General features: G+C 38.9%; 13 protein-coding genes and 1 long non-coding RNA gene across 24 annotated transcripts in view; 10 read left to right on the forward strand and 4 right to left on the reverse strand.

The window, feature by feature from the left end:
• Positions 1 to 15,690: 15,690 nt before the first annotated feature.
• LOC122649992 (probable ubiquitin-conjugating enzyme E2 37) lies at positions 15,691 to 19,000 on the forward strand. Its single transcript, XM_043843272.1, has 6 exons — positions 15,691 to 15,862; positions 15,994 to 16,063; positions 16,213 to 16,318; positions 17,351 to 17,449; positions 17,566 to 17,700; positions 17,788 to 19,000. Exons 1-6 carry the CDS (start codon positions 15,727 to 15,729, stop codon positions 18,919 to 18,921), a joined length of 1,680 nt encoding a protein of 559 aa, XP_043699207.1. The 5' UTR covers positions 15,691 to 15,726; the 3' UTR covers positions 18,922 to 19,000.
• Positions 19,001 to 23,450: 4,450 nt separating this feature from the next.
• LOC122652146 (RNA-binding region-containing protein 3-like) lies at positions 23,451 to 29,725 on the forward strand. Its single transcript, XM_043845818.1, has 2 exons — positions 23,451 to 23,623; positions 29,331 to 29,725. The coding sequence occupies exons 1-2, from the start codon at positions 23,519 to 23,521 to the stop codon at positions 29,520 to 29,522; spliced, it is 297 nt and encodes a 98-aa protein (XP_043701753.1). The 5' UTR covers positions 23,451 to 23,518; the 3' UTR covers positions 29,523 to 29,725.
• A 2,065-nt stretch (positions 29,726 to 31,790) lies between these two features.
• On the reverse strand, positions 31,791 to 36,399 carry LOC122651553. The gene is made up of 3 exons (XR_006331473.1): positions 36,356 to 36,399; positions 36,187 to 36,242; positions 31,791 to 31,833 (listed from the first exon to the last, which is right to left on the reverse strand). It is a non-coding gene; the product is annotated as an uncharacterized LOC122651553 (long non-coding RNA).
• A 4,317-nt stretch (positions 36,400 to 40,716) lies between these two features.
• Positions 40,717 to 63,824, forward strand: LOC122651073. Its single transcript, XM_043844408.1, has 4 exons — positions 40,717 to 40,833; positions 40,987 to 41,194; positions 61,616 to 61,621; positions 62,878 to 63,824. Exon 4 carries the CDS (start codon positions 62,895 to 62,897, stop codon positions 63,738 to 63,740), a length of 846 nt encoding a protein of 281 aa, XP_043700343.1. The 5' UTR covers positions 40,717 to 40,833; positions 40,987 to 41,194; positions 61,616 to 61,621; positions 62,878 to 62,894; the 3' UTR covers positions 63,741 to 63,824.
• LOC122651072 lies at positions 54,420 to 62,048 on the forward strand. The gene is made up of 6 exons (XM_043844407.1): positions 54,420 to 54,638; positions 54,775 to 54,907; positions 56,693 to 56,796; positions 59,285 to 59,429; positions 60,019 to 60,159; positions 60,861 to 62,048. The coding sequence occupies exons 1-6, from the start codon at positions 54,598 to 54,600 to the stop codon at positions 62,046 to 62,048; spliced, it is 1,752 nt and encodes a 583-aa protein (XP_043700342.1). The 5' UTR covers positions 54,420 to 54,597.
• Positions 63,825 to 66,888: 3,064 nt separating the features above from the next.
• Positions 66,889 to 69,765, forward strand: LOC122651548 (pentatricopeptide repeat-containing protein At4g19220, mitochondrial). Its single transcript, XM_043844965.1, has one exon. The coding sequence runs from the start codon at positions 66,895 to 66,897 to the stop codon at positions 69,682 to 69,684; it is 2,790 nt and encodes a 929-aa protein (XP_043700900.1). The 5' UTR covers positions 66,889 to 66,894; the 3' UTR covers positions 69,685 to 69,765.
• A 771-nt stretch (positions 69,766 to 70,536) lies between these two features.
• LOC122651551 (methyltransferase-like protein 22) lies at positions 70,537 to 75,423 on the forward strand. 8 transcript variants are annotated; one of them, XM_043844967.1, is made up of 9 exons: positions 70,537 to 70,753; positions 70,884 to 70,991; positions 71,612 to 71,688; positions 71,769 to 71,871; positions 72,504 to 72,554; positions 74,032 to 74,188; positions 74,336 to 74,474; positions 75,009 to 75,114; positions 75,207 to 75,423. In XM_043844967.1, the coding sequence occupies exons 1-9, from the start codon at positions 70,561 to 70,563 to the stop codon at positions 75,389 to 75,391; spliced, it is 1,119 nt and encodes a 372-aa protein (XP_043700902.1). In that variant the 5' UTR covers positions 70,537 to 70,560; the 3' UTR covers positions 75,392 to 75,423. The 8 variants fall into 8 exon arrangements, with proteins under 8 accessions (XP_043700902.1, XP_043700904.1, XP_043700909.1 ...); XM_043844969.1 differs by having other exon boundaries at positions 75,219 to 75,423; XM_043844974.1 differs by having other exon boundaries at positions 75,009 to 75,076.
• Positions 75,424 to 76,382: 959 nt separating this feature from the next.
• LOC122651550 (protein ROLLING AND ERECT LEAF 2-like) lies at positions 76,383 to 87,256 on the forward strand. Its single transcript, XM_043844966.1, has 4 exons — positions 76,383 to 77,439; positions 78,206 to 78,381; positions 84,662 to 84,885; positions 86,348 to 87,256. Exons 1-4 carry the CDS (start codon positions 76,470 to 76,472, stop codon positions 87,123 to 87,125), a joined length of 2,148 nt encoding a protein of 715 aa, XP_043700901.1. The 5' UTR covers positions 76,383 to 76,469; the 3' UTR covers positions 87,126 to 87,256.
• A 2,751-nt stretch (positions 87,257 to 90,007) lies between these two features.
• On the reverse strand, positions 90,008 to 95,779 carry LOC122651552 (ras-related protein RHN1-like). Of its 4 annotated transcripts, none has more exons than XM_043844979.1 (7): positions 95,756 to 95,779; positions 93,718 to 93,795; positions 93,451 to 93,618; positions 92,509 to 92,557; positions 91,321 to 91,394; positions 90,790 to 90,883; positions 90,008 to 90,385 (listed from the first exon to the last, which is right to left on the reverse strand). In XM_043844979.1, exons 1-7 carry the CDS (start codon positions 95,756 to 95,758, stop codon positions 90,285 to 90,287), a joined length of 567 nt encoding a protein of 188 aa, XP_043700914.1. In that variant the 5' UTR covers positions 95,759 to 95,779; the 3' UTR covers positions 90,008 to 90,284. The 4 variants fall into 4 exon arrangements, with proteins under 4 accessions (XP_043700914.1, XP_043700913.1, XP_043700911.1 ...); XM_043844978.1 differs by lacking the exon at positions 95,756 to 95,779 and adding an exon at positions 94,658 to 94,958; XM_043844976.1 differs by lacking the exon at positions 95,756 to 95,779 and adding an exon at positions 94,662 to 94,956.
• A 5,154-nt stretch (positions 95,780 to 100,933) lies between these two features.
• LOC122652876 lies at positions 100,934 to 106,842 on the forward strand. The gene is made up of 3 exons (XM_043846753.1): positions 100,934 to 101,594; positions 106,195 to 106,266; positions 106,686 to 106,842. Exons 1-3 carry the CDS (start codon positions 100,980 to 100,982, stop codon positions 106,686 to 106,688), a joined length of 690 nt encoding a protein of 229 aa, XP_043702688.1. The 5' UTR covers positions 100,934 to 100,979; the 3' UTR covers positions 106,689 to 106,842.
• A 12,867-nt stretch (positions 106,843 to 119,709) lies between these two features.
• LOC122651434 (FACT complex subunit SPT16-like) lies at positions 119,710 to 123,227 on the forward strand. Its single transcript, XM_043844812.1, has one exon. The coding sequence runs from the start codon at positions 119,744 to 119,746 to the stop codon at positions 122,930 to 122,932; it is 3,189 nt and encodes a 1,062-aa protein (XP_043700747.1). The 5' UTR covers positions 119,710 to 119,743; the 3' UTR covers positions 122,933 to 123,227.
• Positions 123,228 to 127,682: 4,455 nt separating this feature from the next.
• Positions 127,683 to 128,956, forward strand: LOC122652872 (peroxisomal nicotinamide adenine dinucleotide carrier-like). The gene has a single exon (XM_043846750.1). The coding sequence runs from the start codon at positions 127,790 to 127,792 to the stop codon at positions 128,939 to 128,941; it is 1,152 nt and encodes a 383-aa protein (XP_043702685.1). The 5' UTR covers positions 127,683 to 127,789; the 3' UTR covers positions 128,942 to 128,956.
• A 7,281-nt stretch (positions 128,957 to 136,237) lies between these two features.
• LOC122649568 (kunitz trypsin inhibitor 5-like) lies at positions 136,238 to 136,869 on the reverse strand. Its single transcript, XM_043842766.1, has one exon. The coding sequence runs from the start codon at positions 136,864 to 136,866 to the stop codon at positions 136,249 to 136,251; it is 618 nt and encodes a 205-aa protein (XP_043698701.1). The 5' UTR covers positions 136,867 to 136,869; the 3' UTR covers positions 136,238 to 136,248.
• A 2,934-nt stretch (positions 136,870 to 139,803) lies between these two features.
• The window catches only part of LOC122651074, a 2,573-nt gene continuing 13 nt past the window's right edge, over positions 139,804 to 142,363 (reverse strand). Inside the window, exons 1-5 of the mRNA XM_043844409.1 lie at positions 142,136 to 142,363; positions 141,876 to 141,978; positions 140,836 to 141,784; positions 140,364 to 140,706; positions 139,804 to 139,925 (exon numbers count right to left, since the gene is read on the reverse strand). The exon at positions 142,136 to 142,363 is cut by the window's right edge and continues 13 nt beyond it. Of these exons, the coding sequence (XP_043700344.1) occupies positions 139,804 to 139,925; positions 140,364 to 140,706; positions 140,836 to 141,784; positions 141,876 to 141,978; positions 142,136 to 142,363 (1,745 nt within the window). The remainder of the gene's footprint in view (positions 139,926 to 140,363; positions 140,707 to 140,835; positions 141,785 to 141,875; positions 141,979 to 142,135) is intronic.

The following is a 142,363-nucleotide window of genomic DNA, read 5'->3' on the forward strand; positions in this document are numbered from 1 at the left end:
GATCTAACACATGATAATTAAAGTTTATGGAAAAATAAAGTTATTACATGGCAAGATCCTTAACCAAAGAAAAAAATAAAAACATGGCAAGATCCTAAGGACACAATTTATAACCATACACAACGGCTCACTGTTTTGCGTTTCTTACTGTGTATAATCATGTAATAAGTAATGGCTAACTGTTTTGGGTCAATGCATATTAAATGGTAGCGTACTAGTGTGTGATTTTTATTCAATTAATTTAATGTATTTTCATTATTTTTCATATGAGAAAAATAATGCTAACATGTGTTGTGTGTGGGCATATTCTTGCGCCGAGACATAGCCTGACATGAAACGACCGTGGCACCCCCTGGAAAGGTGGAAGGATCTAGGGGTGCGGCAGTCTTTTCGCACTGGACTGTGTTTGGGCATAGGTACACGCCCACACACATCACCAGTTAGTGTTCTTTCTTTCTTTTTATATTTAAAGTGTGTCTATTTTAATGTATTTTAATATCACATGATTAGAATAGAAAATTGAATTTATGATATGTATGATGAATGACAGTACATAAGGTCAATATACGTATTTTTTGGAAATTATTGGATGCATGTGCTATTTTTATATTCGCATATTTTCCCTTTCGCTCTTTATGATCATTAGTCTTATAAAATTATGGAAATTTTTTCTGATGTTTTAAATTTTTAAAAAATTCAAGAATTTTCCTTGTAATGTTCTCTTCATGGTAGGTTTCATTCCCATTGTAGATAGTAACAGTAGATGTGTTTTTTTTACTCTTTTGCCCCTTAAGGGCATTTGGTAATTTGATATTTTTAATTCCTAAAAATGCATTAAAAAATCCCCAAAAAATCACATCAATTATGTTTAGTACATTTGAGCATGTTTCAAAATTTTTTTTCTTGCAAATTTACACATGCATCCATGCCCATTTAAGGTGTATTTTGCATACAAAATGCATTGTTTACCCTTCAAGGGCATTTCAATAATTTTGACAAGTCTAGGGCAATTATGGACCCTTTCTAGCATTATAATGTTGCATATTTCAGTACCTTAGGATGTTTAAGTTCATAAGTAAATGTTTTCAAGTTTTATTGACTTTAAAGATGCATTCTTAGTCACATTTACCATTTTACCCTTTTGGGGTAATTTGGTCATTTCCACCATGCTAGGATTATTTAGAACCAAACCTTGGCTTCACTTGTTTGCTTTCAATACATTTCACTACGAAACCATCATCCACATGTGCACTCAGTTTCATGAATTTCAACTCATTTCTATGCACATTCTCACAATCTAGGACATGAAGGGTATTTTGGGTATTTTACACAACATTTTGCCCAAATACTGAGAGGGGTTTTATAACTTTATTTTCATGTTTTTTATGTTTCTAAATATATTTTAACATAAAAATTGCATCTTGGATAGGATTTTGTCCACTTCACGTACTTTTACCTAAAAAGGGCATTTTGATCATTTTTTAATATTTAAGCCTAGCCTTAGATTTATAACCTTAATATTTTGGAGTTTCAAAAATCTTAGGAATCATTTTCAGTGATTTTGTTGCATCCTAGGTTCATTTCCATACATATTTGCACTCTTGACTTAGTAGGGGCATTTTGGTAATTTTACCATCTTCTATTATTTGATTTTTATGAGCATTTTTCTTATGTAAATTGAAAATTTTTTTTAATACCATTGAATCATTTTTTATCCAATTTTTGCATTTAAAATAGTTTCATGTATTTATCTTATATCTTAACCCTTCAGGGACAATTTCGTCATTTTGATCATTTCAGCATTTTAATTTTGCTATGAGTTAGATGATGTGGTATCTTTCATTGTATCAAGCCTAGTTTAAGAGTTTCACTTATTTTTTACAAAGTTGACAGTTACATTTTGACCATAGAGTTACGGTTTCTAATTTAGGGTAAAATGCATTAATTAGATTAACTAGGGTTCATAATGTACTTAAGTACCTAATTTAGGATAAGTAATTAAGTTTAAGACATTGATTCTAATTAATTTAAACCTCAATCAAGATAAATTAAACCTTTCAAATTAGATTAATTAGGTGTATAACATATATAAAGATCAGTTCTGGCCAGACGTTATGGGGTGCCTTACATCTTTTCCCAAGCGTAACTTGACACTTATCAAGTTCCTACCAAAAAAAAAAACCTTGACACTAATCAAGTAGTCTAGTTAGACTACAGTTTTTTTTTTCCCCTGATGGGAAAGAAAATTATATCGCAAAAGAAGAAAAATTACAACGAAGGAGGATTAATCCGCAAGGTTACACCAGTTAAATTGTACGCGAAGTAGCTTAAGCATATTCAAAAAAACTATATACAAGATTCCAAGGAAGTTGAAAAGTCTTAGTAAGGCTTAAATAAGTCACAAAAGTCTTTATTTGCAAAAACCAAACTTGTTTGATTTTAATGTTCTTCTCCAACGCATATTTCCATCCTTGCAGAATACCAAACCCTAATTTAGGTGGCAACTCCTCTTTTTCCGATCCACCCTCTTACGATGTTAGAGGGTACTACCATAGTACCACAATTGTAGTCAGCTTCATCTCGGGATGCAATCCATATTTGCATCTATTGTACGGTACACATTCTCATCCTATTTTATTTATATATGTATTCTACATTCTGATAATGCATATCAAACACAACAACCTTAATATGTGAATCGTATACCTATTATATATGGTGTCACCATATGAAGGGTCCAGATTTGACCCCATGCGGTGGTACACCGTATACCTATTATTATTATATATGGTGTTACGTACTGACAATAGGTCGCCCAAATCGCCCAAATCAATCCCAAATTCTGCCCTGAGCTCTAGCTTCTCTCTAACTCCAAATTGAACTCAAAATCCTATGTCATCCACTCCTTTTGAAACTCAAAATCCTATGTCATCCTCTCCTTTTATACCCCTCCCTGGCCCTGTCTCTGATCATATCCGTCTTTCTTTTTCTTCCCTCTCTCTCTCTCTCTTAACTGTTGTTTCCTTCCTTTCATTGAGTTCGATCCTCTGGAGGCATTGATAGGTGATCGCCCAGAGAAATCGACGCCCCAACAGGTATTTTTTTTTACTTCCAAGTACAGTTAGTAAATTCTGAATTCTGAACACAATAGATTCATTGTCAAACAACAGTGTTAATTAGGAGATCTATCAAAAGGAATGGTAACATTTTAATTATGAACCAGTAGTTCTGCTTATTGCCAAAAAGGAAATTAAACAGTTTTAAATTTTTAATTTGGGGAATCATAACTCATACGCAGGTAATATTGAGTAGTACTCAAATCTCTTCCTTCCAATAGGATCTATATCCTTTATAGCTAGCTAGCCTTCTCCCAATCAATTAATTGGGTTTCGTTGGTTAATGATCATATATTGATTTCTTTTCTTGTGCAGGTATTAATTGTTAGCTGTTAAATTAATATGGCTTCTACTACTGTGGACTGGTCCGGACTTCTACCAGAACTAAGGAAGCTCATCCTTGATCGACTTGACTGTCTCTCCGACCATCTTCGTTTTGCTTCTGTATGCTCCTCATGGCGATCATCAGTTCCAATCATCAGTAATAATCGCTGCTCTCCCCGTCGTCTACTTCTACTTCCATCCCTCATGCTTTCTCCGGTTAAAAAAGACGACACTACTAAAATCCGACCCTTCTTTAATCTTTCAAGTCGCAAGATTAATAATGGGTTCCACATCCCAGAGATTCACGAAAAGTGGTGTTGTGGATCTTCTCAAGGCTGGCTATTAACATTGGATTCCATCAAATGCCCCCCAAGGCTTCAGCTATTCAATCCAGTAACTAGAGATATCATCCAGCTTCCTAACGTTTCCAAATTCTCTTTTCCTCCGAGACAATACCCTCCTCAACCTTCAAGCAGTAGACATTACATCCACAAGGCAGTTCTATCTTCGGATCCTTGTACCACACCAGACTCCTGCGTTTTAGTGGTGATTGTGACTAATCAGAGATGGTTGGCTTACTGGAAACCAGGAGCTGATAGGTGGACTACTATAACATCATCAGAAGAAGATTGGGTTTTTTGGGAAGATGTTATATTCTACAAGGGACTACTCTATGCTGTTAGCAACCACGGACCTGTTGTTACTTATGACTTCTTCACTACTTCGGAACCCCCAATCGCGACCCAAATCACTGGTCCGGAAAGGAGAAAATGCGACATGTTTTATTTGGTAGAATCATTAGGGGAGTTATTGTTAGTTTTTAGGCATTACAGGTGGCGTTACGAGGACGGCGAAGAAGTTGATATTGACAACAGCGAAGATGCCGATGATTACAAAGATATCGTCGTCCACCCACCATACGATTTCAAAACTATCAAGTTTTGGGTTCGCAAATTGGATGATGATGAGGAGAGCAAGCCAGCAAAGTGGATCCCAATTCAAAGTATTGGCGATGATCGTATTTTGTTTTTGGGAAATAGCAGCTCAATTTCAGTCTCTGCCCAAGAATTTGAATTTCCAGAATGCTGCTGCAAGGGGAACTCCATCTATTTTAACGATGACCACAATTATGGACCCTTTGAAGCTCCACAAAACGGTTATCATGACATGGGGGTATTCAACTTCGACACTCGCCGTGTAGAATCATTTCTTGATGATCAATCGTCGTCCCCTCCTCCTGTTCTGTGTGCCCCTACCTTTTGGTTTATACCTGGACCCATTGGAAGTGTGTCCATCAACTTCATATGTAAATTGTTTAATATTGATTAATTTTTATTTTTTTTTTGCATATTTAATGGGCGAATTAATGTTTGCCCTTAATTAGCTTTTCACTAAAAAAATTTCACACAGGTGAATCTAGCTTTGACCCCTCAGGCTTGGGATGTGAACTGCAAAATTGCTGGAATTATTTGAAGTGTTGTTTTTCATTCAGATTGTCTAGTTATTGAATTTTTCTCTCTAGAGCAATGGTTTCCTATCTGAACCACCTAAGAAAAGCTTCCAAATCAGATGTTAAAAACAGAGTTTGCCACATGCAAGACAGAGTTTTGAAAATCAATGACTACACAGCAAGACTGTGTATACTAAGCTAGAGACCATAGAGAGGATGCATGTCAATACATGATTGAATTAGACTTTGAAATTTGATATGTGATCAATCTAGATCACGTTCTAGCTATCCAACAATTGGAAGATCAAGGTATTCAACCATTATAGATTCATAAAAGGGCTATTATTAATTCAATCAATATAAGGTTAGACAAGTTAAAAATCTGCCAAACTTATTGAAACATATTTAAAATCTAAATGCATTTCAAAGGTCGGGAGAAAAGATGCCAAAGCTGCAACAAAATGCTTATAGTTGTGGATATTTAACTACGGTTTTTTTAAATCGTAACAATAAACATCTTTAACAGCAATTTCTTTATGTACGTACAGTAATATGAGATACTTATTGTTGTGGTATTTAAAAACCGTAGTAACACACGACCTTTAATTGAAGAAACAAAAACACAATTAAAAAACATAATACTACGGGGAAAAGGTCGCAACACCATGGTGTTGCAACTTTATTCACACCGGCCAAGATCATTGTCTGCCATAGATTTATGTTAGGCTAATCCTAATTGTTGAATAAAAATGAAAGTGGAAACTAAAGACTGATTGTTGCGATGACAACTGTTCCTTATTCATCTGCAGTTGGAAACTTAATGTATGTAATGGTTTGCATGCGTCCGGATACTGTCCATGTAGTTGGTGTGGTGAGCAGAATTTTGTCTAATCCTGGCAGAGAACACTGGGAAGTAGTGAAGTGGATCTTCAGATATTTGAGGGGTAGTTCCAAGTTGTGTTTGAGTTTCGGGGATTCCAAACCAGTCTTGGAAGGCTTTACAGATGCAGATATGGCAGGTGACCTTGATGGTAGAAAATTCACTTCAGGGATCTCGTTTACTTTTGCAGGGGGAGTTGTGTCATGGCAGTCCAGATTGCAAAAATGTGTTGCTCTATCTACAACTGAAGCAGAGTATATTGCTGCTACAGAAGCAGGTAAAGAAATATTATGGATGAAACGTTTCCTTGGTGAAATGGGTTTGAAGCAAGAAGAGTGTTAGAAAAACACCGATATCAAAAGAAGAGGACAAAGAGATAGCCTAAGTTGAATGAGAACGCTCTGTCCTTAAGACAATATTTGCACCCTATTACTGCACTGGGTTGCAGCAAATCTGCCTCCCAAGATAAAACAGACTGGACTGATTACTGATTTGCAGAGACAGTAATCACTTGAAACTATCAGAGAATTGACAATTTGTTAATGCCTGATTGACTGAAATCGTACCACAAAAATTGAATGATTTGAGCTGTCCATTTCACATCTATTTATAGTGGTGGATGTATTCCTTCAAGACACTTCATGGAATGGGTGTGTCCATTGACATGAGTGGATAGGAAAAAAAGATTTTAATCCAAGCACTTATATGTAAGTGTCTCTTGAAGATACCCCATGGTGTAGATGTGTCTCTTGGATCAATGGATTAGATTAAAAGATTTTAATCCAAGTGTTATGAATGCACCTATATAAATAGATATGTCTCTTTGAAGATACATGTCCCTTAGCCAAAAAACCAGGCCAACATTGAGCCAAAGAATGACCCAAAACCGTCAAAAAACTAGGCCAACATTAAACAAAAAAATGACCCAAAACCGTCCACACAATTATTGAAAAAATTCCAACAAAGAGTATGTGGTATTTTGTGATAGTCAGAGTGCTATGGATTTGAGCGGATAATTACAATGATCTCATCGTCCACCCACCATACGATTTCAAAACTATCAAGTTTTGGGTTCGCCAATTGGATGATGAGAGCAAGCCAGCAAAGTGGATCCCAATTCAAAGCATTGGTGATGATCGTATTTTGTTTTTGGGATTGGGAAATAGTAGCTCAATTTCACTCTCTGGCCAAGAATTTCCAGAATGCTGGAAGGGGAACTCCATCTATTTTAAGGACGACCACAACTATGGACCCTTTGAAGCACCACAAAACGGTTATCATGACATGGGGATATTCAACTTCGAGACTCGCCATGTAGAATCATTTCTTGAGTCATCGCCGTCCCCTCCTTTTCTGTGTACTCTTACCTTTTGGTTTACACCTGGACCCATTGGAAGTGTGTCCATCAACTAGGGGTGTCAATAAAGCCCGGTTGGCCCGAACCCGCCCGAACCCGCCCTGAGCCCGACCCGGACCCGACCCTGATTTTTCAGCCCGAAGGGCGGGTCAGGGCTGAGTTTTAGTCTAACCCTGGCAGGGTCGGGTCGGGTTCAGGATAACACCTCGGGCTTGGCCCGGCCCGACCCTTTATTAGTTATAAATATATAATACTGTGTATATGTATATATGTAATTATAGATATCAGTATAACTGAGAAAAATTAAAAAGGAAAAGACAAAAAGCCCTAAAGATAACTAAACCCTAAATCTGTTTTCAATGTTCAGTTTTCACTTTTCAAGTTTTTATTCAGATTGATGCTGCTCACTGCCTTGCTCTTTCTCCTTCCCTGCTTCAAACCTTCGATTACCTTGACGATCAATCCCTCCAGGAGTCCAGGTACTAAAACTCCGGTTGAGATCAGAGTGGAGGTCTGACATTGGGGTTTCCGTTTGTTCCCACTCAAAGCCCTGAAGGAAGTCAAAGTTGCAGAAAATCGAGGGGAGGAGACGACAGCAGCAGCGGAGGAAGTAGCGGGCAGCGAGCAAGAGAAAGAGAGACAGAGACCAAACACCTCTCCTCTCTCCGAGCTTGCTAGGATACTTCTTATATTGACTTTTCTTTGGAAGACAAAAGTTGTGGGATTGATCACAGAAGTCTGATGCCACCGATGCATCCTCCAACTCCCAGTCGACATCTTCGCCTAATTTTCTCCCCAGTAACCTCCCTCTCCTCTCTGCGTTCCTCACGTTCTTCTCTTGCTCAATTTCTCAAGCTCTTCACCACTTGGTTAGTACTTTCTCCCACAACTTTTAACCCTATGTTTATTGTCTTCTTCCTCTTTTCTACAAATGAAATTATTTATTTAGATTTCATTAGTGTTTTGTCTCATTTGACTGTTTTCCTCAATGTGCCTGTGATAGGAGAATTCCTCTGTTTTACTTGATGCATCTCATATTGTTAAATGAATTTTCCTTGATGATTTTTTTTTTTTTTTCATATAGACATGTATTAATTTGATGGGATTGAAAACAAAAATTAGGGTCAGGGTCAGGGTCAATCAGGGCCAACCCGACCCTGCCCGACCCTATCAGGGTCGGGTCGGGCCGGGCCGGGTTAGGGAAAACTCTGGCAGGGTCGGGTTAGGGTTGAGGGTTTCTTGGCCCTGCCAGGGTTGGGTCAGGGTCAGGGTTTAGGTTAAGACCTCTAAGGTCAAGGTCCGGGTTTAGGCAGGCCCGGCCCAACCCGACCCATTGACACCCCTACCATCAACTTCATATGTAAATTGTTTAATATTGATTAATTTTTTTTTGCATATTTAATGAGCGAATTTAGTTTTTCACTAAAAAAATGTTCACACAGGTGTAGGCACAACGGATGAAGATCGATCCGCGACCTCTTTCTGGCATGGTGCACCCGAGTGTGGGAGCGGTGCGGGGATTGTTGTTGATGGTGTAGGGAGTCGCCACCTAGATCAGGGTCTAGGACCCACAAATGGTGCCCGTTCTTCAAAGAAGGGCGCTAATTAACTCCAATGACTCAATGGATGGTCTGCTCCAGATCTCTGGGTAGGTGTCAAGTTACGGGCTGGGAAGGTGTTAGGCACCCAACAACCGCCCGGCCGATGGCCGGTCTTCCTAGACCAAACTCTATTGTATACTGTTGTGTTATGCGTATTATGCATCTAATTAAACTATTTTATTTTTTGTGTTTTGATTATCTTTGTTGAAATTTATGGACCTAATTAGACTAATTAAAATTAATGTTTTAATCCTAATTACTACCCCTAAGTTAGGTGATTATGTAGAGCCAAAATGGCCAAAATTATGAAAATACCAAAGGCAAGAAATCACATTTAAATGCTGAAATGATTAATGGCATGCATGTGAATCATTAAAATATATACAATACTACAAAGTGGTAAAATTACCAAAATGCCCCTATTAAGGCAAAAATACAAATATGCATGAAAATGCAAACTTATACTTAAAACATGCTTATGAAAGTTAAAACATGCAAATAAAGTGATAGAAACCTTTCCAGGGCCCTAAATATGATTTGGTCGCAAAATGACCAAAATACCCCTGAGGGCAGAAGTGACTTTTTATGCATGGTTATGATTCATGGTGGGCATGTATGCATATGAAAACATTCTAAAACAACTTAAAACAGAATTTAATGCTTAGAAATGTATTTTTTCTGATTTTCTTGGATTTTCACAACAAATAAAAAAATGACATCTACATCCCTAACAGGGTAAGGAACACCTATGAAAATGATCAAACATTCATGTCAGTGATTAATGATCCCATAAAATCAATCCTGATGAAATATGTATCCCATACGTTTTTTGTGAATTTTTATGCATTTATACTATTTTTAATATTTTCTGAAATGCTAAAAAGAAGGGAAAACAAAGAAAAATACAAAATCCCCATCACAGATCTGAATTGGATCAAACCAGAGCCCACACCCACTAATCAAAACATGATATTTAACATGGTCATAATGATTTTGTCCAAATCCCCACCCACAGGTTCAGATTTTACATAATCCAAAATCCTTCACAGGGGCAAAAATGTCACAAAAACCATGATTTGGAGCTTGAGAAAATTCATGGACATCAAGCACAGTGGGGAACGTCTTCCCTAAAATTTTCAGAAATTTACCACTCTTGTGTTATTTTTGAATATTTTTTAACTGAAAACAACCTCTTTTAACTAAAGAAAATCAAAAGAAATACATAAAAACTAAATAAAGATATATAAAACCTACCCTTGAAGCGTGGAAGTGTCTGGGCTCAGTCTACATATCCTTAGATGGCCGGAATTATAGCCGGAAGGCACCGAAAGCCACTCCAAGTGTGTTTGCCCCGAATGACAAGAGTAGTGAACAAGGGGTATTTGAGGAATTTTATATGTCTATGGAAGCATGATATGGAGATGTCTCTAGAATAGATGGACAGAGGGGAGGACGAACTTCACAATGATAATTTTTTCATGAATTTTCTCGGTTTCTAAACCCTCCAAATGGCCTGTTATTTATAGGGGAAAAACTGTTCGAGTAAAGGTCTCAAAGACCCCTGGGGCCTTAATGGCTAGGATAAGGAGTGATGGATTGGCTTGCGTGTGGCCAGGCTTGCGTGTGCCTAGGCTTGCTGTGCAGCCTGGGCTTGCGTGTGCCTAGGCCTGCTGGGCAGGTGGGCATGGGTGATGGGCCTTGTGTGGCTCAGCCTAAATGGTGGGGGTTTGTCCCCTGCCGACAGTCCAGTTGGGCCGGGTTAGACTGGGTTTACCCGGTTTGGGTCAACTCAGTTTGTCCCACTTTTTTTATTTTTTTATATATTCCTTTTAGAGATTCCATTTTAAAGGTCCACATTCAAACATCAATATCTTTTGATCCGAATGGCCGATTTTGATGCGCCACATATCGCCGCGAAGGTTTCAACATGTACTTTCCATCCGTGTGGCAGATATGGTCAGATTTTGCCTAAAAATGGCATGGATATCGAGGAAAGCACATAAATGGTGTTTCACACTGATCAAGGTCCAAATGATACCGGAATTACATGAAATTTTATGTGTAAGCACAATATGACCAAATAAAGTTATCCAAATGGTTTCAGGTCACATCGGGTGGCTTGGGTACCAAGAACCATGCCAGGGGCAAAATGGTCATTTTCATAAAAGTTATCCGATTTGGCCAAAACTTTTTGTGAAAGCTTAATATGACCAAATAAGGTCATCCAAAGTGTTTTGGGCCAAATCGGGCAGTCCAGATACCGAGAACCAGGCCAGGGGTAAGACAGTCATTTTGACAAAAAGGCGTCAGATTGGAGTGAAATTTCACATGTGGGCTTAAAATGGTTAAACAAGGCTATCCTAGAGATTTGGGCTCTACTTGGGACAGTTTGGTTACAAAAAGTGGGGTAAGGGTAAATTGGCAATTTTCTACCATTTGGTCACCACGCAAGCCAGTCGAGCTTTAATCATCATCGCCGAGTCACACTTCCAAGGTGCCAAAATTCAGCATCTACAACAGGTGAATCTTTGACCCCTTAGGCTTGGGATTGTGAACTGCATAATTGCTGGAATTTGAAGTGTTGTTTTTCATTCAGATTTTCTAGTTATTGCAACTGTCATATAGCCAGATTTTTCTCTCTAGAGCAATGGTTTCCTACACGAACCACTTAAGAAAGGCTTCCAAATCAGATGTTAAAAACAGAGTTTGCCACATGGCAAAACAAAATTTTGAAAATCAATGACTACATAGCAAGAGTGTGTATACTACGCTAGAGACTATAGAGAGGATGCATACTCATACATGAGGATATTATTGAATTAAGCTTTAAAATTTGATATGTGACCAATCTAGATCATATATATTGATCCAAACTTGTTCATAAGGTTACTTTTATGATCAAATATTTTGTATTAAAAAGTAGTTTGAAATGAGTTTATACACTCTCCAATAGATATATGAAAATAACATTTAGTAATGCAAAGGACATGAAGATCCTCTTTCATGCTACAAGGGTGTATGAGACCTCAAGTGCATGTAAATTGCATTAATATTTCACTTGTTTATTCAATCTCAATTCGTGCTGTATGCCTTTACATTTAGTCTTTTTGCATGTTAGCTGTTTTGGGTCTCCTAATTTTTCTTTGCCAAATCATTATGTTGAATCCTGGAAAAAAAATTACCAACGTGGCAATGAAGTACAGTACTGTATATATGTGATCGTCTAGAGAAATTGACATTGCTAGTAGGTATTTTTATTTACTTCAAGTATAGTCAGTTAATTAATTGTGAATTCTAACAATAGATAGATTCATTGTCAAAGAACACTGTTAGGTGCTATAATCCTTCCCCTTCTTCTATCTGTATTCCGGTATCCTCTATTGGTATTAATTCTGATTTAATGTTTTCTTTACTAAAGAGAACCATTATTTTTTATTAGTTTTTCAATGTAGTATTTTTCTTGAATAAATATGGTTCATATCTGTCATAACTCATAAATATTTCTTTTGACATATTATTATGAGTTTCTGTTCAGATGATATAAACCCACTCTCACTACTTGGCTACCTTTGACTTTGATTAAGAAGAAAAGAAAGTTATATATGTAAATAATGATCTCTCGTTGTTTACTACCTTTTCACCACACGTACAGTATCATATATTGCTTTCTTTTCTCGTTGCAGGTTGAGATTTGAGGGCTGTTATATATATGGCTTCTGCAATATTGGGCTGTTCCCAACTTCTACCTGAACTAATGAAGCTAATCCTTGATCGACTGAACTCTCTCTCCGACCATATTCGTTTTGCTTCTGTATGCTCCTCATGGCGATCTTCAGTTACAATCATCAGTAGTAATCGTTGTCCCCGTCGTCTACTTCTACTTCCATCCCTGATGCTTTCCCCTGCTGAAAAAGAAGACGTACACTACTAAAATCCGGCCCTTCTTTAATCTTTCAAGTCGCAAGATTAATGGGTTCCACATCCAAGAGATTCATGAAAAATGGTGTTGTGGATGTTCTCAAGGCTGGCTATTAACATTGGATGCCATCAAATGCCCTCCAAGGCTTTTTTTTTTTTGCATATTTAAAGGAGGAACATTTATCCTGAGACCCAGTGAAAATAGGAATCTCCAAATTAATATGCAATGAGAGGAATGGAAACAGGCAGGTGCTAAAGGTTCAGGGAAGGATATTAATGGAACTGATGCATGCCGTCTGAACAGGGAATTGAAGCCACAGAGAAAATGGATCGGAGAAGATGATGCATAGAATCTATCTCCTGCTGTCTTCGAGTATGCCAGTACACTGGCATTCTCAAGCCCAGGGATCCAATGGACAACCTTAAAAAGCCTGCGGGTCCATTCAGCTCACAAATCCTTCAACCTCACAAAAGCTTTCTTGAGATGGGTCACAAAGGCTTCTTATTTGTACATATGAACCTATACATCTTAGAAGTTTTTTTTTTGGGTGCAATATACATCTTAGAAGTCCATTTATAATTATTTGGCCATCGGATTGTTCATTGTTTGAGCTTTGAGGTGGGTCACAACTCACAAAGGCTTCTTACTTTATCTAATTAACGGTTAGAAACTTAGAATAGTCACATAATCATTTTACAAAGAGAAAATTAATGACCTACCTTACTATAAAAGAAAGAGCAGGAGATTGCTTTGCCTGATTGTGTAACCCATGCACCAGCGCAAGGACCAACGAAAGTCCATGCAATGACATCTGTCTAAATGGGATTTTTGAGTTTATTGGAGGTAGGATGGTAAAATTGCGTGTTCCTGAGCCTGGGCCCAGGAACCCCACAACCAAACAATGTTCTTTTTCCTTAAGGTTTTGTTTGTTTTGAAGGAAAATTATACTGGAGAAATTTTCACTTAAAAAAAATATATATATAGAAAATTTTAAATGTTGAAAAGTATTGCAATGTTTTTTTTTTATTGGACACAAACATTAGAAAACAACTTGCCAACATGTAAAATGTTACATGAAGGCTCCGTTTGGTTGCAAGGGGAATTAAAGGGAAGGGAAGTGAAGTTTTCATACTTAAAAAATGAACTTTTTTAATCATTACCCCATGTGACAACATGTGACAATATATCTAACTCCAAATCATTCCATATTTGGTTATTGAATTTCACTTTACTTTGCATCCATTTCCCTTTGGTTTAAAATATAAAATAAATATTACATGTAAAATGTGTCTTTATTAGATATAGAAAGAAATTTAAGTAGTTTATGCAATCACATGGGGGTAATGATTACAAAAGTTTCTTTTTTAGGTTTGAAAATTTTTTCTTTCCTTCCCTTTAATTCCCCTTGTAACCAAACGGAGCCGAAGTAAATTTTGCCATGGAAAAATTTTCAAGTAAAATTTTATGCCAAAATGATTACATCCTAGTTGCTAAGGAATCTATATCTCAACTTATCATAAGGTGAATTCTTTTATACCCTTCACGGGGTGTCCTTCAATCAAAATATTTTGTATGTGATGCTTCCACATTTTATTACACCGTCATGAGTTTGTGAGAGGATGCATCACAAAGCCAGTGTGTGGATAGTATCGAAAGAAAATATTACTTCTTACGAAAATGTTCTCTGTACCAAGGGTGCAGGCTACACCCAGACACATGGGGGTAGGCAAAATGACTGTCTTACCCCCTGAATGGCTGAAATTAATGACCGCACACCTCCTCTGCCCCATGTGTCTGGGCAGCAGAGAACATCGCCCCTTACTCCTTTTATCCCACGATGACTTTCAAATTTTGTACAATTATAACTTAAAAAAAAAAATTCCAATTAATAATTTAGGATGTTATTTTGCAAAAACATGTAAGTGTATCTTGGTCAATTAATAATAATATGTTGCCACCCACAGAACTTGGACGAAATGACCCACTTGTTATCTAGCCCCATTTTTTTTTTTCTCAAGAGCAATGGTTTCCTACACAAGATCGACTTCAGTTCAAGGATTATAATGGGATAGTCCAAAACAATGCATACAACAGGCACTTCTTTCAACTCATGGGGAATCCATCTTTCTCTAATTGTCAAGAGACCAACCCTCCATAGGTGGATTCCCCCTCCTAATGGAGTTCTTGCAATCAACTGTGAATCTGTGATGACTCTATCAGAAATGGTCTAGGAGGTTATGGCTCTACTGGCAGACTTCAGGACGACACCCCCATTTTTGCACAAGTTGGAGCGATTCCCTCCATCACCATTTATCGGGCCGAGCTCTAAGCCATCCTTTGTGGTCTTCACACTGCCAGAGATACGGGATTTCTCAGATCCAATCATCTATTTGGATTCAAAATCAGCAGTGAATGGGATCACAAGGGTTACCTCAACCCACCGGCAAGCTTGGGATACAATCCAAGCTATAAAATGGACCCTACACGATATCTAAGGGTATCCAATCATCATTGTTGTACTATCTCCCGAATGGGAAAAAAAAAATTGAGGTATCTACACCAGACTCAGGGTTGGGCTAGCCCGAGTTTAAAAGACTTAATTAAGGGTGGGTTAGGATTTTAAAAAGCCTGGTCCAACTTGGTTTGGTTGCATCCCTACTTTCAGAGTTTCAGGGAACCCTCTCCCTTAATTGATTTTCAAGTTTACTGGTTTAATCGTTTTGCAGCCGACAATTTCTTGGTTGAATCGAAACCAACCCAATTTAATAGACTTTAAAACAGACCCAACCCAATTATTAATGGTTCGATTCAATTCAATTTTAAACGGCCGCTTTAGGTTCGGTTATCAGTTGCGGTTCAGAATGGACACCGTTCTGAGTAATGGCCGATGTCAATTCCGTCTCTGGATTTCTTTCGGGAAAGATAAAAATGCGGTCTTGTGATTCAAAATTTCCCGCTCCCCCGCCGCAGCCCGCAAAATTGCGAAAGTCACTCCCAAGGCATCGATTTGCATTAGAGATCAGAGAAGGGTGAAACTGCAAACACAACGTAGGATTTGGATTTGGATTTGGATTTGGGAATGGCACAGGCAGCAAGGCTCAGCTTGCGAATGCAAAAGGAGCTGAAACTTCTTCTCACTGACCCTCCTCCCGGTGTCTCTCTTCCGCTGCTTACCGCTGATTCCGATTCCTCCAACTTGTCAACCATTGATGCCCGTACGTTTCCAATCTACATCTACTAAATACAACCCTTTATGAGTTTCAGTTTCTATTGATCTACTTTTTTCTCTTTTGGGAGTTCAATTGGAACTCACATTAACCCCATTTGTTCATTCGTTGCCTCACAGAGATCGATGGCCCCGAAGGAACCGTTTACGCTAAAGGGGTTTTCAACGTCAAGATTCTAATACCTGACAGGTCCGTTTTCGATTTCACTTTGCCACTCTCATCGACTCTCTCTCTCTCTCTCTCTCTCTCTCTCTCTCTCTCTCTCTCTCTATTGGAATCTTCTCTTCTCCGCTGCAGATCATGGTTTGAGGATTTTATTACCTCCTACCTGGTTGCAGGTATCCGTTTCAACCTCCCATTGTGACATTTGCGACGCCCATCTACCACCCCAATATCGACAACGGTGGAAGGATTTGTTTGGATATTCTCAATCTTCCTCCCAAGGTAGGCTCAGTGGAATATTGGTTCCTTTTTCTGTGTGAGAACTTAGATGTTTTCAAATACCCGAAATTTCAGAGAAAAAATATTGGGCTAGTTAATTACTTACCTTTAAATTATTCGGGAAAATTCCTCCATGAAGTGCAAGTGCTAATGCAATCGAGTCACGCAAATCCCAATAGGAACTACAGAAATGCTATTGCCGTCCCTGGGGATCCCTTCTGATGAATTTCTCCTTTACTGTCTTGGACTACATCTTTTGTTGATTTTAATCCAATTTGAATGTGGACAATTTCACTCCATGACTTTGATAAAATATTACCCCTCTCTTCACCTGTTTCTCATGAAAGTTGCTTAAATATTGCTGTAATTTCTTGGACAACTTTTGCTAATACATTTTCTCAACGTAATCAATGCTACTGTTAAACATAATGAATTACATTGGTTTCTTTCTGAAACTCCATTTCCTGTAAATACTTGCATATTATGCTTGTTTCAAGTGTGGTGGCATTTTTGAAAGTTCTTATTCTGACTATGTTATTTAAGTTCATTTAACCATAATTAAAGTTACAACAGAAAAGATGATCTACAGTTTCCTTGTATAGAGAGGGCCAACAGTTCTGCTGCATAACAAGAACACCATTGACAAAAGTTTCCTGTATTTGTGGTGTGTTTTGGCCTTATATGACTTCAGTAAAATTCTAATGCCAAATGGTTACTAGTTTTAGTGCAGGGAAGGAGAGGTGTAGATGGTGTTTCTAGGCCCTACGCTGACTAAAGAACCTTGGAACCATCATTTACAAAAAATAATAATTTCGTAATGCTGAGAAATTTTTGGTCACTAAATCAGATATAATTTAGGATGGAATGCATCTGGTTCCATCTTTTATTTGGAGTGCTAAAATGTGAATGGACTATGGTCTGGAGTTTTTCTATCAGGGACTCTGGCGCATCCAATGGGGAGCTTTTCTGTTGTCATTTGCATTTCTAATGGGGAGCTATTCTGTTGTCATTTATTTAGAGTTCCAATCTTTGCAGGGTGCATGGCAACCATCTCTGAACATTTCAACTGTGCTAACAAGCCTTGGGTTGCTACTGAGTGAGCCCAACCCTGATGATGGCCTAATGTGTGAAGCAGTAAGTGTACATGATATATGTGTTTCTATGATTAGAGTTTAACTAAATGAGTTATAAACGAACTGTTAGAGACTAAGAGAAACATTGATTTGATATTTGCTTGGATAAATATGCAGAGCAGGGAGTACAAATATAACAGGCAAGCTTTTGACCAAAAGGCACGGTCTATGACTGAGCAGTACGCAAAGGCTGGAGGGGGCATGAATTGTAGTGGTAGTGGAAGCATGTCGTGTAACACAGACCCAAGTACAGTAAGAAGCAGTTGCATTTGGTTGGTTGGTTGGTTTGTTTCTTGCAGGGTATGTCCTGTTTTATTTACAGTATCTACTTTATAACAGATGCACGCTGAAGGATCAGAGATAGAGTCCAAACCAACGGTTAATGAGTGTGGCCTCAGTCATAAGAAATTGCAGGTTAGCTGGAAGTTGTCACTGGAATCTTCAGGCCTATCCCAGAGGACGATTGCTGATAAAAAGGAACCTGTGACGGTGACTCAACAGTCATCACTCACATACTCAAAGAGCCTTTCTGGTACCCCATCCACTCCGTCAAAGTCTTCATTGATTTTACAGGCTAGTAACCATGATGATCAAAAACCCCATGAGGATCAGGTTACGAGAAGAGCAAATGGAAATGAAAATGCAATTTTTAGGAAACCACTTGGGATCAGTCGAAAGTTGTCTCTGGAATCCTCAGGTTCATCCCAAAGAAAGGATGCTGATAACAGGAATACATTGCCAGTGGATCAGCAGTTATTACTCTCACCCTCCAAAAACCATTTTACAGTTTTATCCAAGCCCTTGCAGACGCCTGATGTACAATCTCATCAAGATCAAGATTGGAGAAGGGCGGATAATGGCACCACAAAGATTCATAAGAAGAAGTGTCAAATCAGTCAGAGCAAATCTCTGTATTCTTTGGGTCCAAACCAGAGTAGGGATGATGATAAGGAAAAAATGGAACCCACTCACAGATTATTGGTTTCTCACTCTCACTCTGAAGGACTTCTTCCACTAAATTCTTCCAAGCCATTGCCAATGCCGCAATGTGGTAATTGTGATGAACAGGATAATGGAGATCAGAATGAGAATGTGAGGAATGGTACCATAAATGTGAGTCCTAACACAAGTGCCAATCTGTCACTGGAATCTTTGGGCTCACTCAAGAGAAGGGATATTGACAAGGAGAATCAAGTGATTACCCAGTTGCCTCCTTCACATTCCCAAAGCCATGGTGGAGTTTCACCCAAGTCAATGTCACATGCTTTTACTTCAAATGGACAACACCGTCAAGATCATGAAGTAAAAATTGTAAATAGCAGCATCAAACAACAGGAAGAAGTTTCACCAATAACTGAGATGGTGATAGTGTTGGACAGTGAAGATAGTGAGGAAGAAAACAGAGGATTGAAAAGGTCCAGATTGTCACTTGCTCGAAAACGTTTAACTGGAAATTGTAAAGCTAAAGCTTGAACTTGAGCAATTCCCCTTCCTCCAAATCGAATCGTCAGAGAACTTTCTTAGTATAGCAAAGGTATATTTTCATTTCTAATTTGTGTGCTCTTGTTTCTGTGCGTGATATGTAGCTGAAGTTATCATGCTCTTAATGCCCTGGGTTCTGTATTTGATTCATCATCCCATGAATAATCACAACTGACAACCGTAGTTCTAAAAATTTAATGGATGTTGCACCAGAAAAGGAGTCTGGTCAAACTTAAGGCTAAACTTACAATTGAAATAAATTATGGTCCAAGAACCAGAATTCTTGGAAGCATGATTGGTCCTCACTGTATTCATTTCACATTGTCCATGACTGTGAATCACATAAGGTAATAGTCCATGATATATAAATTGAGCCCATTTTATTCAGTTATGTATTTCCTTACCTATCCAGCTATCCTGTAAAATTCAGGTCCATAGTCCTTGCACATCTACATTCTTTAAGAACATGGAATCCATTATCCAAGTCTATCTCTACTAAAATCAATAGTAATTTAGAGAACCCTCTGGCGCCGAGGAAGAACAAAACAAAGACATGGAAGCAATATGATCATCTACAGACAAAACTAGTTATAATTGATGCAGATGGTAGTAGATATGTAGAAGTGTAGATGAGGCGGCCTTGTGAGGACGTCGTTTAAACTAGGGTTTTATTGATAGTTTTACATAAAATTCTAATTATGGTAATTATTCAGTTCTAAATGAAAGGCGGTTGGTGGTGCTGTTTGTTTGGGATTCGTGAGGGAGAATATTTGGGGGAGGGGGGGGGTGTAAAGGAAGGCTCGTTCGCTGTAGAGTAAGATGACAGCACAACAGCTCCATCCTAATTGAATGTTAGAGATGATATATCATCTCTAACATTGAAGCAGTCACCAATCCAATACCAATCCTGAGTTACAGCAATAGAGAATTAGAGAGGAGTGCAGATTATGGAATCATTGTGTCTTTGGTGCCTGTAGCTTCAAAGTCGAGAGCAGTTACTTCTGCATCATCAACAACCTCAATGTACGATAGCATTGCCACACCAACTGTAGACCGATGCAGTCTCATTTCTGGGCCATTGATGATACCTTGTAGGAGTTTATGAGCTCTTGTAGGAATCAGGTTGTTTGCATGGCTCTTGAAGAAGAGAAGATGACTTGCTGAACTCAAAGTACTTAAAATGATGTGCCCCGGGTTAAGGTACAACGGGGAATACTCTTATTAGAAGATTTCACTTCGAACACAATGACATAATGCAAGTTATTTACAACAAATTTAAAAGTTACTATACAAACATAATATGGATGAAGTGGTCTATATCAAAAGTCTCAATTTTTCTCCAGTTCAGAGTCGCCACTATAAGGATATAAAGAAACTACTTGAAAAGATGAAAAAGGTGTATACCTTATGAAAATAATTAAGTGCCAATTAGTCTAATTAAGCTGAAATAAGTAATCTAATTAAATAATTAAAAAAGGAGAGAGAGAGAGAGAGAGATGCCTGACATGACCAAGAAGACCTCGCAGACTCAGCTCTGTAGAGTTCTAACACTCTTTGATCTTGCGGCAAAATTCCGGGCTCAGGGAAAATTTTCGTCTTTTTTCTCTTTCCCATCACTTTCTTGGCGTATTTCCTAGTGTATATTGTATTTCTCTCAAATTTTATGGTATATTTTGTTCTATTTCAATTGAGAGCATTTATAAGTTTTCAAAAAAAAAAAAACCCTAAAAAGCACAAATTTTGAATTTGGCCGATGTGGGACTGAAAATCCCACAGAATTCGGCACCAAAATTGGGAAAATTGGGCCAACTGAAAACCCTGATTTGGAATCTTTTCAGTAAAACTTCGTATGACAATATCGCCCAAGTTGATGAGCCATATATCGTCCGAAAAGTCTCTTCAAGTACAATTGATTATGGCGAAAATGGATCAAGAACCATTTAGTTGAACAATCAACCTTGCTCCTTGTTTCTGGCTTGCTGGAGCAGCTAGATTGACCAGGATCAAATCGTAAATGGCCTTTTGATGGTTCAATTCCTGGTTTGGTTCCAAAAGAAGTTTTGATTGTTGAAACTACAAAGATTAAAGCCTTACACTTATGAACCATGCAATGGAGGTATAAACTAAAAGTTGATCTAGTGAGTTTTATTACTTTGAGCAATGTTTTTTAGGTAGAAAAACTAATGAAGGAAAATTTGTAGCATAGGTAGTAGCCTGTAGATATGGGCAGACTAACTCATGGGCCTGTTGCTTGTGAGCTTCAAGAAAAACACTGCTAATCTATTTTTTGGTTGGTCCTTAAACCCAATAATATAATTTCTTCGATAATCATATTCTTCGGTCTTTTTAGCATGTGTCACTCTTCGATTTGCATCTTCTAGGTATAAATAAGATCGCTCCCAATTCTATAAATTTGATAAGCAAATGCGGCTGTTTGGATTGGCCATGTGACAAATCTTGGAGTGAGTTTTCAATTTGTGATGAGATGAATGATGCGCAGGCAAACAACCGCTAGCTCGGTTGGTTGGAGGCATTGCAAGTTGAGTGCATGCCCCACAAGACGTCAAGGGACCAATTTTCCTGGATTGCATTTTGTGCCAAAAAGACACCCCTCTCCCCTCTCCCCCCAACGTTAGTTGTAGATTGTGGGTTTGTCTTAGCCTTCCCCCTTAGCTTGTAGTTGGCATGTGGGCCCTTGAGTAGGATAGACCCAAAAAAAAAAAATGATGCATCGAAGGAACAACCAATAAAAACAAAGGAAAAAAGAAGACATACAAAAATAAAAATAAATTGAAAATATTCTCAACACAATAATGGTTTTGTATCGGTCCGGGTTTTATACTGGTTTTTGGGTTGGTCAATCTAGTTTCAAGTTTGGTTCAGTCCAGTTTGATTTTATATTATATACATTTTCTCCTCAATAGATACATGAATAACAACTTTTAGTCATCAAAGGATATGAAGATCCTGTTTCATGCTACAAAGATGAGACCTCAAAGCATATAAATTGCATTTCACTTGTTTATATAATCTCAATTCATCTTGAATGCCCTCATATAGTCTTGATGTTAGTTACTTTGTATATATCTATCTGTTAATTTTTCCTTTGCCAAATCATCAAGCAAAATCCCAAAACCAATTATAAATATCTCCATGGTAAATCGACCAAAAAAGCTAACATTAAAGTTGTGTTTGTTAAGAATGCATATTAGGACAGTCAACTTTGCATTCTCAAACGATATAAATAACTATTTTTATCATCCAAGAATGCAAAATCAACATAGTATGTATTCCATGAATGCATAACAAACATAGCCTAAGATTAGGATTTTGCATCCTAAAGTCGGGAATACATTTTTGCAGTTGTTGCACTCATACCTTGCAATTGGTTGCATACCATCTCAAAGACCACAATGAAGAAGATTGAGTGCAATACTTGCAAAAATGTATTCCCAGATTATTAGTGTCTCACTTTCAATCCGAAGGGCTTGGTCTAGAAGATTCTTCCAAGCCATTGCCAATGCCACAGCATGGTAATTGTGGTGAACAGCAAAATGGAGAATAGTACCATAAATGTGAACCTTAAGAAAGAAAGTAGAACACAAATAATGTAGGTATCTCTGATTCTCTGGGCTAGCTCAGGAGGAGAAGGGGTGGGTAGTTACCAGGAGAATGAATGAAGTGATTACCCAGTTGCATCCTTCACATTCCCAAAGCAATATAATGGTGGATTTTCACACCATCAAGATCATAGAAGTGGAAGTTGTTAATAGCAGCATCAAACAACAAGACTACAAGAGGAAGAAGAAGTTTCACCAATAACTACTGAGATGGTGATTGTGCTGGACATTGAAGAAGTCGAGGTTGTTGTCACTTGTTCCAATCCAAATTGTTCAACTTGAATCACATATGGTAATTTGAGCCCATTTTAATCAGTTCGATCTGTATTTCTTTACCTATCCAGTTGTCCTGTAAAATACAGGTCCATACTCCGTAGTCCTTACACATCTACGTTCTTCAAGAACGTGAAATCCAAGTCTAACTCTACCAAAAACGATAGTAATTTAGAGAAACCCACCGGCGCAGAGGAAGGACAAGACGAAGAAATGAAAGCAATATGATCGATCATCTACAGACAAAACTAGAAGTTCAAGTTCTGATCGATGAAGACGAGAATAGATCTGTAGATGAGGCGGCTTTCTCCTAAACTAGGGTTTTATCGGTAATTTCACATCAAGTTCTAAATATGGTAATTATTTCACTTCTAATGAAAGGCGGTTGGCGTTGGCGTTGGCGTTTGTTGGGGATTTGTGTGGGAAGAAGATTTGGGATTTTGGATTTGGGATTTGGGGGGGTGAGGTAAAGGAAGCTCGCGGCCGAGTAACAAGAGAACACAGCAGCTCCTCCCTGACTGAAGCAGTCACAAATCCAATACCGTACCTGAGAGACAGAGGTTGAGAATTAGAGAGAGGGAGTGGAGATTATGGAATCATTGTCTCGTTCGGTGCCTATAGCTTCAATGTCGTTGGCGAACGATAGCATTACAACACCGACTTTTGGCCGAGGGACTCTCGTTTCTGGGCCATTGATGATACCTCGAAGGAGAGTGATGAGTTCTCTTAGGAATCAAGTTGTTTGTATGGCTCCCGAAGAAGAGAAGATGACCCGCCGCTCCCCTCTTGATTTCCCTATCGTAAGTTCTCCCTTCTTTCACCCGCTTTCTCTTGTTTTCATGTTTCTCTTTGTTTGTTTGTAGTACAATTTTTTTAGGGTTCGATTATCCTGTTCGCCCCTGAAAATTGAAAGCTTCTTAATGTGATTGAAGTACTGTTTTCTTCTGGGTTCATAGTGAAACGGGAAAACTTTCATTATAGAAAAACCTATTAGGTTATATCTTAAACCTAAAAAAGGGTCTGTTGATGTACCAATTCTTCTTTGTATTCGAAAGGGGATTAAAGAAATTAACTTCTTCGAGTAACTGAAATAAGTCAGCGGGAGTAAGGCCTTACGGTTGAATGCCATGGCCCTTCAATGGAGCATGATTATAACATTTTTATTAAAATCAATACAGAAACCCCTATACTATATATTACTGGAAATGCTACTAATATTGAAGCTTAAGAATAAAGGCCCCTATCAAAAGGAAAAGATGACTTTTTTTTGGATTTACTTCCTCCTAGAATTCAAGGCTCTTCAGAAATGAACTCATTGTTTTTTATGGACTATAGGTAGTATCTAACTACCTATAGTGTGCTAGCCTAGCACAGCAGTTAAGTTGCGCTATTGCAACCACTAGGTTGTGGGTTCGAAACATGGAAACAACTTCTCTGCAAAGTGGGAGTAAGGCTGTGTACATTTGCTCCTCCCAGACCCTGCAATAGCGGGAGCCTTGTGCACTGGGATGCTCTTTTTAGGCAGTATCTAACTATGTATGCCTCAAGATATAACCCAAAATTAGTAATCCAGCCATATTCAAACCCCCAATTTCCATTGGCTGTCAGAACTGAGCATAGTTGTCAAGGTGTCAAGGTGGTTTTGTTGGGGCCTAGCAAACCTCCGCCTTATTGCAAGGTGTCTTGCACTGGTTTTTAATGGTATCGAACCCGGAATTGGACCTTATTTATGCCAAATATCATTTAAGTAAACTTAAGATATTATTCATAAATAAACAAATATCCCCTATTTGAATCCAATAAAAATAGTTAAAAAATCAAATTTTAAAAGGATAAAAGTCACCCCCTAGTTCAAGAACAAATACTGGACTTTCGACGATAGGTAAAATTTTGGGTAAATTACACGTCACCCCCTGGTTTTCAAATGAAACTCAGATCACCCCTTGGTTTTTGAAAAAACTCAAATCACCCCCTCTACAGTAAGGGTGTTAGTCTGCTGTTAGTTATTGGTGTAAAAGGACTATTTTACCCTTGTACTAAAACATTATAATTAAATTTACAATACTACCCTTCATCTTCAACCTAAAATACCCTACCCCTTTCCTGCAACTCCGTTGGCAGCACCGCCACTGCCGCCGCCGCCTCTGCCTCTGCCTCTGCTTCGCCCTAGCCCTATCGTCCATTCGACAGGGACGACGGTGTGACCGCCACCATTGGACCTGCTAAGTATCCAACGTTCAAAATTTCAGCTTTGTTCAGCTCTTACCAGAGATTCAGTCTTGAGCAGAGACCAAGCCTCACACTACTAAATCCGTTTCTCCTCCTCCTCCGTAACTTCTTACCTTTTTTTTATTTATTTAAGTATACACCCTGGATTCTTCAACTGTTACATTCCCTTTATCATTTTCATTTTTCATTTTTTTTCCTACTGTTTCCTGGTTCTATGCCACTTGTCTATTTCTGGGTTGCAATTAAAGCTTCCGTTTCTGGGTTCATTTTCATTCAGTTTTTGCCTTTTGGGTTTGATCGATCATGGCTGGAAAGAAGAGGAGAGGAGACGAAGTCTTCTGAGAAATAAGGTTGGTAGGCATTTGGGAGACAAAAAGGGTTGAAAAGGGGCGGTGGGTTTTTCTAGGAAGTTGCACTATAGATTGAGAAAAGAATTCATGGAGAGAGGCTAGTAGACATTTGGGAGACAAAAAGGGTTGAAATGGGGCAGTGGGTTTTTCTGAGAAGTTGCAATGGAGATATAAAAAGATTCATGGAGAGAGAGAGACCTAAGAATCAAAACAGAGAAGCAAAGCAAACTGAGAAGATCTATGTTGAGCACTCTAACCTGATTGAGACGAGTCAAAGGTCTTGGGGGGGTGAAAGATCCAGCAAGACCGAAGCCTACTTGGACGGCTGGATCTACTGCTTCAATCTCCGACCGATCTGTTGCTTCAAACTCCGACTGTTGAAATTGCTTGAGTCCCTCTTAATTCCTTAAGAAGAAAAAGAAGAAGAGTGATGGTGTTTTTTTAATAATCTCTGATTTTTCCTCCATTTACCCTAATCGAAACCTTCTTCTGTTTCCCATCTTATCTCAATTCCTTGAACAGTAGAACTCATCTTCTTCCATTTTTTCTATTCCTATTTCCTACTTTCAAACCCCTTTTTCTATTTCCTAACACTTGCCTCCCACTAACCTAGAATCCCATTATCCATCTCTCTTCCCATCCATTTCTTTTTGTTTTCTTCTTATCCCACCTCCACCGAGATACCAGCCACCATCTATTCCACCGAAAATCCCATTCTCTTCTTCCCTGCATTAACCTGAAACCATTTGCAACTCATCTTTTCATTTTGCTTGAGATTGAGTTGCAGGTGTGAGGAAGAGGATGAATTTGGGGTTTTTAGTTACAAGGGTAAAATCGTAAATCAATACTGGTTAAGGGTAGTTTAGGGATTTAAATTTATTTAACTGGCTGACATCATCATTTAACAACATAAAACTAACGGTAAGGACTAATTTATCATATTGGGGTTTAAACCAGGGGGTGATTTGAGTTTTTTCAAAAACCAGCGGGTGATCTGAGTTTCGTTTGAAAACCAGGGGGTGACGTGTAATTTACCCTAAAAATTTTAACTTTCTAATGCTGGGGTTTTTCTCAAATCTAAAAATTCTATAAATCTTAATATGGTAAAACATTATTAAAAACAAAAAGTGCGGTAAAATATTCATTTGTTTTAATATCTAAAAAAAGATTTTCATTCAGAGCGATTTTGACAGCATTCGCGCATACCAAATAAGGTTTGACCGGAACATAACTTCTTTAATATAAATCTGATTTAAGCAATTTTGGATTTGTTGGAAAGCTGGTTTTGTGCTGTACCTAATACTAAAAGTCTCATGTAAAAATAAAATCATCTGACTAGTGTAAAACCTAACACGATGCAGACAAGAATGGAAATCACAAACACAATCACACAATGCATACAAAGATTTACATGATTCGGCAAGGTTGCCTACGTCCACGGTGAGATGAGATCTGTTTCACTATCAATGGAGAATAGGGTTACAGTCGCTCGTTCCTCACACCTCTCTCAGATTTGCAATACATAGAAAGAACTCTCGCTACAGATTTATAGCGAAACCCTATACAGGAAATTTACCGAAATACCCATATAGTCCTTGAAAAAATGTCCTCGGGCCTGCCGCCCCCGAACCCCCTCCATACCCCACAGCCCCCGGAGGCTCCACACAGCAGTCCATCATCAGAAGTCAAGACACCAAAACCTCAACATTTGGCCATTGTTGAAGCAGCTTCCAGAAAAACTGATGTGGAAGAGAATGACTTGAGGAGAATGTGGAAATAAAAATAGGGACCCATCTGGTGGGGGGGGGGGGGGGATGATGGTGGCTGCAAGGTTATCAAAGTTGGCCATTATTGAAGTTATGGGAATGAATTGCTCCAGCTTCTGGTCTCCTCTTAAAGGACCTTAGTAGCAAAATATCCATCGATCTAGTGAACCATATTTACTAATGGTCAAAGAGTTTTGGACTTTTTCACCTTAAAACATATACGTTATACCCCAGTTTGCTCATGTTTTTTGTTTATGTATGTCACTTAGTCATTAATCACATCACTATAATCGTGTAAAGGACAGTCTGGAACAATTGAACACCTTAAATGAGACTTGCAGTTCATTTTGAATAGAGCTCTAGAAGTCCTATCATAAACATATCTTTATTGGGCCTCTATGATTACAAATCAGGTTCTAAGGATTGGCTGAATCCATGTCGACTGATCGGGCTGAGTCAGGCCCGTCCAATCTCTGATCCTCAATCCTTGTTACAAATAAAGCCTTAAAATGCTTTCAGATCTAGACTACTGGAGAGCTTTGTTTGAACCTTTTTAAGAGACTAGCATAAACATTAAAATGTCCAATTTAATTCTAAATTGGAGTCTGTTTTCCAAATTTGGTAATTTAGAAGCTCTTCTACTATTGCAATCCCTCCTAAACCAATGCAAGTGAGTTGTGACGGCACCTTCTATGTTTCCTTGAGCCCTTGAAATTTCTAGTGATGGCCATCGGTTACATTAATCCAGTCCTTCAACAAAGCTCATGTTGATAACAATCACCCATTGTATAGTTATTGGCAAATGACCAAATTGGGACTGGCTTCACACAGGAGAATGTGTCACAGCTTTTACAGAATTTAACAATTGGATCAAAGCATGGAGGCATTTCAGGGGTACCAAATTCAATTCTACAAGCAACCTTGTTACTGAAACTTCACTCGAGTACATCATAATTCAAGCCCAAAAAAAAATTGCTTCTGAGAACCCATCCTGTTCAGCTCCTTCATGACAAACACAATTTTTTGAGGTACTATTCCAGGCAACTCACAGTAAGCCACTTCTTGCAATTTGGAGGAACCTGCATGGTGTACTTTATCACTGTTGAACTTAAGCACTGAATTAGTGCCCATAGGAAACCATACTTATCCATTTGGAGTTGTACCACAATCCATCATTACCTTCTACATTTCTCCTGGCACAGTAACATGCTTGAGTGAAACTGTATGTTGTGACCATTTCCAATACCTCAAATACCAGTCTTACGAGGGTTGGAATTGATTAATCATTTGTAATGGAGAGAGAAATCATGCAAGAACCTGGTCAAAATTTCATTGCTTTCTTAATGTGACATGGCCTTGAGAGTTCTTATCACTTGTGGATGAGAGCATAACTAGACCACCTGGGATTGTTGTTGATCATGACTCATTAATGCATGGATTTGAATCTTACTTTAGCCTCTTTTTTTTTTTTTTTTTTTTGGGGGGGGTTGTGGGTTGGGGTTGGGGAGAGGGGGGGTTGTGTGTGTGGCACTCATCTTATCTTTTTTTATCTGCCACGTGGTAGCTCACTTTGCCCTAAAATTTGTGGATGGCTTGTCCGCATCTCCTTTAACTCCTAAATTCAGCACAAATGCATTTTACCATGTGACACTAAGTCAATTTTGGTCGAAATTTGGATGGCTAGAGAAGGTTTTAATATGTGGTGGAACATATGATTCAGTCTGTTTGAAATTTGATGGATGACCAATTCACATGATCTTTTATTTATCCAATGGTTAGAATTGTCACATCTTCTCTCCATCAGTTTGATGGTTGAAAATACTAGGTAATAAAAATTAACTAGATGGTGGATATATGCTTGAGCTTGGCCACGAAGTTGACACATATACCGTTAAAGGGTGTCTGATTTATCCAATGGTAAGAAGCCGATCATATAGCAGAACAGAGGTCGTTATCTAGAGATGCTTCGCTGGACTATCTAGTCTGGAATCCATTTGTTCTTGCTTTGGAAGGGAGGATGAAAAGAGGCATTGAAGGTAAGAAGAGAGTAGCAATGTAGATCATCTTGTTCTGGGTACTCAAATCTTTCAGTTATGAATGGTAGTTCTTATCTTCTGAATTTATTTGGTGTAATTTATTTATTTTTCTCCATCTCATGGCAGGAGTGGGAGAGGCCAAAGCCTGGGCGTAGACCAGATATATTCCCCCAGTTCAGTCCAATGAAAACACCACTGCCGCCTCCATTGCCTGCTGATCCTCCGGAAGAAGATGAGGAAGAGGAAGAAAAGAAAGAAGAAGAGGAGGATCCTGAGAATGATGATCCTGATAAGCCAGAACAGCAGTCTAAGATGTAGGTCGGAGTGAAGAGGTTGGTGCTCTGAATGTTGAACCTTCGTCATCATCTATTCATCAACATGCCACACTTTTTGATGGAAGATAATTACCCTTCGCAATGTGCCACACCTGCAATGGGTAATAGGTGGTGCAGAATGCATGGAATATCATTTTTTGCATCACAAGGCTCAGCCGAGTAGAGCTGTAGTTCGCGGCGGTGTTCGTTTTGTTTTTCTTCCTTTTTTTTCCTCCTTAGAAAACAAGAAGGTGACCAACTTCCTGGTGATTTTGTTCTCTTATACTTGTGTTCTGAAAAGTAATTTGTGAAGCACTTGAGAGTATTATGAAATACATTTACCCATCAGTGACTCTAGTCGGTTATGCTGCCAGGGGGATTTTAGATTAACTCTCGTATCTTTTTCAGTTTTCCCTTCCCCACAGTGCATGTCTGTCAATGTTTGGGTGTCCATTGTGAACGTTTTTAAGTCTTTTGGTCATGAGTTATGCAAGCCATGGACTAATAATCTTTCACCGTTTTGGAATCTTACGTGTATAATTTATGATTGTGCTTGGACTTCCTGACTTTCCAAACAGTGCTTAGACTGCCTGAAGTTTTAGAGGAAAACAAGAGATAGGGGACGGTGTGTTCTTTCTTTGTTGGGTCTTACCTATCCAACTGCCCAATGGAACTTCAACTACAACTACAAGTGGGAAGAGGCGGGGTGAGGAATGAGAAGGGAGGGGAAAAGGATGTCTCATGGCAAAAGGTGAAGATATGACGGTCGAACACATGACCTCTTGGGAGCCTGCACTATCTGTTAAGGCACCAACCATGTCTGAGCTGTATTATCTTGGGCTTCTGAGAAACTTTTAAAGGATCTATTATTTAAGTCCGAGCTGCGAGCTGCCTGTACTCCAATGTGGAACACTGACACTGATTCCGTTCCCGCTTCCAACCGACTCAGATTGAAATTCGTTTGGAATCCATGGAAGCTGATTCTGCTGCCAGAGTCCAATTTCTTAAATCCTGTCATTCGAAGGATGCCTCACACTGCTATTGATGTTTTAACTGTCGGAATAAAATCAAATCAAACTTGATTCCTAATCCACATCCTTCTGGAGATGGTGTTTCACATGAACTCCAGTCTAAGTGATGATTTAGCCTTTTGTTAGTCGCTTTTTCGAAAGCATTTGTTGACTTATTTTTAGTATTGAAGCTGAATGTTTTTCAGCAAAAAGCCCAGAGGATATTTGTATTGGGAAGTTGGGATTAAGATGGTTCAACAAATAGGAGACCCACTCTATACACCTGAAAGCTTCCCTTGGAAAACATCATCTCCAAGGCCCGCCAAGTAACAATCATTTCAGAGGTAACAAACCCAGTAACTCAAAGAAGATTGGTCCAGGTCCAAAGATACAAGTCATAGTTCTTTCAGGTAACCTTAGCGTAAAACTTATTTCAAGATTGAGCACCCAAAAAAAACACCTTTTCTGAAGATCAAAGCTGGCTTAGGAAACATGCAGACATACATTTAGAGTGCAACACCTTCCCCGAATACCATCTTCATCATGCTTTCTTCCCTCGCAAAATTCTTAGTCAAGACATGAGGGAGCAGAGGCCATATAAGATCAATTATACATACCTTTATCAATTGAGTGTTTTGGTAAATGCAAACCTAAGGTTAACTTATTATGGTCAAGGGATTGGGGTTTGTTCGAGTGCAGTTTCAAACAAAGGATTTATACTCCAAACGTGGGGTACCAGCAGCACAATTTACCCTAAAAGTAAATACCTCTAATTATTGTCTACCTGATCCCTAACAGGCTAACATACCAATTTTTGCATTTATATTTCACATGCTAACCTTGACCTAATTCTAAGCAATCACATTCATTCATGCAAAACACCACTAACAAGTGAATATGTGCTGAGGAAAGGAGGATGAAATTCAAGTGTTTTCAGTTTACATGGAGAAGACTCTTAAGAGTTTTGGTTGTTGACCATATAATTGAGTTTCATCCCATGCTTCGACGGAAGACTGTTTACTGGTACAGCACATATAACTTGGCACAGTAGCATGAATACAAATGTTGTTATGGCACCAAGAACACTCATTTTTTCCCACTTTTCTTCAATCCTGCACCTCCAAGAGAGCCCTTTTGGGCCTTGGCTCTCAGCTCCTTCAGTGCCTGGCCAAAAGGAAACAAGGTTTAGTTTTTGTCATTGAGAAAGAGAGCAAGCCAAAAGGGGGAAGACGAGAGGGGAGAGGGGAGGGGGTGAGGGAGAACCTTTTCCTCATCTTTCTTCTTCTGAATATTAGCTTTATCAATCTGCAGTAAAAAAAATGTAAAAGAAAGTCAAAGAAAAACTTCCTAACATGTTACTCTTAAAATTATATAAATAAATAAAAGGAGAGAACGCATGGCGACTGCTAGCGCCCTCCTGTGTGTCTCTCTCTCCACCCACAATAGGTGGGCAATATGTCATTTCATTGGAGGGAGGAGAGAGATAGACCCAGGGAGGTGCTAGCATACGCTACACAGCCGGACATTCTTTCTCCCATCAACAAAATATGGGGAAAAGAACACTACCTGGTCGTGTGGCCCCTGCACCTAGACATAGGTGGGTGCGAAATGACCGCCTTACTTCCATTGAAAGGCGGAAATCCCAACCCCAACCCCCCACCCCAAAATGATGCTTGTGTGCATGCTCCCATTGGCCCCCATGCTGGGGCAGGGAACTAGCGACCAAGTAGCGTTCTCTTTCCCATAAAATATCATGTAAACCGTAGAATACCATATTACTCAGATTTAAAATTACAATGACTTCACATGACATAAATAAAGGGAAGGTGTTCCCTGCCCAGCAGCAAAGGCTATGGGGGCAGGCAAGAGCCAATAAGGGGCCCCTATCAGTTAAATCAATAGGAGGCAGTAAGGTTATTTCATGGGGGAGGACAGAGAAAGAGAGAGGAGCTGCTAGCAGAGGCTACACACCCCCGCAGAAACATTCACCCATAAATCTAGGAAAGGACAAAAAAGGATGTCAAGATTATTGAGCATGCCAAAACCCAAATAATAAGATCAACATTGTTAAGATGCCTATGCGATCAACCATTGGACTTGGCTGGGTTCAACCTTGCCACTATGACCTTCTAGATTACTACATGTATCAAAAAGGCTAGAAAGGATTTCCAAATATAATAATACAAATGAAAACACATTTAAGCTGTGTTTCAAGTCAATAACCACGTGATCGTGACAAAGTCACTTAAGCACACACCCAGAAACCCAGGAAACAGCCTCACCTTGCCAAGGCGGTCTAAAAGCCCATGGGGCGATTGATCCCCTATGCAAGACCCAGACAAGACTGACTATGACCTTCATTACTATTCTAAAATGTTTTTCACATTAATATTTTCGAGCATTAGAGGAAAAGACTGCCTCTGACCATCATTTCCATCTTCATGTACCAAATGATGACAAGCACACTCTAGAAGCTGGGCAATCTGTTTTAACCATTTCAGGTTCTCCATTTTGTGTTTCTTAGAGGCATAGAAATTATGGGATTTTAAACACACCCCCCCAAAAAAAATTTTATGGCACAAGTCAGCGCAACTCATCAACAGTTAATGGATGATCATGGAGTGGGCCTCAATTATATATAAGAAACAAGAAAACTTGATCCAACAGTTCTCTTCGATCCTTTGAACTTTTACTATACCTTTTTTTTTTCCCTTTAATAATCCACATAAATAGATGGGATGTACATCACAGAAAATGGTGCAGCAAAATACAGTACTAAAGTGATATAGTCTGGCTTGCACAGAAATAACAAATAAAGTAGAAATGTTACAGAATGAAGGAAAAAAAAAAAGTTTGGAGCTCACTGGTTCCATGGACCAGTGTAGAACAGAATAATTTTCTTCTTAAACAAGGAAAATATCAATACTTGTCCCTGTTACATCCCTAATAAGACCTCTATAATTTAGGTAACTTGCTTAATAAGTTATGAAGTAGTTTGCTCAAGAGGCTAAGCTGACACTAACAACAGATAAACTTTGACAAGACTTTTAAACTACAAAAAAAAGGGAAAAGGAACGCTTTCCGGTGCTGTGTATGGGCGTGTACCTGTGCCCAGACACAGCCCGGCGTGAAAAGACCGCTGCACCCCTGGACCTTTCCACCTTACAACCTTTCCAGGGGGGTGTGGCGGTCTTTTCGCGCCGGGCTGTGTCTGGGCACAGGTACATACCCACACAGCAGCGGTTAGCATTCTTTCTCCCATAAAATAATTAGACAGAATGCCCCTTCAAACTTCAAAAAGGACTATCCACAACTACTAGTGACTAGTACACGCACACACACAAACACACAACACACAAAAAGAAAATGTTGGGAGAGAAGACAGCAATGGACCACGATAGATTCAGACTGTATCCTATCGTGGTCCTTGTTTTATTTATAACAGCAAAACGAATAGACTTCTAGTAGGAATATACAATGGATAATACTAAGGCTAACTACCAACTAACAAGGAAACTCATAGAGACAAAAGCATTTCTTGATAGGGACACTCTCCCCCTATCGTGATCACCAACTAATCCTAATAATGATAGAGTACCATGGGGATTTGACAATACCCCTGCAGTATTGTAGACACCCCATTTCATCACCCCTCGATGATGATGACATCAGGATGCCCACAAATCTCGACACCTCTAATGCAAGAGTCGACCTTGAACCGGGAAACCAGCGGGAGATCGATTGCAGCAGGATCAATACAATAAAAAAAACAAAGTTAAATTATTAAAAACTCTTTTTCTATTGCTATTTTATGTTTACATATGAAGAAGAACACAAAAGGATAGGAAAGAACAAGGGATATAGAAGGGGGGGATAGGGTCAGCTCTCTCAGCCGCTCATCCTCTCACCTACGGCCTCTCACCCACGGTCTCTCACCATTGCCGCATCTCACAGCTTCAACCATAATTCTTTTTCTTCAATCTGTCACATTTCTGCTCAGCCACGTACTTATTTATAATAAAACCTAAGACAACTTTTAGGAATAAAATCCCCTTTAAAATAGAAACTTGAGTCTAACTAGGATTTCCAAATAGGATTACAACTCAAATAGGAAACTAAATAAGCGTCTAATAATAAAAATAACACCTAAAATCAATTCCTCTAAGCCAGCAGTCCATATCAGCCCCAAATTATTGTCACATTAACATTAACTTCATTAACATTAACTTTTTTTTAGGGCCCTCTTCATTCCTCGATCTACATCAATCTCCCTCAAAGAAGACTCAGCTTACGGGAAAGGGCTTTAATGTTCTCGCTTGCTTAATGTTACCGAAATATTTTTTTTGAGCTGGTCTTGACGAAATTTTAAGTATTCTTGTCAAGTAATTACGCATTAGTGTTATTTTTAACTTGATTTTTCAGCGAGTGGTTGTTAGTCATAGATTGAGTTTTCAGCAAGCAAGTGGTTTAGATCTACAGTCTAATAGGGAGTTTTAAAAAATTATTTGATTAGAACTTTTGATGATGTAACAGCTGATAGGGTTTGGCAAATAGAATTATGTGTCTTCTTTGAGGCAAGCTTGAACTGTGTGCTGGTTGTACATGTGCATGCTACATTACCACATTTTTTGCTGGTGACGTAAACATTCTTTACTGTTATGGGTTTTGGAACGAAATTTGCTACCCGATGAAGTGGTTGATATTAAGTTCAATGTTGTTTACAAAGAAATGTAGGATGTTAATTATTATAGAATGTAAGTCGAAGGGATTCTTTCCGTGCAAAGGGGTGAGTAATATTAAGTTTTAAAAGTGTCTATAGACTGCTAATAATTCTAAAAACTGTCACAAAGATAGCATTGTGGAAGGAGAATGTCATAACCAAGACACAATTCTGCATGCCAACCAGACAGACAGAGACGACAAAGGATGAAAGAAGGGATAAGCTCCAAAGCTTGAAAAGTTTGATTCTATGGTTCAAACTGACAGTAACTCCAGCTGAGAATAAGGAACAAATACAGCAAAAAGATCAATTGGTGAAGACAGCTAACAATCAACATTCTACAATTGGCCCCACCCCCAAACCTAGGAGCAGTGAATCCTAGATTTCCACAGCTAAAATAGTGTACTTAAAGCTCCATATTCCCACTACTTTCAGAAACCTGTAGACAACAGAATGGAACATCCACAAGCGCAAAGTAATAAACTGTTCTCTTGATAGGCACACAAAGACACAAACAGGCAGTCCGAAGTCATTGATTTTCCTTCTGTTCCAACCACCTCCCAAACGAAGAAAATTATCGCCTAATCAGGATTAAAGGAAAAAAGGGAGATGAAATATACTATATACAGCAGCGATCTATTCATAAATTTAGTAATTTTCATATAATTAGGGGCCTAAAAGGAAGTTCTAAATGCGCAAACAGTCAGTTTGGCTATGGTACTCAAAACAGATCAGTACATCAGCTAAAAGGTCTAAAAAAACAATAAAAGTTAGAAATAGAGAATAGTTCCAAATCAATCATGAATAAAGGACAAACATATCATGATATTGAAGGAATTATCAGAAATTTCTTTAAAGGGTTCAAAACACAGAAACAGGTTGAAGACGAATGAAAAAACTGTTGATAAAAAACAATACCAAAGTTTTTAAAAAAATACCTCGTCGTACTCTTTCTTTTCGGCTTTAGGTTGCTTCAAGGGCTTGGCCTTTCCACCTGCAATATCACAAAATAAGATATTTTCACGTTTGTTTATCCTTAATTACAGAACCAAGTAGCCCAATATCGAAAAAGAAAGAAGATCTGAGAACGGGAGAGAAAGAGAGTACCTTGCTTGGAAGACATGGCTGGATTGGATCGAGGTTGCGCAGGAGAGAGTCTCAAAGAGAGGTAGCCCTAACCCCGAACCCGCAACAAACCACGAAGAACTCTATTATTCTTCTTCGTTTTCTAAGAAAGGCACAGGATGTTAACTTACGCACATCTTATATTGACGTCTAAAAGCCTCCAATAGAACTTCGTGGAAAAGTTGGTATTGTTCTTTGATTCTACTAATGTCATGAGTTTGGTTTGATTCCTATCTGACGTTTTTTATTTTTTTGAAACCGAAAAAGAATTTAATTGGGAAGATGGCAACCAAGGTTCGTATATTACCAAAAAAAAACAACCAAGGTTCGTATTAAAATGGTCTTGGTCATGGTTCTAGTGCACGGTATCAGAACGAGTATGATAACTCGGAAAACAATATGGTATCGGCTAAAATGCTGATTCAACATATCTTTTTGGTATCAGACTAGGTATCGAACTAGTATCAATCAAAATTTTTTTTTAAAAAAATTTTAATTTATAAAAAAAGTTCCAAAAAATCCAATAAATAAAAATATTTATTTGTGTGAAATATTAAAAAAAAATACAACAAATATTATAATAAGTTTGTAAAAAATATAAAAAATGGGTTAAATTCCAAAAAAAAATCTATTCAATATGAAAATTAAATTGTTTTAAGACTTAACATTTTCTAAGAGGGTCATAGTGTGTGAGTCACATCAATACATTTTTATTAAATTTATTTGTACTCATAAGTACCTTATATTATTACATGATATGATTCAAAAAACAAAAATAAAAAAACCATGACACATGTCAACTTGTTAAGATTCAAGACTTACGTGAAAACTAAATCAGAAACTTGGGAATTGGGATTTCATTTTGGGTTGGGATTTATTGGGAATTGTATTTGAGAATTGAGATAGAGTATCATTGAAAAGGGTGATACCACGTTACAATCTGATACCAGACCCGATCTATGCAACCGCACCTGTATCGGTCAGGTATTGATATCGGCAAAGTCCAAGATCGATACGGGCGATCCGATATAATAGTTAGAACCATGGCTTGGATCAGTCAAAAATGATCAAAATCCAGGTTTAATTGGATTGAGTCGGTCAAAAGTATTGATAAAATATTAAAAAATAGGAATGAATCAGTAAAAAAATTTTAAAATAAAATCAAAATCCCCAAAATATTGGTCAAAAAACCCAAAATATGACAAGTGACTAATCCATGAAACGATCCAAGAATATCCTGCCAGATCAGTCTAATCTTAGGATCGGTCATGATCGATACCAATCCAATCCGGACGATATCAACCGATCTGATCGATAATTAAGAACCATGGATGGCACAGTGAAGTGTGGCATTGTGAGTATAAAAAAGCCCAATCTCTGTTCTACAAGCAAAAAACAAAGAAAGGCCCAAATACCGACCGGTTTAATTCAGTTTTATCATATGTACCAAGTCAAATAGGAACCGAACCATTGTGATGTTTGGTTTCATTCGGTTTTGAGTTCTTATCGATTTTTTTAACAGGCTTTTATCCAATAATTATCACCTCCAATTCGTGTGCACCTCTAATTCCTTTAATAGGGGGAATAGATGAGTGGATCCCACACTGGGCAATGTTTTTGGGCAGGGGTAGGGTGGTTATTTCCACCCTTATGTGAGGAATTAGAAGAATTGGAAGGGCAGCGAATTGGAGGGGATAATGATTCGGTTGTTATCGGTCTGCTATCGGATTTGCTTCTCTATATATAAAAACAAAAATGTAATAACTAAAAACAATTTTATTGGTTTTTATCAGTTTTTTTCCTGATTTTTCATCACTTTTATTTTCGATTTTATGCTGGTTTCTAAAGATGCAAAACCAAAATACTAGAATCCGGTTCGGATTGATTTGGTTTTCGGTCAATTCTAATTGGTCCAACCGATTCGGGCTACTTTTTTACCCCGCCTACCCCAACATTAGCTATAACAATAATCTAACAGGCTTAGATTCCATAATCTAGACCAGTTGTTCAGATGGTGTAATCCAATCACAAAAGCAAACCAATTTCATAAGGACTGAAAAGGATAATGTTCAGGTCTTAACCCAATTGGACCGGCTAACTAAATTCTAGTGGTTATCTCACAGGGGGAATAGGTTTTTTTTGTTTTTGTTTTTTGAGAGGGGTAGAAGGAGAAATAGGCTTCTACGATTCTACACATTTGTTACAAAATGTCTTCCAGATTTTTGTAGCTTTAACAACTGTGTAAGAAGCCACTGTTTTTTTTTTTGGTGCGAGTAAGAAGCCACTGAACGAGAGAGAGAGAGAGAGAGAGAGAGAGAGAGAGAGAGAGAGAGAGAATCTCCTGCATATTGAGTAAAGAAGGGAGAATGATGCTATCTGAGCGTGTATAATGCATTGTCCTTGTGCCCAGACACAGGGGTGCGCAAAATGACGGTCGCACTTCCATGAAAAGGCAAAAAATCCCAAGGGTGCAGCGGCCATTTAGCACGCACCCAGGTAGCGTTTCTCTAAAGAAAAAGGGTGATTTGCATGATGCTTGTATGTAATGGCATCTCTAAGGGATGTAAAGGTGACCATGCACCTATACCTCCAACAATATAAATCAACTCGTAAATCACATAGGTTGCAGTTCCAAATGTGATTACGTAGAGAGTCCATAGGCTATACTCACTATAACTCACTTACATCGACAGACTACGATAGAGAAAGAAAACAGAAACTGAAATTAATTCTAAAAATGTTGTTAAAATATGCAAGACCTCCTCTCCTTATATATAGTAAAGGAAGAGATACAATTAACGGATGTCTCCAAAAAACACATCCAACAGAAAAACCAGATGTATTTTAAATGTTTAATATTAAAAACATTAAAATCCAACACATTTTTACAAGTCATCATCATGCATCTTCTTCCCAAATCCTTTACAGACTCTGTAGAATTGTGGGAAGAAGCAACACCTTCCATCTTCCTCCCTATCAATTATCATCTTCATATAAAATTTGTTCCGTAAACCCTGAAGTACAAAAACTACGTCATCTTCCTTTGTAATTTGTTCTATAGAGATCAATGGATATTGAGCTGTAGTTTTCTTCCCCTAAAATTCCTACGAAAATGTGTACGTACGTAATTAAATAAAAGGTAAAGGTTAGGCACGTCGATGTAATGCCCAACCTGAGTCTGTCTGTCTCCCAACTCCTATGAAAATGACCCTTGCCTTCCCATCCCACCCTCTCCATTGGGCACAACCGCTAGTTCCATGAAAGCCAGCGGGGTGCCCAATCCTCTCCCTTAAATAAATGAATGAAACCTACCTCTTGTAGCAAAATCCCCATGTTTGTTGAATCTAAAACTCCAAAAAATTACAAATTTTGGAAAATCATTTTTTTTTCTTCCTAGAATCAGTGGAGGCGAATAACTACATCTTGTGTTATTGGCCATAGATTGATGGCTCCAGTAATCTCACAGGATCATTTCATAAGTGTCCATATGGATAAATTTAGGCTCCATTTGGTTGCAAGGGGAATTAAAGGGAAGGAAAGTGGAATTTTCATACTCAAAAAAGGAACTTTTTTAATCATTACCCCATGTGACACCATGTGACAATATATCTAACTCCAAATTATTCCATATTTGGTTATTAAATTTTACTTTACTTTGCATCCATTTCCCTTTGGTTTAAAATGTAAAATAAATATTACATGTAAAATGTATCTTTACTAGATATGGTAAAAAATTTAAGTAGTTTATACAATCACATATTCACATGGGGTAATGATTACAAAAGCTTTTTTTTTAGGTTTGAAAAATTTTCCTTCTCTCCCCTTTAATTCCCCTTGCAACCAAACAGAGCCTTAGGGTAGAAGATCAATGCACAAACATGGGACCAATGAGAGCACACACAAGGGCATCAATGATGGGGGTGAGATTTTTTCATTCGAGGGAGATCGATGGGGGTGTCATTAATTTCGTGCACAGCCTGACAGAGATATTTTTCCCATAAATAAGTAAATACGACGGGATAGCATATGAAATACCATGCCATTTGAGGATTTTGAGGGTTAAACATCAGTCCAAAAGCTTAAGCAATTAGGTGGAGATAGCCGAACGGTGTATGTGAAAAGTCTCAACATGTCAATGTTAATGACTTTGCATGGTTCTTAAGAGTTGCACCACATGCACCTTTCTCTGTCTACTCTGTTTAGTTAGTAGCTCGACTTGGTAGATACGCAGAATGTTGTTCGCTTGGACAGGTAGGTCTGAACATCAGCTGGGGATGAATGGCAGTTGGAAAATTCGAACCCTCCAGGCTCCAAGAGAGCAGCTAATCACCACATAGTCTCTCTCGCCCTCTCTCTTTCTCTTTCTCTTAGCCCACTCGCATTGATACACAACCATGACAAGACTTGGTTCTTCTTCGCCATGATTCCTGCTGCTCTATCTCACTCTCATCAAAGTCATGGTAAGTTTAATTTCTGTGTCTCTCTTCATCTTTAATTTTTCTTAATTGAAGGGTAAAGCCTTAATTCTTTCCAGAGATGGATAGAATAAAAATTTTGTTTGATGGGGAGCGGTTTGTGTTTTTTGGTTGTTGTTGTTGTTGTTGTTGTTGCAGACTCTTGCTCCTTTGATGTTCCGTTCACTGATAAGGCTATTGTTTTCGTTGGCTGATCGCCCTGCGGCATCCATCACCACATTGTTGTACTATAGTGATCTCCTCCCAAGGGACATGAACTTGGAGCGGATGGTTCATCAAGATCTACTCCATCGAGAGAACTATCTCTTCCATTTCCTCATCAACGTGCTCAGATGCGTCCGGTAGAGTACTCTTAACAATCACAACCACTACTGGCCCGGTGGCTGTCTTCTCCTCTCTTTCTCTCTCTGTTTATCTAGTAAGTATCTACAGTAGTGATTGTTCATGAAATTTTGGAGAAATGGGTGGTGGTGATTTTGTTTTCCAGAATGGGCTCGGCTTCTTTTACTACCAAATGGAACCGTTGATATCTCTGCGAGTACTAATTTCCCCTTTGGGGTGTTCAGAGACCAGAATTGGATTTTTAGAGTCAATCTGGATTTCATTTTTTGGTTCCAGTTTTGCTTCAAAACAGAAGGGAAAGTAGTAGATGTCCATCGTTTGTTTATCCGTTGGATACAGTAATAAACACTTAATAGTTTCCCCCCGGCTGATCTGTTTTAGAACGTTTTCATTCTCTGGTTCACTTCCCCGTTGATCTAAACTTTAAATCTGTGTATCTCTCACACACACACACACACACACACACACACTTTAGAATTTAGAATTGGGAAAAAAAAAATCATTTGGAAGTATTGGCTAATTGCCAAAGATATGACACTAGATGATAATTTCATTTTGTGGGCAGAAGCCTGGTTTCAAAATATGGTACAGTCATACCCGTTAAGAATTAACAACGCAGTAGAATAACAATTTGCAAAAGAAAAATAAAAGAGAATCACACACACATAGAATACAAAGATTTATTTGATTCACCCAAGATGAGCTATATCCACGACTGAGCGATAACCAAACCTTCCATTATTCTTATGAAGAAATTACAAAACCCTCACACACACCTCCTTATGAGGTAACCCCCAAAATCTAGAGTCTCGCGAAATACAATAAAAAGAAATCCTAAAAGTATCAATATCACTAGTACTTCTTGGATTAAGTTGAGATCGGGCTTCACCAATAACAGTATCGATATCGGCCAAGGCTGTTACCAATACTTGGCCAATCCTCTATGTAGAGATTCATACTAAGAATAAATTTGTCCAAAAATTGAATTTTGTATTACTAAATGAAGCCAAAACTGTAAAATACAGCCCGATATGACCCAATACGACTAATACTTGTCAGTATCTATATTGGTATCGGCCTCTACCAATACCGATCCTGATACTGATATTAAAACTATGGGCAGTAGGAGTCATGCGGCAGTTGTTGGAATTTTTATTTTTTTTTGATGAGGCACTTGTTGGAAGTTAGAACTACACATGGGAGGGAAGTGTTGTGGTTCAGTCAAAACCGATCTGAAGCGGTAAGTCGCTTCTCCCCTTCTCCACTCTCTCTGGCGGAGAAAGCTCTTAGACTTACAGGTGAGCTTACCCTTACTCTCAGCCTCTTTGATTGGTAGGCGGGCAGGCTAAGCCCCCTACTTAAGATTCAAAAAAAAGGGTAATTGGAGAACCAGACAGCTTTTCAGTTCACTCTCCAGATTTTGAAAACTATTGACACTTCTTCATTTTAGGCTTTATAAAACCGATCAAGTTTTCTTTCACCCACTGTGAAGAGATAATTTGTTTTTCTTTTTTTTTTTTTTTGATGAAAGCAAGCGAAATCTATTAAACAGTTGAGAAATATACATTGTTCTTAAGCTGACCATATTTGGCCAGGTTCGTTGCTAGTTTTGTACAAAAAGAGTCATTTTTACATAGAAAACATAGGTTAGATGCCTTATCGGAGATATATATAAGGTCTTTAATAGGATCCCAGGGCCATAGATGTTTGGTTGGAGATGGAAGAACCTTAGTGATTTGGTTGTTGGAGCACCATACTTCTTGAATCCTCAACCCCATACTCGTGGCTTGGTCAAGACCTGTCCGAATACTAAATAAGTTGGGTTCCATACTATTGGTAGTATTTATAAATTCTGCAGCAAAAAACACCAAATTGCCTCCTAGTAAGATGATATAGGACCAGCCGGCCAAACTTAGTCTAGGAATATAGTGTCCTGCACAAATTAAGACAGGAAAGTTGAGAGCGGGTATAATATGAGTAGATAGGGGTAAACAAACCTCTTGGTGGCTATCATTTACAATATGGGGTGAAATAGAGGGGGGGGGATAAGTTTAAATCTGAAATCCATCTGTTCACATTATTCATAATCCGGAAGGGATTAGGTCTAATAGTCGTAGTCACGACTTGGTTCCGTAAAGACCAGACAAAGTAGCAAGTAATAATAAAAACACTAAAAAACCAAATTAAAGATTGTTTGTCCAAAGATAGATTGCAAAAAAAGGCGAGGCACAAATCTGTCAGGTTTGCAAAAGTCAGATATTTCGTTCTCAGCCCTAAAGGTCCAGCCGCCCAAATGTGTTTAACCCAATCGCAAGATAAAAACAGGTGCCAGGGGGACTCGACACCATTTCCACATACAGCACATAAGGGATCGATCTGAAGCCATTTTGAAAGAGTGGCCTTGAGAGGGAGTCCTACATTTAGCAAACGTCAAAAAAAAACTTTAAATTTTGGGTGGATTGTGAGTTTCCAAAAGAAATTCCACCAAGATTTGAGCACAGGATGAGTAATCACAGAGTTAGAGTAAATCTCTCTAGCAGCAAGTTTAGTCGTTAAGATACCATTTTTGGCCTTAATACACCACCAGTTGTCATTCTGGAGAGAGATATTAATCATTTGAGCACGAGAAGAAATAGTTACCGGCAACTTTTGAGTTAGCAGATTCGGGTTCCAATTAGGTCCCAAGAGAAATTTGTCAACTTTGGTCAAATGGTCTATTGAGCTTAGAGGATTAACGGAGAGGTGTAAGAGATTACCTGGGAGGGATGGTATCCATTTATCAGTCCAAAAGAATGTGGATTTTCCATCACCTATTTTTCTGAGCAGCATCTTTTCTAACATGGGAGTGATGTTGTTTATGCTGTTCCAGGTTCAAGAGCCTTTTTTTAGCCTAGTTTTGGGATCAAAGAAGGACAGTTTGGGAAAGTATTTTGCTTTTAAGACCATAGCCCACAGAGAGGAAGGCTCGTTTAGTAATCGCCATCCTAGTTTAGTTAGGAGGGCTTTATTATGATGTTCAGCCTTTCGGAAACCTAATCCACCTGAGGATTTTGGTCTACACATTCTATCCCAAGAAATAAATGCAGATTCCTGTGGTTCCCTGTAGTGTTTCCCAGCCAGAAATTGAAGCAGGGGGAGTCAATGGTTTTACAAGTTTTAATGGGAAAAAGGAAACACTGCATCAAATAAGTAGGGGTAGAAGCCAGAACAGACTGGATTAGCACATTCAAAAGACAAGAACCTCGATTTCCAAGAGGATAATTTTCACTGCATACGTACCACAATGTTGTCCAGTTCCTTAACTTTTGATCTGCAATGAAACAAGTTAGTACCCAGATACATTGAGTCCTTGGACATTTCTTTAATGCCCAGTAAGGAACAGAGAGAAGTCTTAGTGGCAGCAGGAACATTCCTACTGAAATGGATACCACTTCTCTTTAGATTTATTTCCTGTCCAGATAGATCAGAGAAAAGATCGAGAATAGCCTTAATAGTCAAAATATTATCAGGGGTGGCTCGACAAAAAATAAATATATCATCAGCAAAAAGAAGGTGAGAGATTTCAGGGGTAGTCCTAGAAATTTTTACACCTTGAAACAAGTTAAGGTCTTGGTAAGTCGAGAAAAGTCTAGAAGGGAATTCCATTGCAATTAAAAAAAGGTAAGGACTCAGGGGGCACCCCTACCGGAGTCCCTTGGAGGCATGAAAGTGGTTAAACGGACTGCCATCCAATTTAATTGAGAAAGAAGTGGTTGAAATAAGAGACAAGATTAAAGAGCCCCATTTTTCACCAAACCCCAGAAATTTGAATATGGAGTGAATCAGATTCCACTCAACCCTGTCATAGGCTTTGGACATATTGATCTTGATTGCCACAAAGCCAGTTTTGCCCTTGGTATTTTTAAAAAAGTGGAAAATTTTCTGGGCAATAATAATATTATCAATTATTTGACGGCCAGGGATAAATGTAGCTTGGAAGGGGAAGATAAAGGACTGTAATTTACCCTTGAGTCTGTTCACCATTAACTTAGAAAGAATTTTGTAGGCAACATTCCAAAGACTAATAGGTCTATATTCACCTACCGTGGACGCATTTTCATTTTTGGGGATCATATAGATCATGGTATGGTTGAGCCCTGGGGGGAGGTATCCACAATCAAAGAACTGTAAGGCCAGAGTCAACAAGTCCTGATGAATAAGGGGTCAAAATTTTTGAAAGAATACAGCCTGAAAGCCATCAAACCCAAGGGCTTTTAAGGGTCCAAGAGAAAAAAACAACCTTTCTGATTTCAGCTAGAGTGGGGGGGATTACAAAGAGAAGGAATTTCCCCTGGAGGGAGGAAAGACGGAAACAAACATTTAACAAAACTTGCGTCCAGTGGGTTGGATGTGGTGAAAACAGACTTAAGATGTTTAGAAAAAAACCAGAGCCATTTGCAAAGGATCATCAATCTTAATCCCCAAATCATTCCTGATGAAATTAATTCTTCTTTTTCTCAAGTTGGTCTTTACAACCGAATGACAAAATTTGGTGTTTCTATCTCCATCCCTGATATAGAGATGTCTAGATTTTTTAAGCCAGAAAGCTTCCTCAGCATCAAAGATCCAACTCATTTTCCTGTTAATGACCTGGAGAAGTTCATGATCAGGGGCCATGGAGTCAGATTGGGATAAGTAATTGATGAACATGGTATTTTTAAGGTGGTTTATATGACCAAAGGTATTTTTGTTGCAAAGTTTCAAGGCATTGAAGAGAGAATTTCTTAACCTACGAGCTTGGTGTTTGGAAATGGCCCCTAATTAATAAACCCTTGGTTTCAAGGGTAGACTTGACAAGATACTGGCCCTTTGAATTGGGCTTCTGGTCAAGCCCAGCTCAAAGTGTGCTTCAACTAAGGTCTAGAGAATAGTTGCTGGATTCACAATCTTCCCCCATCCCCAACACTGATGAATTGCGAAATTGATCCTCCTTGATTGCTTCAGAAAAAGGGGTTACCCAAATCCAGGTGGTAAGGTTTCCAGCAGTTGATAGCCGGTTGAATCATGTCTCAGTTTGTTGTTTGGAAAAAGGGGTTACCCAAATTGTTCGGTTTGGCACCAATAGCTATCTCTCCAGTCGATTCGTTATCACTATCTTTTAATAGTTTCCTATCGATCTATAATTGGTCCGATCTCGGTTTAAAGTGAAAAACAAATTGAATTTATCAGTTTTTTCCAGCTCCAGTCAAAACGGTAAAAACAAAACCTGAACCGATAAGAAGTTTGATTGTTGGATATATTCTATAACCCTAAAATATATCTTAATACAAGTCTACTTGAATAAGGAATTAGGATGTGGTGGGCCTCACTGGATAGAACCCATCTAACCTAAAAACTCTAGTCTTTCCTATAAATACTAGTTGGAGGCAATAACCTACATTGATATGCAAAGTGTATTGCTTTAAGCAACCTTCTGCTTAAACCCTAAACCCTAATATAAAATTCATATGATAATCCCTGTCCTTGATCATGCATTACAATTTTTTTATTTTTTATTTTTTATTTTTTTTTGAACTGATCATGCATTAAAGAACCCTTAGGATGGGTTATCGTTCACAAGGACTCGTATGAGAATGCAATGAAGGTCTCTCACCAGTGGCCACTCCAATTTGGGCAGGCCAAAATTCACAGACTGTGATTTTGTTGGCGTTGGACTTCCCTATTTCGTGTCTACATTTTGGGCCGGGCTCAGATTGAAAAGGATAACTCCAAGAGATCTGACATTCAATTAACTTACAATGTACTACACCAAGCCTGAATCATTTGGACTGTGCTTCAGATAACCCAAACGCAAGGTTTTGGATGGTTTGGGCTTGCATTGGCCCCTCAGGTTGTCCGATCCGTCCATTTAGAACCCTAAATTTAAGGCAATTAAGAGGCCACTGAGCAGTTTTTTTAAAAAACGGAATTGAATTGGTTGAATCGGCTGGGGAGGTAACTTTGAGGGAGGGACGGCGCATACCTGGAAGCTCCGTTGGCCAGCAGCAGTGGTGGATATGGTGGCAGGGGGTTCTAGGAGGTGGTGGGGCCTGGAGGCAGAGGGAGCTATTCGAATTTCCAAGAGATGTTTCGTTGATGAAGTTCATAACGACACGACCACCCTTGGCCCCAGGATAACTGGCCCAAATGATGCCCTAAACCTTGGAGGTTTTCTGCAAGAAGGAGATATAAATGCCAATGACTTCTGAAAACCAGGGAGTTGGAGCGAGAGAGAGAGAGAGAGAGACAGGAGAAGTTGGGGATGAATGTGTAACTATTTAATGTGGTTTGAGCCGTTTGACACGAATGCCTACATCCACCCATGAACCAGAGATTTTTTTTACTAAGCCAGAAAATCTGTCTACATCACTCTCCAAATGATATCCTTTGAATATATCTAGGGTTTTGCACATGGAGACAATATATATCAAAAGTCGTATTCAGTGCACAAGGCTCCCACGTTTAGTAGGGTTTGGATAGGGTCAAATGTATACAGCCTTACCCCTCCTTCCAAAGAGGCTGTTTCCAGGGCTTGAACACGGAGACAATATATATGATACCCTAATTCTCACATAATTACAATTTTACCTCATACATGTAATGAACCAAAAAACCTAACTCAATTACAAATACAAGCTCAATAATAATAAGGAAAATTTTCACGTACCTCCCCAGATGTACCACGTAATTACAAAAAACACATGTCAATTTTGAAAAATTACATGTGCCCCCACACTTTTGTAAAAAATTAACAAATGCATTCATCCCATTAACTTGGGACTAACATCGTTAGAATTAAAAGGGACATTGATCAAATTGTCCTCAGCTTCCTCAATTCATTTAGGTTTTGAAAAAATGGAACACAACGTGATTGTATAAAATATTTATTTACCAAAAAATAAAAAGACTATAAATTACTTTAAGTCTTTAATTTATTACCATATTTAGTAATAAAACTTCTAAAATGTAATTTTTATTTTACTTTTCAAATCCAAGGGATTTAAATGCAAAGTGAAATTTAATAACCAAATATAGAATGATTTGGAGTTAGTAACATAACTATGTGGGGGTAACAATTTGGATCCTCTACTATCGAGCTGCCTGGTAAGACCGTGCCGCCAAGACACAGTGAGGCGTGCAATGACCACCTTACCCCTGCCCGAGCGTCTTGCCCGAGTGGGGGTAAGGCTATTATTACGCGTCTCGTCGTGTCTTGGCAGCACGGTCCTGCTGGGCAGCTCTGCAGTAGAGGATCTAGATTCGTGAGGTAATGATTACAAAAGTTTCTATAAGGTTTAAAAATTTCACCTCTCTTTCCTTCAATTTCCTTGAAACCGAACAAAGCCTTTGAGGTCAATTGTCTATTGCAATTGGTGTAGTGTGGTGTTGTAAAAGCCCATTCTTAGCGAGAGGTCTTGGGTTCAAGCTTCCTGGTCCTCAACCTCCCCATCCCCATCTATAAAGTAGGTAACTATTAAAAAAAATGGAGAGGATTCTCTAAGCAAGTGGCATAGGAGAACCTACCAATGAGATGCAACAAAATAGTATCATATACATGAGGCCAATGAGGTCATTTCATGTGAGTAGGAGAGAGATTGACACAGGAGTGTTAGCGTATTCTACTTGAACTAAGATCAGAGGGGCAGTGGATTCCATGTGGGTGGTTACGAGTTCCCATAGATGGTCCTCGTAGGTGGACCTGATCTGCACTCATCCTACTCCAACGATTTAGAGAACCTTTTCCCTATAAAAAAAAAATTAGACAAGAGAGAGTAACAGTTAGGTGGATGGCTATTTGTAAGTTAATTGAAGTGGAAATATCTTGACTCATGAGTCATGACACCCGACATCTTTTCTAGTTCATGCCATGCCGAGCTTTGAATTTAGCTTGGCATTCCCTTATAAATTATAATTTGTCTCTTGGCTCTCTGGTTTACTCTCTACTATATTTATTTTGTTGCTAGTCTGAGGGGTTGAGGTGTCTCTGTCAAAATGTCAAACCCTATCTCACCAATACATATTCGATTTTTTTTTTTTTTCATGTACACCTTAAAACCTTTAATTAATCAAGCACTAGAGATTATCGTGCCAGTCCTCATAGTTTAGGTAGATGAGTTGGTAGTTTGATTCTTTATATGCAAATGATAATACACTTTGAATTGTTTTTTGGGTTGATGTCGAAGATGCCAATCTACTCCGTCAGCGTATAAATTCCTCATCCAAAAAGAAAATATAAAAATTCTATTGTAGATTGTCGAATCTTATGATACCATGCCAAAATCCATAATAACAAATTAAATCTGCAAAACTATGTTGGGGTGGTGAGGATCGAACTCCTCTACGGCGCGGGGATGCGCTAGAAGATGTTCGGTGCATCTCTATAGTTCAACACATGGCTGATGCGGTGTTTGAATGGCGAGGATGGATGTGCACATCTAAGCATTGTGTACATGCGGTGGAGAAAAGGATTTTCAATTTGATGGTGTGCATCCATCCTCGTCATCCGAACATCACCTCAGCCACATGTCGAGCTGTGGGGGTGCGTCAGACATCTTCTAGCGCAACCCCGTGCTGTAGAGGAGCCTGATCCGATTGGTGATGGGGATTATTCATTAATTTTTTGAAGAAATCAAGATTCCTTTCTAAGGCCTGGTTTGATATGATTTCTATCTCAATTGTAGGGGCAATTTCTATTTTAGAAATTGATTGGCTTGATTTTTTAACCTTATTTCAATGAAATTGAAATCAAGTGGAATAGAAATTCTGAAATAGCTAGGGAACTGTTTCAGAGTTTCTATTTCATTTGATTTCACATTTGCTCTTTAATGAACACATGGTTAATTTGATGGACAAGGTAGTAATTTCATGTTAAATATAAAATACCACCCTTTTTCTTCTCCTAATGGACTCATCACCACCTTGCCACTGCCATCACTACCACCACCATCTCCACCACCTCACCACCACCACTATTGCCACCGTCACCACCACTACCTCCACCATTGCCACAACCACCCTGTCGTCACCACTGCTATCGTTGTCACCGCCGCCGCCACCACCACCACTACTCCCTCTTCCCAAAGAAATATAGAGAATCTATTCTTAGAAATTGAACTACCAAATGAATTTTGTTTTATTCTTGAAATATTTCATATTCATACAACTAAAACAATTTCAATTTTTTACCAAAAATCTATTTGTTGACTATTTCATTAAATGAATCTGAAATAAACAGAAATCATACCAAATTTGGACTAAAACAAGATTTGTCTACCGAAAAAGTGCTTGTGTGGCTTACCCACAATGCAATTTATTGGTTAGATATCATTTTTGCCATGTTGTAGGTCAGATGGGCTGAAATTTATTGGGCAGGCAAGTAGGTTAACCTGAGGTCTCCTATTGATAAGTCTTGCATGAAATACCATGAGGGCACATGGGAGGTTTACCTTTGAATTTAAATTTGAAGTTTAATATGCCATTATACATCTTAGACCATTTTTGTCATATCCTATGGCATTTGCCACACCTCCACGTTATATTTATTGGATTATATAAATCACCTCTCTATATGTGTATTTAGAACTTGACACTTTTTTTTATGGGGAAATTTGTTACTTACGTCTGGTTTCGTCCGTAAAGCCAAAACTTCTATCTTATTTTTTGGCAAAATTTTTATCCAATTCTCTCTCTCTCTCTCTCATTTTATTTTTAGTTTATCCATACACTTATCAAAATCTTGTTTGTAATCAATTGCAACATTATTTTTTTTTGTCCATTGTCTTATTCTCAAAAGTTATTTTAGTCAAATGTAAAAATGAGTTTTCAAAATAATTTGAAGGTGAATTATCATTATGTCATTTTTAAAAGTTGTCATTATCAATATGAAATGACAAGATTATCATTACATTAAATAACTTTTGGGAATAAGATAATAAGTTTTTTATAAAAAGAAAAAAAAGAAAAAACAGTAAAATTATCACTTCTTAGTTCACCTACTTGGTGACAAGAAGATGCACCATCTTTTAATTGTAATTTGTGTTATGACAAGATTATCATTACATTAAATAATTTTTAGGAATAATTTTTAGGAATAAGACAATAGATTAAAAAAATAAGAAGTAAGATTATCACTTCTTAGTTCACCTACTTCTTGACAACAAGATGCACCATTTTTCAATTGTAATTTGTCTTATTTTCAAAAGTTCTATAAATTAGGGGAATAAAAAGGTTTTTAAAAACAGTTTGAAAATGACGAATCATTATGTCATTATCATGCATATTTTTAAGTACACATACGAAATGACAGTAGTTATCCTCATTGAAAAAAACTATAAACCATACTAAAATGACAAAAAAGTGAGATTACAAATTATTTCACATCTTTAGACTTGAGGGGTATCAATAAAAAAATGCACTTATGTAGCTAGGAAAAAGGTTTTGTACAAGATCAGCTCAAAAATGAAATTGCACACCCCCTCACATATCACTCTTCATGTGAGGGGGTGATATGTCATAAAAGCCCCTGCTTCTTTTTGCCCGATTCCTAAAAAGGTCCTTTATTCACCCAAAATTACACTCAGGCGTGTAGGGAACCCTATCCCAAATATATGTGTAGTGTGTTGCACATAGATTCTTTTTTTGACCACCTCCACCAAACCTTTTACCTTACAACAGTTATTTGATCAAATCTGTTTCAGGTTCTAATTATAGTAAAATCAAGACTCCTAGGTCAATATATATAAGAAATTCCAATTTTTTCAGTCTTGCCATACATTCTTTTAAAGATATAAACGTCACTTGCAACCACTTTACTATTCCATTACCAATAATTTTTTTTGTCCTTACCCATAGACCTTGAAATAAGATTTACTTTACATCGGCATCTCCAACTTGATTAATATATAATGTACTAAGTTTCATAATTTACAATTTCCATGACATAATACCCTTCAGAAGAATCCTTATCAGACCACCATCAGGTAATCAGAAATTAAGAAAGAAAAAGGCTCTTTGAGCAAGCGACATAGAGGAACGTATCAATGACGTGTGGTGAAACAGTTTTATATATAGGAGGGCAGCAAGGGCATTTCTTATGAGAGAGATGATTTGTTTATAAATTCTCTTAAAGGAGGCGTTGGGTTAATGTTTCTCAAGTTCCTAGTCATTTACATAAATTGCGTGTGGCCTCCCTAGTTCCACAACCCATGTCTTACTACTTACTTTATTTACACATTTGCTTAATCTTGATTAAGACTTGGAAAAGATAAGAACCACTTTTTATTGGTAATCTAATCATGATTAAGACTTGGAAAAGGTAAGAACCACTTAAGCATCAAAAGAGTCAGCTTACAAGTATATTTTATTCCTTGTAAATCCAATCTTTCACATTCAAGGAAGGACGTACAAGAACCTTTCTTCATCATTGTTCAAGTCTAATCTAATCCACAAAAATAATCTTCTTTGATGCTAATCTAGGAATCTATAATGTGTTAAACAGCTAAACATTATAGTTCCCCCTAAGTTATCAAAGTCAATTCCTAATAAAAAACAATATGAACCTAGCATGGCCAACCTCTCCCTTCTCATCCAAGAAAAACTTGACACACGCCATCTTCCATCTCTTCTCTCTTTTACGTGAGAACTGTTAAAATGTATCATGTAGGAAAATTGGACCCAAAATAGTTTAAAAATAAAGATATAATTAATTTTATAATTTATATAAGGGAGACGGTCCCCCATGCTACCAGTGTGGGGGAATTTTCATGCCACATCAATGATAGCGTGAGAACTAGTGTTATCCACATTGAAACCCACAAAGCTAGGAAGAGAGAAAAAATAATATATATGAGAGAGCGTACAATACATTGGTTGTGTGAGAAATTTTTTTCTTTTATATAAACTAGAGATTTAATAGGCTGTTTCACGCTTTGTAAAAATGAAATGTTTTTTGCAATCTAAATTGTAAACAATATTGTTGCTTCCTCAATTTTTTTTTTTCTAACCTAAGAGGAATAATGCTTTTACCAAAAAATAAAATAACACCTAAGAATATGCTATCCAAAATTATTTTATATATCAAAATTTATATCATTATATCAAAACATTTGAAACAAAATTCACAATACAACCTGGACCATTTAATTTATCAAATGTTGTTCCATAGGATAACAAAACAATGTATCACCATCTAATTCTATTACAATATATAGAAAATAATGTCTGTGATGTTGGTATCATGCATCCTCTTACACTGTCTCTCTTCTTGCCATTTTCTCTGCTTATTGAGCGTGTGAGTCCCTTGTATATATATTTTTTATACTAAGAAAATAAAGCAATCCTAGATGCTTCTATGGAGAGTTAAACCTCAAACCGTTGGCTTATGAGAGTGAGTTGCTGATCATTGCGCCCATTTGGCTCTTCTCATGAATCATGATCCCATTGGCTTGTCATGGGAGATTTTATCCCAAACCCTTAGCTTATTTTTGGGAAAAAAGGAGCTTTTATACATAAAGAATCAGAATAAATATAGGAAAAATAGGTTCCCATGATACCATTGTGGGGAGGAATCTATGTATCACACCAATAGCAGTGTAGAGAATAGTATCACTCAAATGAATGGATATAAAATAAAATAAAAAATAATAAAAAAATCTCAAAATATCTATAAAATCCAGTTAAGGTAGTTAACAGCTAGCATTATCACAGGAGAGGAGGACCTGTCAATATCATAGGTTCTCCCTTAATTAAGTCTTAAATGTGATTGTCTTTTTCACATAATTAAAACAAGAAAGGACATAAAAGGCCTGAATAGCAAACTCTCAAAATTGGATTAGAAAGAAAATCTGGTAATCCAGCTTATTAGCTAAGTATATATCTAATTTAAACTTTGCCCCTTAATCGCCAGCCAATTAGACAAGGCTCGTCACTCGTGGATCTTTTATGTGTATATATATTTCTAGAATTCCCAAACTACCCTCTCTTATCCTTTTCAGTGGACCGTTATTTCGGAATTAACTCTCCACGAGAGAGGGGTAATTTAGTAATAAAAAACCGCAAGAAACGGGAAACCATAACAAGAACGACATCACAAAGGTTGGAGACTTGGAGGGGATTTGTCATTTAGACTTCGAGAAAGAGAAAAAGAATCCTACGTGGCAGACGGTACCTTTTTATTTGCTTCCACCTTGGTGGTGGAGTGGAGTCGTGGAAAGGCAGAGAGTTTCTGATTCTTCATTCTCTCCCTCTCTTTTGCTCTTCTTGTGGAGCTTCTTTAATGACGGAAATCGCTATTACTTGATCGGCATTTAAGCCAGGATCTTGGCTGTTGCGTCTGCTTAGGGATTCGATTGATCATTCTCTGATCTTTAACGGTTTGAAGGCGGAACCAAGATGTTGGATGGATTGCTCGGTCGAGGTTTCACCTCCAAATGGTTGGTTTTGAACATAAGCTCAAATCCTCGTTCCAGATATCCTTTCAATTAGTCTTTTCGTTTTCTTTTGTAATTCGGCCGGACGAGCTACGAAATGTATGTTCTTATCTTTTGGCGTATGTTTTTTTTTCTGTAGTAAATCTTTGATTAAGCTACTAAAAGATCGAATCGATATGATCCGGAGAAAGCGGAATGCAATGCAGAAGTTTCTGAAGAAAGATATTGCGGATTTACTTGCGAACGACCTCGGCGTTAATGCTTATGGCAGGGTAATCTCCAACTTTTCTAGCATTTTTTTTTTTTTAATTTCTAGAATTTTTCCAACTGGCCGGAGTGGAAGCTCGTTCAACTAATGAAGGAAACAACGAGAAATCGAAATATTGGTAATCGTTTGGTTTCCCTTGGCATTAGATTTTATTGGGAGAGGAAAGGACGTTTCTGCATGTTGTCTTCCCCTTCTCGGAGAAATTCTTACCCTTTGTGCTTTCTTCGTTGTCCTACTGATAAAAGTATTCACTAATACTCTTATTCTCTCAATCTCTCTTGGAACCATCCTTATCTATGTTCTCCGCTGAGTCCCTTCATATTAAGATACGGTTCATGATGTATATGGACGAGCCTTCACTTTTTGGCTAATAGCTTCTTTCCGGGTAAGCTTCATGGTTCGTGTTCACACGCGGGCACATGGAGATATTCAGGTGCAGAGTACCTGTGTATTCGCAGGGTCGTGTTCCCAATTCTGTCTTAATTTCATAGGCCTTGCATCGTTCGTTCTTGAATGTTATTTTGGTCTCTTTGCATCGTTGCCTGCAACTGGTGTTTTACCGGTGCTGCGTTTATTAAATTCTGAAGCTGTTCTGCTGCCGATTAGAATCATTAGATAGTGTGATTTCATGTACTTGGTCTATAGCTTATTTATAGATTGATGTTTAGAGCTGTAGGCATTAGGATGCACTGAATACATGTATTTTGGAGTTAACTAGTCTCTACAAGTTATTTTGTCATCCTTCCGTAAAAAAAAAAATTTACGCCTCAGAGAACCTGAGGACTTGATCTTTGATCTTGAAAAGTTAATTTTGGTAAATCTGGTGCTACATCTGTTTCTCGTTTTAACGCTTATTAGAACTTGTTGGACCCTGATCCCAATTTGGATCCTCTACTGCCCGAGCGCCTTCCAGGGATGCTACTGTATTTCTGTTACAAATTGAGATGTCAGACACCCTGTTTCCAGGGATTTAAGGACTTGAGTTGAACTGTTTGGGATATAGGTTGTAGGTCATCGCATCCATGTGCCACTCAGGCTGGATAGTCTGAACCAAACTGCATTATTTTGATTTTTTTTGAATTATTATTGATGCTCATCATGGCTTAGAACATTGGAGCATGAAGCACATTTCACAATGAGTAACATCTCAATGGTCCAAATTAAACCTGGCTCATTCCTCAACACGTTTTGAGTGATGGGTGGCAGGTCACCGGGTCAAGCTGTGCCATAGTCTCTGTCGTTGTTGCCTTTTTCCCTTTTCCACTCCTTTAAGTAATTCAACTTTTGATATTACAATTAAGGATGGGAACAGGTATACTTTTCCTTCCCACCTTTGTCCATATCATTTGGGGAAGATTTATAGCTTTCGATTGTTCACTACTGCATAGCTAGATTCATCCGACTCAACACAACATGATGGACGAATTCCCCTTCCCTGCCTGATTATTGAGTGAATGTAAGCTTCACCATAGAAGTTGTCTTAATTTTTGTTGGTGTCTCACCCCAAATGGTGTGTTTATTATTTCTGAAGATAAGTAAGGACCATTGCAAGCCAGTCTGGTTGATCCTTCCAATTTTCAGTTCATAGATGGGCATATGACAGGATTTTTAATCATGATTTTATGCTTATGAAAATTTATTACTGTACTGTTGCATGAATTTTAATTTTTCTTTTTCACTTGGGCTCATCCAAGTAATGTGTTACTTATTGCTCATGAAAAATGTTTCTTTTAAATCTTGATATTCAACTTAAAGTCTTTGTTTTCCATCTTTCTGGATTATGAAACAGGCTGAAGGACTTCTTGTTGAGATGAACCTTTCGTCCTGTTATGATTTAGTGGAGCAATCTTGTGATTGTATTTTGAAGCAGATCTCAGTCATGCAAAAGCAAAGGTATGTGCAGTTGTACTGCTAGTGATGAAGTTCTGTCATTTGTAAGCTAGCTACTTAATGCAGTATCTCTGGCATTGGTTGGTAGGTCAACTTTCCATCTTAACTATTGATTTTGGAGCATTTAGGTTGTTGGAGTGATGGGGCATCTACATCGTTCTTTGGCCCTATATAGCACATAGGTTTCATGTCATCAGAATCTTGACTCATTACATTATGATTTCCAATTCTCTAATCATTTGTTTTCTTTAATAATTTTTCTTTCGCACTGTCTGGATAAAAATATGGTTCAATCATTCAATTGGGCTGATTTTGGTTCAGGCAATTCTTAGATACCAATTGTTTCCAGATGAGACATTACTTCCTAAAATTGCACCTCAAAGCAGTGTACAGGGCCTACAGAGTACAGGGCCTGCGGTGTTCGAATCTGGAAACAGCCTCTCTGCGAAAGCAGGGGTAAAGCTGCGTAATGTAGTCTTAGATACGTAGCAGACCTACTAGGAGCCAGTTCAACCAAGATCTAATCTGAACAGGTCATTCGAATGGGTGAAACTTGAGTTCTAGGTCAAAATTAGGGTTAAAGTTAGGTTTAGGTTAGGGTTGTCTTATATAGTAATGATGGGCTGGTGTAGGGAAGTCTAATGGTATAGGTTTTATGATGTTTGAGTGAATGGAAGTAGGTTAGGTGAGTTGGGCAGCAAGATAAGGTTATTTGAGACAAACCCTAATGGAGGAAGGAGAAGGGGATTCTAGGGTTTAGAGATATGATTAGGTTACTAATTTCATAATTAACATGTCATGGAATCAACTACTTATTCTGAGCATGAAATCAGATTCGAGTATGGTTGAAGGTCTGAAACTGTACTTTAATGGAGGTAGGGGCAGAATGGGAAATATGAGAATATATTCAAATCAGGCCACAGGAATTAGGTCAAATTTGAATCACTTCCCAAATCAGGGTTAATAGAGGTATGGTGAAAATTTGAGTTCAATTGGATGGCTGGTTTGGTAGATCTCAAAAATCACCTTGTATGTGACCTTCTAGAAGGAAGAAGAATAGTTGCAGAATTTCTTACTTGTTGCAGGTCTTCAATGGGAGCAGCTTTGAAGAACTAGAAAAAGGACCTTCCGATCTACAAGATGCAAGGAGTCGATCGGAGTCCACCAATCCCTCACCTTGATATTACTCACAAGGCAACCTTGATATTACACACAAGGCAACACTCAACAAAGCAGAGCAGCAGCTATGGCAGCAAACAAAAGCTTTTTTATTAATCAAATTCGTGTTCGATATATAGCCCCCTTAGAACCTTATATAAAAGACTTAAAATTAGACTTAGACACTAAAAAGGAATGGCCTAACCCAATCCTTAACCTATTAGCTAACTTAAACTGACTGGGAAACTGAAATAGACTCAAAATAGAGTCCTAATGACTTAAAAACAACTTAAACTACTTAAAATAAAGAAGATTCCCTAGTAGCCAATAGGATATAAGAACCTCTTAGCCAATAGGATCACTTCACTTAAATTAGACCAATTGAACCAATTGGATGCAACCAATTTAAACCGGTTCAATTAAAAACACACAATAAAAACTAAGTATTGGGCTAATCCCGTATGCAACCTATGTACCCCTATTTTAGGCCCAGAAAAGTGACCTATTACATTAGAAACCCATGGGATCAAAGGCCCAACATGTATGTAACCCAACCCTAGACTTATTTCTAATGAAACAAGCCCTATTTGGTGATGAATCTGCATCACTGCGTACATTATGACCCTCCCCAGACCCAGCAATGGCGGGAGCCTCGTGCCCTGGGTATGCCCTTTTTTAATTCTTTGACATTCTGGTGTGTATAATGTTTCTTTTAGGATGCTACAAATTTCCATTGCTTTATCTAGCAAGATATGCACCACTTTCATCCATACTCTTTCAAAACTATGGTCATGCTTGTCAGTACGTCCCTAATCATACATCTGTCACTTGCTAGGTGTAGAACATAAGTATAGAATTACTGCCTCCATACAGTCTTGCTGGCACATAACGGATTTTTCGTTTAGGGTTTGTGTAAATTTTGTCAGAGTTTCACAAGATGATTTAATTGTTGAATCAAATCGTAGTATTGATATACACAATACTAATGGCTCTGTTATTTATTTGAACAATATTTTGGGATGGAAATGTTCAAATTAATTTGTGAAAAGTGGAGATGGAAGCATACTCAGTTGGAAGCGCTGTAAGATAGATTTCTTAGGGTGTAGGTAGGAGAACAAGGGGTCTGGACATCATGGGAAAATATTGCATGTGATAGGGGGCGAGGTTGAAGTTGATGCCTCTAGAATCAGGGGTTTGGAAGAAATCAATAGGCAATATTTTGATTTCCCGTTCTTTGCAATTTATTTTTTTTTAATTAAATATTTTTCCTCCCTTACACGTAAAAAACTGAATCTTATATTCATATAGGTCATGCCCCAATATTTTTTTACAGGGAATGTCCTGAGGAGTGCAGGGAAGCTGTGCCATCTCTAATTTTTGCTGCTGCAAGATTTGCTGATTTGCCAGAACTACGTGATCTCAGGCAATTATTTGCTGAAAAATATGGGAATTCCTTGGAGTCTTTTCTCAATCGAGAGGTAATATACAGCTCATAAACTCAGTAAGACTTACCAAATAAAAAAAAGTCTCAAAAACTCCATTTCAATTCTCAATAGATCCTGCTTTATTCATGAAAACTCTTGAGTATATGAGTAAAAAGCCAAACTGTTTAATGGCTGCCTCAACCAAGGTTTTAAGTATCCTTCTGTATCTGCCGATACTAACCAATACATATCATATCTTTAAGGTACCTATATGATACCTAAAAACAAATTGGTATTAGTAGTTTAGTACATATAATAAACTTCATACTTTGTATATAATTTAATTGAATGCACTTGTCTCATCGTACTTTGTTCTCCTTTGTATGCATAACATATTTTACATATCACTTAATTATAGTGTTTTATGCTTCAAAACTGTATTTTGGATATATCCTAAGCATTTTCATTCGTATCTTTTGCGCATTTTGCATCTCTCCGATTCGATACGATACGATAGGTCTCTTGAAATCACCCTTCTGATATGATACCCGATACTGATACTTTAAACCTTGGTCTCAACAGATCCTGCTTTATTCATGAATACTCTTTTATAGGACTAAAACGCTAAATTGTTTAATGGCAGTTTGCTGACAAGATGGCAGCAAAGCATCATACAAGGGAAAAGAAACTTCAGCTGATGCAAGACATTTCAAAAGAACTCTCTATAAAGTGGGACTCCAAGGCTTTTGAAGAGAAGTTGTCTAACACCCCTGCATCTAAGCAGGTAAACCTCCTTGTGTATTGGCAATTGGGTTTTATATGTGTAAAATTCACATTGAAATGGGATGGAAATACATCAAAGAACAAATGAAAGACTTCGTCAATCTAAAATAGCAATGTGGACTCAAGACTGCTACTAATTATACCTTTCTGACCTATTTCCTGTGCATATTGAGTCCTAAGGGAATGAAAGGAATGCAACAGAAGGAAGAAATATTTTCAAGAGTTATGGCATACTTTTTATACATTTGCTTAGGGATGATTCCATACCTAAAACCTTTTTCCACCTTTCTGAACCATTTGCAGGATCGGTTCAAGAAAGAGGGTTCTTTCAATGACAGTAATATTGGATACAAGTTGCACGATGACATTGACCATACTGTCCCAAAAAAAGACATCCAAAATGTTTCATCACGAGGAAGGAGAGAACTCACTCATGATAAGTACAAATCACGCAACCACGGGGAAGATACTGTTCCAAAGAAAGATGGGCAACACATCCTACCTGAAGGAAGACAGGAATCCAGCGATGATGGGTACAAAATGCACAATGGCAGAAGAGAAACCATCCTCAATAGAGATAACCGGGATGTTCCAACTCATGGAAGACAAGAGCTGAATGACGATGGATACAAATTGCAGAATGAAAGAGAAGATACCATCTCAAAAAGGGACAGCCATGATGTTTCATCTTGTGGATGGCAGGGAATGACTAAAGATAAGCACAAGCCGCATGGCAACAGGGATGATGGTCTGTTGAGAAGAGATCACCAGGATTTTTCATCTTGTCAAAGACAGGAAGTCAGTGATGCTGGGTATAAACCGAAAAGAGACAATCTAGATGGTTTGTTTCATGGAAGATTGGAGCATATAAATGATGTACGCGGACAATGTAATGCTGGGGAGGATACTGTCCTTGAAAATTACAATGAAAACATTTCTTCTCATGCCAGAGTGGAAGTTACTCCCAGGTCTACAAGAAGACAGCAGGTGAAGACTAGTGTTATTGATGTTCCTGTTGCTGATAGTAACCGGAATGGTCCAAAGAATCATTCACACTTGACAAACAAAGTTACCGAGGAAAAGACAGAAAGTCTGAAGCCATTCTGCAACAATATTGTTCCTCCTCCTTATGTCAAACCAAGAGGCAGCAAGTATGGAACCAATTCAGAGACTCAGGGGACCAGTTCTGATAATAATGAAGGCTCTAGTGATCCTCCATACAGCAACAGAGATGTTATGAGAAACAGGTCAGATAGAACCAAGAAAAGATTAGACCATATTGATAATGGGTCTCACATGGTTGGACCTGCAAGGGTGAATGGTCATGGAGATGAGACAGATTGTAATCAGGATGATCTGGTTGGAGATGCAAAGTCAAGGCCAAGATCAGTTAGGAGACACTTGAAACCACCACGAGGTAATGACAACATTGGCAATTCTCAGCAGGAGGAAAGGAGAAATCTGTACACTAGAAAAGAAGATGCAAGGCGAGGCCCTCAAACCCTCTTTGATGATGACTATGATTCAATGGATGAAGAGGATAAGAGGATGGATGAACTACTGTTATACTACAGTAAGAAGAAGCCATCAACCAATGAACCTAGCAATAAGAGGAGGGGATTGAAAGCTCCTACAAATGACACTGCAGCTGATACTGGCCGATCCCCAGGTCACAGAAGCAGAGATAAGGCACAGATAAACACAGGGTTGAGTAATCCTCTAGCTCGAGCAGCTTCACTCCCACCAGAACCAACAACCCCAACTGAGGAACCAACTGGCCCTGCTCGTGCCAATTCCTTTCAGCCCGATGGACAAGCCGGGCATGTCCATCCTAAGCTGCCAGACTATGAAAATTTGGCAGCCCGGATTGCAGCCTTTAGGACAAGGTAAAGGGTAAGTGCATGTGAAGCTCAGAATCTGTATCATCATTCCACTATATTACAGTTCCATTGTATTCTAGTCCCAATTGTTTCTCATGAAAAGTCATCATTCCATCTTCAGTTTTCTGAGATTCGAGATTAATTTGTAAATAATGAGTCTCATTTTCTCATGTTAATGCTCACAAAATGGGATTTGATGTGGTGGTGTTGTGTGTGCCTAATGGCATTGTGATTTGGGCATCTGTAATATCGGATGAATTTAACCTAAAAATAATAATAATAATAACAGATGAACGAATTGAGATTAGGAATGAGAAGAATGATATATCTGATTCAGCAGATGCATGTCAGCTTTAGAACAGAGACTGCGAGTGAAGACAATGTATGCCTGAAAAGGAGCCTTAAATGTTCGTAAAAGCCTCTCTGCCTCGCAAGAAGCAACGAAGTCAGAGCTCACAAGTCAGAACAAACAGAGTCCACTCTTAGCCACTGCTTCGTAACGGAGTATCTACAACTGAGTTGTCAACCGTTGGATTGGAATTGGAGAGGATTCAGATGACATTTGTAAAACAGCCCAAGCTGTGGGCGTTACGTGGATTCCAATTTGACCACCGTTGACTGTCCGTTACACGCTTCCCAAATACTTTCCCCTTTTATTTCCTTCCACGTCGTGCCCTCCCAAAGATTCCTTTCATTGCCTTGCCACAGTACTCTTCTCCCGCCAAATTATCTTCTTTCTACCCTACCGGCCCCTAAACCCCCGCCATTTTTAACTGTTACTCCAGAGTTTTACCATTAAAAGTATCTACTACGCACCCCAAACTCAACACAGAGAGTAGAGAGACTAGAGAGAGAGATGAAGAGCACATCGAAGTTGGTAATGGGGGTGACGCTGGCGATGGTGGTGAGCTTAGCCATAGTGTTAGCATTGGTGCTTGTGTTGTTAGCAGAACTGTACTGCTCTCTTCTTCTACGCAGAAGACGTCTCCGAACAGCCACTAACGCAACCTCAACTCCTCATCAATCCTCACAACAAGAAAGCTCATCGGCTCCTCCACCTCTCAATAGAATCTATGCTCATGGGGTTCTTCATGCTCCAAGAAGGTTCCTTTTCCCAGCCTTCGTTGGAAAAGAAGAGGTAGAAGAAGAGAAGGAAGAAAAATGTAAGCAGTTCCCACTTCCATACCAGTCGGGCCTTCACCAAGTTGAAGGAGAGATCATCAGCACTCCACGACGCATTGGACTGATCACAGCGTCATCCCCGTCTCTCTCAATCAAGTCGTTGGCTTCGCCTCGATCTATACAAGCAGCAGCAGAGGGTAATGGTGGAGGTGGTGCAGGGGAGCATTTTGTTTACATCTCGAACCCCATTTACGACAACGATGCTTGCAAGGTGAACAGAGTTGGAGTTGGAACTCCATTTGAAACGCCGGAAACTTCACCCTCCCGTTTGGAGATGAGTAGCGATGATGATGAGGAGGTGGAGGAGGAGGATGCTGAGGTGGAAGAACCATCTTCATCCAGTCCCAAATCGCTGCCCATGACGCCTCCGCTGACTCCAATGAAGAAGCTCCCTGTTGAAGCGTGTTCTGTGTCTTTGAGGGATGCACGGTCAATTGGGACTTCTGGCAGTGGTTCAGACACAAAGAACTGTTCATCATCATCTTCATCTGGTTCTCCTCGCACATCTCCTTCATGGTGATCTGTTACTAAGCTCTGTTTTACTGTTTCCTGTGAATAGCTATGGACTGGAGATGGAAAGAAACAGAGGCTGGTCTCTCTACTGGTAACCGAGCCAGGTCTCTGCAGGCGTGGGTCATGCTCGTCAACCCAAGTCACGCGTAACCAAAAGGTCCAAAGCTTTTTCTCTCTCTATCTCTCATCTCGTCTATCTGTCTCAGTCTCTCTGTTCTTGCAGTCTGGGGCACCTGGGTATTATTATTTGTTTTTTACTTACTTTGGGAGAATGTTAGTGGTGGGGAGAATACTAAATGAACTTTGAAGATCTCTCTTTTGTGTTTGGGATTGTGAGGAAGCATGTGATGTGAGGGTGGCCTTTGTTGAATCTAAACTTTTCTTTCTGTATTATTTTAAAGCGTCTTTGTGGTGGCCTGGGCCTGGGGTGTCAACATGTCATGGTCTTCGTCTCTAAGGAGAAAGAGAGGGGGGGGGGGGGGGACCTCGTAACTTGGTTTCACTGCATTGAAGCAAGCCAGAATCTGCTTCCCTGGGAACGTTTGTCGACATGGGTAAAGACGTATCTTCTTGGGCTTCGATGAGCCCAAAGAAGAAGAAACTTCGTTTACTGTTACGGGGCAGATTAAATTAAACTAAAGCAAAGCTAAAAATAGGCATAGAAATCAATTAAATACGTACTTTGTCTAACCACTCTCTGTAATACTGTTAGCTCATTTCCCTACTATCTCTAAGAACTAATCACCTTATGGCCCACTGAGTAGTCAAAAGATGGGCCATGGGTATCGAAATATCTGGCTGGTGTGGTCTCAATAATTTGCCACATGGTAGCACATAGGTTAGTCCATGTGATTGAGAATGTCACATATATCTCAATGGTCAAATTTTGATCCAAAATAAACAATTTAAGTTTTCTTATCAAAAGAGAAAGGAATTTATTCAAATAGAGAAGAAGCAAACCTCCTCCCAAAGAATGAGAAACTAAGTACAAGAGGTGGAGAAAACCACCAAACTTGGGAAATTCCCAACCGTAAAAACCATGTGGCTAGCAAATGAGCCTCTCTATTAGAGGATCTAGCTAGGAATGAAATGAAAAGCAATATCATGAAAAGAAGCTAAGCGAATAATATCCTTAACAATTGCCCTAGCGGCCCAATCTAAAGAAGTTACAACATTATTCACATTATTAACTACAAACAAACAGTCGAGTAAACAACTAAGGTAAATTGTTTACCAAAAAAAAAAAAAACAACTAAGGTAAATTAATCAAATTGCAGAGCTAGAAAAATGCCATCCCGGATGGCATCCACCACAGAAGCAGCCGTAGAGAAACTAGATCCACATTTACATTTAGCAGCCACGAAAGAGCCCAACTTCGTGCAAAACACTCGGCTCCTGTCAATCCGGGCAGCACTGCTGCATGTGCAGCACCTGAGATGAGGCGGTGCGCATTTACCGCCTTAACCCCTGCCCAACGCCTTGCCCGAGCAGGGGTAAGGCGGTCAATGCATCCGCCTCATCTCAGGCGCTGCACACGGCTGCATGTTGCCCGGATTGACAGGATCTTTTTCACCTCTACAGCCAGCAAAAAACCCAGATTTCTAAACCCCGTCCAAATGCATAGCGAAAAAAATCAGTGGAGGAAACCACTGAATCCTTAAGAACGCTTGGCATAGAAAAGTTGGAATGGGAGCAGGGAGCGGCAACACAAAGATGCCCTTCCGAGATAGTAACATTGACCGCCGAAATGGTGGTGTGAAGGTCCGGATCTACATTGTCAAATACTGCCCTATTGTGAGTTTTTCAAATCTGCCATAAGCAAATAGACCAAACAATATTAAAATCTACCATATTAGGTACATCTTTATATTTTGTAAACAAGTAGTTTAGCTACTCTTTGAAATTTTCACCATGACTCTGATCCAGGATTTCCTGGTAGGGGTATTTTATTTTGGGATGGGTTCGAGACCAGGGTCATTCCCGACCTTCGTGGTCTTCTCGTTGGAGTTCCTACTCCTTTCACTTATGTGAGTGTTCATTTCTTCTTTGATTCTTTTGCTTTGGTTACATTTCATTTCTGATGCATGGTTGTCCATTACAAATCCCTGGGCATCACTATTATGAGCAACTGCTGAGGATGAGATCGTCAAGTCCCGCCGATTGATAAGACTTCACAGATTACCTCATTTGTACCTACGATGATAGTTGTAAAGTGTACTAATATTTGTCTTAGGATAAAAATTCTCCACAGTACCACCAAGTGTGTGGTGCACATCCTACGGCATAGCAAAAGCCATGTGTGCCACGTGGTTTCTGCTGTGCCGCAGAATGTGCAATTGTGCATTAGTGCACTAGTGCACCATACACCCGACGATATTGCCAAGAATCCTGGTCCATTTGTCGTATGTATATAGCAATAGAGTTGGATACCCTAGGGCTTCTATTATTCATGACATCACGGGCTTTAAGGGGATTATCGAGACACTGGTGGCCTTTTAAGTGAAAGGGTAGGTTGTAGGCTTGGACAATGTTATTGGGAAATGCTCGATGTAATAGTTTTTTGAAGATAACAAACACATGAAAATTATTAATATCATGTTCAAAGTGAAAAAATCATTTGAAGTAGTATTACTAATATCATATTCAAAGTAAAAAATCATTTGAAGTAGCCAAAGTCTTGGAAGCCATTGAAGCTCAAGAAGGACTTGAAAAAGGTTTATAAAAAAAAAAAAAAAAAACTTGAAAAACTATGACCATTCATATAAGGTTCAAATGAAAGAATAAAAATTCAAGAACATCACTTGAAAACAGAAAATGAAAAGCAAAATAGCAACCGAGATCTTGAAATCATCGATCCGAGGATGCCAGAGCATACCACCGCTGTTACCAGAGAACCAGGATCGCGAAGAGTAAAAGCAACCAGGAACTTGAGAGCACCACCCTCAGGACCAGAGGGAGAGCGAACCAAGCACAAGGGCGCTGGAAACAAAAGAAACCCCTCACGGGTGGGGGAGATCTCCTTGCTAGAAACCTTTAATCGGGGAAGAAAATCCTTACATCGAAGGGGAGAAACCCAGATAGACAAACTTGCTGTCACTGCTCAACATTTAAGAATCGTCAACGGCACTAGAAAGAAAGGAAAGATTTTTTAAGAAAAATAGATGATCGCTGTGTCTAAACTCATCAGAACTCTATACCCATTTCAGTTCTTGTCCTACAACAGCCCTATACAACACACATTTTCGTTCCTCTTCCCTCAATCATTATCTCTTTTCATATCAAAAGTACACTTCGAGCCTCGTGCGAGCTGTTCATCTGTCTCTACCGCTCTCAACACATTCGACAAATTGCCGCAAAGAAGTACATCTTCTGATACTATCTTATTTTTCCATGCCTCCAATTTTATCAGTAGTTCAACTGATAGAGCCGACCTGTTAAGTACTTTAACCAACCATTGTTTAGCCCTGAAGATAGGGGCTCTGGCAGATGTGCGCACTTCCACGTCTCTACTTATTACCTATTCTAGAGCAGGTGACTTCGGCTCTTCCTGGGTTCTGTTCGATGAAATGTTAAACAAAGATGTGATAGCTTGGAATGCAATGTTCACTGCATGCAAAGATAATCAGTGCTTCCAAGCTGCAGTAGATATTTTCATGGAGATGATAAAGCAGGGAAGTGAATTTAATTCCACGACTCTGCTGATCATCATATCAACTTTGACCCAGATGAATGACATGAAACTAGGTCCGGTTATTCAGTGTTTAAGCTTGAAAGTTGGGATGGATTCAGACTTTTTTCTAAGTAATGCTCTTATAGATATGTATGCAAAGTGTGGGGACTTGAGCTCTTCTGAGATTGTGTTTGCAGCTATGAAATTTAAAGACACCACTTCCTGGAATTCGGTGATCCACGGATGTCTCTGTAATTGTCATCATAAAAAGTCACTGCAGTATTTCAAAGAAATGGGTTGTTCTGGAGAAAGGGCAGATTATGTGAGTTTCTCATGTGCTATTTCAGCATGCTCTTCTTCTGGAGAGTTAGGTGCAGGTCTCGTCATTCATGGATTGGGGATCAAATTGGGTTACGGGGAGACTTCCAATATTTCTGTTGCAAATTCTCTTATCTCATTCTATTCACATTGTGGAGATCTTGATGCTGCAGAGACAGTCTTCAGAGGAATGATCTATAAAGATGTCATTTCGTGGAATTCAATGCTTGACGGGTTTGCAGAGAATGGAATGATTCTGGAAGCTTTTGATCTTCTGCATGAAATGCAATTGATAGGAGCCGTGCAACCTGATTTGGTGACACTAGTTGCTGCTATTTCACTTTGTGCTGAGCTAAACCTGGTGCAGGAAGGTAGAGCTATCCATGCATTCATGATTCGAAGAGAAATGGAGTTTGATTGCCTGCTGACAAACAACCTGATGGACATGTACTCAAAATGCAACAATGTAAAGTCGGCGAAGATCTTATTCGAGATCATCCCACAAAGAGATTTGGTCTCGTGGAATTCCTTGATTGCTGGGTATTCTAAGAATGGGTGCATGAGAGAAGCTCAGTATTTGTTCAAGGAACTACTCTGTCAAGGTCTTCAATGCAGCTTGGTGACTTTGTTGGCCGTTCTCTCCTCCTGTGATTCTCCTGATGCTCTCCAGTTTGGGAAGTTGATTCACTGTTGGCAACTGAAATTGGGATTCACAGACAATATTTTTACCACTAATGCCTTAATGTTTATGTACATTAAATGTGGAAACTTGGCAGCTTCTTTCTCATTGTTGCAGAGTATTTCTGTGCTAGCAGACGTGGCTTCTTGGAACACTTTTATTGTTGGCTGCACACAAAATGGTAATTTCTGGAAATCCCTACAAGTTTTCAGCCTAATGCGGAAAGAAACCCATATAAGTCCTGACTCAATCACTCTTGTTAGTATTCTATCAGCATGTGGGAATCTTAATTTGTTATTTTTAGGTAGGCTTCTACATGGTCTCACCGTTAAAACTCCAATGGGTTCACAAGTTAGAGTGATGAATGCAATGTTATCCATGTATAGTAGATGCAGGGACATTGAAAGTGCCAGCTTAGTTTTCAGTTCTTGTCCCTACCTTAATCAATGTTCTTGGGATTGTATGATCTCCGGCTTTTCTCAGAATAAAAATGGTGGAAAAGCACTAGAATTATTAAGGTATTTTGAATTTGAACCAACCGAAATTACTATCATCAGTGTTCTCTCTGCTTGTAGTCAACTTGGAACTCTAAGACATGGGAGGCAAATCCATGGACTTGCAGTCCGTTTTAGATACCACTGGAATTCTTTTGTAAGTGCAGCCCTTGTGGATATGTATAGCAAATGTGGAAGGTTGGATATTTCCATTCAAATATTCCAAGATTCGCCAAAAAAATCTGTTGCCTCCTGGAACTCGTTGATTGCTGCATATGGCTTCCACAGTAAGGGTAGGAAAGCGATCAAACTTTTCCATGAGATGCACAAGTCAGGGACTAAAGCAACCAAGAGCACATTCGTGGGTTTATTATCAGCCTGCAGCCACTCTGGGCTCATTGATGAAGGTTACTGGTACTACAGCCATATGTTGGATAAATTTGGGGTGGAGCCTGCTACTGAGCATCATGTTTGTATGGTTGATATGCTTGGTCGAGCTGGGAGGCTTGATGAGGCATATGAGTTCATCAAACAAATGCCAACAGTTCCTGCTTCAGGTGTCTGGGGTGCTCTGCTAAGTTCATGCAACTATCACGGAGATCTCGAAATGGGGAAACAAGTAGCAGAACATCTCTTCATCGTGGAACCTGAAAATGCTGGGTACTATGTTTCACTATCCAATATGTACATGGCTGCTGGAAGATGGAATGATGCAGTGGAGGTCCGAAGAATGATTCAAGATAAAGGATTAAAGAAGCCATCAGGCTGCAGTCTAATTGATGTATGTTAAGGTGAGAGCTATTAACATGCATAGTCCAAGAAGCCTAGGGTTTCTTGATAAGAGCATCTAACCAAGAAGAAGATTATTCAAGTTTAGGAACTCTCTCTTTCTCTCTCACAGAGAATGATAAATTTGTGTATTTCTTTTCATCAATTAATTTGGCAATGTTATCAACCCTCAGATTTGATTAAATATTGGGAAGAATCTCTTGATTGATTTATACCCCTAAGCAGCAAATGGAATCATTCTAATAATTTTGCAAATGACCAACCTGAAACCAAACCATTAAGGAAGTTTTGATTTCGCATGGTTTCGATTTTGGTCCAGTTTAGTCCGGTTTCTTACCAATTTTTTGTTATTGGGCTATCAGGTTTGGTCCGATTTTAGTTCTGCATGTATACACAAGGGAATCAATGGAACCTTGTGTGTTTTTTGGAGGGTTTTTGGTTTTTTATCTGTTACAATCGGTCATATCTCGGTTTTTTTTATTGGGTTTGATCAACTTTTCAGTTTCGATCGATGCATTTGGTCGGTCCAATTTGATTTTTTACTAGTTACATAAAACCCTAAACCGAAATCAAACCGGAAAATGTACGATTCAATCTGGAATGAACCGATTATTTTGCTCGATCCAACCGGTTCGGGCTGAGCTATGGCACGTTACCTGGATAGTCCGGTACTCCGGTGTAGTACCGGTGTAGACATTCCGTTCATTATTTTTTGAACTTCTGAAAAGGGCATGTGCATTTGGTACTGTTCACTGGCTCCATGGAATACGAAGAAGCAATATTGCCAGCATCTCTCCCATCGTCATCTTCAGAAGAAGAAGAAACAGCAGACCCATCGACGCCATTTAACAGCAATTTGGTACCGTTCACTGGCTCCATGGAATACGAAGAAGCAAAATTGCCAGCATCTCTCCCATCATCATCTTCAGAAGAAGAAGAAACAGCAGACCCATCGACGCCATTTAACAGCAGCGATTGCAAGGAGTATGTGATGAGCGAAGTTCACTTGGGCTGTCCTCCTCGTTCTTTAGGGCCCCATATCTCCTGCTTCACCTTCCCAATCCCTCCAGGTTAATTAAGGCTTGATACACTGATTCCCGCTTGCTCTCCTATGCGATCTCTGTTAACAAGCGGAACTCAACTAGATGAAAAATGATGAAGCTAATAATGCTTTGTAATTGCTTGAATGATTGTGGGTAGGTACCAAGAGGCATAGTGGCGCTGATCTTGTCAAATTCGAAGGAGCTTCGACATGCCCAGAGATTAGTTTCGATGGAGATGGTGATCTTGTTCTACCACGACGAAGCAGCAGTAAGTTCTTATCGCATTTCTCTGTCCTATTTCTTGCCTCAAATTCCATTTGCCACCCTTTCATCTCCTATATGAGTAAATACATCGATTACAATTCTATTCCTACGCAGCAATTAAACAGATACATTCTCTGGTTGCCATGTTTGTTTGGTACTTGGTTTACTTTCCATAGTATTTTACATTTATTGGGAATTGGATACTTCAACATGCCTAGGAAGTCTTTGCTCATTGAGTTCTTTACGCTTGAAATTTGGACTTTTGAAGCATAGGCGCTTGCCTTTTCTTCAATATGCTACTTTCCCAATGCCTCATGGAAGTATTCTAATAATGCCGATTTTTAAATGAATGAGATCGATGCTATGTAAGCTGCATTAGTTATGCATGAATACTGCACCAAAGATAGTAAGCCTACCTCTGCACTATTATCTTTTTATTTGGCTATGCCTTAGCAAATTATAAATCCAAGTTTGAACCACCCCCCCCCCCCGGGAAAAAAAAAAAAAAAAAAGAAGGAAAAGAAGATTATGATTTAGAACATGGTTCCAGTTTGATGCTTCCATCTTTCAGGAAGGACTTTAATGTAACCTTTTTAACTATTTTTATATTTACAGATGCAGAACCATCTAACAATAGTTCTGGAGTGATTATCCAGCATAATATCACATCATCAATTCCCAATGTCGGATTGCAGGTAATGGATGGCTTCTCCTGATATCTTTCTTTTCTAAATCTTTTCTGATTCATATGTCATCATGTTATCTCTTTCCCCTTTAGGTATGGAGGGCTGAGTTGGCATTAGCTGATTTTGTGCTGCATAGGGTGTTTACATCATCAGACTTTGACGGAATTGTTTCATTAGAACTTGGTGCTGGTACAGGTACCTTAGTCAGTGACAATATAACTCATTGTGTTACTATCTTTTGTGAGTAATATGCAAAAACTAAAATCTATGCATTCTAATTAAATTGTATATATTGCATATGACTTCACTGAGTTGTGATTGAGAGAGCCATTGAAGGTAGGGTCTCTCAGCCTGACTTGGATTTGGATCAGTTGGTGCATTACATGTTTTGAAATATTACCTGACATTTAAGAATACTCAAGCAAATACTACCAGACATTTAAGAATAATAAAGCAGATATGTTGGGCGTTTGTGGTTTACAAGAAGTTAATTTTTTTTGCTTTAATTTCCTATAGTAAATACAGAAATCTAAAGGTTCTTACTGTTTTGCAGACTTAACTGATAAAATATCTTATTGCAGTTTTCCCAATTTTATCTCCTCATAATTCCAACAGAGATTAAGTCATTAGTATCCTAAAATTATTTGCAATTAGTTATATGTTCATAGTTCTTTCACAGTTCCTTTTCAACTGTTGCAACTGGGACTAGTAAATGCAAGTACATCTCTGCCTGAAGTTTCTCTCCCTTATTTCCACAATTTGGCAGTATTGTATCTCAAAAGCAAAATTGTAGCTGCATTCTTTACTTTATTTCCCTGTCTTTTCAGGGTTGGTTGGTATATTGTTAGCACGTGTTGCCAAGACTGTTTTCCTTACAGGTACATTATGATTAGAATTTTTACTCCACATTATCTTGATGCCTTTCCATTTCTTAGTCTTGTGCATCCAGGGTGAAGATTCTGATTCCTGGGAATTACTCAACATTATCTTGATGCCTTTCCATTTCTTACTCTTGTACATCCGGGATGAAGTTCTGATTCCTGGGAATTTACGATGTGATAATACTTTCTTAATTTGTTTCTTTTTGCTCAGTTGCCTACTGTTTTATCAAATATGAAACTCCAGATAAGTAATGAGAAAATAACAAAACAAAATTAATAGAAAGGCATTGGATCTTTTTTTTCCCCTAGTCCTGACTGCATTGAAGCTGAAGATGGAACACATACAATGGAAAACAAACCAAGAACTACAAGAGATTGATAGAACTTCAAGATATGAAAGAGCCAAGGTCCACAACTAATCTTCGTTCCATTTCCAGCTAAGATGTCGACTGTTGTAGTGAAGGAACACAATCTTTATTTGGACAAAGGATTCATCAAGAACATGTGAAAAGATTACTAATATCTCATCCAATTTCCAACATGTTTCCTCTTCCCTTTATTTCTCCTATATTCTTCTTAGCTTTGAGATAGGAAGTGCAAAGAGTGATTGGAATACTTAGAAGGTTTTTCCTGTTGGAATAATCACTCTGCTGAACTTATGATTTTTACCTACATGGAGCAAAATTCAATATTAATGAGCATATAAAAATCAACATGACTTGGATGATCAAATTTCGAAAACTCAAGCAACAAATGGTAATATAGCTTGTTGAATGCAATAGTTAGAATAATTTCGAAGAGTTTACATGCTTGTGTTGATTGTATCATATTATATAGGTAATCATTCAGATGTCATCAGACAGGTACTAACAATCTGGCAGCATCTACCACGGAGAAGCTTCTTTTGCTGATGCATAATTGTAATCTGGTGGCATCTACCACAGAGAAGCTTCTTCCGGTGCATAATTGTGCTATTGTACACCTTAGAGGGTGTTCTGAAGATTAAATATAGCCAGCTTAGATGGAAAAGAGTCTCCTTATGCCCGACAATCAATGCAAATTCTATTGGGAAGTACAGGAATCCTGATCTCTGATATCTCCGTTGAAGTTTGTTGAAGAATTGCAAGTTAATACTAAATATTTTGATTTTTTCTTCAACTTCCTTCTGTAATATTTTTAATTCTTCTATATGTCCTAGCAGAACTAGAGACTACATTAAGTTCACTGCATTTCTCTACTCTATGTCAAGTTATCATGAGCTTTCCCTCTTTACCCTTTAGTTGTCTTGTGCTCAATTGCTGGCACTATTATGAGGAATACATAGTCCCTCTTTAACCTTTTGTTGTCTTGTGCTCAATTGCTAGGACTATTATGAGGAATACATGGTTTAAAATCTTGTCGCTAGCTCAAATTGAATGATTGTTTTTTTCTAAATACTTCTGGAATGATGCTATCCTCTGTAATTTGCTGCCAGACTGTGGTGTTGAAATCCTCGGTAACTGCACTGCAAACGTTCATCTCAACTCTAAGACGTATAGTAATAATGAAACTTCAGTCTATGTACGTGAACTTGATTGGAAGAAGTCATGGCCCCCTATTGTCGGGTTAGATAAATTGTCATCTGAAAACAGGTGAACTCTTTATTGCAGTTCATAGTTTAATCTGTTCCCTCTGTCCAGTTCTTTGTGTGAGTTTCATTCATTCTTTCTATCTATGTCTATCATCTAAAATTCCCAGCTCAATTACAAATTTAGTTTGACTTTGTCATCTATGTACAGATATGTGTGGACCCCATCAGAAATTGAAGTAGCTCAGGAAGCTTCATTGATCTTAGCTGCTGATGTAGTTTACATTGATGACCTGACCGATGCACTTTTCAATACTGTAGAGAAATTAATGTCGCAAGGTTCTGAAAAGGTAATATTCAACATGATAGGCTTGCAAAAGCAATCCTTGTGCTGAAACAGAAGAGGTTGTCCTTCACTATCTCTCTCTCTCTCTCTCTCTCTACCATTGTCTAGTTAGGAGGTTGGAAATAGGGAACCACCCTGCAATGGTATCACAGGCAAGATCTGTTTATGAAATATTGAATTAAAAGTTAATGACAGAATGCCTGTTGAGTATCTATTTTTTGCTTTACCTTTTTTCTTTTGACTGCTTGACATAGCAACAGGATATTTGCATTTTTAAGATTGTCTGATTGGGTCACTCCCCACACCACCCCAATCCCCTGCCCCCAAAAATGAAAAAAAAAAAAAAAACGAAAGAAAGATGGTCTGGTTGGATCAGCTTTATTGGCAGAGATCTCTGAGGTGGGGTAATGGAATGGTTGTTCCTGAGTGGTTGGGTATTTGGCATTTGTATGGCTGGCAGACATGCGGCATAATTTGATTCTCTTCTCTTGATAAAAGTAGTCCTCTACCTAGAATTCATTTTGGTTTCTGCTTTCAGGTGTTATACCTGGCATTAGAAAAGCGCTACAACTTCAGTCTCTATGATCTTGATATTGTTGCAAATGGGTATTCACATTTCCTAAGTTATCTGAGGGAAGAGAGAGGTATGCACTCTTTAACTGTATAGGGATACTGGGAGAGCTTCTTGCATGTTGATTTTCTTGTTTGAATTTTAAACTTGAAACATAATATGCGGTTGATAATGCAGAGTGCATGGAGCTTGAAGATGGATTATTGCCATGTTTTGTTGGCAAGCGCATTGATCTTGCACAGATCCCACAATATGTGAGAGAGTATGAGAGAGGAAGTGATGTAGAGATTTGGCAGATTAAGTATGTCTCTTCCAAACTGACCAAGAAATTATCATGTCAAGAGGAGTAGTTTGTATTTATGTACATCTTAGTATTTTTGTTGTATTTTCAGTGTTAACAAGCATTGTATTTTACAACTTAAGAGGTTTTAATGGATGTTTAACAAGCCTAATTTGGGAGCAGATTAATTCATGGTTCTAAGTTTCGGTATCGTATTGGTGCATATCAGCTGACACATATCGGTATCGCTGGAGACTGCCACTGATATGGGTAGGTTGTATCGGCCAAAAAGTGATCCATATTATAATTTACGTCTGATACGGTCCAATCTGTATTGTATTAGTATCGATATCGGTGGAGACGTATACGGGCACCGGTGCGTATAACCTTGGGTTAATTGCATTTGGGTCTCAACCAATGTTGTACTTTTTTCGGGATTAAACACAACCAATACTTTTCTTTGTGTACCAATTTTCCAGCAACAAATTTTATTGCTCAACCAGGCTCTAGAATAGCAGTAGTTCAGATACTAAAGAGCAGTAGCTTCTTTGCAAACGAACCCGTCACTTCGTATCCTCTTCTAAGTTCCAAAAGCCCCTAAAACTAAAAGAGTTCTTAAAAATATTCTTCGTTTCGTTGGGGTCGTTGGGCTTGTGCCTTGTGGTATAAGATTCTTCCTGCGGGACCATGAAGGTAGAAGAAGCTTTCTACCGTTTTACTGAGGCTGCCGGTCGTCATTGGAGGGTCCCTCTTTTTCTGTCCTTCCAAGTCTTCATCCTCACCTCGTGGATCTTTCGTCCGTTTCCTTTAAAGCTCTCTCAACTTTCAATCGGAGATTTTCTTTGTTTCGAGGTCTTAAGGAGAAATTCTTCACTGAAATTGGGTGGGCGTGTTCAATTAAGTTACCATTTCTGATCTCTGAGACAGACCCTTCTCTCTGCTGCTGAACTCTACCAGTTAGAGAGAGAGAGAGAATACTTATCATCTCATGTGGGTTTCGATTTCAATTTCAAGTCCCCTACTTCCGATGGTCCTTGATCAGTTCCGAATACAACCCTTAGTATTGAAATTCTAAATGCTAAATTCCTTCACATCTGATCTTCCCGACCCGAAAAATATTAGCGTTAGCATTGTCAGAAGATCTAAAGATGGGTTGCACGCAATCAACGATCGAGAACGAAGAAGCCGTGACTCGATGCAAGGAGCGCAAGCAATTCATGCGAAACGCCGTCGCCACCCGCAACGGCTTCGCCGCTGCCCACTCCGCCTACACCGTATCCCTCAAGAACACCGGCGCCGCCCTCAGTGACTACGGCCAGATGGAGGGCCATGGCTCACGCTCCTCCCAACCCCTTACCCAACCCCCAATCGTAACCCTCCCTCCCTCTCCACCTCCGCTCCCCAATTTCTTACAAACCCCTCCTCTGCAACGCGCTGCAACTATGCCCGAATTCTCCATCCCCAAGTATGAACTCAAACCTGCCGAACCCATCCAAGAAGAAGATGATGAAAACGAAATCGAAAACGAGGGCGACTCCCACCTTATCCGCCGTGGAAGTTCCAGGACTCCTGAGCCGAAGGCTCCCCGACCACCGCCTTCCCCACCTCGTACACCCCCCTTGAGCAACCCTGACCCCCCGCTTCCACCGGAGTCCAAGGACACTCCCTATGATTACTTCTTCTCGATGGACATGGCCGGACCGTCCTTGAGTTACCCTAATGATATCAGAACCCAAAACGATGCGAGTGGCAGCAGGGATTACGATGATCGCTATCACAGGAAGGAGAATGTCGTCGTCGTTGATGGTGACGATGGAAGTAAAGGTGGTACAGTTGAGCCTGAGCCTCAGATGGCGCCGGCGGAGAAAGAGGTTGAGCCGGAGGCAGTGAAGCCACAGCCCTCGAAGAAGTCAAAGCAGGTGGTTAATTGGCAAGTTGATGCACCTGACTCTGTTGAGGCTAAGAAAGTGGCTAAGTCTGCCCCAAATGTTAGTTTGTTGAAGATACTGAATGAACTGGACGATCATTTCCTTGAAGCGTCGAAGAGTGCTCATGAAGTTTCTAAGATGCTCGAGGCTAATCGCTTGCATTTCCACTCTAATTTTGCTGATAATCGGGGTACCTTTTTGCCCTTTCAGTCACTTTCTTTTTTAACTCTAGTATTTTCGATAGACATTCTATCTTCCATTATATGCTATTCCAGATTACTCTGTTGTCTATGTCTTGGAGAACCTGTGAATTGCATTGTTCAACATTGTCTTGGTGATGATGATTGTGGTTCGAAGTCTAACCAGTGATTTAAGAATTGGGAATCGTTTCGGAATCAGCCGTGACCGATCCCGATTCCAACCGATCCGATATAGCCGATTCACACCCAAAAACCCTAGAAATTCCCTGTTTTTGTGTCTTAGGACCGATTCTAGAGTTCTTGGAGATGGATTCTGGCCTGATCCGGATTGGAATCGCCAAGACTGATTCCGTCTCCAATTCCCCATTTTAAAATACCCCCCCCCCCAAAAAAAATATATACATATGAGGGATCTACAGGCTTTGAATGTATTAGAATCTCCCATGCCAACCCACCAATCCAATGGACGGGAGAGAGTGTCGCACGGTTCGATCATTTCTCCATATATATGGTTGGCTTCTCATTTTTTTAGTGTTTCTCTTTTTGTTAGTTGAGGGGGGGGGGAGTATGAGGTGTAAAAAAATTTAATTAGGGTCATTTCTTTGGGCTTAGTGTCTTGATATATTTGATTGTTATGTTGTAAACACATCATCAATTTTCTATTCAGTGACAAGAGTGGTGATATTTTATCAAAAAAAAAAAAGTGCGGTGTTACTTCCGTATCAACATATAATTTATCTTAAATACTCTTTTCAGGACACATTGACCATTCTGCAAGGGTTATGCGTGTTATTACGTGGAATAGGTCCTTCAGGGGTATGCCTAATGCTTATGATGGAAAGGGCGATTTTGACGCGGAAGAACAGGAAACTCATGCCACTGTGTTGGATAAGTTGCTAGCTTGGGAAAAAAAGCTTTATGATGAAGTGAAGGTGTGTCACCTCTTTATATGGTTTCATATATTTTTAGTTATTTATCCCCCCCACCCTTCTCTCTCTCTCTCTCTTTTTCCTTTTAAGGGTTTCACATTTTCTCCTGATTTGTTTGTTATGACCATACAGAATTTCTTTCATGTGAAGCATGTGAATGTATATAGTCGTTGGTTCTAAAATGGGGTTTTTCTAACTTTTAGAGTCATCCCATTGTTGCTTCAGTAGGGTGCCTCTGCATATGTCTTGCACTGCGCAATGAGATTTTTCTAACTTTTAGAGTCATCCCATTGATGCTTCAGTAGGGTGCCTCTCCATTTGTCTTGCACTGCTCAATGACATTTCTTATATTTCCACGAGGGGAATATGTAATCTCTTGATCACCTCTACCTCTGAAATGACCATTTCTGTGTTCTTGGCAAGATTCAAAGAAGCTGTTAAACCCCATGTTGAAATAGGCTGCTTACTGCTTACCCGATTGGGGTAAGTAGTCCTAGTTCCACTAGGATTGGTCCTACCTGTCCTAGCTTACTAGGATTAGTCCTAGTCGAGTTAGGGTGGTTAGTCCCACTTTATTTATGTTTCTTTTTCTTTATTTTTTATTCCTTTTATTGTCTTTCCCCAGCCGAGTCCTAGTTTGGGATTCCTAGTTGTATTAAGAATTCCTAGTAGGAGTAGGACTGAGTTAAGTTTCTATTTTCAGTTGTAATTCTGTTCTTTATATAAACAGGGCCTGAATGATTGATTTATTCATTCAAGCATTCTCTACATCTCTCTTTTAACATGGTATCAGAGCTAGTCTCTCAGATCTAGCCTGGTTCCTAGCCCCCCACCCTCCTTCCATTATCACTCGATCTCCATCTTCCCCCCCCCCCACTCAACTCTCTTCAGTTTTTCTGGTTTTTTCTCCACTTAGGGCAGATCTAATGAGGTGATTTGTAGATGCTGCCCTAATTTTTCACCTCAACAATTGATGATTTAAGAAGTTCTTTGATCGATAGCTGCTGCCCACACTTCTGCAAATTTTTTTTTGGAGTTCTCCCATATTGAAGATCAGATTCTCTTACAATTACAGGCTGGTTTTCTTGGGATCCAACATTGCAGGTTTTTCTGGACAGCTGTTGTCTCTGTTTCTCTTCCTACCATTGAGGCATTGAGGCATATATCCATATCATTCTCCAGGTTTTTTTGAACAAATATTCAAGACCTGCTGCTTCTCGATCTGGTTTATTTCTCCTCTCTGCGTGGGCAGTTTTGTTGCATAGATCTGCATCAACTTTGAAGACAGATTCTGCAATTTTTTCCCGACTTGAAGACCCCTGAATCTCAATCGACTTCTCTTCTAGGGTTTCCTCAAAACCCTACCTATAGATTTTTTATTTAGGGTTGGTTCTTGTTGATACAGAAAGGACTCATCTTTCAGTTTTTATACTGTTTTGTCTGCAATATGGGGGACTCAGATGTAACCACGACCAACTCTGGAGTTGATTCTCAGCCGCGGACAGAATTTCTCCCTTATGCTGCAGCTATTAAACTTGAGGGATCAAATTACCTCATCGGGGCCAGATCTATCTCTTTGACTGTGGCTGGTAGGGGACTCACTGGCCATCTTACTGGCACCACCACACAGCCTACTAAAGAAGGTGATGCTCGTACTAAATGGGCTGCCAATGAAACTATGGTGATGTCCTTTATTACGAATTCTATGATCACTGACCTCTCCAGTCAATATCTACTCCTTGACACTGCTACCAAGATCTGGACTGCTGTCAAGGAAACTTATGGCCGTTCAGGTAATGATGCTCAGGTGTATGACATCAGGAAGACACTCCAACATACCACTCAGCAGGAGCTGTCTGTCACTAAATACTATGCTGCCCTCAAGTGTTTATGGCAGCAATTGGATCACTATGCTAGGTTTTCACCTACTACTACTACTGACATCACTGCCTATCATTCCTATGTTGATAAGTTTGGGGTCTATGATTTTCTGGCTGGCCTCAATGATGATTATGATCCTATCCGGGTACAAGTCCTTGGTCGGATTCCTTTCCCCACTTCAAAGGAAACTTTTTCTTATGTTCACAGTGAAGAGACAAGAAGGGCTGCCATGATGATTACTCCCAAAGTTGAGAGATCAGCATTACTGACTGCTGCCTCCACTCCCGTTACTTCTTTTGACAGTGTTGGTGCTACCACTACTAAAGAGCCTGTGAAATGTAAGCATTGTCACAAACCATATCACACGAAGGCTCAGTGTTGGAAATTACATGGCAAGCCTGCTGATTTTGAGGCCAAACGAGGATGTGCTAAGTCTAAAAGCAAAGCCAATCACACTGAAAGTGTAGCCCCAACTCCAACTGCTGACATCGGTTTTTCCCAGGAAGAACTCCAGGCTCTCCGTTGTATGTTGAACACATCCGTTGCTTCTACTACGTCTGCTGCCAATTTAGGTTCCTTCTTTGCCCATACAGGTATTTCTTTTGCTGGTCATTGTGCATCGGTAGTATCCACTCTATGGATCATAAACTCCGGTGCTACTGATTACATGACAGGTTCTTCTAGCCTTTTTTATACATATTCTCCTGCTTCTGGTAAGGATAAAGTCAAAATTGCTGATGGGTCCCTCTCCTCCATCTCAGGGAAAGGATCCATTGGTTATTCGCCTTCTCTTACCCTGTCATCTGTGTTACATATTCCCAAATTTACAACTAACCTTCTTTCCATTAGCAGTATCACTAAATCCCTAAATTGTAAGGTGACTTTTTTTCCAACTCACTGTGTTTTTCAGGAGCTGAACTCGGGGAAGACGATTGGATCGGGTAAAGTGCATGGCAGATTGTACCTACTTGATGGAGATCCTACACCTACTCAGTCTTTACCTTCGGCGTCTTTCTTTTCTGAAATACATAAATGGCACTCTAGACTAGGCCATCCCCCCTTAAGAACTTTATCAAATTTATTTCCAGCATTAGTTAAGGATTGTAATAAGGAAGATTTTTTTTGTGAACCTTGTGTCTTGGTTAAACAGACACGTTCAACTTATCCTATTTCTAATAAGAGATCCTCTTCCTTATTTGATACTGTTCATACTGATGTATGGGGGCCTAGTAGGAAAGCTTCCCTGACTGGCCATCGGTGGTATGTTACTTTCATTAACTGCTATTCTAGGTTCACTTGGGTATACCTTGTACACACAAAAAATGAAGTTTTTTCTTACTTTCAGCACTTTCATCAATTAATTAAGACCCAATTTACTGCCACTCTTAAAATTTTGAGGAGTGACAATGGGAAAGAGTATACGGAAGGTCAGTTCCAAAAATAGCTTGTTGCCCATGGAATCCTCCATCAGACCAGCTGTGTTGACACTCTAGCCCAAAATGGTGTGGCTGAGAGGAAAAATCGCCACCTCTTGGAGGTGGCTAGAGCTCTTATGTTTGCTCGCAATGTCCCTTCCCTTTATTGGGGAGATGCAGTTCTTACTACAGCCTATTTAATTAATAGGTTACCCAGTCGGGTTCTTCTTTCCAAGGCCCCTATTGAGCTATTATTTAGCTCTTCTTCCTTCATAGTCCCACCTAAGGTGTTTGGCTGCGTTTGTTATGCCAGGGATACATGGTCCCCCGGTAAACTTGACCCACGTAGTCTCCGCTGTATTTTCTTGGGTTACTCTGCTACCTAAAAGGGATACAGGTGTTATTACCCTCCTTCCCGCCGCACTTTTGTTAGCATGGATATTGTTTTTCATGAACATGTTTCATATTATGTGTCCCCACCTCTTCAGGGGGAGAGTGTTAGTGAAGATGTGCTGACTATTGACTCTCCACCTCCACTTCAGTCTGTTTACCACGAGTCTGAACCAGTTCGGCCTGTCCCCAGTACTTCCCCTGACTCAGGGGGAGAGGTTCCTATACAGGGAGAGACTCTCTATTCAAGAGGAGCAACCTACCCTGGTCCAGACTCCTATCCAGAGGACTATTAGTGAATTTTAGAGGAGGATTGATGACCGTACTGTGAAGACCTATGGAAGGAAACATAAGCAGGTTCAATCAATTGTTGCTCCAGTACCCATCCAATTGTAGAACCCGGATCCAGAACCTGCCTCTCCACCTGGTAATATTCCTTCTCCTGAATTACCTATTGCTCTTCGTAAAGGTGTCAGGACTTGCACTCAGCATCCCATATCTCATGTTGTTTCTTATAACTCACTTTCCTCATTCTTTCATGCTTTTGTTTCCTCTCTTTCTTCTGTTCGTATTCCTAACCATTGGCAGGAAGCTCTATCAGACGGAAAGTGGAAGGCAGCTATGATGGAAGAAATGGAGGCCTTGAAGAAAAATAACACATGGGAGCTTGTGGTTCTTCCACCTGGGAAGAAAACCGTTGGATGCAAATGGGTGTTTGTGGTGAAATAGAAGGTCAATGGCACTGTGGATAGGTATAAGGCACGGCTCGTGGCCAAGGGGTTTACTCAGACATACGGCATTGATTACCAAGAAACTTTTGCACCTGTTGCAAAGTTGAATACTGTTCGTGTGTTATTACCTTGTGCAGTCAACCTTGGATGGGATTTGCAGCAGCTAGATGTAAAAAATGTCTTCCTAAATGGAGCACTGGATGAGGAGGTGTATATGGACGTCCCACCAGGGTTCTCTTGTGGCAGAAACCAAGGAAAAGTGTGTAAACTGAAGCATGTACTTTATGGGCTGAAGCAGTCACCTCGAGCATGGTTTGGCCGGTTCCACAAAGCTATGATTTCTGTCGGCTATAAGCAGAGTAATGCTGATCACACATTCTTTATAAAGAGGACTGGTGAAAAACTCGTTGTTCTTATAGTCTACGTCGATGATATAGTAGTTACTGGTAATGATGGTGATGAGATCAAACGATTGAAGACCTTCCTTGGACAAAAATTTGAGATTAAAGATCTAGGGAAATTACGATACTTTCTTGGGATTGAAGTGGCCAGATCTTCTAAAGACATTTTTCTCTCCCAGAGGAAGTATGTCCTAGACTTATTAGCTGAAACCGGGTTGCTAGGCTGCCATCCTTCAGATACTCCTATGGACCCTACTGTTTGACTCAAGGAGAAAGAAGGGGAGCCTGTTGATAAAGGCCGGTACCAAAGACTTGTAGGGAAGTTGATTTATCTTTCACACACTCGTCCTGACATTGCTGTCGCCGTGAGCACTGTAAGCCAGTTTATGCATGATCCCTATTCTTCTCATATGGAGGTTGTTCTTCGTATCTTACACTATTTGAAGTCAGCTCCTGGAAAAGGAATTCTTTTGTCTACGGATGGTCATCTACGGATAGAAGCATATACAGATTCTGATTGGGCTGGTTCTGCAGATCGCAAGTCTAGTTCTGGGTATTGCTTCTTTGTAGGTGGAAATCTTGTCACGTGGCGTAGCAAGAAGCAAAATGTTGTTGCCCGTTCTCGTGCCGAAGCTGAGTTTCGAGCTATGGCACAGGGTATTTGTGAGTTACTCTGGCTTAACGGGTTGTTACAAGATCTTGGTGTTCCCATTCGTCTTCCTATGATGTTGTACTGTGACAACAAGGCTGTAATCAGTATAGCACACAATCCTGTACAACATGATCGTACCAAGCATGTTGAGGTGGATAGGCATTTCATCAAAGAGAAGTTAGAAAATGGGCTGATTTGTATTCCTTTTGTGACATCTGCAGATCAACTTGCTGATATCTTCACCAAGGGATTGTCTGGAAAATTGTTTCATCCCAATTTAGTTAAGTTGGGCATGATCGACATCTTTGCTCCAACTTGAGGGGGAGTGTTGAAATAGGCTGCTTACTGCTTACCCGATTGGGGTAAGCAGTCCTAGTTCCACTAGGATTGGTCCTACCTGTCCTAGCTTACTAGGATTAGTCCTAGTCGAGTTAGGGTGGTTAGTCCCACTTTATTTATGTTTCTTTTTCTTTATTTTTTATTCCTTTTATTGTCTTTCCCCAGCCGAGTCCTAGTTTGGGATTCCTAGTTGTATTAGGAATTAGTAGGACTAGGACTGAGTTAAGTTTCTATTTTCAGTTGTAATTCTGTTCTTTATATAAACAGGGCCTGAATGATCGATTTATTCATTCAAGCATTCTCTACATCTCTCTTTTAACACCTCATTATTGATGATTATTTTGATGTGCATGCGTCATCTGTGTTTGGATACATTTTGGAATCACAGCCTCATTCCCCCCCCCCGGCGCGTTGTGTCTCTGTACTTATAAGTGAATGCTGATGCTTGCTGTAATTTCAACCCATGTTGGTCAGGCTGGTGAGCTCATGAAACTTGAGTATCAGAGAAAGGTTGCTTTGCTGAATAAGCAACGGAAGCGGGGACCAGATTCTGACGCATTGGAAAAGACAAAAGCAGCAGTTAGTCATTTGCATACCAGATACATTGTTGACATGCAGTCCCTGGATTCAACTGTAGCAGAAATAAACCGATTGCGTGATGGTCAGTTGTATCCAAAGCTTGTGGAACTTGTTGATGGGTAAGTTGCTGTGCAGAAACATTTTATATAGAATATCGAATTTTCTACCAATAGCTGGTTAATAAATAAATCTGAATTGTCTCTGAACTGCTAACCCCGTCCCTTTTCTATCTGCCTGGTTACCCTGTGTCTGTTGTATCTTTCGTTGATGAAGCCGTTTATATTTCTGTATTATCAAAGGAACCGATTGCTATTTCATGTGTAGTTAGTGTGGTTCTGAATTCTGATGTCTAATGATAGCATATTATTCAGGCATCCGACTTGTATGTCTTTGTCCCATCCCACCTTCTACCCCAAAAGTGGGGGGGGGGGGGAAGGAATATAAAAAAAAGAACGTAAAAAAGGGACTTGGTTCCCTCCAAGTATGTTACTTGTTTATCTCATTTCGGTAAATAATTCCCTATAGAATAGCACTGCATGTTCTTTAGCAACTGTTTTGTTTCCTTCCTATGGTTGCTTAGGAACTATACCTTATTTTAAGAATTCAGAAGTGCTCATATTCTTAAACCAAACAGAAACGTTTGCTTCTCATGGCATGTATCATTCCTTGGTGAAAAATGCCACATTCAAAGATTTTGATTATATGACTTCTGTATTAAGCTTGCTGAGCCCTTGTTTCTCCATTTTCCTCGTGATACCACCTTGTGTGAGGGGGTTTCTACATGTCTGGATGCAAAGTAGGTAGTAGAACGTGTAATTCTTGGTCTATACACAATTCACATCAAGGTCAACTCAAATCCATGTCCTGAGGGAACTCATGACTTGGTATATCATATTCCCTGTATTTCAGTAGGGGCATGTGTACCACTAATCCTCGTACATTTAAACATTATGCATTAGATCAAAGCTCATGGAATCTCATTTATCTTTTCTACTTTCCAGTCAATGTTGACCTTGCATACCCAATGTGGACTATACCCATGGTCACATGCACCACATTCATATGCAGCATATTATCCTTGAAAAGAAAAGGCGTACCCAGTGCATGAGGCTGGTGCCACTGCGGGGTCTAGGGAGGGTGATAATGTACGCAGCCTTACCCCTGCTTTCGCAAAGAGGCTGTTTCCAGACTTGACCCCGTAACCACTTGCCACAATGGAGTAACCTTACCGTTGCACCAAGGCCTGGCCTCTAGCAGCACATTATCCTTGTTGATTGCTAAAACACATCATTACATCGTAGTGGTTTAAGTGATGATTTTGTCTTTCTGATGCATCCACTGGCCTCAGATCATAGTTCAATCAGAACAATTACGAAGAAACTTGATCACAGAACCCCCCCTCCCCACCCCAGGTATAAACGAGTAAAGTCATATTTTCTTTAGGGTTGCAAAACAAAGCAATTTTATCAGGGATCGTTGTTTACCAGTGTTTAAGCTTGTTTTTAATTTTATAGTTAGAAAATTGAATGTGAAAGGAACAGAACTTGATCTGAACCATCAATTTTGGTGTCTGGATGACAGGATGGCCAAAATGTGGGAGACGATGTATGTGCAACATGACAAACAGCTGAAAATTTCTGCAGACCTCAGATCCCTTGACCTTTCCCAGGCTCCCAAAGAAACTAATGAGCAACACCATGAGCGTACTGTGCAGCTGTGGCATGCAGTCGAGGAGTGGCATACACAGTTCCAGAAACTTATGACCCAACAGAAAGAGTACATAAGAACTCTATACAGCTGGTTGAAACTGAATCTAATCCCTATTGAGAATAGCTTGAAGGAGAAAGTGTCATCCCCATCAAGGGTTCCTCAGCCCCCAATCCAGACCTTTCTGCGTGCTTGGAATGACCATCTTGAGAAGCTTTCTGATGGGCTGGCCAGGACACAAATCTCAAACTTTGCTGCTGTTGTTAATACCATCGTGGTATATCAACAGGACGAGTTTAAACTGAAGGAAAAATGTCGCGACACCAGGAAGGAGCTTGCACGCAAGGAACGAGCATTCACGGAATGGCGTGAGAAGTATATGCAGCGGAAAACACCAGCTGATGAGATGGAGTCAGACAGGGCAGAAGATCCAAACTATAAGGATCCTGTTGTGGAGAGGCAGTGTGTTGTGGAGGCCCTGCAGAAGCGATTGGAAGAGGAGTTGGAAGACCACCAGAAACACTGTAGGCATGTGAGGGACAAGTCATTGCAGAATCTCAAGATGCAGTTGCCCGAGCTTTTCAGAGTCTTATCGGAGTTCGCGTTTGCTTGTTCCAATATGTACAAGAACTTGAGGTCCATTGCAGGGTGAGAACCGAACTGAGAGCTCATCTTGAAGATTTATTTTTCATGTATAGCTTGCATATAGATAGATCCATTTGTTCACTCACTTTTGTGTAGTATTTGTTCGGATAGGTAAATTATATCTTTATATTTATACCATTTATGTGCCAGTTCCACCCACCATATCAATGCCAGGCAGTTGGGTCTGCACTTCTTTGTATCGAAAATGATAGATTGGCTAAAAGAGTTATCTTGAAATGTGTATGATACTACATTGAGTGCTTACGAGTTATAATAATCTTGATATTTATGTTACATTAGGGGATTTTCTTCTTGAGACCCCACTAGGTGTCAAATAATTTGAACCTTAATCTGTTGTCTTTTTAGTTTTTAGTATAACACAGTTTTTTTCAATGAGGATAAATATTGACATTTCACATGTGTATTCGAAAAAATGTGCATGACAATGACATAATAATAAACTTTTGAAAATCTTTTGTATTTGATTTCAATGGATAAATGCCATGGTGCTGTGGTCAGAGACTGCGACTCTAGGCCCAAAAAGAGCAGATTTTATTAGGGGGAACTGGCGAATGCTACAGAAGCTCTCATGAATTGAGTGTAGGAGAGGTAAACTGCGAAAAAATGACCAGTGGATTCATCAGTCATTACATATTAAAATATCCTGCCTGTATTGGAAATAGTTGGTAAGAGGAATTGCTTCTATAAGTTGCTTGATCAGACTTAAGGCATCACTTAAGGCATCTCTCTTAATGGAGTTGAAACAGGCTCCATTAACCATAAAAGCCTTGGGAGAAGGTGAAAGGTTCATTAGATCAGGGCCATCTTCTTCCCACCAGTACTTCCCATAATTATACCAGCATTTCTTTTTCTATTTTCCATTGAAGATCATGACTAAGGGCATATCGATCTACTACTAGAAGCTTGAGGTTTGGTTTGTACATGTATTTGAGTTCCTCTTTGTCTTTGATTCTTCTTTTAATGTTGGTTAGTTTCCTCCTGGTATTGATTTTGTAATTTTTCAAAGTCCACAGTTTGCTTTGACAGTTCACACAAAGTTCATGAAGGACATGGAGGATTGAATTGCTATTTCTGACAAAAGCCATGGCGAAGAACAACTTGCTCTAAGATACATTTTCCAAACAGGGGATAAACAGCAAAGAACAGGGATAAGGGATTCTACAGATGTAACCAGCCTCTAGCTTATTTCATCCACACCTACTCCTCCATGCATACCCAGCCTCAGGTGTAGAGAACTCATGGCCTTCTCTTTGCTCGTTTTCTGGGATGAAGTCTTGGTTTCTGGTCTATAGAGATCCCTACAGATCACAAACCAAGGAAGAATTCATGGCCTCATCTTCCTAGGATGTTCCAGAAAACAAGCAAAGAAAAGTCTTGGTGAATGACAATCCAAGACTTGGGTTTATTTATGGCATGAGACAACTCAGTGGCATGGGTCTAGCTTATTGATATATTTCAGAAAACTCCAATGGAATCGGAATCCATTTGATTGCTCTTTTACTGACAAGAAACCAATACTCAGAAATATTTCTGGTAGCATCAGCCGGCATTAAAATTACTTTCAAAGGAAGAGCATTTCATATGTAGACCTATAATATCTGCCTGAGTAGGCAACTCTATCTCAGTAGTTGGTTTGTAATCTATAGGGATATCTATAGATCGACTGTCAGACCCAATAACTCTTAAAAAGTTCTAAATAAGTTAGGCTCAGTTTATAGACAGAAAATAACTACAAGAATTGTCTCAATTAGCAAAAGAAATATGTATAGGAATGAAGAAACAGAAACGATTTTATGAAAAAGCCACATAAAATTTGGAGAAATTCAAATTTAATTGTGTGACTTCCAAATAAGAAAGGTGATCAGTTCTTGGCTATCTAGTTAAATAATTCAATCCCCCACTAATTACAATAATGTCCATCAACACATTGTAATTGATACTTCAAGAAAAGGAAAGGTCCTAGAGGTGGCACGGGTGACGGATTACCTCAACATTGTAATCTCAACAAAATTCCACCAACATGTGGGTTTCCATCTTCCCAACAATCTCACTCCACCTTCCCCCTCTAAATGAACGGGGCCTAAAACTTTTAAAGAAGGAATTTTCTTATTGACACTCTTTAAGGTGTCAAATATTTGTAAATTTGCTTTTTGACACTTTTGGTATGACACAATATTTTTTTTTCCAATGTGGATAGTAATATCATTTCACATGTGTATTCAAAAAATGTGTATGACAATGATAAATTTTGATAATGATATAGTAATATGTCGGGCTCATGTTCTCTGAGCCGCAGCGCAAGCTGCGCCCAGACACATGGGTCTGCCACTCAGGGGGGCAGGGTGGTCATTGTGCCCACCCCCATGCATCTGGGCACAGCCTGCACTCCCGGCACAAAGAACATTCTCCCTAATATGCCACTTCAAATTATTTTTGAAAACTTTTTTATACCCCTACCTAAAAAACCTTTTGAGAATAAAACCAAGGACAATTAAAAGAAGATGTCGAATTCTATATACACCTATAGATGTATCATTCAGACACTCCCTTCAAAGAAAATAAAGTGAAGAGAGGACTTGATTCCAACTCCATTCCAAACAGCATCCATAACTTTTCAGGGATAGTGATATCATGAATAGTTAAGATTAGTTTTAAAATTTACGTTATGAAAACAATTTGACAATAACAGTTTAAATCAAATTTCATCAACCAGATTTATCACAGTCCAATTCGCATAAGAAAATTCTTACAATATTCATACTCTGTTTGAGCAGTAAATCCCTTGTTGTACGGAGACGACCTAACCTTACATATCCATATATACCCCTCAATTAGGCATCACCAATTAGGAGCACGAAAGTCGGATATAAGCACGTATAATACTGTCACACTAAGGTCCGAGGATTATTTATTTATTCTGATTATAACAACTCTTACAGTGACAATGATCTTAGAAGTCTTTTAATATCAACATTTCAGTATATGTAGAAATACATATACCCAAATGCAAGCGTGCATAAAATAAATAAATTGTATCTTACATTGTTTGGAAATCAAATAAATTAGCTTGTATTTACAAGTAAAAAATATAAAGAGTGCTTGAGATTAGTACAGACCCACATCGAACCTCTTGACCTTGTAGTTGTCACCCCAAACAACAAAAAAATCTTCTCCCCCTTTCTTGTCTTGCATTATGCAGATTCATCCCAGTAGGACGTGTCGGGAAAACTTTTGCCAATCGCTTTGCTGCAAAGATCTCATAGATTATGATAACAGAAAGAAACAACATACTTCTATCATAGAATTGAAACCATAATCCATTAATTATTTTCACAGTTCAAATTTTGGTACTATAAATAAGAATAGATTCTTGGTCCAACAAAGCTCCTGCTGTTAAAATTATTTAGGTTTAAATGGAAAAGAGAAGTGCATGACATGTAAAGTTCTGAAAAATAAAGCGACCTCGTTGCATAGGCTCAAAAGAATGAAGAAGATCAGATGTTTGATTGACAATCATATAATTGTGTTGCTATATCACACATATATTCCAGATAGGAATATTGACAGGTGGGTCTACCAACTTCCAAGAGAAGCAAATGTTTAGATGTATGATAACAACTCTTATCTTTATAGTGAAAAGTAGAAATTACCTATTTCATAGAAGAGCTCATTTACATTTTGTGCAGTTTTTGCAGATGTTTCTATGAAAAACATCCCATTTTCTTGGGCATATTGCTCTCCTTCCTATAAGAATTAAAAGAGATTAAGATCCAAATATAGTCATTGGTTAGTAACTCAAAAGAAAAAGACAATTATGAAAAATTACAAAAAATAAAATAAACAGGCACTCTGAGCACAACCAGAGTACTAAAAATGCATTTCATTAACACACAATGCTAGGAAAGTGCTCAAAATAAATGTTCTACAGATTGGCGATAGCTTATTCACCATCAAACCAACCATAATATCCTTTTGGTGACAGAGGATCAATGGTTACTAGGTCAAGCCAGGTTCAGAATCCGAATCTATTGTATCAACTTCAATTTTTACAGCTTAGAATGTCTTCATTTTCAAGTCATTGTACAACAACTATTTGTAGTAAACTTGTCTACTGCCTAATATTTTTTCCATGTAGTACCTATATCGACAGCTTTAAGATCAAGAATATGATTTTGCAATACCTCATTCTCGACTTGTCTTTTAGATTCCAAGTCAGCCTTGTTTGCAACCAATACCATTACCAAATTTGAATTCCCTGGAATAATTTAACATGCAAAATTGATAAGATTAGTGTATTACAATATAAGATATCCACTGCATCCATATAAAGAATCTAAGGCTACAAAACATGACATCAAAAAGTAGAGATAACTTCTCCTCAATTAACTTGCCAGAGCTAACAGCCCTCTGTCCATATTTCTTGGTCAGCAACCCTTTGAGCAAGGTATGCGTCTAATACAGATCCAGTTTCTTGTTAAGTCAAGAGATAAAACCCCTAAAAGTTATAACAGACCTTCCAGTTAAAACTTCAAGAACTAAAGTGGTTTCTTGCAATCATGAGTATAGAGACTATGGTGGTTATGGTATATTTATGCAGGTAAATGAATGAGAGGAAAGAACAAGGACAGCAAGACAGGACTTTGAACAGCATGACCTTTGATAGGAGAAGACTCTTACCGATGGCCCCAAACTGTGAATCTATAATGGCAATGGCAAAGAGACTTCACTCCCGAATCCACTGAAGAAATTAAAGATAGAAGTAGGGAACAGAAGAAGATAACAAGGAAGGATTTTGAATGAACACTAAAGAGAAAATAGGTAAGTGAAGTGCCACGTCTGCTATCACAATTGCATAATCAAAATCCAGCAATTACAAAGACAAATTGCTGCTTCAACTGTGGAACTGCCTTGTTAGAGTAAATTAAATATGAATTTAACGGTGACTTGATGAATTGGAGTCGATTTGAATATTTTCTCTCTCCTGTGGAAGACTGAGACTGGGAATTTTAATTTCAAGGAGATTGAATGAAACAGGAAAGAAAAAAATAGAAATCCAAAGATAATGCTTCGATGGTTATGCATCCAAAGATGATAGTATGATAGACACAAATCAAATAAAAAATTTTCATCCTACAAGCTTCAGAATCGGAAAAATAGACGCTAAACATTTGTAAAATTTAGAACGGACAATATACAATCAATAATTATATCTGATGAACCATCATAGCGAAGGGTATGTTAACATGGCTTCAACCTATTATCAAAATTTAAAGAACTGTATTTAAGGGTTCTTATTATATTCGTAATAGACTGGAGTACTGGACTCATCAGATGATCAAGACAAGAAACAATAAATAACTAAGAGTCACCTTGTCTTTGCAGTTCTTGAACCCATTTTTTGGCTCTAACAAATGAATCCTGAAGCCAAAACACATGCTTTAATGTCAGACGCATTCCTCATCATAAGATGAATAAAATAGACCATGTAAAAGATGAGCTAGCTATACACAAATAAGCTTTTAAAGAACATTATTAAAAGATTCAAAATTTATGAGTACTGTCAAGTCTTTTGAGTAGATATTCTGAAGATTACACCATACAAATATGCCATAAACATCCAAGTATACCTTGCCTCTGCAAATTCTAGGAGTCATCAAATGAATCCATAAATGCCCACTGCTGTTATAATTTATTAATCATCACCAAATGTCCAAATGCATAGAGAACTGCCAATCATCAAGAATTTAAGATTGCATGCAAAATGTTTATGTCTCCTTTAGTTTATTTGAAGTCTATTTAAGTGGATATTCACACATTTCAGAGAAGGTATGGTGTGCAGTCATATTGTAAGTAAGACATGGGTGACTCACATGACATTAACTTGAGGAGACGTTAAGGTCTATTAGCAGTTTCAGGCTCAAGATGCATAATATCAAATGCTTGTCTCTCGGAAACATCTAAATATTTAAGTCACAAAGGTTAACACATAAAACCTGTAATTATTTATTTAGGCATCTCAGCAAATCCTTGTCCTTTCAACAGGAAATGAGAACAACAAAAAAAGCAGTAAATGCTTGAAGCATTACATGTTCATACAAGAATATTTATAGAAGTCGATATCCTCTTCAAGCAACAAAACTTGAAGGTCATTATGCAGTTAGAACATTTATATTTGAGAAATCCACACCTACTTGGTTCATAGCATGGCCTATAGTCTATTCCATAGTCTCAGTACGAACAATGAACATGAACATCAGAAAACCCACTCCAGAAATGTAAATACAAGCTTTTGAGTTTAGTGGACAGCTTACAGTGCTTGAGATGTCATAAACCACAACAGCAGCAGCAGCACCACGATAGTACATAGGAGCCAAGCTATGATATCGTTCTTGTCCTGCTGTGTCCCATATATCAAATTTCACAGTGGCTTCATTTAATGATAATACCTGAGTGAAAAAGGCTGCCCCGATGGTTGACTCCTGCAGCTTTAGGCAATGTCAATGGTCTGCTATCATAAGGAAAATGAAATGTAAAGAGAAAAGGTTCATTAAAAGAAAAAACAGATTCCATAAGAGAACCTGGAAATCAAAAAATTGGCCTTTGACAAATCTCAACACCAAACTGGTTTTTCCTGTTCCCATATCACCAAGAAGAACCTACAAGAAAAGTCACAATCATGTTTCACTTGCTCACATGCAGTCTTCTGATGTGCTTGCTTATCACAAACATTGCACAGAAGTTTGACTGTAATATGCCTTCATTTAATCATGTAATAAACCAAAAAATACAGGGAAAATCAATTTAAACCCATTTTTGTTGCTTACCATTTCTTCTTAAGCATTGGATGAGTTTTATACTAAAAAAGAAAACAATAAAACCAATAGATGGATTAGGTTCATAGAGGGATGAAAAGAAAACAAATAAGTACCCAAATCTTGGATAGATCTTGGATCATGATAATATATTTTTTTATGATACCAAAGAATAACCCAGTTGCTAGTCCTCGATATGCAATTGGCTGGATTGTGAAAATGCTATACCGAGAATGGAAGAACTAGTAAAACCTATCAGAAAATAACAGAATCTATGGTTTATTATGTTAGGATTTCCCAATCAAATAGATCAACAACGGGTGCAACTCACAACTCTCACACAACCAAAAGAAGGCCATCTTTACACAAGCAGCTCTTCCCCGAATCCAACATCAGATTCTGGAATTGCAGCACATAACAGCATTCAAACAGGCACATAACTCAAGCTGCAAAACGCATTTAAAGGTGTGGAGATTTGTAGTGTTCTCAATTTGAACAAAGTACCAGAATTTCCATAAGGTAAAACTGTGCTCAGATTTATCATTCCCTTTAACTCAGTTTAGGGTGGCAAGGGAAGGAGGAAAGAAAATTAGGAATTACAAAAATTGGTAAAGGAGATTCATGTAAAGAGAAAATGGGAAAACGTAAGAATCAAGTCAAAACGGGGGGAGGAAAATCTTTTCAGGAATCATCAAGGAAGACATACCCACCAGCTTTGCATTTATCTGTTTGTTGCCCGTTCTAGCCATTCGAATGGATCGACGAGTGCTTGCGGTCGAGACCCAGAGATAAGAGATCAGAAAAAGTGGAGGTTAGACTAGAGGAATGAAAATGAAATGACGAAGAAGAAGATGATTAATTAAAGAAAGAAGATAAAAAGGAGTCTGTTCAAACCCATTCTCCATATAGTACGAGTTTGTAATGTAATATAATAATAATAATTAATGAGAAGAGGAAGGAAGCGACTGGTAGGTTTGACAGATGAAGACCGGTAGGTTTTGCCGTGCTTTCCAGAGCTTGTAGTTTGCTTCTTGATCACTTTTTATATTGTAGTGTTTGGTTTTGTTTCGTACACTTTTGAGAGACTCTGTTTTGGAGTTCTGGAGAATGGAGAGACTCTCTAGTATCTGTGCAGTTGTCCATGTTCTTCGATTTTCAGTTCACATCCATTTTTTAGCCTAATCTTATACAGATTACTATTTTCTTTCTATGCAGCAAGTGCTCATCTGGGTTGTCATCAGTTCATTACTTATAACCTGTTCTAAGTTGGTGCCTAACAACAAAGAAAAATTGAACTCTGTAATCGTAACCAAGAAAAATTCTGTAACTAATTCAAAAACATATAAATCGAATCGAGTGGAGTTCAATAATTCCATTGTAATTATGAAAACCCATATGAAAATTTGTAGACTTGAAGCAAACCCCAGATGGATATCATCAACGCCTCAGACTCTTCTCCAGTTCCTCTGTTTTCTGAATGTGGTGATGCTGTATGGAATCTACAGAACTCCCATATTGTGGTTGGCTCGTTGCACAGGAAGAGGAAAGAAAGGAATGGCGGTGAGAGTGAGAAACATTGAAAAGAGATACAGAAGAAAATATCGAGAGTTTCGAGAATGAACCCAGCCTTACAGATGACGACGAAGACGACGACAAAGGATAAGGGTCAGCCGTTAGCCTTCACAATCGATATAGTCCATGCTCATCTACGAACTACCAAGTGCGAACGAAGACGGTGATGTCGCTTTCAATGATTGGGTAAGAGAGTACTGGAAATCTTACGCGTGTGCACCCAGCCACTCACCATTTCCACAAACCTAATCTCCTTTCTATGATGCAGAGGCAGGAGGGAAGTTCCAGCCTGATCCACCCACTCACATCAACACATACTATAAAAGAACAATTTGCAGTAGTAGAGCAACAGATCAAAATCTCATTTTTACTGAGTGTATTGCAGAAATAGAATTGATTACAGAGAAGGATATCAGTATCAGATATTATATATGGCATCTCCGGGCACCATTAACGTGGCTACTACATCACCGAAAGGGGGGAAAGGAGAATCACTAGCATCAGGTGGGACGGGAGAGTCGCCGAGAGGTATGTGTTTGTGTTCGCCGACGACACACAATGGGTCGTTCAGGTGCAGGTTCCATCGCTCCCAATCTTTACCTTGGATGCGCCGCTCTAATTCCATGCCTACCAAGAGTTCTTCTCACTCTTCCTCCATCCCTCCTTCCAAGGGGGTTGAGTCCGCTTAGCCGTCCATTTTTCTGAATGTTACAACATGCTTTGTAATATGGCTTTATGTACAAAATGTTTTTCTCTTCATCGTCGTCCTCCTCTGTACTCTGGTTTTGTTGGAGACTGTAACTGTAGTACAAAAAGAATGAATACAGACCCTTTCTCTTCTTCTTCTTCTTCGAGATTACTAGTTCAGGGCTTCAATCTTCAAGCTATTACAGTCTTTGTTATTAACCGTTTTGCCATTCGAGTATGTATTTCAGAAGATAATTACTCCTCCATTAGTTTCAGAGGACAAATTCATTGGTGGGTTTGATCTTTACAATTTCACTTTCACTCACACCTTCACCACAACTGCTGTTCAATAGATAGGTTTGTATTGCAGCATCACTCAACAAGTGATGCCAATTCCCAACCCAGAAGAAAATATCAATGAATTGGCAGAAAACCAGACCAGAAAACCTCCAATGAATGGCCCAAAGCTATGGTGCTGACGTTCTGTGTCATACAAGAGTCACATGAACTGTTGTTCAATGGATGACGTCAAAGTCTTCGAAGAATGGATGAAATCCATGTTATAATATAATATATTAATATATCTTGGAAAATTATCCAATGGGGCCGGCCTTGTAAGAAAGCTACCGACTTAATCCTAATCCAATTCCTATCATGGATTTAAATCATGATGTTGGTAACAGTATCGGCCGATACCAATATTGATGTAAATCGGCTGAATTTGGACCATTTTCGCCTTTAGATTTGGATAAAACAAAAAAATTGGGTTTTCGGATCATTTTACCCTCAATAGAATAGATAGGGCAATGACACCAGCAATCTGGTGGACTGATACGATAAAGATATTAATACAATGATTCCTATCGAACTAAACTGACCCGTTGAATTGAATTGAGTGAGAACCAAGTTGAGATATCGGGTTTGAACCAGGACAGGACAAGCCCTTATGCCGCCATCGATGTTTTTAAAATTCAGAACTGGGTATATATGGGATCTGCTTCCATTGATTCTTTCTGATTCAATTATAATCGAATCGTCTTAGAATCAGCTAGACTTGTAATGACTGGGTCTAAATTGGTTAGATACATGCAGAATCGGGTTTAATCCAAATCGACCTAACCGACTCTGAGGCAGACACAGGCTGGGCAGTGGGCACCCTAGCGGCATGCCCAGCATTTACCCTTAGTTCTTTTACTCCATAAATAATAAATAAAAAAGAAAAGCGTTCTCCAAAAGGCAGTGTGGCCGCTGCGTTGGTACAGGGTTGGTACGGGGGCCAATGGGAGTGCATGTGGCAACATCAACAGGGTGATCATTATTGATTTACCGTCTTTCATGGGGGGTTGGGGGTTCATTTCTCTCCTCTCTGTGTTTGGGAGCAGCAACCACGTTGCCTTTCGGAGTATTTCTCTCCCCCCCCCCCCCCCAAAAAAAAAAAAGAACACTACCAAGTTGCATAGCGTACGCTAGCCTCCCTGTGTCTATCTCTCTCATCCCTCCTATGAAATGATGTACTTACTCCCTACTCTGGAAAGAGAAGGATATACACAATGACATATAGAGATGCTAGCGTATACTATGTAGCCAGATTGGGAACTCAATCCCAAAAAATAATATTAGATTAAGGAAGAGTTTGCTACTCGATCATGTGGCTCTTGCACCAGTGTAGGGGCAACCCGGGGTGTAGACGTTCAATGTTTATTTCACTAGCCTTTTGTGTGGGCACCGACGAACACAACCATGAATCATTCTTTTTCCCTATTAGATTTCTAGAGGATAGCTACTAGTGCAGTTGGTTTGAGTTTGCACAGTAGCCTCCCTAGACCTCACGGTGACGGGAGCCTCATGCACTTGCTACGCCTTTAGTATATCATTGCATTGGGATATTGATCGAAATTGAACATGAAATTTAACGGATGCCCTATCCAAACTATCCCTTAAAAATTCAATAGTCGTATTTACCATGTCTTTCCACCGGGCATAAGTAAATGCACAATATGAGAATAAGTCCTTGATCCACTTGAACAGGAGGAATTTTGCCTATCCAAGACAAGTGGGTTGGGTATTCCTACCATTCAGGGGTTATGATGGTCATTTCGCCCCCCCCCCCCCCATATATGTGAGCGCAGCCTACGCCTCTGGCCACTGATAACATTTGGCCATTTATTATTTAAAGAAAACTTGGCCCAATGAAAAAATATGCAATCAATGGTCTTTATATGACGATCTGGTCGAAATGGTCATATATAAAGGGTTAGTTGGTTTGACCAAACTTGATTTACGGGGCCGTAAGGTGTACGACACGCATGTTTTAATCCGGCAAGGGTTACAGAATACTCCTAACTCTGGGTTTTCTGGACAGTGGACCCTACAGAGTACTTCACTTTCACTATTCTACTCCTCTTCAAAGAACCGTTGGATCGTAATCTGTTTCAGATGTTATGGAGTCCAGGCCACATAGAGTTTTAATCACGTCTCCTAACTCTGGGTTTTCTGGACAGTGGACCCTACAGAGTACTTCACTTTCACTATTCTACTCCTCTTCAAAGAACCGTTGGATCGTAATCTGTTTCAGATGTTATGGAGTCCAGGCCACATAGAGTTTTAATCACGTCTCTATCATCTCCATAAGTTTAAATTCCACCTGTGTTTGCATCCTAATAAATAAATGAGACATATAAGAAGAAAAGTACAGTAGTGGTGTCCCATCTATATTCGCTTATCTTTGAATGATCTCATCCGTTCATTCCAAGATTTACAAGTGCCAAAGCACCAGGTCGGAGAGATCAAATGGTTAAATCTCATCCGACCGAGATGATGTGGGACCCAGTTCATCCATCTGCCACCTCATCTTTATTCCATAAGACACGTGTTTCACATAGATAATAAGAATCTGATTGTAAGATACAGGTTAACATTTTACCAAAAAAAAAAGATACAGTTAACATTACCACCACTAATATCAAATAGAGAAATTACGAATACCCCCCTGAAGTATGGACTTTTTACCAATACATTCATCTATACGCACCATTTACATGTACCTCCCCTATTTTTCATTTTAATTGATAAGTTAGTCCAAGCCGTTAGTTGTTCCTGTTAGTGACAAATGGTAGGTATTTTATAAAAAATTTAGGACCAATATACCCTTGATAGGGTAAAATGACATTAATGTCCTTTTCTTCTTCTTCTTCTTCTTCTTCTTCTTCTTCTTCTACACTAATAGACCTCCTCTGTCGTAAGTGTCCTCCAGCAGATTTGTTTCTCCTTCGTCCCCCCCTCATGGACCAGACCTTGTCTTCTCCGCTAGTTCTACGCTTGCTAAAATCTTGAAACTTGAAACAGGAAACCCTTCTCTCTCCTTGTTCCTCTTGAGAATTTGGACTTTGGAGTGAGGGTCGCCTTTGCTTGATCACCTGATCGATCGACTTCTATTAATGGGCCGTCATCTGTTCCACCCCTCTCATAGGTACTTAGGATACCTTTGTCGATTTTTGGTCTCAACGTACCCTTGAAAGCAGGCTCACTGAAATTGTTCTCGTTGTCCTTGTTTTCGTTTTTAGGGGTTTCATTATATCTATTAACACACACACGTGATCACAATTCCACTCAAATAATATTACATTGTTCTCTGTATAGGAACCAGATCACATGTGATCCACTCAATACTCCATTATTCTCTTCCTTCCTTTTCTATTCCATTGTATTGTATTTATATCAACTCTCCAAGAGAGATCAATATTGAATGAAAATCAACTCTTAGCACGTTAGTACTCTTGTTGATATTCGCAATGCTTATTTTCGGGTAGTTCTTCGCCGCCGTTGTAAAGAAACAGAGGTTCTCGCAAAGACCAGGAATCGGTTCTCCAAGCTTGTACGATGGCTCGTCTCTTTTGGAGTCTTCCTTATCGGATATGAACAGATTGGTGGTTAATTTGGGGTCTCTTATGCTTTTGGTCTTAGGTTTCATGTTCGCTTCTGGTACTGTCGATTCCACCATATCCACTGTCTCTTCTCTGAAAACCAGTAGCTAGCTTTCATCGAACCCAACTTAGCACTTTCCTAACTCGTGGGATTCTCAATAGGTTGAAAACTATCGTGGTTGTTGGGTTGATTGTCATTATGATCGTTGGCTTTCTTTCAGGTTCTATCTTTTTCTCTTAAATCGGAGTTGAGGGTAAGGATGTTGTAATATCTCTAAAATCGTATCTAGAGGAGAGCAATTATGCAGAGAGGATTGGCGTTAAGAAATGGATGGATGAGAATGATGTCCCTAGAATGATGATCTGCCCAGTAGTAATTTCTAATCTAAGAGACCATTAGTGGCGGATTCAAGGTCACTGTACTCGAATTATTGGATTTTGATCTGAGAAACCATTTGAGGCTTGAACGACCCCAGAACCAGCGCCACTGCCTCTTCCTTCTTCTCATTTCGATTTGGGACAATGATGGTTCAAGTATAAAAGAATGGCAGAGGTTCAGTTTATATTAAAGGGCAATATGGTCAGTTCAGTTAAAATTTTAACTTCTTTGGGGAACAATTAACGGTTTAGACTAACTTATCAATTAATATGAAAAGTAAGGGAAGTGCGTGTCAATGGTGCGTACAGATGGATGCATTAGTAAAAAGTCCGTACCTCAGGAGGCATTCATAAATTTCCCTATCAAATAAGAATTGACTTTGCCACGTCAGCACATCCTCACTTCTTTGCGGAGAAAATAAAGAGAAATTAAAACATCGCAACCCTTGGCAACAAGAAGGGAGGAACATGGAAGCTAAAGGCGAGCCGGTGTACTACTCTCCGGTGCCACCGGAGCCCGCAGAGTACGATCATCATCAAAACAACAACCCTCATTACCAGTATCCACCACCACCACCGCAGGGCCAACACTACATCCTGTTCCCTCTCTATCGCCGCCGTCCAAGCATCTGCCGCTCCCTCCGGCGCTATCTCCTCTGCGGCCTCTCTCTTGTCCTACTTGGTGTTGCGATCTTCTTCCTCTGGCCCTCCGATCCCGTTATCAGCGTCGTTGACCTCCGTCTCAACCATGTCAGCGTCCACACCTCCCCGGCTGTGTCCCTCGACATCTCCATTCCTATCACCGTCAAGGTTCGTAATCCTGACTTCTTCTCCCTCGATTACCGCTCTGTCGTCATCGCCATTGCGTACCGTGGGAGGCAGCTTGGCTATGTCACCTCCCATGGCGGGCATCTGAGGGCCAGGGGTTCTTCCTATGTCGACGCCACGCTTCAACTCCAAGGGATTGAGGTTTACGATGTGTTTCACTTGCTCAAAGATTATGCTCGGGGTCGTATTCCTTTTGAGACTCTTTCGCAAGTCCGAGGACAGCTTGGCCTTTTCTTCTTCGATTTTCCGCTCCAGGTAACCTCTTTTCAGACTCCATATGGTTAGGTTACTTGCAATATTTGATCAATGATCCATCTCCTCTGCAACTTTGTTAAGAGTAATTGCTATTCGTTGATGTGTGAATTGATTAAGAAATTATGGTGTAATTGTCTCTGAGAGGGATGTCTTATTTTAGGAAAAGAAATATTCTTTGAAACTCTCTATTTGGGCGTTATGTACGGCTGTTGCTATGGCGTTCAGTAGGGATGTCTTAATAGGGACTTTTATAGAACCATGTCTAACTGTTTCTTTTTTGAGTCTTGTTCCTTCCTGCTAGTTGGGGTACCTTATATTTGGTCTTAGGTGTTTGTATGCTTAAGTGTGTATATGAGGGAGAAAATGATTTCTATAGGTTTGGGTCAATGAGTAAGATCCTAGAGATTCACAGTTTATTCTGATCTTCATTGTGCTTATATATTTTTGCATCGAGAGCCTTGATGCCGAGGAAAGTGTTTCTAACAGGTTTACATGGTTGTAGATTTTACATGGACGTAGACTCCATTTTCTTTTAATCTTTGTTGAGCTGACATATTTTGCATCGAGGGTTTTGAATTTTGATGGTGTACACTGTTAAGGGAATGGTTATGAACCTTTCTATTAGAATGGTTAGGCATATAAGCATGTTATGAGACCATAAGACTGATGAAAACACACCATTAACATGCTCTTCGGCAGAAAAAATTGGGTTATAATAAACTCTCTGGTACCTTTGCAGAGAGTTGTTGTCCTCTCATTTTCTCAACAGTTTGACACCATCTGTAGTGATAAAGAATCAATTGTCAATCAGTTACTAATGAGTGAATATCCTGGTCTTAACCCGTCATAAAACTCAAAAAATTAGTTTAACAAGCCCAAGCCTCCAACTACTCATGTGGTGGCTCTAAAATTAATATTGGGTGGATTGTTGCTCTACTTTAGACATTACTGTTGCCAAGAGTATTGTAAATCCACAGATCATTCAAACCCCATCTCTGGCCTTTCAGGAGCCTAGTCAGTGTCTATATGATAGATTCACAACTAATCCTGCTTGGTAACAATGAAGAAGAAAAAGAGAGAGAAAAATTGCAAAAGATTGGATCCCAACCACACACAGAGGAATAGATCAAATTACATAAGAGTGAAACTGGGTCAGTTTGAGGTTTTGGGGCATCCCACTTCTTTTCCTACCTCTTCTATTTCATCATCATGCTCTTCATCTTCTATAGCAGTATCTTTACCTTTTTTCCTTTTGACCCCCCCTCCTGTGATGGAGAGAGCATGGGATTGGAGGGTCGAAGTTGACAGAGGGGTGATCAAAGGGGACATGAACTTGCTAGCTAGTGTCTTTTTGTTCTTAAAACATTGGCAAAGGGTGTAATATGAAAACTAGGTGGCTCACAACAAATTGGCCAGTTGTCCCGGTACAATGTGGTCTTATGCTCCACCCAATTTTGGGGCACAATTGAACGAGGGAGGCAGTTTTCAATTAAGCACTTGTGCGCTCCTGACCCAATTCAATGAGGTACCCAAGATTGGTCTAGAGACTCTGATCTGACGATTATCTAATTCAGTGGATGAGGCTTTGTTTCTGTTCACTTGTGTTGTACCTCTTCTGTGTATGCTGGTTTGGGCATTCTTCTTCCCTGCTCCCCTGCGCATTTTCACTCACCTACATAAATATATATTCTTCAAAAACCGGGGTGGGGGGGATTAAGCTTCTGATAGGATATGGTATTTTGCTCAACGAGTACCAAAAGGAATAACTGTTAATGAGAGTGGTGATCCTTTTTTCTTTTATGCTGAGGCTTGTAAATTAAGTAGACTAAAATTCTTGCCAGTGGAATTTGAAATGCCTGATTCCTCGTTTTACATATCTTATAATGCCTGGGGAGAATTAGATTTTAAGCAGATCAATAGACTATGAATTGACAAGGATAAAATTTGTTAATGGGCTGTTCTCAGCAAATCAAGTGGCATTTGTTTCATGACATCAGAAGAATGTCAAACAGAGGTTCAGGGCCGGTGGACCTAAGCTTTGCGGGCTAGAGCTTAATGACATTGTTAGCTGTCAAAGAGGAGCCACAGACTTGAGACTCTCTCTGGATGCAGGGGATATAAATCATTAATATTTATCTTAGGATTGTCCTTGGAATGAGAACCATCCTATCCTTGTTTGAAATCTTTGATCTGGTGGATAAATATATGGGAAAATTACACTGCCACCCCCTGAGGTTTATACTAAATACAGAGTGACCCCCTGTGTTTCTAAATTATACAGCCACACCCCTGAGTGGACCCTTGAGTGGATGGCGTTAAGTATAAAATTTAAATGACAATTTTACCCTTCAATTAGTCATATTCTAATTTTTTTTATTTTTCTAACATAATTGGACCCACCACTATTCCTTCCTCTTATTCTTTCTTCTTCTTGTTCTTCCTCAACCACCGCCCCACCACCGCTGCAACCTCCGTCTACCATCCTCTACCCTCTTCCAGTAACCCCATAGAAAGCGAAATTCGTGGCCATTTCTCCTTGGAGAAAGCCACCCTCTTGCACGTTTAACCCCTTTATTTTTGCTTCAGTTCTGTTTTACCAGGAAAAAAACGGAAGGAAACCCAAATAGTCTTGAATCAGAAGGGAGAGTATACGAAGAAGGAGAAACGTTGTGACTTGGGGACCCAAATTTCAGTTGGATTGAATGATGGGGGATACAAAAACTATTAAATCAAGTTAAAACCCCTATATAAATTTTCTATATAATGATTGATAGCCCTCCATAAGACAGAAAAGAGCATGAAATCACACGGATGATGGAACTCTTATTTTCATGCTTCACCCAGATTCAGCAAATATGGATTTTTTGAAGGGGTGGAATGAGGAAGGAAAGATGATAACCAAAACCAAGTTGAAACTCTGGACCGATTGCAGAGGGGATAACAAGGAATGAAACCAAAGAAACGAAAGTGGGAAAGAAGTTCTAGCTAACCAGGAGAATATTAAAAAGAGGAAAAAAAATCCTCAGATGAAGATCGGGAACAACTAATCGAAGAAGCGAGCCAAAAATCATACAAACTTGGAGCTGCTCTTGATCGTCAACGGACGAAACTTCTTCCCCCACCTCATCAACTGCTTCTCCTTCACTCTCCTTCATTTCCTCCCTGGATTCTCCATTCACGACCTGAACACTACCATTGGCATCTTGTCTAGTTTCTTCCCTTTTATGATAAAAAAAACCTTGACTTCCTCAATTTCTTCTTTTCTCCTCCCTCTCTGTATCATTTTCTTGGCCGTGACTTTCTTAAGCTCCAAAGCAACGTCTGCTATAGAGTATTTCTGCATCTGAAGGATCGGGATCCAATTCAATCGCCTCCTATGGATCGCAGCAAACACCGATTCATACTTAGCACCATGGCCATCGAGTCCATCAAGTTGAGTCAGGTGGTTACAGAGAGCGTCGATAATGGCGTTGGCCGCCGCGAATTCTCCCCTGAACCATGCGATAATGGCATCTCTTGCGAACATCTCCAACGGCATCTGTGCTGCCGGGATAGGCTTCGTTGAAGCCATCAGAGCTTTATTGGCTGATGGTACTGGGCTGGTGGCCATCGGCATCTGAACTGATTTTTGTCTTCTCCTGTCCTATTGTACCTTGTCATATCGGAGAAAGTAGGACGAGAAGAGAATAGAAGTCGTTCAAGAGTAGAGAGAAAAACAGAGGAGAAGAGGAAGAGGAGCAGAGAGAGAAGACTGAGGCAAGTCATCGGTGATGGCCTTAGCAGATCGCCATAGCAAGAACTTGAGGCAGGTCGTCGGTGATGGACTTGAAGATGGCCTGAGGTTGATCGCCAGAACCCTAAACCTTGATTCAAGTAGCAGAGGAAGGGGGTGTGAAGTTTGGACTGTTCTATGGGCAAAATGGTAAGTTCACACCATATCAAGGGTATATTTGTCATTTTAAGCGCCTCAATGGCCAACACCTCAGCAACTAACGGAATACTTTAACGGAGTGGGGCTGAGTGTAACAAATACCCTAAACTCAGGGGGTCTAAGTGTATATTTTGAAAACACAGGGGATCGCACTGTATTTAAGGCAAACCTCAGGGGGTGGCAATGTAATTTACCCTAAATATATTTATGGCCTTCAAGGACATTAAGTGGGCATCTGAAGTCACCGTACAAAGTCTACAGTATTTGTCTAAGTGTACCCAAGATTAGAAGTCACCATACGTTTGTCTAAGTGTACCCAAGATTAGAAGTCACCATACATTTATGAACCATATGTATGCTATGCATACAGCACAACTTTTTTATACATCATACTCGTAAAGATAATGTTGAGTGTTGGGTACAATTCTTACCAATGTCTTATTTCCAATACTCTTACTGAGTTACTGCTACTGCCACTTTATTGCCACAATCAAGAATACGTATTCCCACAGCTTTGCCCGATGTCAGATGCAGTGCAACTAAAATTATATTTGGTGTTTCCAATTTCTTTCCATTTGATTCTTTAATAAGTTGGATGTACAAGTGAGATATTCTGACCATGTTGAATCATTTGTGTCTACCCACCCCCTCCCTCCAAAAATTTCTCAGACAAAATTATCATGCGAAGTAATTGTGGATACAGATAACCAGAAAATCTTCCGTCAAAATTGCTATGCTGAGGTGAGGAATCATTTTATCGTTGTTATCCTTCTTATTTGCTTATTTATCTTTTGGTCGATGTCATTCTGTTGTTATTGTAGCTAGAGTTGACCACTTAATGAACATCTCATTATGAAATATTTGTTCACAGTAACTCACCTAGACATTGAAAGGATCCATAGAGCAATTTTTGCCTGCAACCAAATCACTGGCATCCGTCTGCATTGAAATTGTTTGTATGCAACCAGCAACTCGCTGCTTTGAGGTCTTGACATTTTATATTCCAAATCAGTGGATATTCATGAACCTAGATTGTGGCTACAAATGTTGACAAACATCTTGTCTATACATAGCTGCCTTCAATCTGCATCATGTTGATTGGGTACTACATCATATGCACTTTTTTTCACTAATTCATGAATTGGTGTTGATCTGCTCAGTGATTGCAAGGGATATCTGTAAAGCCTGCAAATTATCTGATGAGGACTTGAAGAATGGTAGAAAGTTCAAATGTTTGATTATGCTGGGTGGCTCCCTCCTATATACATCATATTCCTTGTGGACTATTAGATCAGTTTGTAAGTATTAGTTGTTTGATGAAAAACATTTGTCGGTACATATGTGTGTATTTTATCTTTGTTTAACAGAAAAGTATAGGAGTGAATGAGAAGTTAACAAAACCTACTACATGTAAGGTCTGTCAGTTACCTTCATATTACTACTGTTCAAGCACCCTTATTTGGTGCCCTCAATTTATTTAATTTTAAGTTTTCTGAAAAAAGAAGAAGGATGCGATCATGAATGCAGAATGGAACGGGTAGGATCTGTAATAGATCATGATCTCGAATAAGGATTAAGCTTTACCTTCAATCAATCCAGAATTTGATCTAGACCTATTTCGAACTAAATCCCATTGGATTAGAATTATGCTTCTGGGTTCTTATGCTTCATTACTGTGGCATGATGGAACTGGGGTTAAACTCTCTGATACGGGAACCCCAGCCAACCTCTGTATCTCAACAGATTCCTAATCCCGCTCTTTTTTATCTTTTTCTTTTTTTTTTTTTTTTTGGGGGGGGGGGGGGTTGTTGTTGTGTTGAGGGAGGGTTATGATCTACCTTGTTGTCTACACATGCAAGTGTAATGTTGTCAGTGTAGGATCAGGGTGTCTTTACCCATTGCAATGCATGTTTGCTCTTTCTCACTGAAGTGAAATTTGTTTGAAAAAAGACGATGAAATATTTATAATTATAACGATAATTATATAACTTATTTAAGTTTTGGGCTGATGTTCTCTATGCCGCAGCGCTGCACCCAGAGGTCCCAGACACAGCAGCTTGGTACTTCTGCCATTCAGGGGGGTCAGGCAGTCATTTCACCCACCCCTCATGTGGCTGCACCCCGGCAGAGAGAACATTTGGTCTGCAGATTTTTATCATCTTTGATAGTTATATTTTTAAGAGAATTTTTATTTTCCTGATTATGAAGTAAAATTTAACGACTAGATTTGAAATATTCACGGTGAGTTGATTCCGAATTGAATTGGATGGAATTGTTGCTTGTTGGTCGTTTCTCTCAGTCGATCCACAAAACTGGGAACGCGCCAAACATTGCCCATTTAGTAAAGAATAAAAATAGCTGTGAGAGTCTACTCACTCTACTCCGTCAGTCTCTCTGCAACTCCCTCTCAACGCTCTTCCATAACCAACATCCTCTAAGCCTTCCTCCAAAGTTCTAATCCTAACCCTCTATCTCCTCCATTCTGAGATCGCCATCGACCTCTCAACCCAACACTGCCACTCCCTCTACACCTCCGGCTCTGTAACCCAACCACCAACACTGATATGCTCCCCTCTGAGACCTTCGACGAAGCCTTCGTCGTTCGGAGATTGCATCTCTTTCTCAGTTTTCAAGTCAATGAGTTTCAGGTAAAAAACATAGCTCTTAGATTTGTTGTCGAGATGATCTAAGGTTGTTGGGGGGAGGCCCGGCGGTTGGGTATGACAATTGTTGTGGTTTCCACAGAGATGAGGTTGTCATCGGAGGAACAAGCACCCATGTGTCTGTTCGGATGATTTGGAACACTAATTTTCTGTGACAAAAAGCTCCAAATCTATTGAGATTTCTGCACAAAGAGGGCTTCAAAGGATTTTGTTTTGTGTTTTCTGTGATGATCAGTAATTAGTATTGTTTTGATTCAGTCGTCCTTTTGCTGTATGCCTTATCCTTGTATCCTGTGAAGGCAATTCTAGCTGAAGACATGACTTGCCTCAGAACTGAACTAGGAGGGAAGGATGGATGGGTATGGGTGATAAGACTTGTAATAGTGGAAAAATGCGCCACACAGAGCATAGCCCCGAAGGCCCTAAAGATGATTATTATTCATTTCCTGCATTCGACAACTGATTTGTTTATCCAGGATTTTGCAGCTGCTGCGCATGGCGCTCGTCTTGGAGTGGGTGAGCGACGGAGAAGAGATTGGTCAGTCAATGGTTTTAAAATTTTGATCAATTGTGCACTTTTGACATGGAGGTATTTTAGTAAAATCCAGTCGAAGAGATACAAATTCATGGAATAAGACACAGTCTTTGGGGTTCCAAGTCCTACATTGAAGCTTCAAATGGTAAAAGATTGTGGTCTTAATTCAGTCAAAGTTGATACAGTACCCAACTAATATTTGACATGGAGGAGGGAGATTGATATGATCTGATCTGATCATCCATGGAGGATGGAACTTCTTCTTCTTCTTGGCTCATTTCATGCACTGAGAATCTGAGTTGATGAAAGCTTTGAAGTTGCAGTAATGGTGGGCTTGGGTCTTATCCGTCTAACCCACTCGTACTCCATATGGTGTTGCCTACACCGGAAGGAACCCGGATGCCGAGTCGGAGAACATACACACTGCTTCACTAACGTCGACGGTGTTGGTGATGGTGATCTTGTTTCTCTACTGCCACTCCCACCAGCCATAGCTGCCGGAACTGCAATTGTGCGCGCTTGGGGACTCACTACCTCCACCGCTAAGGTCTCTCGCCGCAGTACGTAGCATCGGCCTTGAAGGAGACCTGGATGACACATCTCTTCTTCTTGAGCTTGTTTGGCTAGAGAGATAGATTATATGTGGATTATATATATAGGAAGGAATGGTGGACGAAAGGGTGGGAAAAAGGAGGAGGTGAATTAAAATTGGGTATAGCTTTGGATTGATTCCTCGACATAGAGAAAGAGGGAGATAAGGGGATTGCTTTTCCCTTTTGGAGCCTTTTTTTGTTTTGGGGTTGTATTTTGATGACTTTTCCAGAAACCCTTCTGAGGAGGGATCGAGATTGAACTCAGGCATATATACACTTGTCGACTCCTGGGCGCCCCAAGATATGGAGCTAGTTTGTTTTTTGGTAATTTGATAAGGAGCTAGTTGGTTCGCGCCCCTAGAAGGCTAGAAAGGCCCAAAGCCACTCTTCCGTCTGTCTTGCGTGTTGGTTTGCTTGCAAGAACAGTTTCTGGTCACATGGAGAAGAAAAGAGAAAATGAGGAAAGAAAAAAAACAGAGAGAGAGAGAGAGGTTCCAAAAACGGATTCTACTTTCAACCTTTTCGTTTTCCATTTTCTCTCATAGAGTAGACAGGGCATAGATGATTGATGCTCCTCGCTTACTCTTCTTTCCCACTTTTTTCAGATTTCAGGGGCTTTATTCCTAGAACAGCTAACAAGAGCGAATTACCATGACAATCACAAATGACCTGAAATAAGAGATTTTACTGTCTACAATTTGTTTATGGAGCAAATTAACTTAATTTCTTTAGTGAGTGGTAATAAGAGAATTTTTTTTTCACATTCGGTATGTTTCACGAATTTTTATCCTCTCAAGTGCGGTGCACCGTCCAGTGCACTTTCAAAGTGTATCGGACAGTAAAACTCATTTGTGTATTTTTAAAAATTCAATGCACTAGTGAGGTGCACCGTCCAATACACTTTAAAGCTGTACTGGGTGGTGTACTACACTTGAAATAATTTACTTTCTGCAATTTGTTTTATAATTTTTGGGAATAAGATAAAATGGGATTTTTTTTAATATTTACTTGTTAAGGTGTCAAATAATTATTTTTCTGGCAATCTAGTATAACAGATTTATTTTTTTCAATGAGAGTACTACAGTGTCCTCCAAAAGTTTTTAAAATAATGAGTTTTTGAGAATGAATGCTGGGAAGTCATTTTCAATTTATTTTGAATATTTTCATCAATTTTTTTTAAATAAAGGAAAAGACAATCAAAAGAAGGTTGGATATTTTTATCCTTGCAGTGTCTTTAGGCAGATTCTTTTCCATCCAGGAAGAGGGCTTTATTATACACATGTAGAGGTGTCATTAGATAATTCTTAAGATAATATGAATAACAATAACAATGAGAACAACAGAATCTTGTGCAAATGTGCAAAAGTATCACATTTGCTTTCTCCTTGATTGTTCAATATTTTTTTTTTTTCATTTTTTTGAGAAAAAGTTAGAAATTATATAGGGGAAAGTCGGAGATCTTCTTTTTCTTTTCTTTTAAGTGAATTAATGTTAACTTAAGTTCATGGATGGATACTTAGTGCTTTCTTAGTCCTTAAGTTCTTCACTTGTACTTTATTATTTAGTAGTAAGCAGCTTTGAAATACACTGGAGCATCTTAGTTTATTTGTTAATACACGGGAGACCCATTCTCTTAAGTCTAGGCATCTATATATACACACTGGAGCATCTTAGTTTATTTGTTAATACACAGTGGCCCAATCTTAGGCTGTGTTTGGTATGAATTCTGAATCGATTTCACATTCTGATATGATAAAAATAATTCGTTTTATAATTTCAGAATGAGAAATCGAATAAGAAATCAACCTAGCAAACGCAGCCCGTCTACACATGTTGAAGATTTGAAGGTTCATATGTTGAAGTCAGACTATCAATCTGATATGAACACGATTAATGCCCAATATGTATCCTCGTAATCAGAAGATGACAATTGTTGGGGAAAGAACATGAAAATTTCAAATAGAAAAGAAGAAAATATAGTTTTGTTCGCATGATCATTGTGAATATCCTTCCCAAATGCTCGAATTGTTAGGTGGACAAATTCACAGGATGGAACTACGTACACGTACAGTGAAGAACAGAGAAACCCACTCTGATACCATGCGATTATCCATTTCAGAAGCTTAAATTGTTGGATGGTGGGACTCACGTATATATGAGGGGGCAAAAGAGTTCAAGGGTTATCGATGTGGGACTATTTTTCGAACAATCATAATAGATTTGACTCAAGAGAGTCGATCCTGTGACCACCTGGGGGCATGCAATCTACTGGAAAGACACCAACCAACCAAGCAAACAATTGTTCACGTCTGTTTGCACTCAGTATAGTGGGTGTAGGGTGACTTTTAAAATTTGCATGTTGCCCTTGCTAGCCAATTCAAAATTTATTAAATTTCTTGCCAATTTAATAATTTAGTTTGAGCTTCATTTGGAAGGCTAGCGGAGATCATTAATGTATCCTTTTGACAATTCGTGGGCGCCTGCCTGCTATGATCTATTGCAAGTAAAAGAAAGTGAAATTAATTTTTTTTTTAAATGAAAGTTTTGCAATCATTATTGTGTTATCTATTTAAACAGTTACCATATTTGATAATTGTAGTTTTCAAATGTAGTCTTTATTTTTCTTTTCAAATAAAAGAGATTTAATTGTAAATAGGGTAAAATTAAGTGAGAAAGTTCTCTATCCGAAGTGTGGCCTATGCCAGACTGCCAGCACTCCCAAGAATTTATCTCTCTCTTCTCCATATGAAAAGACATCTGTAGGCCACAGTCTTTACTCAATCATATTAAGCAATGATTATAAAAGTTTTTATTTTAGTATTAATTCATTTTACTTTCATTTCTTTATAATTTTTGTATTTTTTTTTTTCCACTTTCCTTCTTTATTTCCTCTGCAAGAGCCTATCAATGTATTGTGAACCTCTAATTTCAGAATTTCATGCTTCATGGGAGTGCGACTTGGTTTTGGTGCCCCCAAAAAATAAAAAAAAATTAAATAAAAGGGCCACGTGTAAGAAAGGGTTGTATTTGATTGACTTAAAGCTTCTATGTTCTTTTTGCTCATGGTTCATGCCATGTTTTATATTTTAGCTTTAAGATCAAGTTTTCCTTCACCGGTGGAGAAGAGAAATCTTTTTTCCATTGCCGGTTTGACCTCTTGATTGGAGTCTTGTGTCACTACTACATTTCCACCACCTATTGACGAAGTCTCAAATACCCCTTCTATGTGTAATTCGATGGTACCAATGGATTATGGAGAAGATATTCCTCTTCACCATTAATGCAAAGAAATTCGATCCATTAACTTAATTTAGGATTTAAAAACCCAAGATCATGATAAGATCATGTGTCAATTTAGATCGATTTTGGAATCAGCTTGCTGATCTATTAGGGTAATTTTCGTACAAGGATCAATCTGATTCAAATTGGCCAAAATCAAAATTATGTACTTGACTAATACGCCAAAAGCTCTAGAGTTGATGAAACACTTTAAATCAAACCATTTAACATACCCCATACTAGACTGACCTAATCTAGCGCCCATACACTAGATCAAATCCTAATAGACACGTAACAAATGTCAATTCGATCCAATCTAATTTTTTATTCCCTAGGGTAATTGCAGACTTTTGAAGTCTACAGTTGGAATGTATAAGGAATTATGAGAACAAAATTCTAGAAAAGATAATATATGAACCCAAGTTCGGATTTGTATAAATGATTGAATCAAAGTCAACTTTCAAGTCCCACATAGAATACCTTTGAATCCTCGACTTCTACCTGAAGTTGTCACGGAATTGCAAAACTGAAATATTCAACCAAATTTGAAAACTTATATATCTCAGCACCAAAAGATGGGAGTCGACTAAAAATTTATTGAATTATTGATGATGTAAGAAACAACTCAACAAATTTGATCCCAAGAGAAAGGCCTTCTGGAAGGTTTTTGACGTAGTTGAATGGAGATTATTGTTAATGTATCCTATTAATTTACACTATGTTTTCAGTGTCATTACTATTAAGGGCAAGAGATTGCTGTCTGATCGTTTAGCCCCAGCATCAGCGTCAGGGCCAATGAGAGCGCACTAGGACTTTAATAAGGATGAGGTTTTTTATTTTATAGGAGGTAGAACAGTAATTTCGTGCCCTCCTATGTTTGGACACATGGGCCACTTGACTAGGCATCATTCTTTTCCCTTACTTTTAATTAGTTGGCTTAGAGATAATAATTAGGGGTGTTAAATGGATGTTGAACCGAAGAGACTAATTGACCTAGAAGAAAAGAAAAATCGATTGGAAACTGAATACGCTGACTGATAAGACCGATCAAATGGATCAATACAGCAGAAAAAAATAACGAATGATGCCCTATGTTTTTTAAGGGAAGCAATTTTCTATCCTGGACAAAGTTCTTTTTCCCTTTTTGGGAAGTAGTTTTTTGTCCGGGAGTGTGGCCTACGCTAGCACTCCCATGTGTCTATCTCTCTCCTCCTCAAAACAAGGGGGGCAGAGATGTCTATTCATATGGGGAGGAGAGAGATAGACTCATGGGAGTGCTGGCATAGGCCACACTCCCGGATAGAGTTCTTTTTTTTTAAATAATATTTATTGATAATAAAGCAATAAGGAATCAAAAACCATTTCGATAGTTATTGGTAGGGGTGTAAATGAATAGTTGAAATCAGTTTCCGTATCCGTGTCTGTATCCGTTTATCACTATTCGAATCCGTCCGAAAGCTAAACGGATGCGGATACGGATAGGGTATAGCTATCCGAAAATCTATATTTACATGTAAACGGATAAAATATCCGATTCGTATCCGTGTCTGTATTCGTTTAGCATTATCCGAATCCGTCCGATAGCTAATCGGATGCGGATGATGCGGATATAGCACTATCCGAGTCGAATCTGATCCGTTTACAGCCCTAGTTATTGGTTGCGCTTTTGATTGTATAGACCGAACTCCATATCGGTCCAAAATCGAACCGAATCATAAAAAATAAAAAGATGAGGGTTATACTTTTAATAATTATTATGACAAATAAATACAATAAATATGTGAATGATTAAATGAAACGTTATGGGTATCCAAAAGAACTTCATATACTGATTTTTAAAATGGTAATTATTTTTGGGAGAGTGAAAAATCTTCCGTTTGTTTGACAAATAAAAAGGGGTGAGAAACTCGTGACGGCGGATCCCACATGTTATGGGTTGGATTAATAAAGAAAAAGAAGAAGAGAAAATAATGGAATATTGATTCGATGGGAGAGATGAAATGGAGAAGGAATAGGATTCTATAGGAAAAAGTGGAAAAATAGAGAAAAAATAGATTGATAGATGCAAAATGAACTTTTCCATGAATAGTGTCAAAATCCTACCAATTTGAAAGACTTTGAAAATAAATGACATATGAAAAAGTGGGGTGTTATACCATTAGGCAAGAATAAACAAGTACAAGTTTCCCACATAAAAATAAATTGGGAAAAGTGGATTCTTTTCCCTTGTTCCTGCACGTATGAGTTTTGTATTACTATTTTCTTTCTTTTTTAAGAACTGATAAACAAAAAAATCATTGTTAGAATTTCTTAACCCATAGATTCGAGTCTAGCGGTTGACTAGAACTCCTAGAATAATGTCAAAAGCATTTGGGTCTTTGTAGAATAAGGGGAGACAGAAAATAATAACACCCAAATAGCTAAATTCTCTTCACCCACCTATTTATGCAAAAAAATAATGTTCATTGTATAAGCAAGCAAGAGTGAAAACCCAAATTAAAAAGAGTGAAGATTGGGACCATGAATTCCACATATGGGTATCGTATCGGTTGATCAATATCGGTATCAAGTCGATACTGTATCAGCATAACAGTTGCAGTAGAGAAAAAATGTTAAAATTTTCATTCTTTCGAAAAATAGGATAAAACAGCACGATACAATCGATACTATCAATCCGTATCGATATCAATATCAATATCAATGCCAACAGGGACCGATACTGGTACCAATACCAAAAAACCATGTGGAGTTCGGATGGAACTTGGAAAAGGATAAAGATCCTCTTCAATTCTTTAATCTTCGAGTACGGTGCAGTTTAGGTCTGGAGCTTGACACGTGAAAGATGCTAAATCCAACAGTTTCAAGCTCTTGATCCGAACTGCACTGCACTTGGAGATTTTTTTTTTAAAAATTTTGGGTAAAGGAGATTAAAGAATTAGAGAGTATTTTTTCCCTTGAAAGGCTTTACTAGTCAACGAGCCGCCCTGCACCCAACTCTTCAAACCTCAAGACTTCAAACTTCAAAAATTCCGACTCAAAAATTACAAAAAGAAAACGTTTCTGCCACCGAGGAGATTGAGAAGAAACTTCCCTTTATAAACCGCGACTGATTCCGCGTTCCTTCAACCACACTCGGCCACTCTCACGCATCTTCTTAGACTTTCAATCCAACAGCGAAGACTCTATTTCTTTATATATATGTACACTTCTTGACTTCGATCTTCAAAGTCATCTCTCTCTTTCTCTGATCAGTGTTTTTAGGTCTCTTATTTCTCTTCAAATTCCTTACTTATTGATTCATCTTACCCTGTGAATCAAACCATTAGAGACAAAAACTTCTTCTTTCTCTCTTTAATTTTTTCTTCCCTTCTTTGTTTGTTTGTTTTTTTGGAGAATGAATCCAGCGAGGGCAGTGCTCATTGGTTCGCCCATTTTCTGGTTTGTGTTGATGATGCTTCTGCATCTCAGCAATGGACAGGGCATCGCCCCTTCTTCTGAGACTACCGCTCCAGGGCCCTCTAGCAATGGTAATTATAGTCTCTCTTGTTTCATAAAAATCCTTTCTTGTTCTCTTAATTATTATTATTTGTTAATTTCTTGGAAATGGAACTGAGTTTGGATTTGGGTTTTGGGTGTGGGTGCAGGGGAGAGGATCGATCAAGGGATTGCTTACATACTCATGCTATTGGCCTTGGCTCTCACTTACCTCTTTCACTGATTTCTTTTTAAATTAAAATTTTATATTTTGGGTCTTCAATTTTTGATCGATTGGAAATGGATTCTGTATTGGGATTTCATTTTTTTGGCTCTCATTCTTGTATTTCTGATGTTCATTTCATTTGTAGGAGGGGAATTCAGATTTCCCTTATTAGCAAACATTCTTGTACATGTAAAAATGATTCATTTTTTTTAAGTTATGAATTTATATTTGATTATATTCTGTAAAGCTTCTTCATCATTTTGATCCATTTTCTTCCTCTTTCAATACAAAACCAAATCATTCATCAATGATCAAACTGAACTCTGATTTTGACCTAGTGGTGAGATGAGTCCTTTATTCTAAGGAAAGTTATAGCATTGGAAGCTCATGGAAATTCATGCCACTATGGGTTTAGCTACGTGGTCCCTGCACAAGTGCGCAACCAATGAGAACGCACACAGGGCATCAATGGGGTGGGATAATCATTTTGTGCGGTCCTATGTCTGAATGCATTGCCTAACAAGAATCTTTTTCCCATTCCATTTTGTAATGGCCGAGGTTGCAAGAGATAATACTTAAACCCACATGGTGATTGGTGAAGTCCCATTAGAATTCACTTGGTGATTTCTATATATTTCTTTATTAGTTGGAAATGTCAATACACGTTAGCAGTGTGAAGATCCTTCCACCTTGCACATATAATATCATTCAATGCGTATATATTATTAACGCATGATCCAAGGCATAATATATTCATTACCAATATTTAATATTTCATAATCCATATGCCTAACCCAAACCCCATTCATAGTACCCTTTTTCTCAAACCCAAAATCTAAAACACCATCTGAGTGAGTTTACATTGATGATGTTTCACCTAACTTAGCCGATTGCTTGTAAAATTATTGGGAATTTTAGGTTGTGTTTAGTATGTATTCTTGAAATAGATTTTAAGTCTAGAACGGATTCTCAAGCCATAAAATAGAGAAGAAATGCGCTCCAGAATGCGCTTTGAACCAAAATCTGTTTGAAGAATACATACCAAACACAGCCTTAGTTAGAAAATAAATCCACTCCCCTCCACTATCAGTCGCATTTCATATGGTATCCAATGATTTTTAAATTTCATCTTCCTCAATGCTATTAATGAACTTATGGAACCAGGTTCAAATTGAAACTAAATACAAACCGGATAACTGAAAACTGGATATTAATTGGTTTCAATTTGATAAAATAGAACCAAATAATATTTAGCTTGGTTTGATTAATACTTATAATGAACCAAATCGAAATTAAACCATTTAATTGGAATCAAACCAATAAATGCTTTTAATTAACTCATGCCATTTCCAGGCCTGAGAGGTAATCATATTGGTATTGTGAATGGGGAAGGTCAGTTATGCTTGCCAAAACTGCAAATTGAATAATGATCTCTCTATATATATATATATTTTTTGGGAAAAAGAACTCTGTTCGGGAGTGTGGTCTACGCCAACATTCTCATGAGTCGATCTCTCTCCTCCCCATATGAAAAGACACCTTTACCCCTTTATTTTGAGAAGAGAGATAGACACATGGGAGTGTTGGCGTAGGCCACACTCCCGAACAGAAAACTGCTTCTCATTATTGGTTTACCATTAGGGAAGGTTTCTCTGTGTGCAAATCTTGGGCAAAAAAGAGAACATTGGGGAAGGGAGACATAGAGTGTCTATAGGTTTCTGAAACTGAAGATGTTACTAAAAATTTTTATGTTAAATGTGCCTTTTTAGTGCGAAATTTCATGGAAAGTTGAATTATTATTAGTGGGAGGGTTTTAATAATCAGAACACAATTCGATTCGAAAATCAACATAATCGATCAAAGGTCTTGAGTCATATCGATCCTTACTGACCACGAACAATTTTAAGATGATTTGAATCAAAATCGATGGAGACTGAATTTGGTATAGATTACATCTAAGGGTATCAAAGGGAATGGTTTGGGTTATAGAGACGATATCTATTTGGTTCTGATCCCAGGGTACCAATCCCAAAACCATACTGTTTACTTAAAAAATAAATAATAAGGGAGGGGAAAAAAATAAAAATCAGAAAAATGAGATACATCAAAAACTAAGGATGGGGAAGAAACAACTTATCAAAAGGATGATACATTAAAAACATGGGTGAGGGGGAGAAATTAGTGGGGTATATCCCAAGAAGAGGTGAGATGTCTATCTCTAGGGAGCCCAACACGCCCAGGGAGCATCCTGCCGTTGGGCTATGTTGCACACATCCCTAAGCATGTGTTGAGATGTGTGTGGTATAGTCCAACCCTGGGATGCCCCCGGGCACTCCCTGGGCGTTGAGCTCCCTGGAGAGGAGCCGGATCCATTTCTAGAAGTATCTGGATTTTTGTTGAACGAATGTAAAGAAATCTATTTCTGATTTCAAAAGAAATTGTTTTCCAAATTTGCTTAATAATATGAGTCAAGAAAGTCCTTTGTCATTTGTTTTTTTCATACCAAATACGATGAATCAAAATAAATTTACTTACGGAATCATAGATAATTTTGATACTAAAATTTTTCAATATCCACTTACATTCTCTCTTAAAAGGAAAAAATATTTATATGATGGTACCAACAAATTAAAAAAGTTCTTAGCTGTCTTTTTGGTTACAAAACGGATTTATTTTGAATTTTAATAGGTTAATTCCGAAACAATCCGACTCCGACCCGACCCCAAATTAACAAGCTTGATCACAACTGTTTAAAGCAATTTGGAAGGCATTAGAATTTGAACGGGCATTGACCCAGAGAAGTTCATCCGAAAATGTAGTACTTTAAAAGTTTGTTATTCAACTTTCACTCGTTAGAGCGGGAATTTATTTTTTTTAACGCGGGAAGGAAGGAGAGAGGATTCCACGTGGACAAAATTGATTGGAGATTAGATAGGTTGCGGGTCCCAAACATTTTCCCGCAAACACGATTTATACAAGTATGCATTTCCCCACTTTTCCTCTGATAGAGACATTTTGGGTTGGACCGATGGGAGACTTATAATAGGGTTTCGCTTGAAAAGGAAAGCCGAGCAGCCGAGTGGACGACGTCGAGGGCCGAAGCTCGCTCAGAAGTCAGAACTCCTCCCACAGAGCCACAGAGGTATCTCTCTCTATCCCTTTGTTATTGCATTCTTCGCCTTCTTTCGTCTGCAGGATCTTATTTAGCTTAACATTCGTCATAGATTTCTGATTTATGAATTGCCTCTAGTCGTTTGTCGAATTGAAACCCTAATATTTGGTTCTGTTAATCTCAATCTTTGGGTTTCTCTAAGATTCGCGTGGAAAATTTTTGAATCTGAAATCGATCTTGTTAGTGTAGAATAATTAGTGTTTTTTTTTTTTTTTTTTAAATTTTTTTTTTTAATGTTTATCCCTCTGGTCTCTGGTCGTTCTAGGTTGAATAAAGATGGCAGATCATCGGAATGGAAATGGCAATGCTTCTGCTGCAGCCGCATACACCATCAATATTGAGAACTTCAGCAAACGGCTGAAAAGTTTTTATTCTCACTGGAAGGAACATAGAACTAATCTATGGGGTTCATCTGATGCTGTTGCAATCGCAACGCCTCCTGCTTCTGAGGATCTGAGGTACCTTAAATCCTCGGCGCTCAACATTTGGTTGCTAGGTTATGAGTTCCCTGAGACCATTATGGTCTTCATGAAGAAGCAGATCCATTTCTTATGTAGCCAAAAGAAGGCCTCTCTGCTTGATGTCCTTAAGAAATCTGCAAAGGAGGCTGTGGGTGCCGAAGTTGTGATGCATGTCAAGGGGAAAACCGATGATGGAACTGCTTTGATAGAGGAGATATTTCGGGCTGTACGTGCTCAGTCCAAATCTGATGGCATTGAATCCCCAGTTGTTGGACACATTGCGAAGGAGGCTCCTGAAGGTAATCTGTTGGAGACATGGAGTGACAAACTAAAGAACTCTAATTTCCAGCTTAGTGATGTGACCAATGGTTTCTCCGACTTCCTTGCTGTAAAAGACAGCACCGAGATCACAAATGTGAAGAAAGCAGCTTTCTTGACCGCTTCTGTGATGAAGCATTTTGTGGTCCCGAAACTTGAGAAGGTCATTGACGAGGAGAAAAAGATCTCACATTCTTTATTAATGGATGAAACTGAGAAGGCAATTCTGGAACCTGCAAAGGTTAAGGTGAAGCTCAAAGCGGAGAATGTTGATATCTGTTACCCTCCCATCTTTCAGAGTGGGGGAGAATATGATCTCAGGCCGAGTGCTTCAAGTAATGATGAGAGTCTGTACTATGACTCAACAAGTGTGATCATATGCGCCATTGGATCTCGTTATAACAGCTACTGCTCAAATCTTGCCAGGACTATACTGATTGATGCGAATGCAGCACAGAGCAAGGCTTATGAGGTTCTTCTTAAGGCTCATGAAGCAGCAATCAGTGCATTAAAGCCAGGGAACAAGGTCAGTGCAGCCTACCAAGCAGCCCTATCAGTGGTTGAGAAGGAAGCTCCTGAATTAGCTCCAAATTTGACAAAATCTGCTGGTACTGGTATTGGCCTTGAGTTCCGTGAATCAGGTTTGAGTCTGAATGCGAAGAATGATCGAGTATTGAAGGCAGGAATGGTTTTCAATGTTTCTCTTGGGTTGCAGAACTTGCAAGCACAGACCAAGAATCCAAAGACAGAAAAATTTTCACTGTTGCTGGCAGACACTGTTATCATCAACGAGAAGCAACCAGAAGTTGTGACTTCTATAAGCTCCAAAGCTGTCAAGGATGTGGCTTATTCTTTCAATGAAGATGAGGAGGAGGAAGAAGAAAAACCAAAAGTAAAATCTGAAGCCAAGGGCCATGAGCCCTTGTTGTCAAAGGCGACACTCAGGTCGGACAACCAGGAGATGACAAAAGAGGAGCTACGGAGGCAGCACCAGGCAGAGCTTGCCCGCCAGAAAAATGAAGAGACTGCCAGAAGGCTGGCAGGGGGTGGGAATGGAACAGGTGATGCTCGTGGTGGAGCAAGAGCTCTGGGTGATCTTGTTGTTTATAAGAACGTCAATGATATCCCCCCTACCAAGGAATTGATGATTCAGATTGACCAGAAGAATGAGGCAGTACTTTTGCCAATTTATGGAAGCATGGTTCCTTTCCATATTGCAACCATCAAAAGTGTGAACAGCCAACAAGATAGTAATAGGTCTTGGTATGTCCGTATAATCTTCAATGTACCAGGGACCCCATTCAATCCCCATGATACAAACTCTCTAAAGTTCCAAGGGTCTATCTATTTGAGGGAGGTCTCATTCCGTTCCAAGGACTCGAGGCATATCAGTGAAGTGGTACAGCATATCAAGACTCTCCGTCGGCAGGTTGCATCAAGGGAATCAGAGAGAGCTGAGAGGGCTACCTTGGTTACTCAGGAGAAATTGCAGTTAGCGGGGGGCAGATTCAAGCCGATAAGGTTGACAGACCTGTGGATCCGTCCTTCCTTCGGAGGTCGGGGAAGGAAGCTCCCTGGTGCTTTAGAAGCTCATGTAAATGGGCTTCGTTATTCCACATCGAGACAGGATGAGCGGGTTGACGTCATGTATGTTAACATCAAGCATGCATTCCTCCAGCCTGCTGAGAAAGAGATGATCACCTTACTGCATTTCCACCTGCACAACCATATTATGGTGGGTAACAAGAAGACCAAGGATGTCCAGTTCTATGTTGAGGTCATGGATGTTGTCCAGACTCTGGGCGGAGGGAAGAGATCTGCAAATGACCCAGATGAGATTGAGGAGGAGCAGCGGGAAAGGGACCGGAAGAACAGGATCAACATGGACTTCCAAAATTTTGTCAACAAGGTAAATGATCTTTGGGGACAGCCGCAGCTTAAGGGGCTTGACCTTGAGTTTGACCAGCCACTGAGGGAACTTGGCTTCCATGGGGTTCCCCACAAGGCAGCAGCTTTCATCATTCCAACCACAAGCTGCCTGGTTGAGTTGATAGAAACACCTTTCTTGGTGGTCACATTGAGTGAAATTGAAATTGTGAACCTGGAGAGAGTTGGGCTTGGACAGAAAAACTTTGACATGACTATTGTATTCAAGGACTTCAAGCGGGATGTCCTTCGGATTGACTCGATTCCATCTTCATCACTTGACAGCATCAAGGAGTGGCTCGACACAACAGACCTCAAGTACTACGAGAGCAGACTGAATCTGAACTGGCGGCCTATATTGAAGACAATCACTGATGACCCGGAGAAGTTCATTGAGGATGGGGGGTGGGAGTTCCTGAACATGGAAGCAAGTGACTCAGACTCAGATAATACAGAGGACACTGACCAAGGCTATGAGCCATCCGATGTGCAGTCTGAGTCGGGTTCTGATGATGACAATGATGATAGCGAGTCACTGGTGGAGTCGGAGGATGAAGAGGAGGAGGATTCTGAGGAAGTCTCAGAGGAAGAGGAGGGGAAGACATGGGAGGAGTTGGAGAGGGAGGCAACCAATGCAGACAAGGAGAAAGGAGATGAATCCGATAGTGAGGAGGAGCGGAAAAGAAGGAAGATGAAGGCTTTTGGTAAGGCTCGGGTCCCTGATAGAGGTGCCCCTCCCAAGAGGGCTAAGTTGAGGTAGAGTGTGATGGAGCTTCAGTTCTTTTCAATCAATATTGGAGTAAACTATGATAGCAGCAGTAGTGGAACTGGTGGCAGCAATGGCAGTAGAGCCAGTAGATGGTACCTTATTTCTTAGCTGTGATGAACCTTGTTAAAGATCTAATAGGGATCTTCCACATCTTGTTTCTTTGTTTTGGCTGTTGAACAGAACAATATATGGGCTTGGTTTGTATTTGATGACCATTTATGAGTTGGTTGTAAAAGGAAAATTTTTTTTGAAGTGAATGGAGATTACTGCAAAATTGCCAAAGCAACCTTTGTGGCTTTGTCTGCCATTGAACTAAAGCAAAAGTGTCTGATATTAGATAAAAGAAATGCAGATTTTATTCTCTAAATCAGTTCTTTGAGTTGAAGATAAAACCTCATGTCTATTGGAAACCTCTATTGAACCAAGTTAATTTAAAGGCCTTCAGTTATGGATCATGATTGTGAACTCAAACCTAGTGAAGTAACTACCAGGTTGACATAAATTGGAGCAATCATTCAATTACTGAATGCTCAGATTACCTCTACCAAGTTGCATATAATCTTTCGTTACTCAATTCTAGGTTTTTGATGGATGGGCATGGTGGAGAGGGAGCCATGTGCATTTATTGATGGGTCACCCACATGATTCCTGAATTGTAGGATATTACATGGAAGAGGTTTTCAGTAATAATCAGAAGACAATAGATGCTAACCCAACACTATCTACTTGCAATTACAGTTCATGGTGGTTGAGCTCATTTTATTACTAGGAAAAAGATAGTGAGCAATGGCAATATGAAGAGATTCTTATTTCAGATAGTATCAAAGGAATCATGATGCTGGACTAAAAGGTACTAAACTTGACTTTTATACTTGTTTGAATTCAAAAGAGATTTCTGAAACTGGATTTCTAAACAGCAGAGTAATTCCTTAGAAACTCTCTCCACCTTCACTAGGAGTTGATCTTGTGCCCCTCAATAAGAGTGCGTGCAGGAGCAGTTGACTGAATGAGATTTTTTAGTTCACTGGGGGCTGAGCGGTAATTTCACGTGGTCCTGTGTTTGGGTGTGGGAACTAAGCGACCGGTTGGCGTTCTTTTTCCCAAGATAAAATTAGGCTTTTGTTTGCATGTGTACACCATGGAATGTGAAATTTCCATTTTACACTTGTGGCTTGTCCGTGATGGTTCAAACCGGTTTGGGTCATTTGTGGCAGAAACACATCAAAATTGGCTGAAAACATATACTCACAGCATCAATGGTCGTTTCATTTCTATTCTTACATTTATTCAACAGAAATCAAGTAGGGATTCTTGGGAGGACAGTCGTGGGGAGAGACCTGCAGGGAATGGAGTTACTAACACACAGGAGATACCAGATCATAATACAGAAGGCATTATCCACTAGCCTAAGTAAGGTAGAACTCGTCATATATTATTTTGCTTACCATGGGCATAATCACAAAACAAACTTGTGCCTGGTGTCTTATTTTCCCACCAGGAGTTGAGAATCAAATTAACCTGGAAAGGTTTCAATGTCAGTGGTATTGCTTCTCCAGCATACAAATGATAACCAACTTTATCACAGTAATGCCTATGAAAGATCTGCCCAGTTTCTGTAGAAGGTGAAAATTTCAAAAACAATGTCATTATATATATAAGCCAGCATTATTACTGCTTTTAAAAAGGTAAGACTCCTATATCACAGTAAAGGAAGCATGGAAAAGCAGCCTGTATCCAAAATACTAAATCTCTCTGGTCAATCAATCAGTGACAGTAGCAATTAAACAAGAAAGAAGCCTAAATTAGAAGATGTGTCGAGTCCTGCCCTCTAAATTAGATATTCTTAAGTAAATTCTGCTTACATAAAAGGAAAAAAAAAAATACATATTTGCTACCAATCAGGAAATGAAAAATTCCAAATCAGGAAACCATGAAGGACTCCATTGTTTTTAAATAGAAATAGTTACATACCCTAATAGAATTTTACAGGGTCAGGTGCATGTTGACCAGATACAAGGTTGGATATTATATGCCACATCTGTATATTCTAGATTGCATTTAAAAACATGTGATGCTCTAAACTGTTTATAGGACAGGACACTGTATTTTGCAATTCAAGGTTCTTTACAAAGATGGCTCTTCAGGGTTCACGGAAGTTTTTTAAGCCAATCCCAATAACAAAAGCAGAGCTCATATGGAATAACAGAAATGAGAGAGGAATTTGATAGAAATTCTTAGGATGTAGCTGTTTCTTCTTTCTATATATAAACATAATTGTCATAATTGTTAGTGAGGTTGCAGTGTGTGAATTGTTTGGATTAATTTCAATTCAAATCACTTCAGGAAAATAGACTTACGAAATACTAAGGTTTCGTATTGAAAATAGTTACACTGGCCTAGCATTAAATTCTTTGTTCTGTTATCCTCTCCAAACTTGGATCTCCCTGTATATGTTCTTGCACACTTTTCTACATGGTTTTGCTGTTATTTGTAAGCTTTTTCAGTAATCTTTCCACTGAGATCAAGATCTGCAAATCCAAGTTGTTTAGAGTTGGTGGCAGTTTGCTAAGAGGTCAATCTGTGGTAGTAATTGGTGTTTCAATTTGTTAGAAGATTAAGTTGACAAGGAATTATAGTTTCTTTATTTGTAAAAGTTTGATAGGAATTGCTAATTTGTAGTTTGAGTCAAAAGAAATAAGTATGACTGGTAAGTTCAAAATTAGAAAGGGGGTCCTAGATCTGAGCTTGGTACTTTAGTTACTGTACAAATTCTGTTCTCTAGGAAATTTTAAGTGGTGTTTACCTAGTCTCAAAGCTGCAGCTCATCAAATATGAAGGCAAGGGAGGACTGCCAAAGAGAAATATGGTATATTGAGATTTTTGGGGAATTGAAGTGGAATCAGTTCAATCAACTCCTAGGTCTCCTTTCATGTGTGTGTTTGCTCATATGGCTACAAGAAAAATATGGTTGTTTTGCCCTCACAACACCCGTTGGATCTCCATTACTGTTGTCTAATTATCTTCGACATTGCTGTCTATTTCGAATTCAACTATCTTTCCAGCTTCAATAAAATCAGTGGAAGCAGTGAGCTGATTTCTTCACTCTCTCTCTTCTTTGGAAATCTCCTGCAAGGTTGTTTCCCCTTTTAAGTTTGCTTGTTTTTCAAAGATTTGGCAATCCGTTCTTTGCAGTAGACCTGAGGAAAATATGAATGAACATTCTTTGTCCACTTCACAACCAAAGTCTACCTTTGGAAGTATCTCTGGAGTTGAATGCGAGGCAGCAGTTCTTGTTTATATGCGGACCAGCATTAGATGCATATAATTCAGAGAAACAGGGAGGGATGATTTCGATTTTTTATGGTATATGCAACACAAAAATTCTTCGGTCGAGAACAATGCCTCTCATTCACTGTACTGGGAAACTTACTTCTATCTCATTCACAGCTCTCATTCACGGTATTCGTTCTGGCAAGTTTATTCGATCGAACAATTGTGCCTGTCGCTACTTATTCGAGAAGGAATTTCGCTACCTTAGGACAGGAGGTACTGTTGGGCTTCCAAAGCTTATAGTACTTCTCCTTCCCAACTTTCATTGAGTTGGGACTTGGGCAATGAAATTCCTAGACTATCCTTTAACCAAAGGGATTAAACATATTTAAACCACCAGACACTTAAAAGTGTGGAATTAATTATATTTAGGGGCATAAAATGTCCGATTACAAAGACTGTTGTAATCTACTTAGTTACAAACACACGCACCTAGTACATAAAATCAATTAGGGAGAAAGAACACTACTTGGTCGCATCCCCCTATACCTTCTAACAAGGATGTGCGAAAAGAGCATCCTACCCTTGCTGATCGATGCCCATACATGCTGCCATTGGCACAGTGGCCATGCGACCAAGCAAAGCTTTTTATCCCAATCAATAAACAGAAAATGTAAATCATCAACACAGTAAAAGTCACCCATCAACCCAAAAAGAGAGAAGAAAAAAAAGATGAATACTTCTACTCAGGAACCCAGTGTTCATAATTGTGATCTGGAAGGATTTTTCACTGAACTGACTCGTAAGTCATGACCAAGAAGTACAATTAACGGTATATTAAGAGAGGTGGACTGCACATAGAAATTCTGAAGTATGAGTTTTGTTCGTAAAATTTTATCAGTAAATAATATTTTACATTTAAATCCTTCCCTAGATATTAACACTTGATACAATTATTCTAAGTGCACCACTATTTCAAGAATTGGAATTGAATAGGTTGAATTGGGTAATTCAAATAAGCTAATCTTGGATGTTTTAGAAGGATCTTTATTTCCTACGGTTCCCTGCCTGGTACAATTTCTACGATTCCTCCCATAGGGGGCAGAAATGACCACCTCACCCCCTGTCGGGTGCGGTCCATCCCCTCTTATTAGAGGTACTAGGGAACCGTACTAGACACAGAACCGTAAAAGATAATTTTCAATTTTACAATGACCAATTTTAGGATTTCTGGGTTTTCAAATCTAAAGGCCGATCCTAGGGTTTTTGAGATTGTCAACCCCTATTCCGAGTTTGAAATTCTCAAGGTAATGTTTTAAAAGAAACTGAATGTAGGCATGAAAAAAACCTCTCCAGTGCGCGAGCTGTCCTTGGGGCGCATGCCAAACAGCTCCAGTCAGCCTCAATGCGTGCTGCACTCACTGGCGCACTGGAGAGGATCCGCACCCTGCGACCCAGAGAACCACTTGACGAATCAATCCATATGTGGATGTGGTTTGAGTGTTGGATTGTGTACTCCGTAACCAACGAGTGGAAGAGGAAGAGTCTTGCAGTCGGACAGAACAAAGGATAGAAAGCATGTCGAATGCCGTCGTCAATGGACTGGCCGGAGCTGGTGGAGGCATCATCGCTCAGATCATCACTTATCCACTCCAAACGGTGAACACTCGTCAGCAAACCGACAGGGTTGCCAAGAAAGGTCTCCTCTCCTCCAATTCTAATTCTAGTTCTAATTCTGGCACAGATTCGTTATCTTCCCAATCCCATCCTCCCTCTCATGGCGGTGGCACTCTAATGCAAATTCTCAAGGTTATAAGAACCGAAGGTTGGGGTGGATTGTACAGTGGACTCAAACCCTCTCTGTTTGGCACCGCTGCGTCTCAGGGCATCTATTACTATTTCTATCAAATCTTCAAGAACAAGGCCGAAGCCCTTGCAGTTGCCAGGAAAAAGAAAGGACTTGGCGATGGTACTGTTGGCATGTTCTCTTGGCTTCTCGTGGCAGCCATTGCTGGATCATTGAATGTCTTGTTTACGAATCCTATATGGGTTCTTGTGACTCGTATGCAAACCCATACCCAAGCAGAGACGAAGATTATGGAAGCGAAAAGAGAGGCTATTCTGAGGGAAGCTGCTGCAACTGCTCCAACTAGTTTGATGGATGTTTCTACTGCTTTGCAAGACAAGTTAAGCAAACTAGATTCGATCAAACCTAGTCCATATGGAACTGCACAGGCAGTGAGAGAGGTTTATTCTGAAGCAGGGATTAAAGGGTTCTGGAAAGGTATAATACCTACACTTGTCATGGTATGCAATCCATCTATTCAATTCATGATTTATGAGAGCTTGTTAAAGCATTTGAAGGCAAAACGTGCTGCAACAAAGCAAAGTTCAAAAGGGGTTTCTGCTTTAGAGGTGTTCTTGGCTGGGGCTTTGGCTAAACTGGGAGCAACTGTGGTTACCTATCCATTGTTGGTTGTCAAGTCAAGACTTCAAGCAAAGCAGGAGATTGGTGGTGGTAACATTTCATTACAATATACAGGTACAGTGGATGCCATAGTTAAGATGATTTGTTATGAAGGATTGCCTAGTTTTTACAAAGGGATGAGCACAAAGATAGTGCAGAGTGTTTTCGCTGCCTCAGTCCTCTTCATGATCAAGGAGGAGCTAGTAAAAGCGTTTCACATCCTATTAGATAAGATCCCAAAAGCCATTCCAAAATCCCAATAGAGTCGACTAATGATTATTGATTGGTTTTGCAAAGATACATGTAATGGCTGTAGAATAAATTGCTCTTTGCTCATAATCTGTAGTTAGGCGGATTTGGGTAAGCTTCTCCTGTGCTGAGTCTGGGTGATATGCAGAATCCAGAATGGCTGGGGGGGGTGGGGGGTGGGGGGTGTGGGGGGGAGGCAGAGGGGTCTGGAGCTCACATTCTTATTGAAAATGCCCCCTTTCTAACCTAGTACTGTCAATGCTTGTTTGTAAAGTTAGAGAAACTTTAGGGTTTGTATAATTAGTATCAAGAGTTCAATTCAATGGGAAGCCATTGCATATAAGAAAAAAGAAGAAATCAAAGATCAGTTCTAGTGCATGTATTCACTCTGCAGTTTCCACAGTTCAATTCAATGGGAAGCCATTGCATATAAGAAAAAAGAAGAAATCAAAGATCAGTTCTAGTGCATGTATTCACTCTGCAGTTTCCACTCAAAAAGAGAAGAAATCAGAAGGTGGGGAAAAAAATTGCAGTGTTTGTATTCACTTGTACAGTTTCCACTCTCAGATCTTTATACAATTTTCCTCAAAGTTCAAAAGAATCAAAACCCATGTTCCCACCTTATCTTTTTAATCTAATGGTGAAAAAAAGTTATTTGAGTATTGTTGGTTCGATTATATTGTACTGCAAAGTGTATATAAAGTACCCATTACCAAAAAAAAAAAAAAAAAAAAAAAAGTGTATGTAAAGTACCCATTATCCATAGGAATCCCACGTTATAAGACTGATATTATAATTAGGGTTTTTAACAAATGCCCCCCTAAAAATGCCTATTTGTTCGAATGCCATCTTGCAATTTTTTTAATTGCAAACTCCCCTTACTTTCAAAAACAGTGTAGTACTTTGGTCCAATCCGTTAGTCTGGGACGTTAGAGGTTAGTTTCAGGGAATCTAATGATCAAAATGCCCTTATGATAAAAACCAACCAATATTAAAAAGTAAAGTGACCAAATTGCCCTCATCTTTCCCAAATCGTTTAGGGTTTGAAACTAAAAATCAAATCCTAAACCATTTGGGGAAGATGAACCCTGATTTCCATTGTTCCTAATCGTTGCTTCCTGAATCAGAATTGAATCAGCCGAATTAGAATCATTTAGTCCAATTTTTAATCATTTTCTTTATAAATCATCTTGAATCGGACTGATTCATGGGCCGATTCCTAAACCGATTAAATTTCCACCATAAAATAGGTTAGATTCCAAATTCTTGAACTTAATCAGGCCAATTCCGATCCGATTCGGATCAAAATCCTCTCTGACCGATTTCGTTCCCGATTCTCAGTTTTAAAACCTTGGTGGAGATATGAAGAGTTTTGTAGGACCCATCTCCTCAACAACCTCTCCATGACATAGTAATGTCTAACACACGCACACTCTTGGTATTAGGGGGAGCATCAACTGGAGTCCCAAGCTTCACCACCATAAACCTTGCTCTTATACTGCCATGGACATCGGAAACTGGTGCAGTTCAGGCCATAGAAGTATCCATTTGGGCCGGAGATTTATCAGAAGCGAGTACAATGAGTTCATGTCAACCACCCGATCAAGGTGGAGAATGGTGTGGAGAAGAATAAAGAAAGAGAAGAAGAAGATCTTTAATTCATCCCCGGCTCCGGTGCAGGTCCCCTATGATCCATATACTTATTCACAGAATTTCGATCAAGGGTCGGCTTGGGCTGACCCCGATAACCGGTCTCGGACCTTCTCCGCTCGGTTCGCAGTTCCGTCGACGATCTTTCAGAAGAATGAAGAAGATAGTTAGCTAGTTGTAGTGTCTTTCTCTATGTTCATATATAATAACTTTTGATCTTAATGATGAAAATTAAGACTTTCAATTGTTATGTTTGGCAATGCTAGCTTCTCATCCTTATTTTAAGTAATTGAAAGTTCTGTATTTACTGGTTCACGAATAGATGATGAAATCTTTGGTTCTAAAGTAGTTTTAACAATTTTTGTGCTTTATAATGATCTAATCATCTATCCAGCAATTCCTTCTATCCTCTCTCTTCCACAGAAACTAATTCATCTCTTTCAGCTAGTTTATTCATGTTCTTGACTCTGCACCTTTCTCTTCAATAACCCAAATGAAACTACTTTTGAATGAGGTTGCTTTCAAGTTAGAAGTTAAAACTGTCAGTTCCTTGGAAGTTCTAACTTGCTAAGGAAGCTGGATTCATTGTTTTCCATCAAATAATCATATATGACAACTTTTTACTCGAATTCTTGTACCCCTTGCAAAGAATGACCTGCTCTGAGGTTTTTATTTATTTATTTATTTATTTATTTATTATTTATTTTTTATTGAGGTGGTGAACCGAATGGAATTTTTTTTTAGATTTGTAATGGTAGCTGAGGGTTTGGGCCGATAGGATGGAGGAATACTTATATTCTTTACTCGCTTTGTTGTAAAGTGACTGAGATTTGGGGTTTTTTATTTAGGGTTTTTAGGAATGAGCACCAGTGTCGTTTTTGGGTGTTTTTGAGAGATCTCCATTGTAACTTTCTTTGATTTACATGGTGAAACACTAAAACATCTTCAGCTTCGCTCATGGACGTAGCACGTACACCACATTGATGTGTGAACCATGTTAAATCTTCGTGTCATCTTGCTCGGTTTTTTGTTTTTGTTTTTGTTTGTATTTTGTTTGATGTTTGTTTTAACAGTTGCTATGGTTGTCCCAATCAAATTCTAACTTGATAACTCTTTTCAAATTGAACATATAACACAAAGATAAAAAGAAAAGCTTGGATTATTCTCAAAGATTAATTCCTTTTTATACTTAACCAACAAGCAAGATAAGATTCTTTAATTAAGAATATCAAGGAGAGGGTTGGTCTCAATGATTAATCTCTCAATTCTCATGGCCTGTGATCTTAGCTTTTTCTATTGAAGTGGGAGACAAACCAATAAAGGCAAAGGGAATCTAGCTAGCTACAGTTTGTTATTCTGTATGTTTGTTTACATATAGACCTTGGGAATATTAAAATGGGTTTGATCTTATCACAAAAAAGATATTCATTTCATAGGCATATTAAACAACTATGGGAGTTGGGACTCTATAGTCAGGAGAGACTCAGCACATGCACCATATACGTATAATATCCACCTAAGTTATGAGATTGTTGGCCCACCAATGGGGGACCATTTAATGGAACCAAAATCATAAATGAGTTGAGAATTTTAACCATCTGATCGAACACCCAGTGTCTGGATGGGTTAGTAGTCCAAGCCCACTAAATAGTTAGGGTAAATTACATGTCATCCCCTGATTTTTTAAAAAACTCAAATCACCCTCTGGTTTAGACCTCAATATGATAAATTAGTCCCTATTGTTAGTTTTATGCTGTTAAGTGATGATGTCAGTTAGTTAAATAAATTTAAATCCCTAAACTACCTTTGACCAATGTTGAAAATGAAGGAAGGGTAGTATTATAAATTTAATTCTAATGCATTAGTACAAGGGTAAAATAGTCTTTTCACACTAGTAACTAACAGCAGACTAACACCGTTACTATAGAGGGGGTGATTTGAATTTTTTAAAAAATCAGGGGCTGATCTGAGTTTCGCTTAAAAACTAAAGGGTGATGTATAATTTACCCTGATAGTTAATACCAAAAGAGAATCCAAGGATACTTATTTAACACTTTAGTATTGAGACCAAAGAAAAGAAGTCAATCCGGAAACTTTGACCAAAGAAACCAAAATGTCTTCTGTTATATAGAGCTGAAAGGCCAATCGTACGTAAGGTTCTTTGTCATATAAAACTATGTCATCTAAGAAGAAAGCTGAGTAAACCCACAACTTTGTACAGCCATCCGTATCCATGGAGGTTCATATGAAAGCAAATAAGACTAAAATTAAGAATCATAACAAATTCCTTCAATAAACCAAGAAATTTTGGACAGCCATACATATGGATGGAGGTTCTGGATGTAAATGATCGAATTTGGTCGGATAGTGGCATTATCATATTTGTATACGATTATATTCGGACGGATTCAAATAATATTCTATTAGTTTACGGACAGATTCAGATAGTTTTCAAATAACGATTTTTTAAATACAGATTCTCGAATACGAATTTTTAATTATCCGTTGATATATATTTTTACCGTTTTGTTGATGAGGGTTAGGGTTGAGATTCGAGAATTCAGCAACGAGTCCGAATCTGCTCCCTACTTGGGGATGGTGGGGACAGATCTGAACCCTCCATGGGGCATGAATCCCACACCCCATGGGGGGTTGGGATCTGTCTCCATTGCTCCCCATGTGGGTAGCTGATCCCAACTCTTCAACAAGTCTCCTTTCTTCTACTCTTCATTATCACTTTCCTGTGTATAAAAGTTCTTATATGTAAATCTCTTGTTATGGCTAATATACCCGTCTAGAGTTTTACAACGAAACCCTATTAAACACGCAACCGTATCACTCGGAAGTTCTTCCACAAAAGAAAAAAATGTCTGATTCACGAACCTGACTGAACCATTGGAATGGTCCAAAATCCCAGTTCGGAAACTCTCGCAATGACCCAAATTATGAAAGTCAAGTACTTGACAAACCAAAGCAAATTTTCCATTCTCAGAAAAATCAGTAGAACAAAAAGACTTGAAATAAAAGGATTTGAATATTTTTATTGTGACCCAAGTTTCGATCAAAGTGCCTTGTAGCATGAACAAAAATTTCTATAAGGAAAACAAACATAGATTTAAAAGAACCATGAAAAAGCAAGGGATAAAAAAAAAATAATTACAAAGAAAATCATTTGTAGAAGGACAAGAACTAGCAGATCCAAAAACCAATTAAATGTATGGCATCACCTAGCTAGTCCATGGGCACAATAGAAAATAGAAAATAGAAAATAGAAAATAGAAAAAAAAAAAAATGGGGTTACAACAAGCCTTAGTTATTATATCATTATGTTATTATCAAAAGATGTCATTGTCATACACATTTTTCAAGCATATGTCTAAAATGACATTTTCACGAAAAAATAAAATAACGTTTCACTAGAAGAACAAACTAATATAAGGATTTCTTCTTAAAAAGCGTACGCCCCCCCCCCCTCCCCCTTTCGGTATAATGGATCTAAGAATTAGAAAACCTTGATAATTGATAGAAGAGACAATAGTTATTTTGTTCGGAACTAAAATTTGAGCCTTTGACAAATTTACCCTTAATTTTCTATTTCAATTCATTTCGAAGGACTCTAGGCAACAAATGCAGAAATTACATCTTTAATCCTCTCCAATGGATCTAGGAATTAGAAAATCTCCATAAACGATAGAAGAGACACTAATAGTTGTTTTGTTTGGAACTAAAATTTGTGCTTCAAATTTTGTGAGGTGTTAGTTCTTGCCAACTAAGCTATTCCTTGAGATTTAAATTACATCTTTAACCCCTAGGTGATTGGTTAACATGTCTATCTTATGGGTAAAGTGAAGTAAAGTTACAAATTCTTTGACACGCCTTCTACATTTTATTCCTCCCTTCCCTTCCTTGTGGGGCCCATAGCTTTTTGATTCCACTCTTTTACTTTCTTGTTAAGAAAATGAGAATATGAAGAGATAAGAGAAAGAAATGAGCGAATGGGTGAGAGATAAAGGGGGAAGGGGGGGGGGGGGGAACAATTTTTGTGAAGTTTTTTTTTTTTTTTTTTTGACCTTTCACAACAGGGTTTTCAAGCTGCTTTTTGAAAACCAAATCAGATTAGACATTTTTTATTTTTTATTTTTTTTTTGAACTATTCTACTCAAGGGCCCATAGGCCAACTACAAACTAAGGGGAAGACTAAGACAAGCCCACAATCTACAACTAGGGGGTAGGGGGAGGGGGGAGGGGGAGAAATGTGTCTTTTTTTGGCAAAATATGTAATCCGGGAGAATCGATCCCTTGACCTCCTGGGGGCATACACCAACTTGCAATGCCACCAACCAACTAAGCTAGCAATTGTTTGCAATCAGATTAGACTTGAAGCTACTTGAAGAATAAGAAGAAGAGAAGATTTTAGCATGGCTTTGGCTTGTTTTTCTATCTCCAATCTCAAGATTTTCTGCTAGAAAGTCAGGAGCTGTTGTGGCTTGGCTAATGAATTATCTCCAATTAATTGGAAGATTTATTTTAGGTTTCCTGAGTAGGGAAAGACCAAAGTTTGCTAGTGATTTCTGAAGCAACCTTGTATTTTCCAATATACTTTGTTGTATAAACTCAAGTTTTGAGAAAAAAAAAACTTGAGAAGAAAAACTAATTTTATATTTTCTAATTAGTGAATCTTTTCATTTATTTGTCATGTGATTTTTCCCCTCATATTGAAGAATTTTTCCTGTATATTTGATGTTCCAGTTTGTCTTGTGGTTGCTTTATTTTTCTACTTTAGCATTTACAATAAAAAAAAATATATATATTTTACATTGATTCTAAGAATAAAATGAGAATCAGCCAAAACCCTAGAAATAGAATTCTGAAAAAAAGTAAAGATTTCCATAAGTCTATTTTTTTTTTATTCTTTAATTCAAAAAATCTTGTTGAACTTGATACAAGAGGTAGATTTGTTGTTTTTGCTATTTTACTTACTAGATGAGAAAGAGACGAAAATACAAATTTTTTTTTTTTGGGGACTATCTTAATCAAGGGTTTATTGATCAACTACAAACTAAGAAGAGTCAATCTCTTAACCTCCTCGAAGCCATGCACTCCAATTGACAAGCCAACATTAACCAACCAACCAAATGATTTTTGTAAAATAAAAATTCAAAGTGTAATCATGGCTGATTCGCAAAATGGGCATAGTCAAAATCAAGGTCACCAATACGAATTTGATTCATTGAACCATGGTTGCATCCTGCAAAAGAATTCTACTTTTTTTTTTTTTTTTTTGGTAAACAAAGAATCCTACTTGCTAACAAGAAAGGAGAGATGAGGAGATATCCTACTTAACCCATTCTGAATAAGGCACTCAATAGAAGAAGCACTTTTATTATGAAATGTGAAGTACCCTACATATACTTTATTCGTACAGAAAATAATACTAATATGTGTTACTACATAAGCAACAACAATAATAACAGAAGATTATGTATAGCTTGTTCGGACAGGGGTAAGGTGGTACATTCTGCCTTGCTTGTGTGTTGAACACATACAACAATAGGGGTAGGCGGAAGTAGAGGAGTCGAATTGTTATGTATAAGTGTTGCGGGCCCCGGCAAGTTGGTCTTTTATTCATCTATCATATGATCTCATCAGAAGTTCCACCTTTCCCTTCCACTCAAACCTTCTGAAACTTGACCTTGAAGGCCTCATCATCCAAACCTGCCAAACGTCTGTAACCATTGTTGTCGACTAAAATACCTATATCCTGGCATTGAGGTCTGCAGCTATCACAAACAGAAGGACAGAAATTAAGCTTATAATTATCATCATATGTCTCAATTCTAAACCAATTTGCCAGAGTTTCTCTTCCTGGATTGCCTTCAACACCACCGGTCGTGACGAATCTCTGGTCACTCGACGACTCGTCATCGCTTTTGAGCTGCCACACAGTTGATTGTGTACAAGTTGTCACGGCAGAGAACTTTATATTGAGATCCATTGACTCTTGAATGATCACTTCATTTGTGTCTGCCAGTGAAAAAGTTACCGGAAAGCCGGTAGACGTCTCAACCTGCTCTTGAACAACAACTAAAGGGCATTTGGTTGCATTACCCAAGTTGGAGAGAGTAAGGACACCACCTTCCCCACTTATCACTGGCAAGATATAGTATTCGACATCAGATCGGAGTTCGTCACCCGCCGTGTCACGTATGGTATCGGCTACCGCCGGTAACTGTTTGATAATGGAAGTTAAAAGAAGAAGCTGAAGTAGAAATAGAAGAGTACTCCTCATTGTTCTTGTATGAAGTTAATTGTGAAGATGCATGCAGAAAGCCCTCCTACATATAGAGAATTTTTGTATTAGGTTTTGCCACTATTTTTGACAATAGTGGTGAAGACTTTTGAGTCATTTGAACATTAAAATGTTTGACTTTGACTCTTCATATGAAAGTTATCTGGTACAGCTCATCTTATCACGTGGGTTTTTTTTTGTAGTTTGTGGGGATGTAAACGGATATTTAAAAATTTGAATTCGATCATCGTTTAGGGATATTCGATTTTTTATTCGAATTATTCAGAAAATATTTAACCGATTCAAGTAGAAATCCAATTAATGATCTTGAGGGTTTTTGAAGATTCAACATATACTAAAGAATGAGAAAATAAGAATAATGAGATTAAAATAACTGAAAGACATGGATTGAGAGTGAATTGTATCCGTTGGGGGGAGGAAGGTCTGAGTTACACAAGTCAAAGATATAAATAGATAGTCAAAATTTTGAATTTAATTCACATCTATAATCATTTAAGGATATCCATATTGGACAGGAAATGTATATCCGAATCTGATTACATCTAATTCGTATCCGATCCTTATTGATCTATTTACATCTCTACTTTTTTTAATCTCACACTATGGGGTGTAAAAATGTGAGATTCAAGAGAAACGTTACCCGGGTGAAGAAAGTTTCATCCGTAAAGTCATAGTCAAACATTTAATAATGAAAAAACTCAAAAATCAAGATGAAGAAAAGCTAGCATTTATGGATTTCGTGCCAAACTACAAGTACTACCTAAGCTGATAAGCACGGCATCAGATAATGTTATGGAGAAAAGTTTCTCGAAAAAAAAAATTTGTTTTGAAGTGTGAAGTGTGAACAAGGGGTGTCAAACCCCAAAAGCTGTGAAACAGAACCCCCCGAAAGGAGTTGTAGAGAAGATCTGGTTCATAGAAATGGATAGAGCCTCTGGTTGTCAAAGGTTTACTGTTTCACTAAGTAATTGTGAAATTTCAATGGTCAAAATTAGAAAGCTTATCCTCACATTGATTTTATTGGTACCATAACAAGAAAACATTTATGAAGTCTACGTTATTGAACACGGCAGGTTCTTCTCTACCTAAGATCCAAAATGGTAGTTAGGATTTGGGTTTATATTACCAGACAAGAATTAAGATTGCAACCTATGTTTAGGATAAGGCTAAGATATTGTTTGCAAATTCTTACCTCAAAAATAAAAATTTTTGTTTGCAAATCCAAAGCATCGTTGGAAAAATAGGTTTTCCGATTCGACTCATCTTTAAAAAAAAAAACCTTGTGACTCAATCAAGGCAAATCATGTTTTTTATTTTTTTAATACAATAAATATGTATAGTTAATAAAAATCGGAAAAAAAAAAAATCAAAGAATCACATATCATTGCATTTTGAGTTTATACCATTGAACAAGAGAAGGGAGCCAAAGAGTTGAGGATTTCATACTATTTTAAATACGGATTTACTATTTTACTCAACTTAGTTTCTAAGTGAACTGGCTTTATAGTTTTTTAAAAATGACTAAACTCGTTGAGTTTGTCATGAGTCATGTAAAAATACCTAGTTTTATTTGACTTGGACGATTTATGGCCCAGTCTTGTTATTTTTTACCCTAACCTAGTTTATTTGGAATTGATACAATCCGGCCTGATCCTATAGCATATTCTCCTCAAGTTGGATTCTTGAAAAACGATGGTTTAGGGCTTGTCGAGTAGATATGGATAATGAGTCATTACTTGTTGATTCTTGAAATAGAAGATGAGGAGGATATGCTATAGCCCAAAGTTTGTAGGCCAATTCGATACCATATCTTAGATGATAGATTATTAGAGATGTAAATGGATCGAATACTTATTGGATTTAAATACCCTTATTAAATGGATATAGATGCAAATCGAATACGGATTTTCGACTATGACTACTGTAACACAAACCTTCCTTCCCCCTCCCTTGACAGATACGATTCGTTTTTGTTGCGACAAGATCTGATCCGAGCTCTCCTATGGCCGAGCTAACCTGCATAGAAGAATAGAACTAAAAAATGGAGGGCCGGCCTGGGCCGGCGGAATCACTCTGATACTTAAGTCAAACCTCTTGCAACAGATAAATCTCTAAGCAGATAAAATGAGAAGTGAAATTGACCCCCTTACTAGGGCTTGGAGTTGCTAATTATATAATTTGGATGATACATCGGTGTAAAATTCCCATAATGGTAGACCGTTTGCGAGGTGTCCTTGATTTGTATACGTGGTGCTCTTCAGGTTAGACACATGTTGGCTTGGAGGTCATGGGGAAGGTGTGATCCCTTTCTTAACCAGATAGGTTATTTGGGTTAGCTTAGGTCATCCTGGAATCGGGTCGGCCCAGAATCTAATTGTTGTAATGAGCTAGATGGATAATTTGATGGTCGGCTTAACATCTAATAGGTGTGATGAGTTGGATGGATGATCTGAGGATCAGCTCAGGTCAAATCGGGTCAGTTCAACATCTGACATGATGATGAGCTAGATGGATAATTTGATGGTCGACTCAGGTCATATCGGGTCGGCCTCATCCAAGATGTTTCCACATGTCATCCTCTCACTAGTTGATAGTAATTTGGTTCATCAGTTCTCAATGGATATCTCTCATTGTCTTAGGGTCTTTTTTATACCATTTTTCATTTTCATTTTCTGACAATCTCTTCATTTTTTTTATGTGTTTGGTATCATTTTTTAAACTTGTTTTTATTTAAAGAAAATGAAAAAAACTCCAGAAATCATAACAGATTCTGAAGTCTATTATGGATGATGGGCAAAAACAATTTTTTGTTATTTTTGTGCTGAGCTCTAATAACTCAAAACTTAGGGTAAAGAAGTAATTTCAAATTTTTTCTTTTGGTCAAAAGGAGCTTATATTAGTATATATATAACAAACTTACAACCTGTAATAAGTCATACCCGAAGCATCATTCCTAATATGAGTGGAAAGTGCTTCAGGAAGACCAGAAATACTAAAATCAACCTCTTCTACATGGTGTACAATACCTGCTAAGAAATCTGCACAACCATTAATCTCTCTAACATGGTGATTAAAGCTACAACTGCGAAAACTATCACGTAAACTCCGAATCTCCTCAAGTAACCATAGGAATTCCCAATGTGGTTGGAACGTTCCCACAATCATTTGCATTGCCACCATAGAGTCCGAACGCACCTGCACCTGCTATATTTGCATTGCTCTAGCCTTCAATAAACCAGCCCTTATAGCACAAAGCTCCATGTGTATAACATCACGATTTTGTAACCCTCCAGCCAATGCGAAAACAGGCCTACCTCTTGGATCCCTTCCAATCGCACCATAGCCACCCATCCCATGTTTGACAGAGCCATCACAGTTAATTGCAATCCAACCACGGGGGGGGGGGGGAGGCCAAACATAAGCAAGCGGAGTGGGGTTAGAGAAAGAGACAACCATACCCCATCGACTGAAAAAACCTCTGTTGCTACTGCTGTCCATCACACCACCATCAACCTCAGAGAAACGCAGCCTTGTGTCCATGACAATTTGGTGCAATACCGAATCTGAGGTTGAAGACACTTGTTGATGAACTCTAGTATTTTGCTCCAGCCAAATACGATAAACCGTCGCCACAAAGGAAAACTTTCTAACTCTTGAAACAAGAGTGTTCCCCCCAAAGTGCAACGTCAACCACTGGATCTCCTCCTTCCATGTAGCCAAAGGATCCCTCTCAAAACCGTTTAACCCCAGAACCTTCCTCCAGATTGCAACCGAGAAGTCACAATGAAAGAAGAGATGGTCAATGGTCTCCGCCTCCTTCTAACACAGAACACAAGTGGAATCAACAACAAGACCCCAATGAAGAAGCTTGCTTCGTGTCGATAAGGAGTCCATTACAGCCAGCCATGTTATAAAGGAGAACCTGGGTTGGGAGTGTGAGAACCACACCAAATTACACCATTCAACCCTATCACCACGTTTCTGAATCACATTCCAGGCAGACTTTAGCGAAAACTTACCATTAGGTGATGGCGCCCAAACAGCAAAGTCACCTCCAAGCCCTCTGTGAACCCTTACCTGGCTGATCTCAATGCTCCTTTCTTGCAAGGCTGTATCAAGATAAGGACTAGCCCATTGATCATCTTCAGCCCTTATAAAACTGACCGTGTCAAAAGTACTTCGCCCAACAGCCTCAGCAAGTAACAAACCCGGTTTATAAATAGGTCCCTTTGGAAGCCAAGGGTCTGTCCATAATAAGGTTCTCTCCCCATTAGTTATCAAATATCGAACACAACTTACAGCCACATCCCTTGTCTTCAAGATCTCACGAAAAGTTCCAGAGCACTGCATAGGAATGGATAGGGACCATATAGAGTGCCTTTTGAGCCATCTTTCTTTAACAAATTTAACCCAACATGTACCCTCATCTGAAGCAATAGACCAAACATAGCGCATCAGTGCAGCCGTGTTCCCATCTCTCAAAGAGCGCAACCCCAGACCACCTTCCTGCTTAGGACGACAAACCACAGACCAAGCAACCTTATGTCGCCCAGTAGAAGAGTTCCCTTTCCAAAGATACCTCACAATCATCCTTTCCAATAGATCAACAGTAAATTGAGGAAGACGAAAAACATTCAACCAATACGAAATACAGCCCATCACAACAGACTTAATCAACACCAATCTTCCTGCAAAGGATAGAGATCTAGCCTGCCAAGAAGTCAGCTTGCCCTCCACTTTAGTAATCAACTCAGAGAAGTCATTAGCTTTAAGTGCACAAGAGGTCAGGGGAACACCAAGATACTTAATCGGTAGAGACCCCTCCACAAACCCGGTTGTGGCTTGAAAAAATGACTTGATCTCAACCAAACAATTGGCGAAGAAAATGGAAGACTTACTGAAATTGACAGATCAGCCAGATAAAGCTGTAAAATAGCAAACCCTTCAACATAGAGGCATTAGCCTTGGTAGCTTTCCCAAAAACAAACAAATCATCAGCAAAGCAAACCGAGGTTATGTCTGGCTTATCACAATATTGATGATAATCATAATCACCACTCCTTGCAGCCGCTGCCAATGAATCAGTGAACACTTGCATAACAATATTAAACAAAAATATTGTTTAATATCAATTTTCCTTTTAAAGTATCCCATCTCCATCATCTCCCTTCCTTTCTTTGTCGCCGCTACTATCCCTCTCTCTCAAGCACATATTCCGGCCCCAACTCTAGTGCCCAGTATCCTCCACAGCCCTTCTCTACAACTCTAGCACCCTCCACTGTCGTTGCCCACCTCCCTTCTCTGCAACTCCAACACTCTCCTTGTAAGCCAACCCCGCCCCTACTCAACCCATCGTTGCACACCCACCACCGCATCAGCCCCTCTGCCACCACCAGCAATACACCGCTAGCATCTACATTGCTTCCTTCCATCTCCCCATACTTCACAATATTTTGCTTCCCATCAGCCTTTATAC

The sequence above is a fragment of the Telopea speciosissima genome, chromosome 2 (assembly GCF_018873765.1).
Source record: "Telopea speciosissima isolate NSW1024214 ecotype Mountain lineage chromosome 2, Tspe_v1, whole genome shotgun sequence".
NCBI classification, from domain to species: Eukaryota; Viridiplantae; Streptophyta; class Magnoliopsida; order Proteales; family Proteaceae; genus Telopea; species Telopea speciosissima.

What these genes read in the sequence shown, in the direction of transcription:
- LOC122649992 (XM_043843272.1), top strand. Translation starts at nt 15,727, where the DNA reads ATGGCACAGGCAGCAAGGCTCAGCTTGCGAATGCAAAAGGAGCTGAAA. An exon ending in ATGGCCTAATGTGTGAAGCA is followed by an intron (nt 17,450 to 17,565) that starts GTAAGTGTACAT and finishes ATAAATATGCAG; the next exon opens with AGCAGGGAGTACAAATATAA. An exon ending in GTAACACAGACCCAAGTACA is followed by an intron (nt 17,701 to 17,787) that starts GTAAGAAGCAGT and finishes ACTTTATAACAG; the next exon opens with ATGCACGCTGAAGGATCAGA.
- LOC122652146 (XM_043845818.1), top strand. Translation starts at nt 23,519, where the DNA reads ATGATACCTCGAAGGAGAGTGATGAGTTCTCTTAGGAATCAAGTTGTT. An exon ending in CCCCTCTTGATTTCCCTATC is followed by an intron (nt 23,624 to 29,330) that starts GTAAGTTCTCCC and finishes ATCTCATGGCAG; the next exon opens with GAGTGGGAGAGGCCAAAGCC.
- LOC122651072 (XM_043844407.1), top strand. Translation starts at nt 54,598, where the DNA reads ATGTTGGATGGATTGCTCGGTCGAGGTTTCACCTCCAAATG. An exon ending in TCAGTCATGCAAAAGCAAAG is followed by an intron (nt 56,797 to 59,284) that starts GTATGTGCAGTT and finishes ATTTTTTTACAG; the next exon opens with GGAATGTCCTGAGGAGTGCA. An exon ending in ACACCCCTGCATCTAAGCAG is followed by an intron (nt 60,160 to 60,860) that starts GTAAACCTCCTT and finishes TGTGGATGGCAG; the next exon opens with GGAATGACTAAAGATAAGCA.
- LOC122651073 (XM_043844408.1), top strand. Translation starts at nt 62,895, where the DNA reads ATGAAGAGCACATCGAAGTTGGTAATGGGGGTGACGCTGGCGATGGTG.
- LOC122651548 (XM_043844965.1), top strand. Translation starts at nt 66,895, where the DNA reads ATGATCGCTGTGTCTAAACTCATCAGAACTCTATACCCATTTCAGTTC.
- LOC122651551 (XM_043844967.1), top strand. Translation starts at nt 70,561, where the DNA reads ATGGAATACGAAGAAGCAAAATTGCCAGCATCTCTCCCATCATCATCT. An exon ending in TGTTCTACCACGACGAAGCA is followed by an intron (nt 70,992 to 71,611) that starts GCAGTAAGTTCT and finishes TTACAGATGCAG; the next exon opens with AACCATCTAACAATAGTTCT. An exon ending in AAATTGTCATCTGAAAACAG is followed by an intron (nt 74,189 to 74,335) that starts GTGAACTCTTTA and finishes ATCTATGTACAG; the next exon opens with ATATGTGTGGACCCCATCAG.
- LOC122651550 (XM_043844966.1), top strand. Translation starts at nt 76,470, where the DNA reads ATGGGTTGCACGCAATCAACGATCGAGAACGAAGAAGCCGTGACTCGA. An exon ending in TAATTTTGCTGATAATCGGG is followed by an intron (nt 77,440 to 78,205) that starts GTACCTTTTTGC and finishes TACTCTTTTCAG; the next exon opens with GACACATTGACCATTCTGCA. An exon ending in AGCTTTATGATGAAGTGAAG is followed by an intron (nt 78,382 to 84,661) that starts GTGTGTCACCTC and finishes CATGTTGGTCAG; the next exon opens with GCTGGTGAGCTCATGAAACT.
- LOC122651552 (XM_043844976.1), bottom strand. Translation starts at nt 94,700, where the DNA reads ATGGCTAGAACGGGCAACAAACAGATAAATGCAAAGCTG. An exon ending in AAAGACAAGTCGAGAATGAG is followed by an intron (nt 90,884 to 91,320) that starts GTATTGCAAAAT and finishes TAATTCTTATAG; the next exon opens with GAAGGAGAGCAATATGCCCA. An exon ending in TGAGCTCTTCTATGAAATAG is followed by an intron (nt 90,386 to 90,789) that starts GTAATTTCTACT and finishes AGATCTTTGCAG; the next exon opens with CAAAGCGATTGGCAAAAGTT.
- LOC122652876 (XM_043846753.1), top strand. Translation starts at nt 100,980, where the DNA reads ATGGAAGCTAAAGGCGAGCCGGTGTACTACTCTCCGGTGCCACCGGAG. An exon ending in TCTTCGATTTTCCGCTCCAG is followed by an intron (nt 101,595 to 106,194) that starts GTAACCTCTTTT and finishes AAAATTTCTCAG; the next exon opens with ACAAAATTATCATGCGAAGT.
- LOC122651434 (XM_043844812.1), top strand. Translation starts at nt 119,744, where the DNA reads ATGGCAGATCATCGGAATGGAAATGGCAATGCTTCTGCTGCAGCCGCA.
- LOC122652872 (XM_043846750.1), top strand. Translation starts at nt 127,790, where the DNA reads ATGTCGAATGCCGTCGTCAATGGACTGGCCGGAGCTGGTGGAGGCATC.
- LOC122649568 (XM_043842766.1), bottom strand. Translation starts at nt 136,866, where the DNA reads ATGAGGAGTACTCTTCTATTTCTACTTCAGCTTCTTCTTTTAACTTCC.